Raw genomic sequence first — 144,179 nt, forward strand, 5'->3', positions numbered from 1 at the left:
CTTATGCTGATTGCATATAAAAATCTATTATTTTATCATACCTCCACTGATTTAGATCACTAAGCTGGAGCTTCCATAGGTACACTTTGCCTCCAAATTTCAAAATCTTTTCACAAACCCACATACAAGCCATTAATATTGCTATTTTATAAACAAATCTTTAATATCCATTTTAAAACAGAATACATGTGAACGGTGAAACAGATACCATATGGCGTTTTGGCAACTTTTTTTCCGTAAATCTGGCAGTCAGTCTGTGTTTTTCGAACAGCTTGTCCTCATGCTGTGATAACATTTATTTATACTTAGTTAAGCGCACAAAAGCCAAGCATACAATTACAAAATTTGCCTATGGCTGCCATTTCAAATAATTAGAATAATGTTAAAAAAGACTGAATGTTGATATCCATAAGACCAGACAATGGAATGACCTGCTGGATTTTTTTTGCAGTACTCATATTTCATTTTGAAACCTTAAACAACAGGGCTATACTATACAATATACAATACTATATTGTATTAAATATAGTGAAGTCTGAGCTTGATAAGTGACTTGCATACTGCATACCTTACCACAGGGAGCCTGCTTTTGGTAACTTACCTGCAGCGTGCAGAGAGATAGCAGGAAACCTAATAGTAGTAGTTTATTTCAGGACAGACAGAGCATCAAATTACTAAATTGAAGGACACATAGAACACCACAAGGAACCTGATCACACACAGCACTGTAGGTGCCTCATCTTGATAACATATCTTAATGGTGCATAGGGTACCAAAGGATATCTAGTCTTGATAACCTACCAGTATGTAAAAAAACAATTGATGCCCATTGACTTCAATGCGTTTTCGAATTCTTCGGTAAAGTGAAATGGGACAGATTTGCTCATCACTACTCACAGACTAAAACTATATTCGGGCATTGAACTATGGTCCTCAGCGTCTATTTATTTTGAATTTGAAGTGATGATGTAACTCAGTGGTGTGTCACTACGTGGCGTGGCAACGTAGACATGGGCAATGGAATGCTCCTGACAAGCATACAGTTAACATTCTGGAGCAGTTCTGGGTTAAAACTAGTCCCATGAGCATAAGGCAAATGCAAGTCAGTTGTACAGTTATTCCACCTAAAGTCCTATGTCCTAAAGCTCTTAAAGGAGAAGGAAAGGTTAAAACTAAGTAAGCCTTATCAGAAAGGTCCACCTAAATATACCAGTAAACCCTCAAAGTAATGCTGCTCTTAGTCCTCTGTCAAAAGAAACACTGCAATTCTTTCCTTCTATTTTGTACACATGGGCTTTTGTATCAGACTTCCTGCCTTCAGCTTATACTTCCTTGCCCCGGGCGTGAGCATGCTCAGTTTGCTCCTCTCCCCCCCCTTCTCTGCTGTAATCTGAGCTCAGAGCTATAATTGAGCAGGGAGAGACTCGGGCAGGAAGTGATGTCACACCAAGCTAATACTGCAGCTGCTATCCTAAACAAACAGAGAGCTTCTAGAGCTTCAGGTATGGTAAAATATTCTACAAAATAAACATAGAATTCTATCTTGCCTCTGTAGCTTTCATTCTCCTGTAATACTCAAACAACAGAGACAACCAGCATTTGAGGGTTTGACACAGAGGGTACCAACTGTTAGGCAATGGCCCTGAAGGCCATATTTGGACTTTTTAAATAAATGAGTAATGTGCTTTTGCAGGTTAATAAATACCTTGATTTTCTTTAGAACAACAGCATAAAATAGAAAGCTTTATTCCACAGCTTGCAAAATAGACTCGGCAATCTGCGTCTGTAAACCTTTGAATGAACTTAGTCCGTAAATGTTACATCTCACTTCATTAGAAACTGGCTATCTTTTTTTTATCAGGGTACAGTGTGTCTTTCCTGTATAAACAATGACATTTCCTCGCCTGTAGCATGCATTTTTCATTAAGACATATGTGGTTATACAGCTGTTCCCATTCAAATCTACAAAAGAGCTGCAGATAATTTCACAATGATCAGAGGCAGTATGAATCACAGATGTATAAAGAACACATTTCTACTTGTTGACACAGCATAACTAACAGTGATTTACAATATACTGTATAGACTGAAAAAAACATACATTGCATTTAGCAGGCAAAGTACAGAAACCATTTTCAATAATAAATAGTAAGCTTGGTTGTCTCTCACATCTATATCAAATGTATAAATAGAAGAAATCCATTGATTATATGTGTGAACTATTGGTAAGGCCCTGAATACTGTATACAGGTATGGGACCTGTTATCCAGAATGCTCGGGACCTGGGGTTTTCCGGATAATGGATCTTTCTGTCATTTTGGTCTTCATGCCTTAAATCTACTAGAAATTCATTTAAACATTAAATAAGCCCAATAGGATGGTTTTGTTTCCAACAAGGATTAATTATATCTTAGTTTGGGCCAAGTACAAGCTACTGTTTTATTATTACAGAGAAAAAGGAAATCATTTTTAAAAATTTGGATTATTTGGATAAAATGGAGTCTATGGGAGCCATTCTGTAATTCAGAGCTTTCTGGATATCGGGTTTCTGGATAAGGGATCCTATACCTGTACTATAAATAAAAAGTACAAATTGCAGTCCCACACAACATTTACAGGAATGGGATCCATTATCTGGAAAGCTGTTATCCATAAAGTATCCCATAGACTCCATTTAGATCAAATAATTCAAATTTTTAAAAATGATTTCCCTTTTCTCTGCAATAAAAAAACAGTACCTTGTACTTGATCCCAACTAAGATATAATTAATTCTTATTAGAGGCGACCCATCCTATTGGGGTTATTTAATGTTTAAAATATTTTTTAGTAGAAATATGGCGATCTGAATTATGGAAAGATTCCTTATTTGGAAAACCCCAGGTCCCGATGACTCTGGATAACAGGTCCCAAAACTGCATAGAAGAGGAAGGATTTAATGCGTGAAATGCATTAGGAGGGAGCAGCTTAAGAACCATGAAGCATTAAGATAACTCTATTGTTTGGTGTGGTATGAATTTTAGAAATGTGTTTATTGATTTGTATGCAACCAATCCTCCTCCACCTTGAACTTCATACTGTATATTTGTTTCTTTGACAACCTTATTAAATATTCTGCACAGACTTAAATGGGAGCAAATTCTATTATAAACTATAGAGGATTTTAACATGCAAGTTTTACAAACTAGTCTTTGTATAGTCTTTCATTATTTTTTATCTATTAAGTTTGGCTTCTATGGCACAGTTACCAGACCAAGCCACCATCTTCACCTAGCACTTGCTATTTCAGCCAACTTAGTGCCTATATTTATGTCAACAGTTCAGATTGTCATGTTCAGGCATCACATGTAAGGGACCTGAGCAGAGTAGTTACTAGTAGATACTAGTCCCACAAACATGCATGTGCCCATAATAATAGATATTTAAGGTCCATGTTGAGCAAACTATGACATGCTGGTAACCCACTAAAGGCCACTTTCTACAGCTGGCAGAACAAGCAGAAGGATACACATCTCCACTAATGAGCTAGTACTCCAACATGCACCACTCAGTTGTGACTTAGGCTGGTTCCCTAAGTCTACCCTCATACCAGCTTTGGCTCCGTGCTTTGCATTTCTGAAAGTTTTTCGGAGAATATTGAGCAGCAGTTTCATGATGAGGAGACATATTGGGTAAGGCCTATGACTTGCTCAAGGTGAAGCACTGAAAAACTACAAGCAAATATTTTTACATACATAAATAGGGATGTAGCGAACTGCCGATTTGGTGTTCGCGAACGCGAACACCGGCAAAAAATGCGAACGTTCGCGAACAGTTCGCGAACTTCGAACACCCGCTAAAATCGTTCGATTCGAACGATCGAAGGATTTTAATCATTCGATCGAAGGATTTTCATTCGAATCGAATGATCGAAGCCATTCGATCGAATGCTTTTCATTCGATCGAATGCTTACAATCGTTCGAACGAATGGAAATCGTTCGATTTTAGCGGTCGAAGGAATTCGAATGGTCGAATGGTCGAACGACTTGTATTCGAATCGAACGCGAACTCAAAATGCGAACGTTCCCAAACGTTCACGAACATTCGGCGGACGCGAACGGTCGAAGTTCGCGCGAACTAGTTCGCAGCAGAACAGTTCGCTACATCCCTATACATAAACACATTCTTATAGATCTAGTGAGCATGAATGTGTTATTATCTCATTAAAATTCTGTTTTAGTATTTATAAATTTGTTCTGCCAGGATTATAGTTTGACCTCCCAGCAAAAAAATAGATGGGTTCCTTCAACCAACCCCCATGAAGCATCAATTTCCCCTCGAATGTTTATAAGTCTACAGTCACTCTAGTTTCCCAAATGTCTATTGGCTATTTAGACACAAACTGCTAAATCAAACTTAACTGCAAGACACTTCTTTATTCAATGTGATACAGAGTCCAGAAATGTTAGAGACTGAGATCGCTCCAGATGTTGAAACATATCCAGAAATACAACATTAGAGGCCTTCCTTTAGCTGTTTGACTGTGGGACTGTAAAGTCAGCCTCAGCCTAATAGTTTGATATAGTATTAAGTAAAGAAGCTAAGCTTGACATTTTATATTATTGTTTGAAGGATTCTCCAGGTGTTGTAGTCATTGGAAACAAGTGGAGTCACAGTTCTTCCAATAGAAGATCATTAATCATTCTCTGATGTATTCTTTGATATATAATGAAAATGTTTTATTTTGTTGGTGTTTGAGAATTGTTAATTTAATGTGATTAATTAATAGGTACACTCATTTAGCTTTATTTGCAAGAGCCCCGGGGGAAGTAAAGAGTAGAAATAAAATCACTTTATTTTGTTTTATTTTCTATACAAGAACAGAACAAGCTACCCTTGAAAATATAAAATAATTATAAATAAATAATAGAGATAGCAATATAGAATATATTTATATATGTGCAGTAAAAGGTAAGGGTAAAAGGCTCTGCATAAGTATACACAACACTATGGCAGTGAAAGGCTTAAAGAAAGCGGAAGAAAGGAGATAACCTTGCATGAAGGGCAAGAGAAAAGTTGGAGCCTAGAGAAAGATGTAAGATACAAAGAAAACATTTGTAATGTATGTGGAATTTAATGGAAAATTTTTATTGAGATTCAACCAGTAAGGTTAAGGCCCAGCAAACCACTGTGAAAATATGTGAAATATAATATTTGGAATGCTAGATGAGAACTTGTCACAAGATTTTTCTGTTTCTGAGAAAATATATTTTCCCTTTTCACAAAGCTTCTCACTAACCATTAACATAAAAACGTGTGTAATTCAGAATGGAACAGAAACATTGATATGCATTCTCCAGTGCAGTAACAGCACATATTCAAATATTCAAGGTGTATTTATCCTTAACCCAACTGCAATGGAGTATTCTGAATGATTAGATTTGTTTGGGAGTATAAGGATATATCAATGGAAAAAAAATGGAAACTTTCCTAAAGTATAAAGTGTTTGTATACTATTTAGTTATTTTACTGAAAGATACTGAGGATATAGCTAAGGACATACAGTATTTTATATTAGAACCCTATAATTCACCATGTGTTTTGCTCAGGATGTAGCCTTTCCCCAATAATTCCAGTATCATTTCAAGTTCTCCAGGGCAATATCCTATTTTCTTTAACTTATTAGTAGGATTGGGGTTTGTTATTTAACAACCAACTTTGTTTATATATTTCCTACCATATGTTACTTTAGATTATTATTATTATTCATTATTATCATGTATTTATATAGCGCCAAGATATTTCGTAGCGCTGTAAAGTAAATGTGTTTATACAACTAAATCACATAAATAACATACATAGAACATATAGAGTTACATACATCACAATCAATACCGGTACAAAAGGTGAGGAAGGCCCTGTGCAGAAGGAGCCTACAATCTAAAGGGAAGGGAATAATACACAAGGTGTGGGAGTGGGCAAATCAGAATTAAGTGGGTGAGAGATGTGGAGATTTCTTGAAAGCAGAAAGGTTGGGAGAAAGTCAGACAGACCGTGGGAGAGAGTTCCAGAGGAGGGGTGCAGCTCTTGCAAAGTCTTGAATGCGAGCATGTGAGGAGGTAATGAGAGAAGAGTTGAGTAGCAGGTCAGTAGAGGAGCATAGTAAGCAGTTTGTGAGTATATAGAGATGAGTTCAGAGATGTAGGGTGGGGCAGAGTTATGAAGTGCTTTGAATGTCAGGTTCATTAATTTTGATTTAATTCTGAAGAGTAGTGGAAGCCAGTGCAGGGATTGTCAGAATGGCATAGCAGAGGAGGATTGGTTGCTGAGGTGTATAAGCATTGCGGCAGTGTTCATTGTGGACTCGAGAGGTGGTCTCTGGTGGGGAAGGCCAATTAAAAGAGCGTTACAGTAGTCTAGACGTGATATGACGAGAGAGTGAATAAGAATTTTGGCAGCATCTTGGGTGATAAATGATCATATTTTGGATATGTTCCTTAGATGGAAGTGACATAATTTAATAAGTAACTGGATATGAGGAGTGAATGACAGGGCAGAATCTAGGATAACCCCAAGGCACCGGGCCTGGGGAGATGGGGTGATAGTGGAATTGTTAGCTATGATGGATACGTCTGGGATGTTACTGGTGTTGGAGGAAAGAGAACCTTTTCCATTTTATTTAAGGTAGCTTTGTGACATCCAAGTAGAGATAGCGGACAGGCAGGAGGACATCCGAGTTAGGAGTTCTGGGTTGAGATCAGGAGAGGAGAGATAGATCTGAGTATCGTCAGCATAGAAGTGGTAGTGAAAACCATACAAGTTGATTAATTTGCTATGGGAGAAAACAGTTCCCTGTATTCAGATGCAATTCCCCATTTTTTTTTTTATAGAAAAGGTATATTTTTCCTATAATTCCAGCATAATTTTGGGCCCTAACTTATTAGTAGGGCTCATTATTAAAATAATAAATATGGAGAACCAGTGGAGCACATTAAGTGCATTTAAGAGAGGCTTACCACTGTTCCCCAGACCTTCAGAAAAGGGAGCAAACACCAGGAAAAATCAAAAGAGGCTGGCACAAGCCTGGAAGTAGAAGAGCCAAAGTCAGATGATAAAAATTAAAAGAGATTATGTTTTTTGTGCCAGAAAAAATACTAACAGCATTAGAATTTAGAATTGGAATTTCTCTATGCATTTTTGCTGAAAAAAATCCTGCTTTTTAGGGCGTGGTAAAAAACACCAAATGCATTTGGTGCAAGAAAAAACTATTTTTTCCAAATATTTTCATGGTTTTGCGAATATTTCAACAAAGCAAAACAGGACAGTTTTGGTAATCACTATAGACCAAGGCAAGAGTGGAAATAAGCAGCCCATACCGATTGAAGATAAGTGGACCACAAATGTTAACTATTGACACATTCTTTTCACTTTCCACACAATGGGCCAGATTCAATTAGATGCAAAAGATCTCCTTTTTCAATTCCAGATTGTCCCATAGAACCAGATGAAATTCAATCAGCAAAACTGTTCCTCACATGAACACTTTATTAAAGTCTATGGAAAAAAACTGGAATTAAGTAAGAGAAAAATGTGTTTGTCCTTGAATGTAATCTCTACTGTAAATTTTCACATGATAATCCATAAAATAATGTTTTCTTATTGATTTGAATTGGGCCCAATTATGGTAGCTGCATGCTCAAACACTTCTAAAACTATCACTGGGTTAGTACAAGCAAGTATAGGTATGGGATTCATTATCTGGAAACCCATTATCCAAAAAGCTCCAAATTGTGGGAAGGCCATTTTCCATAGACTCCATTTTAATCAATTAATTCAAACGTTATAATTGATTTTCTTCCTCTGTAATAATTAATCAGTCCCTTGTACTTGATCGTAACTAAGATATAATTAATCCTTATTAGATGTCAAACAATTCTATTAGATTTATCTAATGTTTTAATACATTTTATGTAGACTTAATGTATGAAGATCTAATTACAGAGAGATCTCTTGTCCTTAAAATTCAGGTCCCAAGTATTCTGGATAATGACTCCCATACCTGTACCAAGTTATGTGTCTGCATTCACCATTATGCATGCTTCACAATGTTTATATGCACTAGTGTCTTAACTCTTGTGTGAATGCATATAGTCAAATACAAGAGTCCTCTGCACTCAACCCATTATCAATATATTTAAGACAGCGACATTTTGTGCATACTGCTACTAAAAAATACCTTACCCTTTAAACAAAACAGGGATTCCCTTGTTTGTACTTGTGTGAATGCATTAGTGCACGACTTACATGGAAAACCTATTACCTATAAATGATACTAAAGACCCCAATAAGACTAAACGGACTTGTGCCTAAGGTGTTGAATTAACAGGCTCAGATGTATAAAGGTGAAATTATTTCAGGTATGGGACCTGTTATCCAGAATGCATGGGACCTATGGTTTTCTGTAATAGAGATCTTTCCATAATTTGTATCTCCATACCATGTCTGCTAAAAAATAATTTAAACAATAATTAAATCCAATAGGATTTTTTTTCCTCCAATAAGGATTGAGTATATCTTAGTTGGGATCAAAAACAAAGTACAGGTATGGGACCTGTTATCCAGAATGCTCTGGACCTGGGGTTTTTCTGGATAACAGTTATTTGCATAATTTGGATTTTTATACCTTATTTCTACTAGAAAACCATTAATAATGAAATAAACCCAATAGGCTGGTTTTGCTTCCAACAAGGATTAATTACATCTTAGTTTGGATCAAGTACAAGCTACAGTTTTATTATTACAGAGAAAAAGGAAATCTTTAAAAATTTGGATTATTTGGGTAAAATGGATTCTATGGGATAACTGGGTTTCCCGTTAACAGATCCCATACCAGTACTGTTTAATTATTACAGAGAAAAAGGACATCATTTCTTAAATTTTGAATTATTAGATTACCACCACAAAACAAAAATCTAATTTATTTTATTTTTTTTGCAGCTCACATAGTCATGTCGAAAAAATACATTATTAATGTAGCAATTTTATATTTCTACTGGTACATGTTGTAATGCAATGTAGTTTTTTTTTTATATATCATTTTTATCTGAAACATCCATCCCAAAGGACATCTAAGTTTTCATTTATATATAATGTCAAACAATGTGATGACCTCATTAGATATTTATTTGCGGCACATTTACAATTCACATTGTAGCCTGTAACATAAATCACGCTGCTAATGGAAACCGAGAGATCTCGAAAGGCAGGGATAAGCAATAAAGTTTTCAAGGTATATTTTTTTAAATAGAATAAATTGTAACTCTCTTATACTATATGGGAAATAATTGATAGGCGTTTCCTAGCAATGGAAGATTATTGCAATGCTAACATCCATATCTTATTTGAGTATAAATGTGACCACAGACTTTCTTATTATAGTCTTACTGGAGGGCTGGTGAATAATCTTAGCATGGTTGAGCAGCAAATGTTGGAGGATAATTGGCTCTGCAGGCTAAGGTAGTACGAATGAAAGGATTTTGGGTTGCAGATTGATCGGTAGTTATTTTACATTGTGGCTGGAATGCTGCTGCCAGTCTCCTGTAACACATAATAAAACAGAATGACTTAATGCCCAGTGTTCTGTTATTGTCAAGATTCATGAATGTCAGTTTTAGCTTGTGTACAAAAACACAACAAAACTAGAAAACATATCCCTGTCATCAATGCCGCATGAATATGGCTACATGTATAAACAAACCCTGTTCTGGGACATACAATTCTTCTTATTGAGTACATCATGGGTGGGATTATCAGACCAAAAAAAACCCCAGTTATTTTCATGTACTCTTGCTATTGGCAATACAGGTATAGGATCCATTATCCAGAAAGCTCTGCATTACAGAAAAGGCATCTCCCATAGACTTAATTTTAAAAAGTATTTCCTTTTTTTACTTGATTGTAACTGAGATATAATTAATCCTAATTGGAGACAAAACAATCCTATTGGGTTTACATAATGTCTAAATCATTTTTTAGTAGACTGAAGCTATGGAGTTCCAAGTGGAAAGATTGCTTATCCAGAAAACCCCAGGTACCGAACATTATAGACAACAGGTCCCATATCTGTATTGGACATAATTTGCCTTGTTTTATACCTAGAATACAGTACAGTATTTTTTCCATAGGTCCAGCATAATTGTGAGCATGGTAGAAGCTGCTCCAGAATGCAAACAATTATCCTTGTATTTTTGGGATGAACTGGATGTAATTGCCCTAGTGATGGCCGAATTTGTCCGGGTTCGCTACATCGAAAAATGTATGAATTTACAGCGGAATTCGTGGAATGGCGAAAAATTAGCAAAACGACATTGAAGTCAATGGGTGTTAAAATTATTTAGATGCGCATCAATTTCGACGCCCATGATAATTTCTATATGCGTCCAAATACATTAAAGTCAGTGGACGTCCAAATAATTTTGACTCACGACAATTTTTATGTGTGTGACTATTCTGACACACGACCAAATTTTTTTTGACACGACTGAATTTTTGCAGCAGTTTCGCAAATGTATTCGCTGGTGGCAAAATGTGAAAATTTGCCGCAAATTTACACCTGGGGAATTTACTTGCCATCACTAAATTGCACTGAAAATGGAAAAAAATTAAAGTTTACATCAGTTCCAGCACTCAGTGGTTAAAATTAGTTCTGCTCGAGGTTTTATTAGGTGAAAGTATTTCCTGGCATTTTCTTAGCCCAATTCCACTGATCTTTACAGAAATTATACATCATTCACTACCCCAGTGGGACTTCATAGAAATGAACAAAAATACCATCAGCAAAACTTGACATATGGAATAAAAAGGCCAGACAAATTGGGTTATGGGTGAAGGTCGGCCAAAGCTTTATTAGCATATTTATCGAAAGATTCTTGCCCTGCCCAATACCACAGTGTCTCTTTTCGCTTTGTGCAACAACAAAATAGGTGCATCAAACACGTCATTTTATCCTTCCCCAATCCTTCCACATCAACCAAAGGTGCCCACTGTCTATATAAAGACATACACATAAATATATAGTTTCTTCATTTAAATGTGAGATACAAAGCACTCAGATATTATTTGTTTGTAGTCAGATTTATTATTAGTTGTGCCTATGTTTGTAAGCTAATAGTAATATATAAATAATAGATGGTACTTTTTGCTTAAATAGGAACCTAGTGTAGTAGTAGATACTATTACCAGTCAACCAGAGGCAATGTTAAAAATCACAGGCATGTTTTTCAGCAATTGGCAACATGGGAACCTTTTTCTCTATTGAAAAAGTAGTTGTAGCACAGTGGATAGGAGTTTCTCTAACAATGTAGGGCATGTGTGTAGCAGTATACTGTGCAAAAAATGCATTCTCAATTTTTATTGGTAGCCCCAAAAACAAGGTGCAACAAAAAACATTTAATTTCGGTTTTAGAGAAATGGGGTTTAAGGGGTCCATTTATTTAACCTCAATTTTTTCTGGACAAGATTTTTCGATGGAAAACCCAAATTTTTCATGGAAAAAAACCTCGAGATTTATCATACCCCAAAGCTGCTAAAAATCAGAATCCGAAAATATGTTAATTTGTTTTCATAAAAAAACGCGATTAATTTGGGTTTTAGTAAACCAGTTGTGGTTTCAAAAAGCTCTAATACCACTAAAATTCAACCTTTAATAAATTGGCCTCCATGTGAAATGCCAGTGCCATATTTGAGAGTTTTCTCAATAGCAATGTTTTAGAGTAACAAAGTGTTAGTTTTGAAAATATGTTTGCAGTTTTATCTGAATTATCCTTAAAAGTCATTGCTGGCTGTTAAAGCCTTTCCAGGCAAAAGGATAAACATTAGGCTAAGTTCTTCGAGCTTGTAAATAGAAAGCATCTCCAAAATGTGCGGTTGTCCTTTGAAATTCTGATCGTTTGAACTTGATCTAACATAATATTGAAGACAAAAGCGGTAAATATTTGCTGTACAAATGTTTTTTTATTTTTGCCATGAACTTAAAGTCGCTGTGTGCTGCATCAATGACATTTACAAATGCTAACAACATCCTTCAATGGCATTCGTACAGTATTATGAAATGCTTATTACAGAATCTGATATTTGCTCATTTGGCTAAATGTTAATTGGGTTGCCAAAAGTTTTAGCCCAGCTGCACCAACTGTATAATTACTAATTGCTTCTCCTATACCAGTCACTTGCCTAACAACTTGAAAGGGCCCTATTGCACCATATTAGCTGCTGGAATTTTTTGACTATTTGAGACTGAAAATTGCAGGGACATTTGTTATTTCCTCGCAAATTTTATAAAATCATATCACATTGTCAGCTAACAAGCAAGTAGCGCTCATACATTTATGCATCAACTGTGAGTGTAAATTGTTGGCTTTAGTGATGGGCGAATGTATTCGCCAGGCGCAAATTTGTGGCGAATTTGCGCGATTCACCGCCGGCAAAAAAATTCGTGAAACGCCCTGAAAAAAATGTAGACAAAAATGGATGCCGGCGTTGAAAACGGAAGCCAGCGTCGAAAAAACTGCGCTGTTTTGCTAATTTTTTGCCGTTTCGAGAATTTCATGAATTTTTCGGCGAAGCGAAAGGCGCCCATCACTAGTTGGCTTCAGTGCATTAAGTGAACCCAAGTCTTCCTGATTTAGCAACCATGCACATGCATAAAGGTGGATTTGATTACTCAGTCAACTAAAAGAACGGATTTTACTGCAAATTTTCCCAGGAAGTTAATAGTTATGAGAACACTTAAAGTGGGGTCAGCTTGTTTTGGAGCATTGATGATATTGCCAAGTGTGACTAGTTGATTAAATAAGGCACATTTTGCACAAGAAATGCAGCAAGTTTCAAGTATTCCAAGAAATGGATTTAATATATTAAGGGGCACATTTACTAAAACTCAAATTGATCTAATTTTTGTTGGAAACCAAATCTGACCAAACTCCCTCCCACAATTTGAACTCATTTATTAATAATTTTTCTCAAAAAAATTAGAGGGACAGAACTTCATGAGCATCAAATCGAATCGTATGATCGACGCTCCGAAAACTTGCTTTTGTTGCGTTTTTGTTGCAAAACCCCCACAGATCATGAATCAAGGTCAAGAAAAAAATTCAGGGACGTATGTCATTGACTTCTACATGATCTCGACAAGTTTGAGATGGTGTATTTTTGTATTTTATCTGCTTTGGGGTATGATAAATCTTTAATAATTCAAGGTTTTTTTCCCCTTAAAAACATTGACCAGAAATTAATTAGATTTAATAAATGGGCCCCTAATGTATCTAAAAACAGTAAAAACATTTATATGTGGGCACATTTATCAATACCAGGAGTAAGTTCTATACAAGCTAATGGGTACAGTAATGTGTTCATCAGGGTGAAATACACTTAAGTGTTTAAGTTTTGTACTCACAGAGAGCAGTGGAACTTTGTACACTTGTGTACGTATAGCTTGGTACAGGTATGGGATCCACTATCTGGAATTACAGAAAGGTTATCTGCCGTAAACTCAATTTTATCCAAATAATCCAAATTTTTTAAAATGATTTTCTTTTTCTCTGTAATAATAAAACAGTACCTTGATCCCAACTAAAATATAATTAATCCTTATTGGAAGCAAAACCAGCCTATTGGATTTATTTAATGTTTACATAAATCTAGTAGATTTAAGTTATAAATATTCAACTTACAGAAAGATCCGTTATTTGGAAAACCCCTGGTCTCAAGCTTTTTGAATAACAGGTCCCATACCAGTATCTGTGCAAGGTGCAGAGTTCACATACACTGCATACAAGCCTGTCATTTAAAACCAGGTGTTTTCTCTTCAGAAGCCAACACCATGTTCTATACCAATAATTCATTAGTTTTTTTTTACCCAAAATGCCAATGCAATTGCATCCAAGGCATACAAATAGACCTTTTTACTAAGACATGATAGGTAGCCTCATGTATTTCATGTCTGGTAAGGGTACTTACTCATGGGTTCTTATTTCATAACCCAAAGATACCATTAGTTTAAAGGTGGCAGTACTAGTTCAAAGTATTGCAGCACATACAGTATGCAGAAATTGTTGTTATTGCTATTACTAATGTTAATAAATGTTTGTGGCTTGCAGTAATTTAATTGATGTTCCATTTAGATATGATGCAGATATCTTAAACATTTTTCCCCTCCTTTAGTAAAAGTAATTTTACAATCAACTGGTTTCTCAAATGCTCTGTAGCATTCTGTAATGAATATTCTGTTTAATTCACTGTGCTTTATATCTGGTTTTATTGATTGGTTTCAATTAATGTTTGTCAGTAAGTAAATTAACATAGAGGCTGAGGCTGATCTTACTAATACGAGAGAAGAAAAAAATGGAACATACAGGGGCCGATGCATCAAGGGTCCAATATCGTCGAGGGTTAATTAACCCTCAATATTCGACTAAGGAATGAAAATCGTTCGACTTTGAATATCGAAGTCGAAGGATTTTGCGCAAAAAGTTCGATCGAACGATCGAAGGAATAATCCATCGATCGAACGATTAAATCCTTCGAACCGAACAATTCAAAGGATTTTAATCCAACTATCGAAGGATTATCCTTCAACCAAAAAAACTTAGCCAAGCCTATGGGGACCTTTCCCATAGGCTAACATTGGGTTCGGTAGCTTTTAGGTGGCGAACTAGGGCGTTGAAGTTTTTTCTTAAAGAGACAGTACTTTGACTTTCGAATGGTCGAATAGTCGAACGATTTTTAGTTCGAATCCGAAGTCGAAGTCGTAGTCGAAGGTCGAAGTAGCCCATTCGATGGTCGAAGTAGCCCAAAAAACACTTCGAAATTCGAATTTTTTTTACTTCAAATCCTTCACTTGAGCTTGGTGAATTGGCCCCACAGTATTTTTTTACCAAAACAAAATGTTTTGAACAATGTACCTTTCAGACATAGAGCTAAAATGTATACCTATTTAAATCCATAATTGTTCTTAATGCAAGCTATATGTTTATGGTTTATATACATTATAGAAAGACTCCTTATCCCTAAAAATCTAAATCCAAAACATTCTGCATGATTTAGCCTGTACCTGTATTCCATTTACTGAGTCTATATTTTGGTATCCTAAGGATTTCTCTTACTTGTGATTAACATGGTGTTATTTGAAATCACTGTTCTAGATGAGTATCTTTTCTGATTGGTGCTTCTACTGTTTGAGGCACAAGCTAATCATGCAGCAAGTTTAAAAACGATCTTCCATTTGATGTGTTGGCAGGTCCATTACTTCGGTCAATATGTGTGTAATTAAACCGCCCAGTTAATAAGACTTTGCCAAATTGTGCAGCATCCATTTTTACAAAAAGGAGTTGTGTCTCTGCTATGTTATAATTACTTTTCTTGATCTTTTGCATCATGTGTTTAAATGTATCCAAAAGACTCCAGCCCTAGCTCTGCAATTTCTTCATTCTTTAACCCTAATCTTCAAAGAACTGCTAGTATAAAACATACCCAGCTATGATTTCAATTTACTCTATTACTTTTAAACAAGTTATTTACTGTCCAGTTTATGAAAAAGAAATCCATATTTCTGCAACATAGATTTAACTTTTAACGTGCAAAAAAAACTCATTTTAATTTTCTGAAATTTACCAAGATGGCTGGATTTATTTAAGGGAATTGAGAAATTTATGAGACATATTTTATGGATGGGACCAGTTTATCCTTATATTTTTCCTGCTTAACGGCACTCAGTACAAGGGAATACGTATTCCAACATTTGTTTGGTAACACTATGAGGTCCATTTATTAAAGATCAAATTGTAGTGGTATTAGAGCATTTTGAAACCATGATTAAACTCTTTTTCTCTAAAACCATGAATGCCATGAAAGTTATTAAAAGATCAGAATATAAAAAGTACAAATGGGAAAAAATGCTGAACACAATACAATACAAATATTAATTTCTATAAAACTAGTGATGGGTGAATTTGTGCGAAACGGAGCATCTCGTTTTTGATGCCGGCATCCGTTTTTGATGCCAGCATCTGTTTTTGGATGCTGGTGTCCATTTTTTTTGGACATCGGCACACATTAGCTGGCGATTCTCGGTTTTGCAAATTTATTCGCGGGCGGCGAATCACGGGAATTCGCCGCAAAATAACCTCTAAAAATTTTAGTTTTTCAGAAAATTACAAGCTAGAAACAAAATCAGAAAACCACTAAAAAAACGTTCAATAGGATCAGCGCATCTTTCATTGACTTCTATGGGATCTTGACTGCTTTTACTTGGAGAAGTTTTGTATTAGATATTTTTATGATTTTTACATGGGAATAAATATAACATTTTTAGAGTTTTACAGAAATAAGAAAATGATCTGAATGTTAGTAAATAGGCCCCTGTGTGGTAGAGATGTTATAACACTATAGGAGAGCTGTAGTGGTTCTAATAAAGGTTGTGGTCAGTCAGACACTGGCAGTTTAGGCAAGTCTAAAACTGCATTCCATCCTACGAAACATCTTTATAGCAACTAATGAGGAATTGTAACAGGCCTAACTGACCATAAGCCATAAAGTGAATAATTATCATACAATAATAATTTTTTTTTTAGAAACCATGCAAAATGTTGATATCATTTTATGAACAGGTACATATTAAATAGTGCTACTAACTGTCACTAGTTACCAAGTGTCCTGTGGTCTATATGTAGTAAATCCATGGTTAGTCCTAAATACTGTAATATTTGATCTGTAATTCCTCTAGGTTACTCATATCCAGTGGTGCTGTTAGTTGTATACAAGTCCTTGGGGCATTGATGGGATGAATGTTGGTATCTGGGCCTCCCTTCAGTAGTGGATTTGAAATTGCCATGGAGGGTTTCAGGTCCCATTCTCCCTCTGGCTTCTCTGTCTGTACACAAACTCCTCTTTTAGGACATATGCTCTATGACATCAAGGATCAGGAAATATAGCAGTGTGTGAGGCTTTCATAATGAAATGGCACACATTTAATATATGTTTTAAATGGCACACATTTAATATATGTTTAATATGTATATATATGTATATATATATATATATATATATATATATATATATATATATATATCATACAACAACTTGTTTAGCATTTCTTATCTGGTAAAATGAGAATTGGTCAATGTTCTGAATATTTTTCCAGACATTGTACCCAGTTTTACAGATAATATGCTGTATATAATATAATACATATAATACACATGAGCCGTGGATATCCTGTAAATGATATCCTTATAATACACAAAAGCCATGAATATCTTGTAAATTATATGCTTATAATCGGTGAGTTCTGATGTCATCAGTGAGTTCTGATGTCATTTCTGTACATGACTCACTGAAATTTGTGTATTATAATAAATAAAGTACCCCCAGTTGTAAAATATGAGGATATTAGTAGTTACCTCTGAGTTCCATGACCTGTATAACTCCTCGGTAACTTATAAAATTCTTATATTTTACAAGAGGGGGTACTTTATTCACTATATATCTGTGATCCTAGTGATGTCATCAGTTATAATCGGTGCTAAGTGATGTAATTGCTGCCACACAACTCATTGAACCTTCTGTATTATAATAAATAATGTACCCCCTGTTGTAAAATGTGTCTCTACTATTTTGGAAAGGCTTCCCACTAGATGTGGAAACATAAAGATCTTCCTCATGTGTAACAGTCCTTGAGCACAGCATTGAGCAGGTAGCATTAGCAGATGGTAATACACAATTTATCAGTATAGAAAGCACATTTCCATTGTTCAAGGCTCCAATAGTGACAACTTTATCCTGCTCTAGCTAAACCTTTGCTGATGTTCCTCACATATAGAAACCCATGTTGTCAAATCCATGACTGATAGAGGTCTTTTTATTGAAGGTAAAATTTTAGTGGCTTTAGAGGTTTCTGAAACCACGACTAAACTCTCTTTTCTATAAATCCAAATTAGTGATGGGTGAATTTATTCGTCAGGTGTGAATTCGCTGAGAATTTGTGTGTTTCGTCGCCAGCGAATAAATGTGTGTAGTCGCAGCCAAAATTTGCAAACAAAAATTCGCCAGCGTCAAAGTTATTTTGACGCCAGCAACAATTCCAAAGCCAGCGACAATTAATAGACATCCATTGACTTTAATGTGCGTCTGAATTATCGATGGCATCAGAATTGTCAATGGCGTCAAAATTAGCTTTTCATGAATTTTGCAGGAAGTTCGCAAATTTTTCAGCGAAACGGGAGAAATTTGCCCATCACTAATCCAAATAGACCTATAAAAATGTTAGTTTTTTGGGCAATTTTAAGTGAAAAAAAATCCAAAAACCTCTAAAAGTCTGAATTGATTTAAAACAGTCCAATAGGATTAGCGCAGCTCCCATTGATTTCTATAGGACGACAACAACTTTTACCTGCCAATTTTTTTTTAATATATCTCAATTTTTTTGAGTTTTTTAAAAAAATAGGAAAACTTACAATGACTAAAAATATTATATGAGTAGTACTATGTTTCTAGTTATAACACATACAATTTTTCTAGGTTGAAGACTTGCGGTGATTTCTTATTTATCCCTTTTAGACATTTAGGCAGGTGTGTAATTCCGTGTAGCCTTTTAAGTGAAATCACATTGTTTGCCATTGTGTGGATGTATGAATGTATATTTACAGTATAATTGGGGAAAATGAGACAACAGAGATACCCCTGGTGCATTCTCAGACTTTACCAGTGTACGCTAATGTTTTATTCTATGGTTATTTATCCCCCGGTGCTAAATACAATCTCCAATTTAGAAAATAAATGCAATAACAGCTTTTTGCAATGTCTCTGTGAAAAAAAAAGAATATTTAAAAAAAGTAGTTTTTCTGCAACTAAAAGAAAAAATTCAGACAAAGTATTAAGGCTTGGGGTAAGCTATATTATTTACAGAATTTAAAATGTTATAAAACAGCTTGAGAAACTATAGGGAGCCAGGCAGTAAATGGTAAAGGAAAGAGGCCAGAACTTCCATTCCTAGGAAGCGGTTCAGTAATCTGTTTGGGGAAAATTAGGAGGTTTTTCTTTTTTTTATGTAATTACTGCATTAACTCTTAAATGACTTTCATCTCTCTAGTTAATGACACTTTAATATTGCGAGGATAGCTTACTTGGGCTATTGCATTGTGTATTGTCTGTTTCATTGTAAGAATGACCTGAAATATAAGATATCGTATTTATATAGAATCATATAATATGAGGCATTTACATACTTAAAACACTGAAGAATTTAAACTGCCTGCTAATACAATACTTTAACTGAATTTTCTGTGCAGAAAGAGCTATCCCTTTCTGTAGTTTTCATATATGTGTTTATCTGGTGGATCAATGTTTAGCACAGCTGCCTCATAGTATGGTGTCTTGTCTTTTATTCCAAATAGGTACTATCTGCCTGGAGTGTTTTTGTTGCTACCCTTTCTGGAAGAAAAATCTGACTTCTAAAATTTGTTATATTTTTCCCTGTTATATTTTTACAGGCATAGATGTTATGGGTCACTGGACAGGGACTTGAGTTACTTAATTAAACATGTACTGTAAAAAAAAAAAAACTACTGAATAACTTGGTACTGTATAAATGAAGTATAAACTGTGGTTGTTAAGACTCTTGGAAAAGATCTTAATTTTATTACAGGTATGGGATCCATTGTATCCAGCAAGCTCAGCAAGCTGTCTCCCATAGACTCCATTTTATCCAAATAATCCAAATTTTTAATAATGATTTCCTTTTTCTCTGTAATAATAAACCACTACATTATACTTAATCCAAACTAAGATATAATTAATCCTTATTGGAAGCAAAACCAGCCTACTGGGTTTATTTAATGTTTACATAGTTTTCTAGTAGACATAATGGGGGTCATTTATCAAAACTGGGCAAATTTGCCCATGGGCAATAACCCATGGCAACCAAGTTGGTTGCATTCATTGTTCTACTTACAGCTGCCTTTAAAAAGCTAATCACTGATTGGTTGCTATGGGTAACTGCCCATGGGCATATTTGCCCAGTGTTGATAAATAAGTCCCAATGGGTTATTTACTTTAGTCCAAAATTATCTCATATACTGTATTTATTTAAAAAAAAACTAGACCAAACTCCCATGCCTGATTTTAGCTTATATATTAATTAAAAAACTTGATTTAATTAGATCAAGGAAACGTTCGATAAAATCGAGAATCGCTTTAATTTTTCGGGCTTTTTCCCAAATTGCTCTAATTTTTTTGAGTTTTTGTCCAAAAGTCTGATTTGTGGGCTAAACCCAGCACAGAATATGAAAACTTCCAATTCAAATATGTCTAAAATGGCGGATTTTTGGATTCAGGATTTTTTCGGCATCAGGGTAAAATAAATCTCAAAATTTTGTATTTTTCTCCTCTAAAAATTTTCTAGTGATTGTTTTAAGATTTTAACATTCAGATTTTTATACATAACCACTTAAAGTGTGAAGATACAAAAAATGAAAATATCCATTATATGGAAAACCCCAGTCCCTGGTTGTTTTAGCTAACAGGCCTTATACCAGTATATGGAATATTAAGACATAATTAATTAACAAAAAAAAAAACAATGCCTACATACAGTATGCCATTACAGGTTTTTTTAGATTACAGAGGAAGCAAGCCCTTATTAATTAGAGAGGAAACCTGTCTATAAAGCAACTGGTCAAATGTCATAGAAATACTTGAAAAGATTAGCAGACAACAATAAAGGCTAATCTCTTAAAGCTCAATAACCCAGTATTGGTAGGGATCAGATGTGGGGAATAGATTTTAACCAAAGACTATAAGACCATTAAGCCTAAAATAAAATGTGGAATACCTACTTCAATTTGATCTGGATAATAAAATGAAATAGTGCAGAGCTTAGTCAATGATACAACATTTTCACATAAGACTCAACTGTCCAATTAAAATTGAATCTACCTCTCTGTCTGTTTTCATGCCTCCTCTCTTTATATGCTTTGCTTGTCCATCTTTTAGCAACAATCCCCTTTTTTCAGCTATGAAAAGGCAAAAGTATATAATTTCTTACACTATTTTAATGATACTAAAACTTCACTATGTAGCTTAGCTAAAGAGGAGGATATTTTACTACTACTAATACTAATGAATGAAGTCCTATTCATTGTGCCCATTTTTAGCAATGGTGTTTTCAGGTGTACAGGTGTGGGATTCATTATTCGGAAACCCATTATCCAGAAAGCTCTGAATTACAGAAAGGCTGCCTCTCATAGACTCCATTTTATCCAAATAATCAGGAATTTATTTTGCTTTAAGTGTACTCCAATTCATATTGGCTTGAACCCAATAATTTCACAAAATATGAGACAATATCAGCTCTTTTGTTAAATTATACTTTCCATACTGGTTACTAGTTTTCTATTTAACCCAGACTTCGCTCCATGGAACTCTAGAGGGACTTTTTAGTGGTAGGAAACCCACCATACCACTTATGAACGTATGTGTCTTCAGATACTTTCCCAATGAAAGGTGATGATGATACATGGGTGGACATTTTTAGGGACTATGCATGATGTTCCATGAATGCTTCTATACACAAAACTTCAAAGAAAATACTGAATCAATGGTATTTGGTCCCGGTAAAATTAGCAAAGCGGTATACATCCTCCTCAATCCTTTGCTTTAGGAATCGTGGTCAATCTGGATCTTTTCTTCAAATATGGTGGGAGTTCCCAAAGGCAATAAGGTTTTGGATACGGATATACATTTTAATTGCCAATGTTACGGGACGTAAGAAAGGATCCAGGAGACACTTTTAAATAAACAGCTATGTGGTGGGAATAAGTATCTTCAGAAAATGGTGACACATACTGTATATTATCTGCAGCTAAAAAATGTTAGCAAAACTATGGAAGACTATACAAATTACAAACCAATGTACTGGAAAACAGAAACAATCCACATCATCTACCACATGGACTACATATATGGAAGTATATTACTTCACTCCTTTTCCTTAACCTATTATACTATGTGAGAAATATTATGCTAAAGTAATGACAGTATATTTGGTTTTGTTTTATTCTGTTTTTATTGCTTTTATTATCTTAATTTGGGTCAGAATTACTGCTGTGCATACCAAGCTCTTTGTATTGCTCTTGTTGGCTGGGAAAAACAGCAGTTGAAAATTCCAGACCGTTGTATTTCATTTACTAATTATGAAATAAAAAATGGTATGTCAACACATTGTGACAATAAAAAATGTGATGTTCGTGCCTGGGTTTATAGGCAAGGTACCTTTTGTTTGCTAAGTCTCTGCTATGCCTATAGGTGTCTGGGCCTTAGATTCAATGGTTTCTCATCTTTGAATTCCCGGGTAGAAGTAGACATCAGGCAGCCTATAAATTCCCAGTTCTGAGCTTGTTCGCTGCCCATTGTAAATCAAATGTGCATGAACCTATGTACTTTGATTTCTGAAACTTAAATCCTAATTACTACAGTATATCCAGATTTTTGGATTCTGGTTCCTGATTCATTCTGTAGTTGTTCCTGTGTTTCTGACCAGATCTGACCCCCATTGGGAGTATCCTGTAGTAAGATGGCCCAAAGCAAACGGTAGCTGTTATACTCAGTAGAGAACACCCTGACTAGAATCTAGTTACTCCACTGGAGTTGTTTAGTGTTGCCTTCTGTGATACACCTTACGCCAAAATGCAGAAATGATGAAAGGTGACTGTAGGTGCTAACCAATTCTTTAGCAATTAAACTTCTATATACATTTTAATTTAGCGATCAGTGAAAGCTGCATGCCTTTCCAAGAGTAAACCGTTGTAGTTAGGAATACAAATGGAGATTATAAAATACATAAACTTAACTGTGATCATTATATCTTTGGTTATATATAATCATATAATTAACATTATAATAAAATCAGATTGGTATGGTTATGATGCAGTAAGCGAAAGAAAAGTCTCCAAGCGGAACTCTACCAGTCAGAAAATCTGACCATCTTGTTTCCATCTTCTAAAATCCTCATTCTTTATGATTTATAACTAGGATGGGCATTGAACCTGCTTTTTGCACTTTGGACAATGCCTTGCCATAGGTAAATGACCCTCATGGTATTTTTTAACAAAATGTCAAAGCTTTAGTTAGAAATGTACAAAATACCTGGAAAAAAACATGTTAAGTAGATATTTCATGTGTTCAAATGTTTACTTTATTGCTTAATTTAAAAGTGACCTTATAAATATTGCCTTGTTATGCATTCCAGTCTCTCTATTTAGCATATCCCAACTGTTTTATCATAAAGGTTAACCCAGCGTTGCCCTTTTTTTTTTTTTTTAAAAAAAGCAGTATAAACAAGGGAGCACAATTAATTAGATACTCTGCTGACTATCCATTTAAAATGGGCATTGGGATCTGTGAAGAAAAAAATAAACTGAACGGCATTTTTATGACAGGTTCAGAACAGTTGAACGTGTGATTTTGAAACGAGTGTCTCGTTAATTTTTCAGGCAAGCTAAATTATTCTTTTGTGAATTGTTGATAGAAAAAAAAAATTAAAGAAATCTCTGCTGAATCGATGCTGAGATATCTAGCGGTGGTTATATCTGCATTATTAAATGGCATTTTGCAGGTGCCATGTCCAGCAAATTGTTGATATTTTCCTCATTAATATTGCATTAGAAAGTTAATGAAACATTTGGGTGAATATATTATAAATAATGAAGGCATTATTGTTAGTTTTTACACACTCAATTATGTAAATCAGCATCTGGTAGTTTTGCTGTGCATTTCAGAAGGTTACAATATACTGCTGAGGATTTGCGGGGCACCAGATATTTGAACAGCATAAAAAGAAATTCAGCCTTAAACCATTGCTGCAAAATATAAACTACTTGGTTTCAAAGGCAAAAGTTTAATATGTTTAATAATAATACGGACCAGAATACACATACACAGTTACATAGTTAAGAATAAAAAAGTTCAACCCCTCCAAACAAACCCCAGTGCATATATACACATGCATATACTGACCTATCAATACATTTACATATATAAATTGTATATGACAATTTCTATGCTAATTGTAGATTTTAGCATCACAATATCCTATGATATTATGCTTAATTATACACGCTTATCAACATCAAACCTCTTTTTCCAGTTTGCTGCACAGTTTTCCAACTGGCCCCTGCTAAGGGCCTGCATGGAATTTACAGTTTACCACAATTTAGTTTCATTAGCAAACAGTAAGAAAACAGAACTTTCCATTCCCACATCAATATAAAGAGTATTCATTACAATGGTACACTTACAAAAAAATATAAGTGTGTAAGTAAGGACATGTTTATGCGACTTACATAATAGATTTGTTTTTGAATCTCTTTGGATGTAGCATTACAAGGTTTCCAGGCCTTTGGCATTCTAGCTTTCAGTTTTGGAAGATAATCAGGGGAAATTTAATCCATGATTCTGTTGTTCTTCCCACTGGTATTGTATATAGGATTTTTCTCTCTTACACTTAGGGGCCGATTCACTAACTTCGAGTGAAGGATTCAAAGTAAAAAAAACTTTGAATTTCGAAGTGTTTTTTGGGCTACTTCGACCATCAAATGGGCTACTTCGACCTTCGACTACGATTTCGACTTCAAATAGAAGGATCATTCGACTATTCGACTATTCAATAGTCGAAGTACTGTCTCTTTAAGAAAAAACTTTGACCCCCTAGTTCGCCATCTAAAAGCTACCGAAGTCAATGTTAGCCTATGGGGAAGGTCCCCATAGGCTTTCCTAAATTTTTTTGGTCGAAGGATAATCCTTCGATCGTTGGATTAAAATCCTTTGAATCGTTCGATTCGAAGGATTTAATCGTTCGATCAAAGGATTATTCCTTCGATCGTTCAATCAAACTATTTGCGCTAATATCCTTCGACTTTGATTTTCGAAAGTCGAAGGATTTTAATTCCCAGTCGAATATTGAGAGTTAATTAACCCTCGATATTTGACCCTTGGTGAATCAGCCCCTTAAACTTTACTGTGAAGACCTTCCCATAACAGCCTAATAGGACTGATGATTGTCAGTTTATTAAAGACAGTATTCTGCCTTTTTCTTTGTTCCCCAAATTATTCTACGGTTTGAATCAGCGTAAATGTCCTACATGCAAGGTTTACAAGCACAACTATAGCAGTGCCCATATCAATAAAATCAGGAATCTTGTACAATGATCAACAAGTCTACACATGGTTTACACTAGTATATATCTTGATATTATTACAAATAGTCATGGGAGAAGCAGCAATTCTGAGAAACAAACAAAATGTGTGTTGATTTATAAACAAACAATATATTTAATACAGGAATAGGATACATTATCCAGAACACTATAATGAAATAACCCAATTAAGCCCAATTAATTCTATCCATGACGTGGCATCCTTGCAACAGGATCTTGACAAACTGGCAGCTAAGTGGCAAATGAGATTCAATGTTGATAAATGTAAAGTCATGCACCTGGGATGTAAAATATCCAAGCCAAGTATACCCTTAATGGGACTGCAATAGGCGAGTCCATTATTCAAAAGGATTTTGGAGTCATTGTAGATAATAAACTTCGCTGTAGCAAACAATGAGAGTCAGCAGCATCAAGAGCAAATAAAGTCTTGAGCTGTTTTTAAAGGGGCATAGATTCACGGGAGGAGGGGGTCATTCTTCCACTGTATAGAGCATTGGTAAGGCCCCATCTAGAATATGCCGTACAGTTTTGGTCTCCATCACTCAAACAGGACATTATTGAATTGGAGACGGCCCAGAGAAGGGCAGCATCCATCCAGCATCCATTCTGATTAGAAGAAAAGGTTGAACTTGATGGACAGGTGTCTTTTTTCTACCTAACTTACTATGTAACTAAGTTAGTGTGTAACTCTAAAATATGGAATTATTATTTTCCATATTCCGGTATTACAAATCTTCATATTATAATATATAATTAGTATCTTTATTTTTGGCTGATTTGTTTTTAAATTTGTAGTACAGGTATTGGACCTATTATCCAGAATGCCTGGGATCTTGGGTTTTCTGGATAAGGGGTCTTTCATACTTTGTCTATTAAAAAAATCTTTCAATTTTTAAATAGACCCAATAGAATTGATTATATCTTAGTTGGGATCAAGCAAAAGGTACTGTACAGAGAAAAGAAAATATTTTTTAAAAAATGAATTATTTGATTAATGGCATCATGCTCCACATTATGGAAAGAACACTTATGCAGAAAACCCCAGGTTCCAAGCATTCTGGATAATGGATATTATACTTATAATTTAATTAAATATGTACTCCCTATAACTGTGTAATTCACTAATAACCAAAATACCAAAATACTAAAAGTGAGCAAATTATACTCCACTAAGGGGCAAATGCATCAAGGGTCGAATATCGAGGGTTAATTAACCCTCGATATTCGACTGGGGAATGAAAATCCTTCGACTTCGAATATCGAAGTCGAAGGATTTTGTGCAAATACTTTGATCGAGCAATCGAAGGAATAATCGTTTGATCGAACGATTAAATCCTTTGAATCGAACGATTCGAAGGATTTTAATCCAACGATCGAAGGATTATCCTTCGACCAAAAAAAGTTAGCCAAGCCTATGGGGACCTTCCCCATAGGCTAACATTGAGTTCGGTAGCTTTTAGGTGGCGAACTAGGGGGTCGAAGTTTTTCCTTAAAGAGACAGTACTTCGACTATCGAAAGGTCGAATAGTCGAATGATTTTTAGTTTGAATCGTTCGATTCGAAGTCGAAGTAGCCCATTCGATGGTCGAAGTAGCCAAAAAAACACTTTGAAATTCGAAGTTTTTTTTCTTCTATTCCTTCACTCAAACTTAATGAATGGGCCCCTAAGTGTCCCAAAAACGCTACAAAAACCTATTGAAATGAGATTTGGAGTGTTTTATAAATATATATAATAATATAATAATATATAACTAAAATATGATTAATACAGTCCTAAAATGTGACCTATTATATATATATATATATATATATATATATATATATATATATATATATATATATATATATATATATATATATATATATATATATATGAGAATTTTATTTGATTTGCTCTGCATTTATAAAAGAATAGACATTGAAAGAAATAATCGAATGAAAGAATGAAGGACTCAAATTCAGTAGGCAGATATGGGATTAGTGGAATATATTTCAATCATTAACTAAAACTGCATATAAGCCTGAATGGCAGGACCTTATGCTCATTTGACAGAACCCATATTAGTCTGTCTGCTTTTTAGCACTGACCTTTCTCAAGCCATATATCATTTTCCTAGACCTCTGGCTTGTTTTTTCTCTCCCACCGGGAAACAAATGACAGTTCTGCAATCCCTTCTGCAGCTGTGTGTCACTTGTAATGCACCATTTTGCACCTTCATTCAATACTTGCTGTGCAGTTCCATAGCAGCATAATATTACATGCTGTGCAGAGGTCTGTTGTAGTCATGTCCATTGGGAACTATTAAAATATTATTTTGGAAGAACTGCTGAGAAACTTAAAGTGCATGTTACACATCTAATGGAAAGGAATCCTTTCATGTTGTTTTTAAATTTCATGAATGCATTTTAAAGCACAAAAATTAAGAAAAAAACGATTTAATTTCCTTGAAATACATATTTTGGATATCCCTTAAATATCCTCAAAACATTCCGACCTTACTACTTGCTTGAAAGTTGAAAATTAAATATAAGATCACCAGAAATTAATTACAATGCTCTTTGGTCCTCTACAGAGCAGTTAGGAGCAGGATAAACACAATTAACAGAGAAGTTATACCTAATCAGCTATCTCTTATTCCCTAAGAAAGATTAGATTGCGTTCCAAATTCTAATGAGCTCAGTGACAGAGGACTAGCAGCCTAGAGATTGTAAAATAGCATCTGTGATTATTTCACAGCAATTTAAAAGATTACCGTTATTAATTGTCTGAACTTGCATTCTGATGAAGAACCATTCAATCAATAAATTATTTTGGCTGCTTTAGATGTGAAATGCGGGATCACGTTTTCAATCTTAAGAGAGAATTATTTTACGTGACACTGTGATCACCTCAATATTTCTGTGTCGAACCACATGCTCTAAAATTCATAAATTGTGAAATAATGTTACAACAAAACCTTCTTCTTTGTAAGTAATTGATGCATTAGTGTCCCTAAAATACAGCTGTAAAAGCAACATAAATGTTGCAGCCATTATTGGACAATATATTTACTTGTAGCTCCCTTACTGTCATATATCAGCACTGAAACCTTGACATGCTAAAATCAGGATTTTAGTACTGGCTAGTACTGTTTGGTTGCTCATTTGGTACAATTGAACTCAATTCACTTTTGTTTTATGCCTTAAGGCAATTCATTTCTGAAAATGTTTCATCAATTTGTAACATCACCAGTAATATTCTGTCAATAGTTTGGCCATTGGTTATATTTTTGCTATAGTGCTCATTATAATGAAATGAGATGTAACATACTGTTGAAAAACATTCAGATTAAATGTACAAGGCATTGAGGTGAGAACCTTGCCTCAGGCAGCACTCCTGAAAGGGCGACGCATGGCTGACTATTGTACATACATGAACTTACACAGAGAGGCTGATTTATTTTGTAATTCAACATTTTTTCAAATTTCAATTGTGGTAAAATAAAAACCTCTGTTGGAATGATCATTTGGAGCGGCTGCCATTTATGTCTATTCTCACCAGGTTTTAGTTGCATTATTGCAATTTCGTTCATAATTTTTTTTTAAAAAATGTATCAATTGATAAAAACAGCCAGTGTTGTCTTGCAATTCTATGAATCCTTGGATTCACAATGACAGCTGCACCAGTATTGGTATCAATGAAATCCATTGGATTTCCAGTAGAATAAAGAGAAAAAGGGGTTGGTGTTCATAACCTACATTTTTATTGGAAGAGACTCCTTTACAGTACAGTCAATGACACTTGGGCATGCGTTGTCAATTTACTTGTAGTTCAGCCATTTGTATTAGCTGAATAACTAGATTTTAAGACGCACGCAATTTTGGTGAACTTTTAGAAATAGGTGCTGTGGTTTTGCTGTCAGTATAGACGAAAATAATCAATAAATATCCCAGTTAGTGAACAGCACACCTGCACATACTTCAACAAATTAAAATGAAGATTTATTTAGTGTGGTCCTGGCCAAATTTATAGAAATGCATGTTAGCATGCATTGTTACATTGCTGCATACATTCATGCAAGAAAACCCTGAAGTCCAACTACCTTAATAAAATAAACAAAAATGAATAGTCATACCATATAGTCATAGGATATTTTTGCTTACGAGCCTCATCAAGTCAAATCTATTTGTTAAGGCCTAACTCTTTGATACAAATCCGAAGTAGCCCATTCGATGGTTGAAGTAGCCAAAAAAACACTTAGAAATTCAAAGTTTTTTTACTTTGAATCCTTCACTCGAAGTTAATGAATTGGCCACCAAATGTTTGTATTACTTATTTCCCCATAAAATAGCTATGATGGTAAGGCTTACGTCCCCTTGGATTTTTTCAAATCTTCAGCTTGAATTTGACTTTCAAAGTGCCCCATAGGAGAAAGACGAAAAGGTGATGGCAGCTTGAATTCCTGTGTGCTCTGAACCGGAAGTTACCTTCTTACTGATAATGTAAAGCACCCAAGTTTTTTCTCAGTGTCTGCAGCTTAAATTTATGTTTCTGTTCCTTCTGGCAGCTTTTGGGGTTAATGATGGGAGCATATATTTAAGTTGTAGATGCTGAAAAAAAAACTTGCAGTTTATCAGAGCACAAGTCACATGACTGTGGCAGCTGGGAAACTAACAATATGTCTAGCACCATTTCAGATTTCAAAATGAAATATAAAAAAAATCTGTTCTCTTTTGAAAAAGAGATTGCAGTGCAGAATTCTGCTGGAGCAGCATTATTAACTGAAGCATTTTGAGAAAAAAATTCCTAAGACAGTATCCCTTTAAGAATATATATTTATCCTATATTGGCATAGGGCATTATAAGCAGACCAGTAAAAACAAATCTATTTGGCTACAATAGTAGCAAATCACATACATGCAACTGTGCACCCCTTTCTACTGGAAATATTAATAATTTAATTTTATAATTTTTTCTTTCTTTCTTTCTTTCTTTCTTTCTTTCTTTCTTTCTTTCTTTCTTTCTTTCTTTCTTTCTCCAGAAATCAAGGGTGTTATAAAGTGCCATACTGTGTTAATCAGCCATACTTTTCTTAGCTAAGATGATAAGCACCGCAAACTTGCAGAACATTTTTGGTTTGTTGGTTTTCTCATACACTGCACAGAAAGGAACATACACTATACCAGGCTAGGTATTTGTGAGGACTTACCTTTGTGGTTTAGGGGGCCTGCTGGGACGCCCGCCGTGCTATCGGCAGGGACACCCGCCGCACCATCAACAGGGACGCCCGCCACGCTGCTCCTCTCTTCTCTTAGTGCCGGTTCCTTAGAGCGCGCGCGGCACGCATTTCCCATTTTTATAGGCGCATTGACGCTGGCGTGATGACGTCAGCGCGCAATGATGCGAAATTCAAACCTATTTAAAGGGACTTTGTGTAATTTCTCATTGCCCGTTATTGGTTCATCCTAGTGAGTTACTGGGTGCTATTCTTGTATTTCCTGATATCTGATTTTTTGACCCCTGCCTGATTGACTATTCTGACTTCTGTGATCCTGACCCCTGCCTGGTAATCCGACTATCTACTCTCTGTAACCTGACCTGTGCCTGTTTGGACAAACTCTTGATTGATCTCCCGGCTTTGACCCTTGCTTGTCTGACTCCCATAGAATTCTGCCCGAACTGACCCGGCCTGTCTGACTACGATTTCATCTAATCCTTGAACTGTGACATTCTACCCAAAGACTTTGTTTAACGATCATGCCACTCTGCTCGTCCAGAACCCTCGCTTGGCTCCTCTCTTAATAATACCTGGCGGCATCCAATTAGCAGAGGGCTCCTCCCGAGGTGGAAGACAGCTGTTAAAGGCAGAAGCAAGAGCCGAGACCAGGGAGCTTAGCATTGGTTCTGGATTCTAGGTGCCGATTCGTTACAATTCTGCCGGATAATTAGAGCTTTAGAGAAGAAAAAAATACTTTACTGTGTATTTTATATTCCTACATATAAAATGAATGTGTTTCTTTATCTTTAAGTCATTAAGTAAATACAGATCATGTTCTTTGTAGGGTTATGCTCCCATAACACTGTTTAAAATTCAGTACAAGAACTCTAAAGTCTTCTTTACTGCTGTGAAAAACATCCCCAGCTTCTCTTTTATTGATCAACAAGAATAGTCCAACATTTTATCTTAAATTAAACAATGGCCTTGATGAGCGCTTATCTTTCCAACACACTCAAGCATGTGCAATTTATACTAAGTCACTGGAAAGGTGAGATTGTTCTACTTGATATTTCCCCTTGTTAGATCAATTTTGCCTTCTAAATTTGAAGTTAAAATCAGTTTTGTGCATATATCACTGCAAAGGAGAAATCATAATATATGTCATCATTTTTAAAGTTGGTTTTAACAACAAAGGAAGGATCAGCATGAGGGTCCTTCATGAGCCATGCTGAAGATTATAATTGGCAAGTGGCCTGAGTGGCTATTGCAGTCATTTGCCCTATAATTAAAACCTTCTTTATGAGACACATGGCTCTCTAGCTTAGACGTCTAAGACTCAGCAGTCGATCTTCCTTTGTGTATTCTGACTGATGCTGGGGAGGTGAAAAGATGTTTTTCTAGGCTAAGAGGTTGTTCAATAAGGTAAAGTAATTCCCCTGAGACAGACTTTCCCTGGTATTTTTTTTGCACATCTTGGCAAATGTAGCAAAGCAGTAGTTTATATGTTTAGTTTAATTACTATGGCGTTGCTACTATTAATAAGGATATCTGGGCATTTAAGAACTGATACTGTATGTATCATTAAAAAGTAGACGAAAAACCATGAATATCATGATTTTCTTTCATTGATTAGGAACTGCATGGTACTTTACAATGGTATGTTTGTTTATAGGAATAATTTACCCTTAATAATGTATAATATATATAATATATATAAATAATATAATGTGTATATATATATATACTGTATATATGTTTATATTTATATATACTGTATATACATTTATATATGTATATATATTTATCTAAAATTTTTTAGAATTATTTCCTTTTTCTCTGTAATACTGTAATAAAACTGTACTGTTATAAAACACTACCTTGTACGTGAGCCAAACTAAGATATAATTAATCCTCATGGGAGGCATAACCAACCTATTGGGTTTATTTCATGTCTACATGATTTCTTAGTAGACTCAAGGTATGAAGATCCAAATTACTGAAAGATTCGTTATCCGGACAACCATTTTGAAAACAGGTCCCATACCTGTATACTATGGGACAGATTTATCAAAGGTCAAAGTGAAAATTTGAGCTTTTATGTACTTTGACTAGGGAATAGTCCAAATTCAATTCAAATTTGAAAAAAAATTGACAATTCAAATTTCGAAATGTGTCATGTACTGTCTCTTTAAAAATATGACTTCGACCATTCGCCGTCTAAAACCTGCCAAATTGCTGTTTTAGCCTATGGGAGACCTCCTAGAACATATTTGAGTCAATTGGTGAACTTTGAAAAATCAAAGTTTTTTTTGGGGAAAAACTTTGAATCGAACAATTCAAATGCGCTATTACTTTGATTCGTACAATTCAAATTTGATCGAAAACGGACTTACCTAATATATATATAATAAGAATATTAGAAGTCACTGAGGAGCTAAGCATAAAGGCGCAAGGCCAGATGTTGGGTTACACTGGTCAGGGCAATTTGACTGTAATTCATGTACTATAAGAAATGTTTTACTGCCTACTGGAAATCACAGGAATATTAAAATTCATTCAAAAACTTAACAACAATTATGTCTTATTTCTTATTATTACTAATGTCTTTTGTGTATTATATACACATAAGAACTAAAGTAAAAGAGAAAGATTCTGCCATGGGTATTGTTTGATATTTATTGAAGAAAGATAAACTAAGCGATATGGTTCTCTTATATTCTTAAATATATAAAATATATTTAAACTGAACCTTAGAATTTCCAAAATATTTTATTTCACCAATTTCAGGAGAAAGAAAGAAGGCATGGAGAAAAAAAAGAGATAATGGGTGGGCTGCTTTCCTTTCCTTACATACAATCAGTTTTAAATAAAACATTTGTTGTTGATCCTGGCATTTTGAATTGATAAAGTCGTCTAATCAGAATTCCCTGTGAGACTATTATAGGTTTGAATTGGTTCCACATGAGATTAGGGATTCTAGTTAATCTTATTTTATGAATAAATGATTTGAGTTTGTAAAGGAGAATTCTTTTTAGTTAAAACTATACAGTTTGAGTGAGAATGTATTTTACTCAGTTTTTTTCAAATGGAGTGTTTTGTTATTGTTTGGGGTTTGAAAATACTTGTGTTATATACTTGTAAAAGAATATTTAAATCTTTAGCTATGCTTAAGAACAGAAGGTACCACCAGAAGTGACTCATCACCCTCACAGTAGGCTCCTGCCCTTCTTTTGTGACTTGATTCAGAAATAAAGGTCATTGGAGGTTTTTTCTAGAGGTGAATGACCTACTTTGTTGTGGCTCAAAATTCTGAAAAATATGATTGACTTACTAGCATTAAAGTGGTTCACCTTTAAAATAATTATCATGAACTAGACATTGATATGCTGACAATTTACAGTCGGTTTTGATTTTTTATGGCTTTTCACTTATATAGCTTTTGTTCAGCAGTTCCCCAGTTTGGAATTTCGGCAGCTATCTTGATTCTTGGATATTATTTACCTTATGAACCAAGCAATGGTTTAAATGAGAGGCTAGAACACAAATATATATATATATATATATATATATATATATATTGTGACAAGCTGGCGGCTTGACCACGTAACTTTTAGGGGGATTAGTCAATGGTGAGCAGGCAGCATAGGAGAAAGGAGCCGAAAGACAGGGACACACAGCTTCTTCAAGGAAAACAGAGATTTATTTTCCAACTTTACACAAACACAGTGTATTGTCCACAGACACAGGGGTGACCATTTTATCATTCAAACAAATAATAAAATAAAAACCTAGCCCATTGGGCACTACCTTCACACCTTGAAGCAGTCCCTGACTAGGCTGGGCCCCTTGTGGACTACCAGCAAACAAAACAATTGTTGTGGCTCACCCCTGTACTCACAGTCTTGGAGTGAACCTTTTAGCCTCCTGGCTTTTCTTCAATGTCCCACACAGACAACAACTCTGGCTCTTAGTCACAGCCACGGGCTCCCTCTGCTTCTGGCAGGATCAGGCGGCACTCCCAGCTCCTCTGGGAGTTCCTCACACAGCCAGGTCTCCTACCTGCTGTGCCCTGATGAGAGACTCACTCTCCTATTCCAATTAACTTTAAATAGTCTTTCCACAGGACAGCTTTCCTGTGGAAGGTGAACTCCAATCTCTGGACTGGCTCTATGGAATGGAGTCCCTGACTACTAAAGTCTTTAAACAGAGCGCTGATTCTCTGTTTCATAACTCCCTTCCTGGAGCCTATCTCAGTCCCTGGGGCGAAATTAAAGGCTAGAGTGACCTTTTTCCTCCTTTTCCTAGTCACTCTACCACATATCCCCCCTCTCTGTTTCAACCCGTAGGGGTGAGCACATTGAAACCCTAATAGAAATTCTTTTTCTCTTAAAGGGATTTCTACCTCTATACTCCCCACTCTTTCTGTGGATAAAGGGCTAGGGATCTGCATTTCATCACCCTGACAACCAGGGTGTATACTTGGGCACTTTTTAGCCTGTAACATATTGAACCCATATGTTTCAATCACCGTGTACACACATAGGCTGCTTTGCATACTTGACCCTCTCTCAGGCATCACCATGCGTTTGCCTTTGTTTTTCAATTTACTCCCCCAGGTTATCATGCCTGAACCATGGGAGTCACTTTCACCACATGCAGTTACACTTTCTGCCACTAAGCCTGAACCTGCACAGAGAGGCTTAGTTTTCCTTAGAATACCCCCACCAATGGAAGGTATAACGCTCTTGGATGAACCCTTTAAGGCAACCTTATTACCTCTATCACAGGGATTCAACACATGTATGGCTATGGGAGTGGTCACACACAACTCCTGCTTTTTATTAACTGGGGAAGATACTTTGGCTGGACTTGTATCAACCCAGTCAGACACACATGCTTTGGCATCACAATCATGCACACTCTGCATTTTACATTTACCCACTGTAGGGTGTCCTTCTTGTTCACAGACTTGTGTCACACACACGGACACACAATCAGTTATACGCTCAGTATTGGCAAGTAACTCACATTTGGCAGCATTATGAGTATTCATACTGGACTCATCCACTGACAGACAGACACTTTCTGTCTGCAATACTCCTTCTACGGCCTGTAGAACAGGAGTGGGGACACACATAGGATCTGGGGTATCCAGAACCTCACAATCTGGAGCCTTGAGAGGAAGTTTAACATCAACTTCACTTTCCTCTACACTCACACCATGTGGCTTACCATCATTGGCCACTATGTACTCATTTTTCACAACACACTCAGTTTGATTGCCACTCAACACACATTCACTGAGTTTAACACAACCCTCTGTCTCTAAGGGTTCACTGTAGGTGGTCTGGGAATCCCCACCTGAATCACTCTTCTCACGCAAGTCTTTACTTCTCAAGTATAGGTCAAATGCCTCCTTTAGCTTCACCCTTGCAGCGTCACACTGTTTAAAGGGGCAATTATCCGTTATGTGACCTGGGCCAAAACAATATGTGCACTCTGTTTTGCACACAGCCTCAAACTTGCACACCCACTCTTGCATGTTATACATGGGGCAGGGCTTAAGGTTTGCTTCACCTTTAAGATACCCTCCATCTGAATTACCAACACAATTTTCACTCATATTGTGTTGCACACACTCACTTTCTGCATCTGCATGTTTCCCACTGTGAACAACCTCCTTCACAGGCTCTAGGGGAACATTACATTTAGGGGTCACCCCTACACTTTTCTCTATGGGTGTTAATTCACTCCCCACAGTCACACTTTCAGAATTCACCTCTGAACATTTTTCAGCAAAATTAAACATCACATTTTGCATAGGATAAACATTACCCAACTGGTACAACTGCCCCACATGCAATACTTCATTGTTGTTTAACGAGTCCCGAACTAAGGGAAAGTCTGTTCCCTGAACAACGTCTCTCCGGACCTTGCCTGTAAATAAAGAGTCGCAGTCTTTCAACCCACCAGCCTGCTGTTCCCTTTCCACCACCCCTTTAAGAATAGTCTCACCATTCCTGTAGTAGGGCCTCCGGTGTGGAACCGCTGGGGATGAATTCTGGCCAAATATGCCAGACTGGACTTTGAATCCAGACGCAGTAGACTCTCCTGGCACTTGTGAAGCCTCTCGCACTTCTAGCCGCTTTAACACTGGACAGGTCGGGACACACTCACCAACTCTGTGGCATCTCCAGCATGGCTCCTCCATGTGGCTTGGGTCATCCCTCTTCATCTGTCTCACTTTACTCTGCTGTAACGTTAAGACATCCTGTCTGTACAGCTCTCTCTGTGGTACACAGAAAATATTAGTCTCTTTCACTGAAGACTTTGTAGGAGCCTCCTTTGCTCCTGGCAACTCACCAACACCAGCTACGGACTCAGCTACTGGCCTTACTTTCGCCCACATTTGCAGCTGTTGCGGAACCGTAACACTGAACTTTTGCTGCCACTCTCTCAGGTCCTGCAGCACTTTGGAACGCTCACCTGGCTTGCATCTAGCCGCAGCGCTCTCCTTTACCATCCGCGAAGTTTCTCTCACTTCCGGTTTCTTTACCACACTCGCTGTGCGGACTCTCTCCCAACCGTTGTGGAACTGCATCCACCAGTCGCCACCTTGCTGTTCCTGTTTCTTTAACACAGCCCTCACAGCCTCCTGCTGAACAGCTGAAGAACAGGGATTAGCAGCACAATTTGCCATATTCATCACTGGCTTAAAGGTAAAGTCTCTTAGGCTCATCAGCCCTTTAAACAGGTGTATGTCTTTTTAATTGCTCCTTAATTTGCCCGCATCCGAAACACCATATGTGACAAGCTGGCGGCTTGACCACGTAACTTTTAGGGGGATTAGTCAATGGTGAGCAGGCAGCATAGGAGAAAGGAGCCGAAAGACAGGGACACACAGCTTCTTCAAGGAAAACAGAGATTTATTTTCCAACTTTACACAAACACAGTGTATTGTCCACAGACACAGGGGTGACCATTTTATCATTCAAACAAATAATAAAATAAAAACCTAGCCCATTGGGCACTACCTTCACACCTTGAAGCAGTCCCTGACTAGGCTGGGCCCCTTGTGGACTACCAGCAAACAAAACAATTGTTGTGGCTCACCCCTGTACTCACAGTCTTGGAGTGAACCTTTTAGCCTCCTGGCTTTTCTTCAATGTCCCACACAGACAACAACTCTGGCTCTTAGTCACAGCCACGGGCTCCCTCTGCTTCTGGCAGGATCAGGCGGCACTCCCAGCTCCTCTGGGAGTTCCTCACACAGCCAGGTCTCCTACCTGCTGTGCCCTGATGAGAGACTCACTCTCCTATTCCAATTAACTTTAAATAGTCTTTCCACAGGACAGCTTTCCTGTGGAAGGTGAACTCCAATCTCTGGACTGGCTCTATGGAATGGAGTCCCTGACTACTAAAGTCTTTAAACAGAGCGCTGATTCTCTGTTTCATAACTCCCTTCCTGGAGCCTATCTCAGTCCCTGGGGCGAAATTAAAGGCTAGAGTGACCTTTTTTCCTCCTTTTCCTAGTCACTCTACCACAATATATATATATATATATATATATATATATATATATATATATATATATATATATATATATATATAAAAGCTATTTGGATGTTTTATGTTGGATGTTTTATATCCCCAGCAGAAAAGGAGTTGGGTGTCAAGGATTGCAAATGAAACATGTTTTTAATATTAAAGGGTAATAAGTAGGAGTTTGTGTTTGCTTGTTCCCCCTACTCCACTAGTAGATAGAAGATAGAATAAAGAGGCTGTATAGGCAGTGGAAGGCTGAACAAGTTGGTGAAGTGCAAGAATATTTTTAGTTCTCAGTTTTAGAAGTGGGCAACATATGCCTTTTTCTATGTCAAAGAACTTAAATTTTCCAAAAAATTTACCAAAATTCATTGAAGTCTATGGTTGACAAATTGTTTTTTAAAGAACAACAATTTTTTCACCCATTGGAGTCTATGGGCATCATTTTTCATGGCGAAACTTGGTATAATTTTTTTCTCATCGCTGTTGGTCTGTCTTAACTCATAATGTAACCAGCTAATACTTGTTTATGGGGTATGTTTAAGAATCTACCATAAAAAACAGTGTTTACATTTTCTCAAATAAAAACATGACATGATAAAATAAAATACTAACGGACATAGGAAAAGACTGGTTGTAAAACTATTATATAAATATTATTTAGAGAATTTGTATGTATATAGTTGATGCCCTATGATGTCTATACAGTATGTTGACCTTCATTCATATAGGTGAACAATTTTCAGTTCATGTATATCCATTTCACTCTTTTAATATATTGTCTAAGTATACTGTACTGTAGAAGACAGCAGAAGCCATATCTATAAAAAAAAGCTGAACATGTAAAAAAAAAATCAATAACGTTTACTAAATGTAAAGTAAAAAGTTGGAAGGTGCTCAAAATCATGACTAAACTAATGGATATCATAGCAAAATATTGAACATTATCTTTGGCTCCCAGCAGGAAGTACTCTATGATCAGGTCTTTATCCTCTGCCAGTTTCAATAATATTCATGTTCTCATAATGCAGTAAAATACAAGAGCTAGAGGGGGGATGTAATAAAAGACATGTAAAGAAAAATTATGCACAATGTGAAAAATGTTTCCTTTGTGCAAAAAAATGTCTTTTGTTATCTTTTATGCAAAACTCTTAACAGTATTTGTTGCTTAAGTGCACTGCATATGAAATAAAACGTGTTTCTGTCAAGAATGAACTAAGCACAATTAAAACTGTACAATAAATGATTGATATTATATTGCAAGATGCAAATTCTTATACTAGTTTGGACCATTCCCCTACTTTGGGTGCCTCTATCCTTGCATTGAAACGGTATTATTAACCTGGATGTAATGATTCAGATATCGCCCTATATTTATTTTATGCTTTGAGTAAGTTTATCCCAGTAGTTGACAAGTATTTAACAGTCATATAGTTGCTATTTATAGCTCCTATTTGGACTGGCAGCATACCGGAGGCACTATTTGACAGTATACGTGGTTGTTATGCAACTTAAGCTCCCAATAGACGCAACGATTCTTCTTGCCAAACGACCGATTTTAGGGAAGCCCGACCAATCCTTAGAAATTATCGTGTGGTTGGTGGTATTCGAATGATCGTACATCTTACGATTTTTTGGCCGACATCTGTCGGGAAATTGATCGGCCAGGTCCAAAAATCTTTGTCGGTCCCAGTGCAATCTATCTATGTTTGCAGGGCCAAGCAGGCAGCTCCCCTTTGTTTTCCTGGCAAATTGGTCTTTTTAGTTGATGGTAAATTCGTATGATCGTACGATCGTTTTGAGAAAATTGTGGTCTCACGATCAGGATCTGATCTTTTAAAAATCTCAACATCTATGGCCAGCTTAAAGCTTGCCTTCAAGGCAGGATTGCAGATACTGATCGGGGATCTCTGCTCTAAACAGAACTTTTGCCCAGAAATCACCAATAGCATATATGCTCTACAGCACTCAATTAGCTAACAATCACTCATTATGCAATTTATCATTCTGCTGTTATCATTATTGGCTTTCCTAGCTATTCTGGATCATATTTTACCTCCTGCTTTTTACCTAATGTCTCAGGAGTTGTTCCTCTGCTTCAAAGTCTGGTCCCACAGAACAAGTCTTCTATTGCATCATTCACATTAAGTAGCATCAGGCAAAAATGGATTTTAAGATATACTTATCTAGAACTCGTCCTATCTAGAACATTTTTAAATATTTTGTCTAGTATTTTCCTGTTTTCAAAGATATCCAGGTTTAACAAAATTAGATTTTTTAAAATCATAATAGTTTTCATTTCTTTTTCTCATCTCTTCTTCAACACACTGATGATTATTCTTGTTTAGGCCTTGGCCACATTTGCAAATAAGGGGATGTGTGTCAGCTAAAATGTAGAGACTACAAAGAAACTCTGCCAAGCATATTGGAGATTTTATCACATTGTTTTAATGCCACAATAAAGTTCTCTATATGTCCCTAGCCTTAGGGGCTTTAAGGGCTCTAATGCAGATAATGGACAAAGGAACTATAACTGATACATATTTTAGCATTTGCAAATAACAGCTCAGAACATGTCTTACCCTGATTAACCCAGGTCATGGCTAACTTCCTATTTATCTAATATGACTTCACAATTTCTTCGAAGCCCCATTTGTTACTATTACAGTATGTCGGCAGTTATATACCAGATTTTTTTTTTTTTTTATTCCTGTCTTTTACCTGATGTGAAGATATAGAATATACAGGAAAACTATGACAGGGTGCAATACTACAAGCACACACAGGGTTTCAAAGATCCAATAGCATCAGGATGCACAACAAGAATACTGTAAATAGCATAACATGAGCAAGATTCAGTTATAGTTTTAGTAATGCATAGATAGATGTGCTATATCAGAGTATATAGTTCTGATCCTGTAGATAGTCTTCCAAAAAAGTCAGTATGTATTGCAATTTATTATAAAAAAAAATGTTTATGTGATTAATTTTTTATAACATTTGCATGACGGTGGTCAACTCTTTGACCTCTGATGCTTCTCATGTAAACAGATGCATGGCATACTGTAGATCAGAAAGCCAACTAGTAAATAGTGATGGGCGAATAAATTCACAAAGTGCAAATTTACGTATTTCCCCGCGGTGAATAAATTTGCAAGACTTTGGAGAAAATTTGCCGGCACGTCATAAAAATTGTTGCGCATCAAAATTATTTGGCTGCACATTGACTTTAATGCACTTGGACAGAATAGTTGCGTGTGTAAAAATTGTCATGGGCATAAAAATTGACGAGCGTCAAAATAATTTTGACACCCATTGGGAAATTCGCTAATTTTTCGACAAAGCCAAATTCACCCATCATTATTAGTATAGAATAATTTGGTCTTTTTAGGTAGGCAAGGTAGTGGAACTCAAAGGGTTAAGATCTTGTTCTTTAATGTGCATAACGCACACTGAAAAGTAACACATCATTATCCTGGAACTATTGGAAATCTGATGGAAATGACTCCCACATAAATAAAGCTTAATTAAACATATGCTGCTTGCCATAACACAATTATTTATAATGAACTGAGTTACAATTTTTGAATAATGAATGAAAGAATCATAAACAAATAAAGCCATTTCATTATTCAATACCCTGGACAAGCATTTTACTTTGCTATGAAGACATCATATTGCATATGGCATTGGGAGCTTATAATAAATCAATATGGGAGCAACTGATTAAAGATATGCAAACTCAGAACCCCAGCGCACCAAGGCAAATGTTCTCACCACTAATCCGCCATGCTTCTGGGTAAATGTAAGAAACAAACCATCTGTAGCCTTTGTTTCATTATTAATGGTCTGATATGACTTTGCATTGGTATCACATGTGAGGTATTCTACTATGTGGTAAAAGGTTGGTTGCAACATCATGTGCTTCATCTACTGTATACAAACAGCACACTTATTCCTATATCCAACCATGCCTACAGTATCTTTTTAACCATATTCATATGTCCTGCCTTATAACACCATTTGCTATTACAGGAAAACTTTACCCCCAGAATAAATACTTAAGAAACAGATAGTTTTTATCATATTAAGTGGCCAATTAAAGAATCTTACCCAACTGGAATATAGATATCAGTACATATAGACCTTTAACGTCTCTTACCTTGAACCACCATTGAGATGGTCTGTGCACTACCTCAGAGATCACCTGACCAGAAATACTGCAGCTCTACATGTAACAGGAAGAAGTGTGGAAGCAAAAGACAGAATGTTGTCTGTTAATTGGCTTATGTGACCTAACATGTATGGATTGTTTGGTTTGTTTGTGTGCACCGTGAATCATAGGATACAAGAGGGCTGCCCGTAGATCTTCAAATGGCAATTTTCTATTTAGGATTACCCAATGGCACATACTACTAAAAAAGTATATTATTATGATTTCTTTTAAATTTACATTAAACAGGGTTTTACATAGAAGCTGTTTTATGCAACACATTTTTATAGAGACCTAAATTGTCTGGGGATATAGTTTTCCTTTAATGATTATTTATTTCCATTACTGTTTTTAAAACCTCCGTTCACCATCCAAAATGCGGCATGTGCAGGGAAGCAGTGAGCATAAAAAAAGTTTAATTTTAACATTTTGGCAGCTCACATTAGTGCTTCAAATATTTATCCAGCATGACTATGAAAACCAAACGCCACACAGCACAGTATGTGCGACAACATATGCTAATTTGCTCCCATATGCAAAGTATTAAAAAACATGGTGGCTTGGGTGTGTTGTTGGGTGGCAAATATAGAGCCCCATCCACTTGAAGTCCATGATGAAGATGTAAAGTGAGGTTCATTTATAAACAGACACAAGCTTTGTGGCTGTATCATATAGTGACATCTCTTGCATCTAGCTATGAGTGCCATAGGCAAAATGAAACTGGAATTATTAAAAACCGGCCCTTCTTGACAATAGCTTTTCTATGGTTAGTGAGCTCCATGGACACCAACCGATGAGTTCCTATAGTTAATTAAAAATGAGGAGAGCACTCCAGGGTAGCAAAATGCTGTGGTTGTGTTTATCCACGACATGTTTCGGGTCTTACATACTTTTTCTCAAGTGTGAGAAAGGGTATGTAAGACATGAAACATGTCTTTTAGTAGTCTTGAATAAACTCAACCACAACATTTTGCTACCCCGGAGTGCTCTCCTCATTTTTAATTAATTAATGGATGTCGGGATAGTGGTATACCCGAAAGAGGATTTGATGCATTTCTAGTAAGCTAAGGCAGTGTGGAGAACTTTCTGCTTATTTCAAGTTCCTATAGTTATAACTATAGCAGTTGTTTTAGACAGATGTCGACTGGTAATAAATTAACCATTTCTTACAAATCTTAGATGATTACAGGTATGACACCTGTTATCCAGAATGCTCAGGTTTTACGATCTTTCTATAATTTGGATCTTCATACTGTAAGTCTACTAAAAAATCATTTAAATATTAAATTAAACCGTTAGGTTTGTTATGACTCCAATAAGTAACATAGTAAGTTAGGTTGAAAAAAGACACACGTCCATCGAGTTCAACCTTTTAACTCTATTTTAACCTGTGTAACTGCTAGTTGATCCAGAGGAAGGCAAAAAATCTATTTGAAGACTCTGCAATTTGCCTCAAAAATCCTTCCTGTCTCCAAAATGGCAATCAGACAAGTCCCTGGATCAACTTGTACTATGAGCTATCTTCCATAACCCTGTATTCCCTTGCTTAAAAGCCATTCAAACCCTTCTTAAAGCTATCTAATGTATCAGCCTGTACAACTGATTCAGGGAGAGAATTCCACATCTTCACAGCTCTCACTGTAAAAAACCCCTTCTGAATATTTAAGTGGCACCTCCTTTCTTCTAATGAGAATGGGTGACTTTGCGTCAGCTGGAAAGACCTACTGATAAATAAAGCATTAGAGAGATTATTATATGATCCCCTTATATATTTATATATAGTTATCATATCACCACATTTGACTTTTCTTTATCTGTTACAACTATACTGGTATCATTATTTAAAGGAGCAACACTCTCAACCCTCACCTTTTACTATTAATATACTTCAAAATCTTTTTGGGGTTAGTGTTAGCCTCAGTCACAATGCACTCCTCATTTCCTTTTTTTGCCTTCCAGATTGCTGTTTTACAACATTTATTATAGTGTTTATATTCATTAAATGCAGCTTCTGTCCAAACAGACTTGTAGTTTTTAAATGCCTTTCTCTTCTTTCCTATAAATGTCTTTACTTCTATATTAAGCCATATAGGGTTCCTCTACATTTACTCCTTAAGGGAATAAATTGAGATTGTGATTTAATATAATTTGCTGTTCTTATTTTTTATCTGAAAACATAATGCTCCAATCAATGCTCTTAAGGGCAGCCCTCAAGGCACTAAAATTAGTTTTTCGGAAATCCATGGTTTTTATTGCCCCAGTTTATAAACTTGTTCCCATTAACTGACCTAACTAGAACAATTGGTCAGCACGCACCCAAACGTATTTCAACAAAGAGGTGCACGTGCAGAGTTGTCCACTCCAACTGGCTGAATATATCAATAGCAAAATCACAGCACCATCATCTTGTTGAATAATAAAAGCCTTTATTGGATTCCTGGCTCAATCTCGAACAAACACGATCTTTCAGACCTGCATGGCCTTTTTCCACTTGAAAAAAGGCCATGCAGGCCTGAAACACCAGATTTATTGAGGTTTCAAACCAAAGAACACTAAGATTGATCAGAATTTACCTGATTAATTCCTCCCCCTTAACAAGCAGGCAGAGGGAACGAGAGAGGAAAATGCTGTTTGCTACCAGCAGTAAAATAACAGTAAAATAACAACCCCTTATTTACTTTAAGAAATGTTCCCCTTAGAAACTATATCTCAGACAAAAATACAAAAAGAAATTAAATGCATTAAATGTACTGTATCTGCCAGCTTGCCCCAAAAGGGAACAGAAAAAGCTGTTGTCTCAGTCAGATCACACTCAGAACACATAGCAGTCGGTTATTTGCACTTTGTGGTGGGAAAATGGGGAAAAACAGAAAACAAAAATAGTGTATCGTCCTGGTATGGTCCACACCCAGTGTTAATAATGTACCAAGAATCAGTGTTAGAATAGATACTTCTACCTTTTATAGTAGTGAAAAGTGCTTTTAAAGCATCAAGTTGCCAGTGGTTGACCAAAAAGAGGATAGTAATAATACTGTTAATAACCACACTTCAGTTCATATGAAACTCTGGAGGTATATTATACTCACAAACTTAAAAAAACAAAACAATTGTTAAAACTGTTAGCAGCCAGCTTCTGATATTCCTTCCTTCTTAGTGGACATTAAAGTGAAATGTGCAGAATCGTTTTATACTTTAGTAAATAGTAATAAAATTGCACTTACAAGTTTTCTTCCGCGCATTTACATTTAAGAACAAAGTCCCCGCAGTAAAAGAAAGTCTCCGGTTCGCCTCCACACACTTCCCCATATGTCACGGATCCGACGCATTTCGCCTGTATGACTTCCTCCAGGAGGAGAGCCTGATAGGTTGTTGGACTTGGGACACATTTGGTTTGGGATTCTATTTGGTATTTCTAGTTATTTGCACTTACTCCCTCTTTGCACCCAGCACTCCCAGCATGCAGAGCAAACACCAACACCTTAAGGTTTTTATTGCTGCTTAAAACTTAATTCACATGCAACAGTTAGATCACATGCAACACTTGCTTAGCAGCTCCCACACTTGCTGTGCATTCGCCAACCTATTGAGGTTTCAAACCTCAATTGATAATATCTTAGTTTGGATCAAATGCAAGGTACTGTTTTATTATTACAGAGAAAAAGGTAATAATCTTTAAAAAAAAACTTTATTTGGATAAAATGGAGATGGCCTTCCTGTAATTTGGAGTTTTCTGGATAACAGGTTTCCAGAAGATGGCTCCTATAGCTGTAATAAGTCTGGGGGTTCCACTGAAATGCTTAATAGTAACAGTAACCATTTAGCTTAAGAATTTTGCTTTATGGGCAAGTCTGTTGTTATATCAGGCAGGAAGTTCAAAGAAATGCTCCATCTGTTGACGTGATATCAGTTCCATTTACATTACTTGTTCCAAAAGTGGAGCTAAGCTGATTTGTCTCCAGTTTCTTAAAATATTCTCCTATCACAGAAAAAAAAGATAAAAGTAAGTGAATCATTAAACTGTATCTCCCATTTCTGGCCTTTAGTTTTGCATAGGTAAATCACAGATTGTACCAATTATCTACCATCATAATTGATCTCCCTCTGGCTAAAACAGAACAAATGGCCATCAGCTAGAATTTATATACTCGACAAGTCTTTCTTTCTACTCAGATTCAAAATTAATTTCATACACGGAACACTAGCAAGCCATCAGGTAAAGCGGAGCTGCCTGCATAAGTAATTCTGGTTTCCTGGCATGTGTATCAATTCATTTTAAAAAATGGCCACAGTAAATGATATTGACCCTTGAAACGTCAAAAAGTTAATTGTGATACATTGAGTCATGGTCAAATGGCATTTGCATTTCCCCACTTCATTTGTGCCTGTATTATATCTTGCCATTCCATTTCTCTTCCGTGCATACCTCTTGATGATTGAGTTGCACTCCCCGGTCTCTTCCTTCATAATTTCTTCATGATTTTTCAACGCCTTTGTTATGGCCATTATATTTCTTTCCCTTTTATAGGCATCCTCCCTAACTAGATTATTTCCCCCAGCTGTGCTTCTCACTACAGAAAACACACGTAATTGACAAAACATAGTGCAGTACACCCGATGACTAATTGAGATACTGCTGATACCAGAATATGTAAAGTAATTGGCGTCTAAAAAACCCACCAATTATATACAACAAGGGATTGGCTTTTTGGATATTTGATTTGAAAACAAGTTTACACTTCACTTATCCTAATGGCACGCTCCCTGCATACCGTTCCATAGAATGATTCTAAACAGAGGAACGCTAAAGCAAACAGAATACAATAGCGGAGCCCCTTCCAGTATTTAATTCATTCTTATTTATAATCTGTAATACATTTTTCACATTCCCTGGATTACATTTCAAAGGATGAAATCGATCGTTCAGAATTGAATGTGAATTATTTGAATTTAAGTTATTTGAATGAAGCACATTGGGATATAATAAATTCACAGCATCACAACACCGCTTTTATGGATTGTGGATTTGCTCATCACATTGTGTAATGTTTAGCATAGTAATGTGATTTACACTGCCTGACTCTTCAGAAAGAAAACTTCTCTGGGCTGAGATGACTTTCCTGGGGTTCAATCTGCCTACCTTTTTTTCCTTTTCAAAACCAGCAGTTCTCTCATGCATTATAACTGATGTTCTATTTAACTTAAAGAAATAATGGCAGTATAAGAGCCTGAGTTGAGGTGTTGTATGAAATATAAGAAGATTTAATTGCAGAATGCAACAGGGTACTCAATTAAAATGTTTCTACAATTCCCCTACAACCTTTAAAGATAGAAGGATTTTAGAAAAGTCCTTTCCACCATATATGGTTTAGGTTCAACATGTTCAAGGGAATGAATGTATGGAGTTGTCTCGATAATGTGGAATGATCACATATTTTCTTGCTGTCCTTAAAGGAACTTGATAGGGGCAGCATCAATCTAACAGGCCCCTCCCAACCACAACAAGCTCCTCCCCCTCCTTAAGATAGCATACTAGACAGACCACATGCGATATTTTGGGTAAAAAAGGACATTGTTTATTGGCTTGCTTATAAGTCATCTAGCATTCTAGCATGGCGGCCACAGCTAATCAAATAAGGGTTACATGCAGCCCCTAGGTCACCTATTGGGTTTTATTGCATTGGGTATTATTGCAATGACGTGCTAAGAAAAGATTGAAAGGTGGCACTTCCTAAGAATGGTGGTGTATTGCAACAGACCAACATCAGCTGATGGGTTTCGGGAACAACTCCCCTAATCATAGCCTATATTCATATATATATATGCAAGGCAAATGTCCCATTTTGAATATAATATATTGGGAAGCATTGTTGCTTAGAAAGTCAGGGGAATTAAATGAATAAGTTTTCCCTATTTGTGTGTATCATATTTGTTTGCTTGTTTATACTGTACGTAAAAATGTGCATTATTTTCATAGTTAGCAAGGAAATTAATCTTAACTATTTTGCAAACTATGTTAAACACATCTAGCGGCATCTAGGCTTTTTGGCCTCAAAACAGAAAAAAGGAAGACGTGTAGCTCACACAAGGGAGAAATATAGAAGGCACTTCCATATAGTTTGGCTCGGCACTGCTCAGTAGTGATGGGAGAATTCATTCGCCAGGCATGAATTCACGTCAAATTTCCACGCTTCACAGCCGGCGACAATTGACACCAACTTAAAAATTCGCATTTCAAAATTTTTTCACCATTTCACGAATTTTAGCCCTCGGGGTTTAATAAATTCCGAAAAATTCGGGTATTTTTTTAAAAGCCTATTATACCACAAAAAATCGTGAATTTTTCGGATTTCGGGGAATTTCGGGTATTCGGAGCTTAGTAACTAACCCCCTAGGGGTCTGTTTGATGCCAAATATGCATTTATTTACCTATGTGGTGTACAGAAGCAATCAAATGTAAATAGTGAATATGAATTTTCGTGACTGTCCAGCCACACAGTGGCATCTTCCAGAGTGTTGAAAAAGTAAGACTGAGTGCCTTCCACTATCCTGAGCTTGGCCGGGTATAGAACAGCATATTTGTATTGTAGATCCCTAAATTCTCTCTTAGTAAAAGCGCTCCATTTCTTTTGTTGGGCAGTAATCTGGAAAAAAACATTATCCTGGTGCAGTTGTGTTGTAGCTCAGCTCTGGTTATTAATGGGGCACAGGGACACGGGGGACATCCTGGTACTCTATGCACCCATTCAACCACTAAGTGCTGTGAGAGGGTGTTTGCTTCGAAGTACTCGCATAGCCAGACTTCAATTAACACAAAGGGGTCTTCCCCTTCAGAGCACTCAGGCAATCCATCTATTTGAATGTTATTCCAGCACTGTCTATTTTTATATTCCTCTGGCACTTCTACCTGCTTGCGGATCTTCAATGGTAGAGACTCGGCCCTCCATTTTCTCGGATTGTTTGGACATCTGCCTGCATCTGCCTGCAGGTGTGAGCGATCGACTTTCAGTTCTTCTGTGTAGACAGTCTGTGTAGACAGCACTGTGTGTGATTCTGGAATTACAGTAGCTATATGTGTGAGTGGTGTGTGTGACAGCCCCCCAATCCCCCAAAAACATATGTGATTGTGTGTAAGTTTAAATGTAAGTTTTTATTAGTGTAAAAAGTGTGTGACTTTGTATTTTCCTTGTGTGTTACACTAACCTGGGGTGTGCAGGACTCATAGGAGGATGGGAAGTTAAGGAGGAAGTGGGATCAGGTTTGGGGGCATCACTGGGGGGGAGAAGGAAATGGAGGCAGCACCAGACAGCAGCAGACACGTGTTTCAGCTGTGCCTATGGGGCCCCTGGGTGATCAACACTTTTCCCTCCACTCCCCTTTGTGCTAGGGGTTGTAGATTGAGTGGCTTGAAGAGCTGCTCCTCCCCGGCCGGAAGTGTTGCACAATGTAGAGTCTACGTTCTGTGGCACTTACATACTTTTATCCACAGAATGTAGCATTTTGGCACTTATGTGGCACTTAAGGGGTTAATTGAGCCGTAATGTGTATGTTTTGTCCCTTTTGGGAGGAAAAATTATTTATACAACTCATGCTGAAATAATTTGGAAATGTCAAAGTCATTTTTTGTTTGGTTGCAGCAACAAATGCGGTCACACTAGAATGGATGCAAATGCTGTCCTTGTTGATGACAATTATTAAAGGTACTTGTTTCCAAACACACTCCTTGCACTTCTGTATAGTTATACCAAGCACTGTTGTGTTCATATTGCCTCTTCTGCTGAGTCACATGCACGTTTACCTATTATTATAAAAACCCAAAGCTACCACCATCCACACATTTAGATTGTGGGTTATGGAGCAGCAGACCTGTGCCAAAAGAATCACATCAAATGTCATTTTAGTGGCAAGTAAATCAATCTCAGCTCTAAAAATTATTGCTACAACATGCACAAGTTATTGCATTCATTTTTATACTCTGGGTGCCACTACAATGGACACAACTATGCTGAAGAAAAATGCTGCCTTGTGGGTAAAAAAAAGGTAAGTAATGAGCCCTTATTTCCTACCGTAATATCTGGGTAGTGGGATTGTTTTTCAGTCTGTAGTGCCGTTCATTTCCAGGATTGGTTGCTCTACCAAGTTCTAGGATAAATATTGCTGACAGTTCACCGTTGAGTTAACTTTTTGGGGCCAATTCACCAAGTTCGAGCGAAGGATTCAAAGTAAAAAAACGTGTTTTTTGGGCTACTTCGACCAATGAATGGGCTACTTCTGCCTTCGACTACGACTTCGACTTCGAATCGAAGTACTGTCTCTTTAAGAAAAAACTTGGATCCCCTAGTTCGCCATCTAAAACCTACCAAACCCAATGTTAGCCTATGGGGAAGGTCCCCATAAGCTTGCCTAAGTTTTTTTGGTCGAAGGATAATCCTTCGATCGTTGGATTAAATTCCTTATTATTATTCCTTCGCAGTTTTTGCGCTAAAATCCTTCGACTTCGATATTCGAAGTTGAAGGATTTCAATTCCCAGTCGAATATCGAGGGTTAATTAACCCTCGATATTCGACCCTTGGTGAATTTTCCCCTTAGTATGATGCAAAGAGTGATATTCTGAGACAAGTTGCAATTGTTTTTTTTATTTTTGTATAATGTGTGGTTTCTGAGTTATTTAGCTTTTTATTCAGCAGTGAAATTTGTAATTTCAGCAATCTGGTTGCTAGGGCCCAAATTACCCTAGAAACCACGCATTGATCTGAATAAGAGACTGGAATATAAATAGGAGAGGGTTCGATTATAAAAATGAGTAATCAAAAGTAGCAATAACAATACATCTGTAGCCTTACAGAACATTTGTTTTTAGATGTGGTCAGTGACCTTACTTACTAGGCTTACATAGGTAGGGTAAGTTTAAATTCTCTGTGTACATTTTTCTTATAAAGTGTTCACATTTCCAAGTTTCCAAGTTAAAACACCAGTTAAACTTTAAATTCTTCCTCAGAAGATTCTATTGGTTCACTGAAAGCTGCAAAACAGGCTACTGTAATTTTTTTTGTAATTTAGCAAGTTTAAGGGCCCATATGCAAATAATTTAAACAGAAAACGTTGTATTTAGTTGCAATTAAAGATTTTCCCACAATTTGATAGGTACCCAACATTCTACCATGGATCAGTTGTCCTCTTTTTTTATGCACTAGCCTGAGGTACCTAAAACCCTGCAAAAAAAAGCAATATTCAAGACTTTAATAGATGAAAATGCTGCTCAATTTTTAGTAAAAAACCATTATAACTTTATTTCTGCAAAATAGATTTATACAATTTCCGAATATCTAATGAGCATACCATTTAGCTACTGGTTTTGTCCCTCGGTTGACCGAAGAGGTAAAAATATGAGTTGTATAGATACATTATAGTCATAGAGTTCTTAAGACATTGTCTAGTTTCTCTAATTATTACTGGTCACACACGTTGAGCAATACACCAGCACTTTTCCATTGATCTCTTGTAACTGTTTGGCAGTCCCTGGAGATACATTTGCATCTTATCATCTGAATAAAATTACGCAATTGAAAATCTGACTGGTTTGGGCTCCTGATGGCTTTTGGAAACCTTGTCAATCTGTATAGCCTTTCTCAGACTCAGCTGTGTGGGTCTGAAATTGCTTGGCTGGTAATTAGGTATTTATCAGATTGTTTCTGAAAAGGCATGAAGCTGTTATCTGACACAATTATCTTTGAAAATTGAATCCCCTTTTTAAGCCCTGCTGAGGACATTTTAAAAACCTGCAAATGTCTCATTCCAAATGGCTTTCAAAATCCTCTTGCCTTTTTTAGAACAAATATCACTGAAGAGTCAAAATACCATCTTGGGAAAATATTTTGTCGCTGTTAAAGTGCTGATTTTTCTTTTGTTCTCTTGTTATCATTTCATCATTATCTGCCTTTTTTATGAGCTAAATGACTTTTATCTGTCAGTTCTCCAGGCTGACAAATGCCTATCACATTTAGAAAAAATCTAAGTCTTTCTTCTGCAATGATCCTTAAAATTAAAGGTTATTCTCTCTTGGTCCCCAAAATCTTCACTCATAAATGAAATTCCCATTGAATGTTATCTATCATACCATAGTTGACTGGATTGTAACAGCAGCAATGCTATCCTGAGTAGCTCTTTCATTTCTAAGTAAAAACCCTATTAATAATGCAAGCTACCAGTGATCTGTGTATGGCTTCCTGTTGGCAGGTTTTGTAAAATCATTAGTAATGACTCTGCTTCTACAACGGAAAAATTAACTTTTGATGTTTTACTATTGATTTAATATTAATGAAGCTTGTGAAAGAAATTGTCAGAATTTGTAGAATATATATGATATTTTAAAGGATACTCCCTCTCTAAGAAATTTTATGTTGTAGAGTTTTAAAGACTATTTTAAATGATGCATTTGATTTGGTTAAAATCTAAAATGCCCACATGTAATTACAATAAGCATTGCTATAAATGCTACCTTTTTTAATATTTTGGACATAAATTGATAGGAAAATAACACCACTTTGTCTTTAATCCCTATCTAATAATATATATAATATATATATTTTAAAGTACAGGTATGGGACCTATTATCCAGAATGCTCGGGACCTGGGGTTTGCCAGATAACAGATCTTTCCATAATTTAGATCTTCATACCTTAAGTCTACTAGAAAATCATATAAACATTAAATAAACCCAATAGGCTGGTTTTGCCTCCAATAGGGATTAATTATATCTTAGTTGGGATCAAGTACAAGCTACTGTTTTATTATTACAGAGAAAAAGGAAATCATTTTTAAAAATTTGGATTATTTCATTATAATGGAGTCTATGGGAGATGGCCATTCCGTAATTCGGAGCTTTCTGGATAACCGGTTTCTGGATAAGGGATCCAATACCTGTACTGCTGAAAAGATTTTACTCAATACTATACAGGTGAATGGTTAAATATACACAGTTTTGGGCTAAAGGGTACAGAGAAGAGGAAGAAATACAGTTTATCAACATATTTAAAAATGGAGTACATTTATGTAGATAATTATAATTTTTGGTCATTTACTGGTACTTCATTAAATCCTTATTGTATATGTTATTATTTATATTATTTTCTTGACAGCTATTGCCGACTATTTTCAAAGCAATGCCACCAACATAGTATCAGGGATTCCCTAATATCGATCATGGAATCTCTCAGGTTTAGAGAGGATAGAAAATAAAACATTTAGGCAGGTATAGCAGGACTACAAGGGCAACTAAAAGGACAAGAACTGATGCTGGAAGGGACTAATCAGGCAAGTCAAAGTTGGAAGGTCAAATGAAGAATGTTGGCAGCAAGATCAAAGACTGCACCAAAAAAAGGTGAACTGGACCTATTACCAGGATACCAGGATTCGAATACAATAACACACAGAATACTGGATTCATCTGTATGAGAAGCTGATATTTTAAGGTTTATCAAAAGCAAGCTCCATTGAAGCCTATGAGAGAATTAGGAAATGTCATCTAATTTGTCATCTAATTGATGAGTGTTATGTTACAACCCATTAATTCTTTTTTAGAACCACAGATCATTTGTTCTAATTTTCCATTTCTAGCAATAATTTTATTCCCCTATCTCCTGTAAATAAAACTAAAATAAGGACTTTATATTCACAAAAGCCCTTATATGATGGACGAACGTGTCTTTATTAAATATTGTAATATTTTTGTTATTATTACACATGATAGTCTCACATTAAACCAGGCAACATACATGCAATAAATAAAAGCAAGCGTCTATTAGCTGATGCCTGCCCTTTAGCATTATTGGCAATACTGGCATTCTGATTTGGAGTATATCATATCTTTTTCAAGATAAATAGTAAAAAAAAAAGTTTTCTTAATTTTGCTTCAAGACCGGGGACAAAGATACACCTAAAATCAAGAAGGAAATTCTAAGCTTTTGTGAGAACCCTATGAAAGGTTTATTAGAAAAGTGACCAAGACAGGGACATACCACCAATTTTTTACATGTAAAGAACTCTATAGCTGAGTTCAAAATAAATGTGCTAATGCCCAACTATAAAAGCCAACTATCCAGTCTTTATTTAGAGTTCTCTGTGGGCCTGGATCCTGCAGAAGGCAGTTTGCATAGTAGGTAGTCCATTATTATGTATTTTAGTTTAGCAAGCATTCATGGCATTTTCTCATGTTGAGAAATGGCTTGGTTTTTTATATTATACCAATGTTTGTGTGAATGATTTATATTCTTGTTAACAGGAAATGTGTCTAGTTTCATTAAATTCTTGAGTTTTTTGTGGCTCTGGTTTTGCATGGGATGGGCTTTTATGACTGGAAAGCTTGAAAATACATAAGCCAAAAGTGTTAGTAACACTGTGGGGCAGATTAACTAAGCTAAAGTGAATAGTTTGATTCAAAAAATGTTCGCATTTTGAAGTCATTTTGTGGGTACTTTGACCATCGAATTGGTCAAATTCTATCAAATTTGATCTAATCGAATGATTCGAACGATTCTAAGTAAAAATCGTTCGACCATTCGATAATCGAAGTACTGTCTCTTTAAAAAATCCTTTGACTCAATACTTTGTTAATTAAAGCTACCAAAGTCCAATGTTAGCCTATGAGGACCTTCCACAGCACTTTTTTTGGTTGAATAAAAATCCATTGATCCATCGCTTAAAATCGTTCGAATCGTTCGATTCGAAGGATTTGAAGGATTCGAAGGACATTATCATTCAATCAAACAATTTTTACTTCGAGGGTCGAATTTGAGGGTTTTTTAACCCTCGAAATTCGACCCTTGATAAATCTGCCCCTGTGTTACTATAAAAGAGTGGGATTGTAGTAATTCCCTTGTACTAAGGGCACTAAGCTACGTACATCTCCATTACTGTTGCGTGACTTTTTCATTTATTCCATGAAATTCCATAAAAAAGGGGAGCTTCGAATTTCAACTGATATTGCTTATAGCAATATCTTTAACTCAGTTGTCTTTCTGATGATCTGCATATTTTTAATTTCATCATTAAATTTGGACCTTGAAATAACATAAGTGCTACATTATCCTATGTGGAAAAAGCTCATATTTCTCATACCATGCCAGTAATTATTTAGACGTGCATATGCATATTTGCCCTCGAAACTGATTTGTTATCAATGTGGGATTTTATTTCTGTAGGTTAATAATTGATTCTGAATTTTTCCTGGTATATATACATTAGGGAATATGTTAAATGCATCTTGAAGAAGGAATATCCAAACACTACATGCGAGAGGTTAAATAAGTGTAACAGCATAATCCCTGAATTGTTGGAAGGGAAATATGAAACCTCATAAATTGAGACCATGTGCATTGATGAAAGTGTAGCCTGCCTGGGATATAAATATATTTGTTATCAAGCTACAAAAAAGAAGTTTCTGACACATTCATGAAGTAGATTAAATCCAGCTGTAGTATTTGATTTTCAGTTTTAGTTTTTTTTAAAAAACATTTTGGGATCCTCCAGGCTTGGTTAAAAATTGGATCTTCTACTGGATATTGTCTAACAAACACATAGGGGCTGATTCACTAACTTCGAGTGAAGAATTTGAAGTAAAAAAACTTTGAATTTCAAAGTGTTTTTTGGGCTACTTCGACCATCGAATGGGCTACTCCGACCTTTGACTACGACTTCGAATCGAAGGATTCGAACTAAAAATCGTTAGACTATTCGACCATTCGATAGTCGAAGTACTGTCTCTTTAAAAAAAACTTCGACCCCCTAGTTCGCCATCTAAAACCTACCGAAGTCAATGTTAGCCTATGGGGAAGGTCCCCATAGGCTTTCCTAAGTTTTTTTGATCGAAGGATATTCCTTCGATCGTTGGATTAAAATCCTTCGAATCGAACGATTCGAAGGATTTAATCGTTCGATCGAAGGAATTATCCTTCGATCGTACTATCTGCGCTAAATCCTTCGACTTCGATATTCGAAGTCGAAGGATATTAATTCCCAGTCGAATATCGAGGGTTAATTAACCCTCGATATTCGACCCTTAGTGAATCAGCCCCAAAATGTGATGTTGACCCTTATAGTTAGAGGGGGTCATTAAGTAATGTGAGGCTCCAGTTTTTTATCTACATAGTGGAATGAGCACCTGCCACCACAGTACTTTGCTGCAAACAACTGTTTATTTACCCCCTAAACCTGTTTTGGGACATAGACATCCTTTTCTCAAGAGCACTGGGGATAAGGACCTAGTGATTGGCTGTACAGTAACAATATATCTTCAACTGTAGCTATTAGAAAATGACTTGGCTGAACCTAGAGATGTACTAGATTGCAGGATTGGGTGGTTCTTTATGGATTTTTGTGTAATCACTCTGTAGGGGCTTCTGAGAAAGTGTCTGGCGCCACAAACATATCAAGAAAATAGTTCCTTATATCCCTTGTATTCATTCCATGCTGTCCTGATGCATGTTATTAATTTATTTACAACCACAATTGACTCAGCAAGAGCACTGAACATTATCACTTGAACATTTGGGAAGAAAGAAGTCAACTTTGATGATTATTGTTTGTTCCAAAGCACAAAATAAATTGTTTCATTTATTAGGCTTGCTAAAGTTTTACTAAGTGGTAACTATTGTTACTATGTTAGAAGCATTGATAAATTAACAAGTGACCATCAGAATTGATAAATTAGCCTCTAAGTGACCATCAGAATTATCCAGCACAAAGTGTGGCTTCATCAGATTCTAAATCAATCTTAATGCCAAAAGGGTGTAGTAATCTACAATAAACATGTACTTTATGCTGGCCTGTATTGGGAGGCTTGGACCTTTGTGTACCTTTTTGAACTATTTTGTGGACTATTTTGAACTATTTGTCTTTGTAGCATGGATTTCACAGGAATGAGAGAAAGCATTTCTGTCCTTGAATAATGCACCTCTCTACAAGTCTGGTCTGTAAGCTCATAATTACAGTAAATATCAAAACTCCTGTAGAACAAAGTCTGAGTCTACTGTTTTATTTGATAAGGCTGCACAGAATAGCTGATTTATGAAGACTTAAGGATCTGTATTTAATAACCACTATGAGAACGTTTTTTCTTTTTACCATTGTAACAGCATTGTAAGACTGAAAATCAACCAGACATAATAAGTCAATAATTACATTTCACCCACTGCCAAAAACTGCAATAATATTTGCCATTAAGAGGACACAGCTTAATCTTACTGTGTGTCTCTGTCATCTAAGGACACCGAGGACAATATTATTTATTTCGTTTTGTAGACATTGCATCTTACATTGCCACAGATATCCGCTAAAAAACCCCCCAGAGTTTTTGCATTACTAAAAATATTTTCTACAACAATATGGTTTGTTTGCCAATACTGCCAAAACTAGGCAGAGGGTATAATACAATTATCACATTTTGATTAATGCAGCCTTAATGTAATGTTTACAACAATATTACAGAGTTTTGTTCATTATGTGGAATCATTTAGAATTCTGTCTTGCTTGATATTTTGATCCAGTCACAATAATTGTAATGCTTGACTGCTGTCACAAGTACAGTCATTATAGACTGTTTCTGAAATGCTAACTAAAGTCTGTGAGTTAAATCATTTTGAAAAGGATTTATTTCTAGGTGGAGATTTTTATTATCTTATTTTACATAATGCCAACATATTGATTTACATGAATCCAATGACCTCCCTGTATGTTTTGGGGTGTAGAAGGCAACTGGAATACCTAAGTGAGAAAACTGCATCACCAATGTAACAAAAATTATTATAGGATGGATATGTTCCGCAGGGTTGTAAATAGATTTACATATAATTAAAGAAAGAACACTAGGATTGGAGTCGTGCCCCCTGCTGCTGCAGGAGCAACGTGCCCCGCCCCTCTGCAACCCAGTTCAGAACACCAGCCCCAAAGTTCTATGTTGTAAGGAATAATAAAATTTAACCTTTAATGTTGCCGTTAAAAATGTAAACACATAACACGTGAACCACCAAAACGCTCCACAACCCAAATAATAACAACAACAAAATCACTGCGTGTGATGACGCAATGCAAGACCGTGTCCTTAAAAAACAATTAATTAAAAACTCAAACACAATGCCTTTATTGTCGAATTACTAGAATTCGTACTAACGCATAATTATTTTACGTTCAATAACAAATATTATCATCAAATCAGGGGTACCGCGATGGGGAGTCCGTGCGCACCCACCTATGCCAATATATTTTTGGGTTGGTGGGAAAGGAATTTCGTATTCAACGAACAACTAGCTGAATACGCACAATTAATATCGTTATGGCTCCGCTATATAGATGACGTAGTCATCATATGGTCAGGTACCAAAGAACAATTCTTTGCATTTGTTGACAATCTCAACATCAATAATATCAATCTGAAGGTTACTGCACAGATACACAAAGATATGGTTAACTTCTTGGACATCAAGATTTTCCGGGATCAACAGGGTAACCTGGCCACTACACTATATAGGAAAGAGACGGCCACCAACAGTTTACTTCACGCACGCAGCCAACATCCCCATAGAACGGTTACTGGGATTCCAGTGGGACAATATTTAAGAATTAAACGTATATGCAGTAATCAAGAGGATTTTAAAAGAGAGGCTAAACAGCTATACGAACGCTTTCGTGAGAGGGGATATAGTCACAATTGCCTAAAAAAAGCGTACAAAAGGGCCCTGGAGACTGATAGACAATCCCTGTTAACCTCCAATAACACCTCCAATAAGAACCGAATTGGCAGGAATAAAACAAAACCCTTTAGATTAATTGGTGACTTCAGTGCTGAACAAGATAAAATCAAACTTATAATAAACAAACACTGGCACATATTGCAGCAAGACTCTCAGTTAAAGGAAGTGATTGGAGATACTCCGCTTATAACTTTTAGACGGAGTAAGAACTTGAGGGACACATTAACAAGGAGCCATTATACTCAAGCCACTAAAACAACATGGCTATCATCGAAAATTAAGGGCTGCCACAGATGTGGGGACTGTTCAGCGTGCCCTTACGTGGTAAGAACATTAAGAGTTAACCAATCACGGGATTATATTGAATATACTATAAAGAACTATATCAACTGTAAGAGTACTTGCGTCATATACATAATGCAATGCACATGTGGAAAAATATATGTGGGTAAAACTCTACGCGAATTCCGGAGGAGAATCCTGGAACATGTGGGTGATGTTAAAACAGGCGAAACACGTCTGTAGCAGTACATGTAAATGAACAACATAGTGGTAACACTAAAGTGATGCAGTTCTTTGCCGTGGAGCAGTTACAACAGACCTCGAGAATAGGGGATGTAAATAATAAACTATTACAGGCAGAAGCCAGATGGATTTATACCATGAACAGCAAATCCCCAAATGGCCTCAATGAAGGTTTCACCTTCTCTCCATTTTTATAACAATAGGGAGCAGTATATTGTGGGGCTCCTATAAAAATATATACATGTTTGCAGTATTCCCCATCTATTGATTGATTTAATTTATTTTGTTTTATTTTACTCATTTATCGATATAAGGATACGGTATGACGTGTTCACATTTGATTTACTTCAGCTGAACACTTCTCATTAAACACATAACATGGATCTTATGTTATAAGGTGTTACGACCTAGATCCATAATATAAAGTTATCCCCCATATCTGGAGGACATACGCAGGTGCATGCAACTTTGTAGCAAAAAGATTACAGGGTATTGTTTATATTGTCTATACCCCCTGGAGGCACAAATGCGTTACTGATCTCCTAGCAAATAGATATTGGCGATACAGCGCAGCACTGACATGCGCATTGGAAGAGTAGCCAGGCTGAACCGCAATGACCGGAAATGACGTAGTAGAGCGGTAATATACGCATGCGCACTTGAATAGACCAAGTTGAACCGCATCTTCCGGAAATGACGCAATATACGCATGCGCACTTGAATAGACCAAGCTGAACCGCATCTTCCGGAAATGACGTAAGACGGCGGAAGTATACACTGAAAATACCGGCGAAAGGGTATTTAAACGGTCACTCCACGACGGCAACTCACTTATGCCCCTGAGGAAGCCGTTCACGCGGCGAAACGCGTAGGGCTAGGCGGCATAGGTGGAGGACGGTGAGACAAGCTCCCATACTCCCTACGTAGACAGGCAGGTGATCTGCATGGGAATGGAAGGGAGGGGGGCCTCATTTTTGTGAACTTCCATCCACTTTACTCTCAAACCATTGAGATAATTTAGCTACTATTGTGCTACTGGATGTATGTCTCACCGTCCATCCACCTTTGCGAGTTTTTAATTAATTGTTTTTTAAGGACACGGTCTTGCATTGCGTCATCACACGCAGTGATTTTGTTGTTGTTATTATTTGGGTTGTGGAGCGTTTTGGTGGTTCACGTGTTATGTGTTTACATTTTTAACGGCAACATTAAAGGTTAAATTTTATTATTCCTTACAACATAGAACTTTGGGGCTGGTGTTCTGAACTGGGTTGCAGAGGGGCGGGGCACGTTGCTCCTGCAGCAGCAGGGGGCACGACTCCAATCCTAGTGTTCTTTCTTTAATTATATGCAACTGGAATACCTGGAAGAAACTTCACCAAGAACTGCCTGGAATCAGACAAATCGTTCAAGGCAACAATGGCAGTTGATTATTATGTATACTGTGCTTCATTTACTTTTAGTTAATTAGTTATTTACTATTGAATATCTTCCTTACCAAAAAATGTAAATGAGAGTTTGCTATTTATGAAACTTCTTTCATATACAACTAGAATGGACCAAAAGATCAGATCAAAATTAATGTGGAGCTATATTTCTGTAGGACAGGATGAATGTGAGTCAAATTCATCCCAAGGTACTAAATGAGCTGTGATTGCCAAACCTCATTACTCTTTAGGATTCAATGGGATCTGGCATGCTTCTAAGAGACAGGTGAATTGCTAATGTGTTGCAACTACTTAAAAAGGTATCCAGTTTTCAGCCTGAAAACTATATGCCTGTCAGTCTGATATCAGTGGTAGGAAAGGTTTCGGAAGGTAAGGAATACTATGCTTGATTACATTGCAATCACAATACTATGAGTTTGTAGCAACGTGATTTTATACATAACAGATCTTATGTGAGGAGGTGAGCAGGAACCTAGACACTGGGGTGACAACTGATGAGATCAAGTTTAAAGGTTAAAGTGAAGCCGTAACATATTTGTAAGTGGATAGAGAACTGGTTATGGGTAAATTATAAAGAGTGGTGTTAAATGAAATCTTTAAAATAGAACCAGTGTTTTTACTGGAGTCTGTCACTGGCCCTTTGCTTTTTGACCTGTTTATTAATGTAGGCAAGTACTGTTTCTATTTTTTGTGATGATACAAAATTTTACAAAATTATAAGTTCCATGTTGCAGAGTGATTTGTTTGAACTGGAAAACTGGGCAGCAAACTAGAAAATGAAGTTCAATGTTGTCCAAAGTTAGCACTTTGGTAGAAATAACATAAATGCAAGTCATATACTAAATGGTAGTGTGTTGGTGGTTCCCTTAATTTAGAAGGATTTGGACGGACTTTAGTCTTTTTTTTAATATGTTTAATTCCAGGCTGTGTCATTCTGAAGCTACTAAAGCCAAAAGTACAGTCCTGCATAAAGAAGGCCACGGGATAAAGGGATGGAAATACATTTGCCTCCTTATATATTCCTGGTAAATCCTTACTTTGAGTGCAGTTGTGGACTATTTCAGTCCTTAAGAAGGATATTATCAACGGGCTAGAGGCCACCCCTTTAAGCTGGCCATAGACGCAAAGATCCGATCATACAAATCAATGTACGATCGGACTTTCCCATCTCCCGACCTGCCACTAACCATAAAGATCAAAGTCTTACCATTCCGATCAAATAAAGTAGTTAAAGAACAGATCAGCCAATGTTCTGCCCCTGACAGCAATTGTACGATAGTTATGTTTGACAAAGCTGGTGACAGTCTCCCTCTGAAAATCATATGATCAGCAATACACACAGAGATATTATCGGCAGCCGTCAGAAATTTTCTAACCTGTCCGATCGACCAAACGACCGATCTCCGCCGGACGAAAAATGTCGGGACTCTCCACACACGTACTGAAAATCGTACGAATCCACGATTCGTACGATTGGATTGTTGCGTTTATGGCCAGCTTTAGACTGAACTTACAATTGAAACAGTTTAGGTGGTTCTTCATAGTGAAGGCAGCAAGGTTGTGGAATGCCTTGACGGATGAGGTTGTTATGGCAGATTCTATTAATGCCAAGGATTGGCTTGAATGATTTCTTGGACAAACATAACATCTAAGCGATTTGTAATACTAAGATCTACAGTAAATTAGTATAAATATTGGTATATATTGTTTGTATATATGAGTGCATAGATATGTCTGTACAAGTATGTGTATGTATGTGCACTTGGCTTCATTTGGTGGGGTTAAATATGATGTACTTTGGTCATTTTCTATACCAACTTATGTAACTATCTAATATGTTGTCTCAATTTCTGAACCATGTGGAGAAAATAAACTTAAAAGTGTTCTCATCATAAGCAAGATTTGTATTAGGATAATTGTTCCCTTGCTTATTTCTCTTAAAATATTCCCTTGATTTTTAGGGTAATGCCACTTAATTAACTTTGATATAAGTAGTGCCATAAAATAGAATCCATTGTTTCCCATAAGTTCAAATTTCCACTACATTCTTTGTTCAAAATGTTTTAGCCCCAGAAATGAAAATGAAGTGCAATGTAGGTATCCTATAAGTTATTAGCGGCATATGTGGTGTCACCCTTAGGAAAGCAATTTTCTTCACTACAGGGAGACTTTCTAGAGTGTCAAAACCTATCAGTACTCTAGAAATACCATGTTTCAAATGTGTTCTCATGCCTAACTAGTTTGGGCCATGTGTTGAAGATAACTTCATTGCAATAGGGGACAGGGATAAGGTAGATACTGAATTCAAAGAGATCCACCAGTGTAGTTATTATTTTGTTAAGGCCTATAAATAGGTTCCAGAACTTATACTATGAATCAATATTTGCAAAGAACAAGATTATAAAAGTCTTTTGTTACAATACTAATACATGTATTAAATGCTGAAAACATCCATATATTGTGTCAGGAAGAATCTTTCCCATAAAGACAAAAGTACTGGTTGTACACTGAATGAAATGTTCTCACAGTGACAATATAGGTTCATGTTATGTTTTTTTTTCTCCCTGCTATGCATAAATATAACATGCAAATGTAATTATAGAAAATAAAACGTTGACCCAACAGAGTATAAGAAAATGAGCTACATTATGGTTTAGATATTTTAATAATTTGCTTTTGCACAGCGAGTGAATAATGAAGGAGTTTGCTTTTATTAAACTTCACTTGAAATGAAATGGATCATTCTAAATCATTTGTGTCACTTGTCATTATTCCCCTTCAATTTAACATACTGTGATGAATATTCTCATCTTTCTTTTATATTCTAGCAAACACTGAGGTAATGCACACAAAGGAAAAACATGAAACTTCCCAAAACTGCTGCTTTGTTTCTGGTGGCTCTGTGTGTTCTACTTTTTCATCCATTGGAGGGACAACTGATTCCAGGTATGTTCTATTTTTTTTTTTAAGCTGCTTGAGGTTTTGGTTTGCAATAGATTTTCAGCCAATAATTTTGTGCATATATTTTACATTTAGACCTTGGTTAACATATATCCATCGTATGAAAGTTAAGAAGTTTGCAAACAAAGTCATCCAGTTGTGGATTAATGTAAATAGTATCGTTCTAAGACGGTTAAACAAAAAGGTCCAGTGTATGTATAATAAACATTGTCCCTCTAGTCTGGTGGCTAAAGAATGCAACAGTACCTACAACCCTAATTAGGGATGTAGCGAACCGCCGATAATGTGTTCGCGAACGCCGTTCGCGAACACCGGCAAAAAATGCGAACAGTTCGCGAACAGTTCGCGAACTTCGAACATCCGAAAATCGTTCGATTCGAACGATCGAAGGATTTTAATCGTTCGATCGAACGATTTTCGTTCGAATCGAACGAAAATCGTTCGATTTTAGCGACCGAATGGTCGAATGGTCGAACGATTTTGACGCGAACGCCTATTGGCGAACGTCGCGCGACGTTCGCGAACTTGCGGCGGACGCGAACAGCCGATGTTCGCGCGAACAAGTTTGCCGCAGAACAGTCCGCGACATCCCTAACCCTAATTTGGATACAGTCTCTTTAAATAGCAATTAACCCTTGGCAATCCAGGGCCCTGAGTCCCTTTGCATATGAAAATTACTGGGATTTACAGTGAAGTGCCTCCACCTAGGGAACACTGAGGAGCACACCTCAAGGGATTTCTACTAGGAAAAATAAAACACACAGTTTGGAATAAAACAACCATGAACTTTATGTAAACTGTATTTAGTAACTGTAAATGCATATCATACAATATAGCTTTTACCCTGGGGTAACCTGTGTGGACTATCAACCCCTGGCACAGTCTCTAAATGCCAAAGTCCCACTAATAAATGCAAAATCACTCCAGTCAGTTCAATGTCCCTTCCCCAAGAGCTGTTATTTCCCCAGGTAGCGCTACCTGCCCCAAGGTACATTTCCCTTTCAAAGTAGTAGCCGCTCCCACATGGCAGGTAAACAAGCAAGACCTGTCCTCAGCCTGGGGAAACACACAGTAGCCAAAGTATCCACAGGCAGGAGATTGAAACTGGCTCTCCCTAATGCTCAAATACTTTCTCCAGCAAAACGCAGCCTTTATTTCTCCTTCCTCCTGGAAACTCCTTTTAATCAGCCATGTCACTGTAATAAAGACTTGCCCTGGTGGTCTAGTGGGGGGACAGCAGGAAGCCTGCCACCCCCTCGGCGGGGACGCCCGCAGCACAAATCTTCAGGGCCTCAGTTGCCGGTACCTTAGGGGGCAGGCGGCGCACCTCCTTGGGATTTAAAGGCGCAGGCGCGCTGACGTATGACTTCATTGCGCAATGGCGCAAAGTTTAAAAGTACTTCAAGGTACATTTTATTTATACACTGCCCATTATAGGAGTTTGTTCCTGGTGTTATTTGAGCCTTGTGCTATTCTGTTTGAACCTGTTTGATTTCCATTGTGACTCCTGCCTGGCTATTTGACGATCCTGACTTCTGAATCCTGACCCTTGCCGTTTCCCCCCCCCCTCTCCCAAGGATGCACTGAGATGCCCAGCCAATTGGATGGCACTCAAGCCTGTAACTGGATGATGTCACAGACAGAAAAATAGGGGAAGAATATGTCTGATCTCCTACATACCTATATAACAGATTTAAAAAATGGGTAATTATAGATTTTCCTTGTGATGGTCCTTGAGCTTTTCTGGCAACATCTGCATGATAGGGCTGAGAATTGTTTGCAGAGTATTAAAGAGACATATGCAACCTTAGTATACTGTGTGCTTAATGTGCTTTGTCTGTTGGTTAAAAGAAGCCTTAGTTATAATATTGCTCAGATTTTTTTAATTTGCACTTTATTTCTTGGCCCTGCAAATGACCACAACGTTTATCATCAAATATCTCTGAAGTGTTACAAATACAAAAAATAATTTTTTAGCACAATAGATAGAACTTCTGAACTTTGCTTCTCCAACATTTTAAACGCCAAAAATATGTAAAAAAAACAAACATGTGATGCATAAGCTTAAATAAAAAAGACGTGGACTTCTGAAATTCACATACAGATCAGTAATGATGGCATTAGGATGAAAGGTATGAGACTTGGAAATCCATTCAAGGCAATTTACCTGTCAAAAAGATATTTACCATTATTCTAAAATGAGCACCTGTGGAGCTTAACTTATTTCCATGATAACTAACTCCATCTACTTGCATTGGCTTCAATCTCATCAGAGCTTTACAGAATCCTCTAAACAGGCAGTTTGCATTGTATTGCTCTTTCCATCAATTTATTTTCAGAATAAAATCACAGGTGGCATTGTGATTTCATCCCTTCTTAGTAATTTTCATCACAGCCTTGGACCTGAAATGACTGATTACTTTATATAAGAAGGCATCAAAAAGTGCCTGATAGGGCTGCCATGCACGACAATTCATGCCAGATCGAATGAGTATAGGAAGCTTATTTGATTTCAACTATAAAAGGTTTTTATTGTTGATTTTTTTTCCCTTTTTTAAAGGATTGTTTATTTATGAGTGAAATAACAGGAACTCTAGATATATTGCTAGGCAAGCACACATGCAGATAAAATGCAGTGAATGAACAAACGTCATTTGCCAGTGTTTATATATACACAGGGAAATGTAATGAAGTAAGAACAGGAAAAATGTGCATAGAAAATAAAATTTGCATTTTGCACTGTAATTCTGTATTGAAGGAGAACTAAATCCCCAAATAAGAAAAGCCCCTACCTACTACCATGGGTAGTCGTCCCCCCACCCTGCTTCCCCCTCCGCATAGTTCATTACCCCTGAAAGTGTCCCGAATATATTGCTCACGTATTGGTGCAGAATAAGCGCAGCTCCAGATGATCAGGGATGGGCGAATTTGACCCGTTTCGCCAAAAATTGACGCGCGTCTTTTTATTTTGACGCACAACGCCATACAAGTCTATGGGCGTCATTTTTTCACGAAACAAGGTGAAAAAATTGACCCATCCCTACAGATGATGGCACCCATGAGCTCTGCTGTGCTTACTCTGCACCGATACATGAGCAATGTATTCGGGACACTTTCAGGGGTAATGAACTATGCGGAGGGGGGAAGCAGGGTGGGGGGACTACCCATGGTAGTAGGTAGGGGCTTTTCTTATTATGGGTTTTTAGTTCTCCTTTAACAGTAATAATTACCCTGTAAATTGTACTGTACACAGCAAGACCTACTTAAAAAGGTGTCCACCAAATTATAATTTTTTTACAAAAAGATAAAAAAAATATTTTAAGCAACTTTCCAATATACACTTATTACAAATTCCCAATTGTTTTAAAGTAATTTGTAAATGAAACTGTTATTGAAAGCAGTATTAATTTATCCCTTTCCTTTCTCAGAGTCTGACTCTTAAAACCATTTAACAGGAATCTGTTCTCCTCTAACTGTTAATCTTGTTTTAATAATCAGCCATGCAACATTCTTACAGATGTCAGAGCCAGGAATGCAGAGAATGTAAAAAGTGAGACCGATACTGTTTTTAATAACAATTATATTTAGAAATATCTTTAAAATCATTTTAAAAATGTTTAATTCATGTATCTTGTAAAGGTGCTATTTTCTATTTGCTATGTGTTATTTTAACTGTATTTGAGTGGAGATTCTTGTAAAGTTTTGCATGCAAAAATAAGATAAATTCAATTGCAATGTTTATTTTTTTTTTAAAACGTTTTAATATATGTTTTAGGAACCTGCAAAAGTATTTAGTGACCCATCAAAAATCTAAATTTTCAGTCTATGCTAGTGTGAAATAAAGGAAATAAAATGTCTTGCTAAAACAAAAGTGGTATCACAAAATACACCATTGTCAAGCAAGTCTTATAAATTTACCATGCACAATACAAAGCTGCCGTGAAATAATGGTCTAATGAAGAATATCCAGTGGCGATTTTTAGGGATGTACAGGAATAAGAAAATTTTGAAACAACACAAGGGGTCGTATTTTTTCCACAATGTGCTATATACTATGAATGTGAATGAAGGTTTAAAAAAACACAAATTTTTAATATTTATTAAGTAAAAAAAACACCAAAAACTCTAATGTAATACTTTGGCATCTAAAAGCTTGCAAGGTCATGTAGAAATCAATAGAAGCTCTCCGAACCAAAATTGTAACCATTTATTCAAGTTTTTCAAGTTTCGAAACTCACTATTACTAAACATGATGAGTAAAACACGAATTTGAGGTATTCAAGTTTTTTCTCACAATTTTGTTCATTCATATTTTTTTTTTTTAAAAGGTTTTTATTTAACATTTTCACAACACAACAGCACAAACACAAAGTTGCAATGCTATGACCATACAAATAAGATGACATATTTAGCGGGCAATAGTAAGTTATACACAGCAGGAGTACATAGTAAGGCACATTCCAATAGTCAATGGGAGGAAACTTAACTCAGATGGGAATAAATGGCATTGGGAGAGTAGCTACATGAGGCAATTACCTATGTAGTCTTAGAGGGTAACCTCTGGATTGACATCCAGCCAGGGGTCCCAAACCTTTTCAAACTTCTGGGGGCACCGTCTGGCCAGATAGGTTAATTTAATAGCTGGCAGGATACTGTTTACTAACCTGACCCATTGTTGGACCTGTGGGGGAAGGGGACTCATCCACTTCATTGCCACATGTTTTTTGGCATAGAAGTACAGTGATTTTAGTAGGGTGCGGGTCTTAATCAGTGGGGCCGTGTCCTCTAGTACTCCCAGCAAGCATACCTCCGGGGCAAGAATGCCAGGTAATAGGACTTGCTCATTAATGTATTGCACTACTTCTGCCCAGTATTTATATACCACCGGACACGCCCACAGCAAGTGGAAGAAGCCTGAATCTGGAGAATTGCATTTCGGACACGAAGCGGTAGGGTTCCTGCCCATTACTTTTAGCCTTAGTGGTGTGATATACGTCCTGTGAATGATTCTGTACTGTACCATCTTATCTTTGGTGGAGATTAGATAGTCATATAACCCCTCAGTTGCCTCTGCCCACATCTCATCGCTCAAGTGGGGCATGTCGACAGCCCATTTACTTCTCACTTTGTCAAAGGGTTTCCCCAGGCTAGGTGTCAGGGACTTATATAGTACAGAAATTAGTTTGCTCGGGTCTGGATCCCACAGTCTATTTTCATAGGATGAGGTCGCTGTGTTTGGTTTTAGAGACCCAAATTGTGAATGAAACACATGGCGCAGCTGGAAATACCGGAATAGCTGTATATCGGGCTGACTTAGTCGCTCTCTTAATTGGCCCAGGGTGGGAAAGGTGCCCTCCACTAGTAAGTCCTTCAGATGACGGACTCCCACTTTGGGCCAGTAACGAAAATCAGGTAAGCGGGCAAAACTTGTGAAATTAGAATTTCTCCAAAGTGGTGCATTTGGAGAAGGTTGGGGGTGTGACTTGGATACTATTTGCGTGGCAAGCGCCCATATTTTCTGTGGAACTGATAAAACAGGTGGCAGTTCAGGGGTGTCCCTGGCTTTCCTATAAGGCGCATTTCTCAATGCTTCGAGGGATCCCGCCATAGTGGCATGCAGTGCCGTAAGTGGATTCTCAGGATTCGGTGTAAGCCAATTGTGTATATACATCAGCTGCGTAGCATAGTAGTAATATTTTAGGTGCGGGAGCGCTAATCCACCACAGTCCAATGGAGCCATTAGCGTTTGTCTGTTAACCCTGGGGGCTTCGTGGGCCCACATAAAGGGGAATAGTATATCACCAATACGCTTGAATAGTTGCAGGGGAAGCCAGGACGGGGAGTGTTGCATAACATACATAAATTTGGGCAGAGATATCATTTTAAACAAGTTTATCCTGCCCCAAACAGTGAGTGGAAGTTTCTCCCATTGACTTGCTCTGGTTTTAAAAGTTAGCAACACTGGTTCGACATTCTCATGTACATATTCCTCCGCTTTCCATGTTATACTAATACCTAAGTACTTGAACCTTGTGACCCATTTAAGACCTTGTATAGCACCTACTGGCCCAGGAGTCTCAAGAGAAAAAAGAATGGATTTCTCCTTGTTTATATTGAGCCCGCTGAACCTGCCCATCTGACCTGCTAAGTGGAGCGCATTATGAAGAGAACCATTGGAGTCTGCTAGGAATAAGAGAACATCATCAGCATATAAAGCTATTTTTTCCTCTATCCTTCCTGTTCTAAGCCCCACCACCCTAGGGGACTGTCGGATTAATATAGCTAGTGGTTCTATCGCTAGGGCAAACAACAGTGGGGACAGAGGGCATCCCTGTCTGGTCCCTCGGGAGAGGGGGAATTCCCTGGAAAGAGTTTTGTTGATCTGTATGCGAGCTGTAGGTGATCGGTACAGTAATTGAACCCATGATATAAAGTTAGGCCCTATGCCAAAGTTTTCCAACACCTTCCACAGATATGGCCATTCAACAGAGTCAAATGCTTTAGTGGCATCTAGTGAGGCAATCGCTCTGGTACCAGCATTGGCGTGGTCAATTTGAAGGTGGGAAAACATTCGTCTCAGGTTAATAGCTGTGCTCTTGTTGGGCATAAAGCCCGTTTGATCAGGATGTATTATTGAGGTAATTACTTTGTTCAGTCTTTGAGCCAAGATTTTTGCTAATATTTTTACATCTGTATTAAGTAAGGATATGGGCCGATAGGACTCACACGCTTCAGGGTCCTTTCCTTCCTTAAGTATAAGTATTATAGTGGCTGAGTAAAAGGATTGTGGAAGATGACCTGACTCTTTTGCATCCAACAGGGTGGTATGCAGCCTAGGTATCAATTCTTCACTAAGAAGTCGATACCACGCCACCGGCAGGCCATCTGGACCGGGGGTTTTCCCGGGTGAGAGGCTCCCCATGGCTGAGGCCACCTCCCCCAAGGTTATGGGACCATCTAAGTAAGATACTTCAGCCTGGCTTAATTTGGGGAATTCCATGCCCTTTAGGAATTGTTCAAGCTCTGTTAGTGTGTAGGCTACCCGTGTAGTGTAGAGATCGTTATAGTATGTGGCAAAGATTTCAGCTATCTCTTCCGCTTCAAGAGTACAGTTGCCCTGCACATCCTTGACTCTAGCAATCATTGTGGAGGGGTTATCAAGCTTAGCCAAGTAGGCCAGGGTTTTCCCATTTTTGTCCCCCTGCTCAAAGGACCTCTGGCTGGCATACAGCAGTTTCTTGCGTGTGGAAGCGGTTTGTGCTAATTCTAGATTCCTCTGCGCAAGAATTAGAGCATGGTGACTCAACTCATCTCCCCCCTTGCAATAGTCCTCCTCTGCCTGCGACATTTTCCCTGCCGCTTCAGTAACCTCCTGTTTGGCGGCCGTGCGTGCTCTCGCAATTGCCGCTATTAGGGTGCCCCGGGCAACTGCCTTAGAGGCTTCCCACACTACATTACTATGGGCCGTGTTTAGGTTTGTTTCCCAGTACTTCACATATTCGGTACGAGAGGCTTCCTCCACCTCAGCATTGTTAAGCCAGAGTGGGGATAGTCTCCACTGCAAATGTTGAGGCCGGGGTTTTGTGCATAGTTTCAATGACAGTGGGGCATGGTCCGACAAAGCTCTTGGGAGATACACAATTTCTGTTACCCATTGGATGAAGTCTGGGGATCCCAAGGCCATATCTATACGGGATAGCGCCCCTTTACCTGGCGTATGACAGGAGAACTGCTGCTCATTGGGGTATTTATGTCTCCACATGTCTAATATCCCTAGGGCTGATAGCCACTGACTAAGGGAAGAGGATTGCGCTACAGGTGATCGCAGTCTATCCATTGCAGGATCCAGAACTGTATTGAAGTCTCCCATGATACAGATTGGGCAGGGCAAGTAGGTAGACAATTTGCCAAATATGAGGTCCAATATCTCCACTTTAAAAGGGGGGGGGGATATATACATTAACCAGAATCATTGGTTGATCGTTCAGTTTACAGTGCACAATTATATATCGGCCGTAGTGGTCGGTATTGATACTTAGTAGTTCGAACTGTAAGTTCTTTCGCACTAAGATCGAAACCCCTCTAGAGTATGTGGAGTATGGTGCATGATATGTCTGATTAACCCATCGTTTTTTTAGAGCAAGCAATTTCTGCCCGGTAAGATGGGTTTCCTGTAACAGGAAGAGGTCAGGTTTGTATCTGTTAATATAATCAAACACCAGGGCCCTTTTAAACTTAGAGTTCAATCCCTGTACATTCCATGACAACAATGTAATTTCACCCATCATTCATGTTGTAGTGTATATAGGGCGCATGTCCCACTTCGGGCAGCCGCCGTAACCATTTCTTTGCATTTACCCTTGGCAGTGCAGTATCATCATAGCATGCAACACATGTAACATAACACAAACTTAACATCCCAGTTTTCCCTGTTTCCCACCCTGCCCTTCTACAACAGGTAGATGGCCTATACCCTAAAACAAATCCCATTGGGAGGAGCAGCAACAACGCACTTCATGGTGCTTGCACTAATGTCTGGCCATAGACACAAGGCAACAATCTTCTTGTGGCAGTTTATGATAATGGGCTGTCCACTCCTACATCACTTGTTTGCAAAGCAAGCCAGCTGGGGAGAGGTAGTAGGAGGCGTGACCCCAGGATAGAGGGGGGGGCCTTTGCACTGTGAACAGATGGCCCATAGCCGGAGCAGTGAAGTATATTTATCAGGATGTGCAACAGTGCAAGGCATGCAGATCGTAAATGTCTCGCAACCCAGTGTGGTTGGTAGAAGCTGGGGCAATATATTTGTTGAGGCCTTACAGGCCTGGGTGCACTGTGACAGATAAGGGTTGACAGCCCTTATTAGTAGCTGTAGGAGCCCCCAGGTTATAGCATCCAGGATATATCCTTCAGCTGTTCAGAGCAAAAATTTGCCTGGGTTGCCCCCGTCCGTCCTCATATAACCGGACGTTGATTTGAGAGTACAAGGGGAGTGGGACAGCATACTGCATAGGCAGCTGATTACAAGAACCCCATTGTGATATCAGGAGGGAGTAGAGAAGACATGAGTCCCGAGCAGTGCGGGTGCATCATATGTTTGAAATGCGTCACCTACATTAGTACAAAGGAGCAAATACAGGAGTGCATACTCACAAACCCCGATTTTTGGCGCTGACTTGGATTGTCTCTCAAGTTGTCTTGCCTTCTCCGGGTATTGAGCCACTGGTCCGCTTCAGTCGGAGTCGTGAAAAACCTTGTAGTGACGCCATCCACTATCCGCAGTTTAGCAGGGTAGATCATTGAATATACCATGCCAGCCTCTCGCAATCTTTTTTTGATCCCTTGGTATGAGGCACGTTGCTTCTGCACCGCTGGCGAGTAATCCGGGTAGAGGCTAATGGAGTTGCCGTTCCACGTGAGCGGGCCCTTTTTTCGTGCTGCGGTAGATGCTGCATCTCTGTCCCGGTAGTTTAGGAATCTCATAATGAATGGCCTCGGATTGGAGCCAGGAGGTAGAGGCCTTGTGGGGATACGGTGCGCCCGTTCGATTACTAGCAGCTGCGAGAAGTTTTCAGCACCCAGGGTCTCCCGCAGCCAGTTCTCGGCAAATATTTCAGGCGACGACCCTTCAGCCTTTTCGGGCAGTCCCACCAGTCGCAAGTTGTTGCGGCGATTCCTGTTCTCCAGGTCTTCTGCCCGGTCAGTGAGAGCTTTAACTTGTTGCCGCAGCTGCGCCATCTCATCCGGGATAGGCCGTACCGTCTCCTCTACTGTGGAGACTCTGCGTTCCGTCTCAGCGGTCCGCTCACGGAGGTTTTGGAGGTCATGACGTAGCAGAGACAAATCTACTTTTATGGTCTCTAGTTGAGCCGTGGTTGAAGTATGCATCCCCGTAATAGCAGCAAGAAGTTCTGCATTTGTTGGTTCAGGTGTCGAGGCATTAGAAGTAGAGGAGTCAGAGGCTGGGGAAGGCGGGTCTTCCTCTGTGGCCCTATCAGCGTCTTGAGAGGTGCGGAGATATCTGTCCATTCTATTTTCAGATTTAGATCTGGCCCCATGCTTGCCCATCATGTAACCAGGTATACTGCGTTGTCACATGACTAAGGCAGGGGTTAACGTTGCCTCGAAATATATTCAGGAGGGTAAGCGTAGTGCGAAGCACCAGAAGAAGCTATTGTTTAGTACGTCATCTTGGTCATATGTCCCAACTATTTACACATAAGTTGTCGTGCAGTTCACATGCAGCAGATCTCTCTCACCCCTTATTATACAGTCTTTGGCTTGGAGGGTAAGAGGCACTGGGTGGTGTGCTACTATGTAGTCACTAGCGTGCATCCATGCACCCAGCTAGATGTTCAGCTTTAGGAGTGCAAGTTAAAGTAGGCCAGTGTAGGTTTTCCAGAGTTTTCCCGTCTTGGGGCTGCTGCTGCTGTGAAGTGGGGACAGCACTGCAGCTGCTTAAAACAGTGGAGCTGCTATCTGCAGTGTGTTATGGTGGGTAGGGTCGCCCTTAGCTATTAGTGTCCCAGCAATGAGGTAGTGGCGCCCCCGGGGACCAATTGAACACACCCTCCAAGATGTACCTGCACAGTAATTGCGCAAGATTGGCGCTGCTGTGATAGGGTTCCGGCACCCTCAGGCGACCCCTTGTGCTCTAGGCCGCGGCTGCCGTCACACAGGTAGGCCGCACCGATATCTCGGTACCGGATGTAGCTGGAGCCGCAGTTACAGGAGCGCCAGCCGGCAGGGAGGGTCAGGAGGGAAAGTGCCGCCCAGGAACCGCGACTTGCACCTGCTACTGCAGGCGGGGGCCCCAATGGTGACTTCGGCCCCGGGAGCGCCGTGAGACTGCTGCAGCTTAGTCGTGTGGTTGGCCACGCCCGTTCATTCATATTTATTTATATTCAGCTATGTAATAAATAATGTGTTACAGGTATAGGATCCCTTATCCGGAAACCCGATATCCAGAAACTCTGAATTACAGAATGGCTCCCATAGACTCCATTTTATCCAAATAATCCAAATTTTTAAAAATGATTTCCTTTTTCTCTGTAATAATAAAACAGTAGCTTGTACTTGATCCCAGCTAAGATATAATTAATCCTTATTGGAAGCAAAACCAGCCTATTGGGTTTATTTAATGTTTAAATTAATTTCTAGTAGACTTCAGACATAAAGAACCAAATTACGGAAAGATCCGTTATCCAGAAAACCCCAGGTCCCGAGCATTCTGGATAACCAGACATTAAACCTACGAGCCCCCGACTGCTGCATGATACTTGAAGATGTCGCCAATGCTGATATTAACACCACCAATGGAGTTTCCCGCACCTATCAATCATAGCAAAGTGCTAGGATTGGTAGCTATGAACAATAGCCCTATTCATTACACAAATTTGGGGGTAAAAAAAAAAAAATGGGGTATACTGCCTCTTCAACATCAAGTGCAAGGTATTACTACAGAGAAAAAAATAGTTCATGAATAATTCAGATACAGATAATAGATCCTATACCTGTAGATTATGTCACATCTCAAGAATGAGCATTTTATATTTTTTTTCTCATGGAAATAAGGGACCTTCTAAATACCATCAATAAAATCTTTCTGTACTGTTTTTAAATTATTCAAGGTAATCTTTAGTATTCCTCTTCTAGCAATCTGTCAGTCTTTGTTCATAAGTTTACAAGTTAAAGTCAAAGTTTGATTCACAGTTAAAGGGACAATATACACCTAAAAACATTTTTGATAAAAGGTACACAAAGAATAGGACTTGTGTTATAATTACCTTCTGTCTATTTTTTAATTTTCAAAAATCCTTATTTTCCAATTTTTTTGCCATTATAATTTGGGCTGAATTCCAATAAATGTACCCCCTCCTTCTTCCTAAACAAGTCAGTTGGTTCAGAGTTCTCTAACTACTTTTGAACAAACAAACCCTTCCCTTCTCTGAACAGCAGTCTTTGAGCAGCTCATTATCAGGGGCTTCTATGTGTAGTGGTAATAACGTTTTATGAGCTCCTTTGAAGTTCTTATTTGAAGTTCTTATCTGAAGTTGGTATCAGGAAGTTGCAGGAAGTTCAGGAAGTTACAAGTGCTAAAGTGTAGTTTCATTTTCTTGTTTAGTGTCAGATATAATATATAAAATAGTTTTTTTTAAAATTAAACAATAGGCAGAAATTATGTTCAGCACATGACCTATTCATTGTGCTCATGTTGAAAAGGGGTGTACACTGTCCCTTTAATTGTCAGAGAGGCAAAGGCAAAGAGAGAACACATCAATGATGTAGTTAAAGCTGTCAATCAAACTCTGACTCTGACTCCCACATGAGGGTATATTTATCAAAGAGTGAAGTTAATAGTGAAGTTCCGCCACTAGAGTGAAATTCCGCCACTCTCCATTCGTTTCTATGGGATTTTTATAGGTGTATTTATCAAAGGGTGAACTTTCACTTCACCCATTGATAAATACGCCTTTCAAAATCCCATAGAAATGAATTGAGAGCTGCGGAATTTCACTCTAGTGGCAGAACTTCACACTTTGATAAATTTACCCCGAGGAGAGCGAATGCATGTGAGACAGATAGGGTGGAGATAAAGATACTCTGGTGTGACACTATTGTTGGTTTACCCAGTAGTGTTTGACACCAGTTTTTAGGGACCAGCATATATTCGACTAGGGAAATGTATAAACACATTACATGGTCTTACTCTTCCTCTTTCCTACACTTTTGTATTTAGTATTTAACAACTATTTCTATAAAAAGAATACAATGTACACTGTAGATAATCATTTACAGGAAAAGCCTAAAGGTACGGTAAGAAAGGAAGAGATTAAAGGATAATACTCATTGAATTTTAATTCATGTCTGAACAAATATAATGCATATAAAAAGCTAAAGAGCACCACATCTCTGAGTCTTTTAAGGATTATGGATCCAAACAAAAGCAGTAATTCCAACTACAAGAAAACTTTGCCTTTTGAATTAAACTGCATTCAGCTTATGCAATCATTGACTTTAGTTTAATGAATTTGGTGTGAATGTACTATAAAAAGTTATTAAAAATAATGGAATTAGGGGAAGTATTGTGTTTACTGGATTTAAGCATAATGTGTTTCTTTTAAATTAAAATCCCTCTCTACAGTTAATTGAACAATTGTACATCTAACACCTATTATACTGTGTAGGTAAAGGACTGTAGCCGCAGCAAATAAAAATTACCTAAAAACATTCAACTGAATGAAAAACTATCTGGGGTGAGTAGTGGTGTTTCATTTCTGCCACAAGTATTAGTGATGTAAATGGTGCCTTGGTGTCCAAAGCTGTACGAATTCAATAAAGCTTGATTTTATTAACATGTATTTATATAGCGCCAACATATTGCGTAGCACTGTACATATTGCATAGCACTGTAGGTTAGACAAGAATTTCATCATCATCATCATTTATTTATTTAGCGCCAACAAGATACAGAGTGCTAAGATGGGTAAACACATAAGAGCCGATAAAAAGAGGTGATAACCAACATGCTACAACCATAACTTTTGTAATTTAAAAATTACACTTTATAAAACTTTAATATACAGGATAGAAATAAACAATAAGTGTAGTCTTAACACTTTAAACCCCAAATTTACGTGCCTAGATTTCTAAGCTTCCTGCATTTGACACTGTGTTTTTGCAGTCCTGACCTTTTCAATGTATTCCTGTGGGAGCTATTCCCATGTATTAATTTTGGTTTTCCTGCATTTTACACTCAATTTTCCCCACTTACCCATTTTTCCCAACAAAAATAGCTTACTTCGAGAGGACCATTAATTAAAGGTAAAATTTTTGTGGTTTTTGAGCTTTTTAAAACCAAAATTAAACTCATTTTCTCTAAAACCATAAATGCCATGAAAGTAATTAAATGATCAAATTATAAAAAGTAAAAATGAAAAGAAAAAAACGGAAGGATGCACTAAAAAAACATGAACATTTCTAAATCCTCTAAAAATTCAAGTTTTTTGGGCAACTGCTAGCGAAAAAATCCAAAAACCTATAAAAGTCTGAATGGCTAAAAAAATAGGGCCAATCGGATCAGCTCAGCTCCCATTGACTTATATGGGACCTCAACTGCTTTTACTTGGAGACATTTTGTATTAGAGTTTTTCTTGGTTTTTACACTTAATAAATCTCGAGTTTTAGATAATGAAACTTTTTTTTAGAGAAAGAATGCAATTCATTAATAAAAAGAACCCTGAATCAATCATTCACCCTAGCACGCTCAGTCCTGGCTATCATAGCCCACACATGGCATAATGTTTTCCACAAGACCCAGTTAGCTCCTCTTCATAGCAGATTTACCCCTATATATAATAACCCACTCTTACCTACTGGACTGGCTACATCAGCCTTCAGGTGGTGGAAAGACAACCGCATTCTCCTTCTCTCCACCAGAATTAAATCTAATCTAAATCTAATCTGTACATACAATTTGTACAAGATAACCTACTGTCAGCAAGCGGGTAAATTTAAGGGGACTCTCTTACTTTTATGTAATCTACTGCTATGCCAAAATTCTGACACCCCCTGAAGTATATGACGGACTGGGAAAGAGATGTGGGACAAGCAATTTCACAAAACAAATGGAATCTAATATGGGGTTCCATCTAAGATCCCCCCCAATATGGCTATAAAAGAATTGGCCTATAAAGTAATGACATGATGGTACATCACTCCCGAATAGTGATGGGCGAATTTGCTCCGTTTTGCTTCGCCGGAAAATTCGGGAATTTCGCTAAAAATTAGTGAAACGGCGCAGGCGTCTCGTTTTTGACGCCGGCGCCCGATTTTGATGGCGGCACCCATTTTTTTTTTCGACGCAGTGAAAAAGTTTTTTTGGCGCCGGTGAATTTTTTCAGGCAAATTTTCGCGGGCGTTTCGCGAATTTATTCGCTGGCGCGCCTTTAGAATAAATTCGCCCATCACTACTCCCGAAAGGAAGCATAAAATAAACTCTTCCTCTCCTACAATGTGTTTTCAGGGGTTGTGGGGAAGTAGACAATTTGTTACCCATTTGATGGACTTGCCCAGTTACAATGGCATATTGGGAACTATGCATATTGCGAGCCTAGCTGGTCCACTAAATGATGAGAGTGTTGCGCAGGCATGGGCAAATCACATGTGTGCACAGCAGGAGCAGAGTTTAGTGATGTCCCATGTTACAAGCTAGCGTGTAGATGCTAGATTTTGCCTTTGCCTTGTATTGCCTTCTATAGCTTTCATTTTACACTACTGTGTATACATAAGAGAAGCTTTGTACACCGCACTGTACAGGTGTATACGTATATTGAGATCTATGGAGGTCTGTATTATGGGGTGTCACTGTGTCAGTGTAATGCAGTGTTTGCTGTTAAAGTACCTGATTTCAAATAAAAAAAAAAAACATCCCTGTACTTATTTCCTTAGAACAGTTGCCATTTAACACATTTCCCTTACATTTCACTGGATTTTACATTTTCATGGTCCCCTGAAAAACAACATAATAGGGGTTATGTTCTATGGAACAATTTTGTTTAATTGTTGATTTTACATGTTGTTTATAGAAGGTTTGTTGCCTCAACTATACAGTACATTGCTATGTCACTCTAGGCTGCCTCTCCTCAACTTCCCATCTGGTGTCACTCTGTTGGTGATTGAGTCTGTATTACACCTTGTGCATGTCCAATCCATCTCAACCGCGTCTGTATTACACCTTGTGCATGTCCAATCCATCTCAACCGCCTTTGCATTATAACGGTGGCCATGTCATCTAGGAGTAAGAAGGTCATAATTTAAATCAGAAGACCAGAAGATATGCAGAATCCTTGTCAGACTTATGATATGGAAGGTTGAGGCTATGATAGTTTCTGTCATGGACTAGCACTCCCAGCCATAAAGCGGTGTTGATAAGACAGCTCTGGTACCATCTTAGTTTGGTGTTAATTATGTATTGCATGGACTTCCAAAAATTGTTCATTGTTTTTACATGGTTTCTCTTTTTGATGAACTAGTATATGATATCATCTTCAATACCACTATCTTTTCATAAACCTGTCAATGAATAGCAGTTCTTCACTGGTGCTGATGTTTCATGATTTAAGGCCATAAATTTGGCAAAGGTGCACAAGAGCTCTTTCTTCTCTTGCATATGACAGTGCAGAACAGTAAGGCTGGGTTATCTGTAAAGTCTAGGCCCCCTAATGTTGCAAAGAGGGCCCACCTGATACCTATAATACTTATATGCTGTATTCACTGTAGTTACGGTTGCCATTTTATAATAGGGCAGTGCGATTTAGACATGAATGTTGGAATTCAATTTTTGCTACAATTTGATTTTTTACACAAAAAATGTAATGATATTTTCAAAGACTTGAATGTTTGCTATTTAGTAAGTGCAAAAACTCAAATGTAAAACTTTGGCATCTTAAACCTTGCAAATTCATGTTCAAGACAATAGGAGTTGTCCTATGTAAATATTAAGCCATTTTTTAATTCAAGATTTTCAGGAATTTTCGAGTTTGTAAACATACAATTTTGAGGTTTTTTGAGCTTGTAAACCCACAAATTTGAGGTATTCAAGTTTTTTTTCCAATATTGTATTCAATTGAATATTTTGTATTCTGATTTCTAATAAATAAACATTTTTTTTTTAAAATTGTGAGTGTATTTGAAACAGAAAAAACCTCCAAAACCTCACAAAATTTGACATTGTAAATAATTTGCTAAATAAAATGATTGTAAGAAAAGACTGGCATTACAAAATGTACATTGTATTAAAAGCTAAAATATACACCTATATTCAGCATGATGCAAATTATGAGAAGGTGTCCTATCTATGCCTACATTTTAATAAGATTGTCTTTCTTCTTAGAAGAGCCTGACGATTAATATGTTTGTGTCAATTAGCTTTTTCCTGTCAAAAAAAGTACTGTTCAGGTATAGGATCCCTTATCCGGAAACCCAATATCCAGAAAGATCCGAATTATGGAATGGCTGTCTCCCGTAGACTCCATGTTATCCAAATAATCCAAATTTTTTAAAATGATTGCCTTTTTCTCTGTAATAATAAAACAGTATCTTGTACTTGATCCAAACTAAGATATAATTAATCCTTATTGGAAGCAAAACCAGCCTATTGGGTTTATTTAATGTTAAAATTAATTTATAGTAGACATAAGGCATGAAGACCCAAATTACAGAAAGATCCCTTATCCGGAAAACCCCAAGTCCCGAGCATTCTGGATAACAGGTCCCATACCTGTATTTTGTTTCACCTTTCTGTAGATACTTTATGTAAAAAAATAGGCAGAACTTTGTCCAATTCAAACTATACACAGGTACATATTGCCCCTTTCAATATTTTTTTTATTGTTTTCTAGTGCTAGTCACGAATTCAATTCAGGTGTCACATAATGACAGTTTTGGAGTTGTTTACTTTCCTTCGATATGCTATCTTATTTTTCTAATTAATCCAGTTAATCCTACAGTATTATAAATAATTGGTCTCAGATGAGATCTCTGACCATTATGACAGAATGCTGTGTTATAGACATACAGAGAAGGAAATGATAACGCATGACAGAACTGCTACTTTGCAAGGGGATAGGAGGAAATATTATTTGGTTATACTTGATTTTGCACAAAATTGGCTATAATAAGAAACAAGAGAACTTACAGTATATATATATATAATCATAACTGTCTGCACTTTACAATAAACAAGTAGTATAATACATATTGTATTATGTGAATAAATGTAGTCTTCTTTTATTTTGTTTTATATATATATATATATATATCTATATATATATATATATATCTATATATATATATATATATATATATATTTGTATAATCATAACTGTCTGCACTTTACAATAAACATATATATATATATATATATATATATATATATATATATATATATATATATATATATATATATATATATATATATATATATATATATATAGACAGAGGAAAAATTCCTTTCAAAATAAACTTTAGACTGCATCTGGAATTTTTTTTATATTATTGTGTCAATCATAAAACTTTCTTTCAGGTTGAAACTGACAATTGCGTTATTGTTTTTGATTGCCTCAAAAATAGTGGTTTCAGAAGGTGACCCTGACTTTTTCATCTATATTTAGTTATTGAAAAATCACAAAGGCTCGAAATCCTATCAATACAAATGTCACATCTTGAAAGAGGACGAATATTAAAAGAGAATGAGTAAGGGCTTTTGGAGTATTTCTCTGTGTGTCATGGTAATGCACCAAAAATGCCAGCTGTACATCAATTCACCTTCTTTATTAGCCCAAGGGTTTCAGCAAAAGGGCTGATTTAATTGAAATAAGAAAGCTGGGAAGCAGATACAGGCTTAATGAAGAAATCCGTATTTTTAATCTAGTGGTGGCGATCACTACAATTCTCTTTAGGTTATAACATGAGTTTTGCGATAGCACAGGCTAGAAAATCACATGTGCTGCTCTCTTTGCCTAAGTAAGTCATCGAAATGCAGTAGAGCACACTGAGTGGCTCATATGGACATTTACAAGTAATTTTTATCCCTATTGCTTGTTTAATAGGAAGTGACAGAATTCTAGATTATGACTGATAGAGGTTATATAGTGCATCAGTTATTATTGTGCCTGAAGGTGTTTCTTTAAGAGCAAAATAACCTTTATCTCTATGAACATGTCACTTCATTTCTCTCTTTCCTAGAGTATCATTGTAGAGGTGGGATTAGCTGGTTTGTCAATCAGTAATATTGAAGGTTTTGTTGCACATGCTTTTTTCTAGTTTTGCCATAAAATTGACAATATCTCTCTGCCAATGTATTTTGTGCAAGAGAATTGTTCAATTTCATACTGTAGTAGGCACGCACATTTTTTCTTGACTTCCTGATGATTCCTTTGCTTACGTTTGAACATACTTTTCCTAAAATTTAAATTTAGTGTAAATGAAGAAAAAGAAAACCCGAAAAGAATGATTTTAAGCTATCCCTGCTTATTTCATAATATGTCTTTATTTTTAGCAGAATTTCTCACTTTAAAAGCAAACTGATTATATTTTAATATTGTTGCATATTTCCATGGGACCATTTTTAAAAATTTGTGAACAGCTTCACAATTCAACAAAATTATTAAATATCATCCTATATATTCATAAAAAAAGTGTTTGTAAACCCTTTGCGTGGTGTTGCTATTAGGAACTCCAGACAGGCAACACATAGTACAGGAAGGAGGGTGGTGACAGAGTTAGGAAGGGAGCCAAATCCTGGGGTAAGCAGGGGTAACATCAGCTTGTGGCAGGAAGAGAAGGTCAGCACAATTGTTGGAGGAACCTCAGCACTATCCCATCCACCACCCACCAAAATGGATTGGTCTGGGTGATGGGAAGGCCCATTTATTGAAGGCCGAATTTTAGTGGTAGAGCTTTTTGAAACTATGATTAAACTCAATTTCTCAAAAATCATGAAAGTTATTGGAAGATCCAAAAAGAAAAGGTATGAATGGAAAAATGTCTTGAACGATCTGCGAAATATACAAACATCTCTAAATCTAAAATTTGAGTTTTTAAGACAATTACAAGCAAAAAAATGTGAAAACCTATAGGTTAATAGGATCGGGGCAGCTCCCATTGTCTTCTATGATTGTGTTTACTTGGAGAAATTTTGTTTTAGAGTTTTTCACATTTATTTACTAAAACTCTAATTTATCTCATCTTTTTATTAAACCAAGTTCGACCAAACTCCCCATCTATAATTTTAACTTATTTATCAATAAAATAACTTGAAAAAATGGGTGTGCGGAAAAAAACAGAAAGAATTGAGCAAAGACTCAAAATTTTCACCCAAAACTGTTACCCAAATCGCTCCCCGAAACCCCAAATTCTGTGGATTACTGGACAAAACCCAGTGCAGATCACCATATCTTCAAGTTGTAAAAGGGACATCTGCCATTGGCATCTGACATGACCTCAGCAGGTTTTAGATGGCAGATTTTCTGATTCGGACTGTTAGCAGCTTCGGGGTATAATAAATCTCGAAAAATGTGAGGTTTTTTTCAATGTAAAATCTAGTTTTTCCCCAAAAAAAAAACAACTAGAAAAAAATCAAGGTTAAGTAAATACCCCCATAAATAAATCTTACATTTTTACAGAAACTAAAAAAAACATGATGCTGGAAATATGATGAAATATGATGATGGAGGCTGTCTTTGGGATCCCATGACCAGTAAATATTAGGGCTAAGTAGCCTACTGGTGGTATGCAGGCTCTTTGCAGGCAGGGGTCCAGCAACAGTGTTGTCAATTGATTGGCTGGTTTCACTTGCACACGTGACCTTTAGGAGATGATCTGCTGGCATGTCAGAGAGCCCAGATGGTATATGGTGGTTCATTTTAGGCAAGCATTCCTTGAAAACTTATTTTTCTTTATGTTTTAGGTTAAAAATCTGTGGCTTGTAAATTAATATATTTTCAATACAGTATTTAAACTGTAATTAAAGTGGTGGCCTTTTCAGTCCCAAGATCTGGATGTCATTATTGTGTCACTGAGGAATGGGGTAAAGAAAAGAGAGGTTCAAGGTTGAGTAAAGGGTATTGCTTTGGGGATTCTTCTCCACGGGGCTTGATGCTGCCCTTGCCATGTCATGTAATTATTGGCACAAACTAAAGACCTGACCAAAACAGAATCTATTGGTACTATACTTTTTTTCATACCAATATTGAAATTCTATATTAGAAACGCAAAGTGCTGCTTCGACTGTTTTATTAGGTTCTTATTTGAATATTCTGTTTTTTTGCAGCATTCCCACTCTTTGAGGTGGAACAGCTATGTTTCTGTACAGATTGCTTTAGGTCAGGATAAACAGAATTTATGCCAGAGGGGGCATAAAGGGGGGGTTTAAAAACCATCAGCTAACCATATATTTGAAATGTTCCAACATGGCTTTAATTACAGTAGAGGTTAGCATTGTGTGTGTTGCCTGGAGGCCAGGATTAATGATGCCATACCTTATATATTTGAAGAAGGAGTCCTGAAGGAAATAGCTGCATGATTTTTATACATATCTGATGTGTCACAATAACTGTGCTTAATAGAATTTGAACAAAGAAAAATAACATTAATCCTTAAAGTAGTACCTGTACCCATTGTAGTTAAACTGTTATAAGTGGTTTGTATTTTTATACAATATATAAGTGCCAACAATATCCTGTAAAATGTATAATTTTAATATATAATTTTAAACAGTACTCAGTAGTGTAACTAAAACTTGCGTATTATAGAAAATAATGTACATTATTCCTTATATTTTACAATGTATACATATCTAATGAATATTAGTTATGAATTACGGGATATATTAGATATGAATGTCCAGTACAACAATGTATCGTAATGCCATACCTAACTTATCCTTTATAAATTGATTTATGGTATGATATCTATAAACTGGAATGCTAGTTTTCCAAGAATGGGGTCTTTTTATAAATGTTCTGGAACCAACATGGATTTTGGTTGCTTTGTTACAGTCATTTTAATATTACAAAGAATAAAAAAAATTTACACAATAGATCATATACCTGTATTTTAAAACAGAAAATCACAAACTCAAATTAAAATGTCTGCTACTCAACTAGGGTCCTTATATATTTTTAAGATCATTGAGCTCCACAGTGAATGTTAATTTCCATTCATTTAAAAAGAAGGTTACATTGTTTTTGACATGGTATTGACACAGTACATTACAGGTATAATATCCTTTGCTCAGAAAACCGTTACCCATAAAAATCTGATTTACAGGAAGGTTGTAGAGTTAATTTTCAGCATATCATTTTAATTTTTCCTTCTTCCCTAATTCTAATTATTTCCTTTTTCTCTGCAATAATAAAAACAGTACCCTGTACTTGATAGTTACTAAGCTGCATGAATCCATTGGTGGCAAAACAATCCTATTGGGTTTATTTAATGTTTAAATATGTTTAGCAGACTTAAGGTATGGAGGTAAGGTATCCAATTTTACAAAATTCAACATTTTGAATAGTAGATCCTATACCTGTAGTTAGAAGGACAAAATATTTGTTCAAACTTTCTGTAAAAAAAAGTCTTTGCATACAGTATTTGCTTTTGAAATGAATTCCAATTAATATCAATCAAGAGTTGAAACTCCATGCTTGAAACTTACAGTACAAAAGGTGTAAATATTTTGAAAGCCACAAAGAATATAAAGTGAAAAATATAAGGGTACTTTACAACTGCAAAGTGGCTAGTGGTTTTCCCCATAATGCAGCATGTTTTCCCAAAATGTAAATGTTGTTGCACTTGATGCAATTGCAGGAGATAGAAACTCACACTTGGGGGGCAGATTTATTAAGGTTTGAGTTGTTTCTTTCATGAAAATTTGAGTATTCGAGTTGTATTTTTTGGTAAAAATTCACATTTGAAACTGGAAATAGCTTGAATCTGAAAATACACTGCCCAAAACCTGTCGAGGTTCTGTAGAAGTCAATAGCAGAGGTCCCTTGAACCATTTGAACAGGTTAAGCCTGCTTGATGTTTGAGGTTTTTTTGGATGGTTTTGGCTGAAAACTCGAATCGAGAACTTGATTCGATCGATTCAAGTTTTTTGCATCTGAAAATTTGGTCAATTCAAGTTTTCATGTTGTGGGATACTAACTTGCTGAATCGGGTTATTGTAATTCGAGTTTTTTCTTAAAAAAGATACCATTCGAGTTTTGAGGTCATTCGAGGTGAAAAAACTCTAACATTCAACCTTTGATAAATCTACCCCTAAGTAGTGCAATGTGAACAATTTGCCCTTTGTGCAGAATATACAGCTTAACATACAAAGCAACTAATAACAATAAAAGAGGTAATGGAGACCCTGCCCAAAAGAGCTTACAGTCTAAACTTCATGTGTTATTAAAACAAAGTCATTGTGTTTCCAGCCTATATAAGCATTATTGTTAGGGAGAAATAAAATATTCTGAGGATAGATCAGTAGACCCCCTGAGAAAGACAATCCATATGAATTGCTTTGGGCTTATACTTTACATTGTGCATCATTCTGCCATCTCAGTTCATTTTCCCTCCCTAACATTAACATCACTATTTATTATCTTGATTGTCATTTCCATCATTGATGTCATTATGATTTATTTTGGACATTTTTATATTGATTGGTGATTAATGAACTTTGTACTTTGAAAAGGTAAAAGGGAGAAGAAAAAGAGTCAAAGACGGATGTCATCTGTTACTAGCATAACTCCACTTTGCGGGAGTACAGAAGCTTTTAGCAACCAATCAGATTTGATACAATTTGTGCATTTACAAGAATGTAAACAAAAGTCAAGAGTCTACCACCACTCTAAAAACATATTAGGGGTCATTTACTTACACCTGGATGCAAGTGCTATACCACGAGTGTGCCCTTTAGTGCTTATCTAAAAGGAATTAACAAGTTTATCCTTTTTAAGCTGCCCAAGCCTAGGTCTACATTCTACTAATGAGAAATGGGCCAGATTGTATTGATTTATCTAATACATGTGGCATTTATTATAGTGAAGAAAGGGTGTGTATTATGCTGTCAGATGTTCCAGATTAAGCCTTCTCCATCTGCATCTAAACAGCCTGGCCTACACCTGCACATAACATTGATCCAAAGATCCATGAATCTTGCATTCAGCAATACAGCTAAGCCATTTCTATTGGGAATCATGATGGATCATGGGTGAACCATAGTATTCAAATGAATCTTATTTCAAAAAAATCTTAGAATATTAATTAGATCTGATTACACAAAATGGACCATCCCTGATTGGAACCAATGGGAAAATCAGTGGTTGCAGTTTATCAATGAACTACATCAAAGGTTGCAGTGCATAGACATTGAAATTAATAGTGTTTTCATGTAAATATTGAAATCTGCTCACATACAAACAACTCAGAGGGGAGTAAGAGTTTAGTCAGGAAGGATTCATTCAGTGAAATGAAACTGCAATAATAGTTATTGTTAATGTTGGAATTATTATTAGCTGCCCAGGAGCACATAAAAAATGACACAAACTGAATGATTGTGCAAAATATCTTTATGCTGACTGCAATCTTTTTAAGTTTCCAATGTGAAACAAATGAAGGCCATTCATGGTGCACCAGGTCTAGTAACCCATTTATAGCATGTAGCAGTCATCCATTCAATAGCAATACTTAGGGGCAGATTTACTAAGGCTCAAATTGGAAATTTGAATTGGAAATTTGAATTGGAAATTTGAATTGGAAATTTGAGTTGGGTATAATGCAAACTCAAATCTGAATTCAAGATTTATCACACCTGGACCCTGGAAATAATTTGACTATTCGCCACCTAGAACCTGCCGAGTTCATGTAGAAGTCAAGGGCAGAGGTCCAGTGACCCATTTGAAGATGTTAATAGCCTTCTTGACATTCAAGTTTTTTTCTGTGAAAACTGCTTTTAAATCTCACTCGGCATTGCTGCAGTTAGGAGTCCCTAATTGCTGATGGAAAATGGAATATGGCATTTCTATATTTAATATATTTCATATCCCTAAATATTATTTGTTTGGAGGAGATTACCTTGTGAGCACAGAATGTTCCTTCACTCCACAATTTTTTTTCTCTCCCGTAAGGTTTACCTTTTCATTTCTCCTGAGATTTATCTGATCAACTGGCAGTTAGGCAGATAAAAAAAAACGAAAAGGTTGAACTTGATGGACGTGTGTCTTTTTTCAACCTTACTTACTATGTTACTATGTTACTATATAAGACATTGTAGATATATGCAATCAAATAATATAATAATCATAATATTATAAGAATATAATAAAATGCAAGCAGCATTTTCCTATACTTTACACCTGTCCCTTTACATGTAGTGCTGACTGGAGCTCCTACTAGCATGTTATTGATGCCGCAAAAAGTGATGAACAAATGTTCTCGCCAGCCATGAATTCATGCTGAAATTCAGAATTTCGCCATTTGTGAATTTGTTTGCAAAACTGCAGCAAAAATGTGCCCCCGGAAAAATTTGCCACAATCAAAAAAGTCGCCATAAGAAAAAACGCCATTTCACAATTTTCATGCAGTTTCAGGAATTTTTCAGCCAAGCAAAATGGGACAGATTCACTCATCACTAGCCGCAAAGTCATGCCTACACACAAAGTGCCACAGAAATGTACCTGTTTTACAAACACAAGCAAGTTTTGCACCCACGTTGCAAAGGTTATGTTATATGCAATATTTAGTAACTAATGTACTAACTTTTGGATTTCTATTTTTTTACTAATCATATTTTTTCTCTAAAAATGTGTGCTTTGTTTATTTCTATAAAACTCAAAATCTGAGGTTTATGAAGTTTAAAACCACAAAAAAACTTCAGGTTCTATAGAATTCAATTGGATCAAGTTGGACTTTTTTTAAGCCACTCGGACTTTTAGAGGTTAATTTTCTGAAAAACGTGATGTTGTAGAGGTTGTCATATTTTTTAGAGCATTGTCCAATGTTTTTTTCCATTTGTACTTTTTATAATCAAACCTTGTAATAACTTTCATGGCATTCATGGTTTTAGAGAAAATGATTTTAATTATGGTTAAAAAGCTCAGATACCACTAAAATTCAACCTTTAATAAATGGGCCTCTCTTAGAGAGTAAAACAAAGTTCATGTAGGATTTTAAAATATAAGACATGGAGCAACATCATTAGTCAGATCACCCTCATTCATTTTGACCTATGTCCCTCCCCATAAATTTCACCCATTATTTTTCAACTAAATTAAAGAAACCATTAGATATAAGTAATCAAACCTAAGCTTGAACAATTCTGATGCATTTTTAATGGCTGCCTATAATACTGTAAATGGATGTACTTTGTTCCAAATGAACTGGTAAAAGCTTAATTCAGTATTAGTGGAGAGAGAAAGAGAGCCTAGGTAAGAGATCTGAGATATTATTAATGAAGTTTGAACTGAGAGCTTAATGAAAAAAGTTTTGTATATGGGCCAGTGCTTTTATCTGCTGTCAATTATATTTGTGGGAAACTCAAAATACATTTTAACGTTTTACCATTTACTAAAGTATATTGTTATAAAGTCAAAGAGAAAGCAAAACATTACAGAGAAGTACAACATGTTCCTGATACTATACCCTAGTTTAAATTCTTTATTGAAATTCTTAACCTTTGTTTTGGGGCTGTCTCTCCAATCAATCTATGTAGCAGTCACCTTGCAGAATATAAGCAAAACCTCTCAGTCAGCACTAACACGACCACCTTTTCTGTTAATTCATGTTGACAGAATCTTGGCACAGCTCTTCAGTCTGCAATGCAGTGGCAATATCTATACAGCAGAGTAATATATTCTGTATACATATTCATGTCCTTGAATTAATGAAAAAGGGGGTTTTAAATAATAACAGATGTTGTATATGTCCAGTTATAAGCACATGCTTTCGGATTCAAGTGCAGTATTTGAAACAGCTTTTATTCTAACCACCTGAGAGTCATTTATGCTATATGAGCTGGAATAATTTTATATATAGCGCAAGGGCTGCCAATTACAAACTATTAAAAGGGTTACAGATATATGGAAAGAGCAGGGCAGACCAGCACAGAACCAAGGAAAATTAGTTAAAATATATATTTTGTACAAAGTTAAAAGTGTATATTTGCATCTCCATCCGCCCTACGCGTTTCGCACCCACTCAGGGCACCTAGTCATGGGCTCTGATGTCAGCCACAGGTAATGAGCATTTATACAAAAAAACAACCAATCAGAATACAAATAAGAAAATGAAAAAACGTTTTTGAAGAGACAATCCTTAAAGAGACAGCGCTCCTTGTATATCCCAGGGTATCACAAAAAATACAAAAATATTTATAACAATTAGTCAAAGATATATAGAGTATTCGGAAGCAATATACAGTAATTTTACAGTTTATTCTGGTGCACCACTTTTTCCCCTATTTTTGAATTATTAAAAGGGTTACCAGGTTCAATTCAACCTTCTTAGAAAATAAAATCAAAGCTTTATAATATCAGTGCTAGGGACCCTATCTATCAAGCTTGGATTCTAACTTTTTGTCATGGTCTGACATTATTTCAGGCTGCTTTTTTGGTCACTTACATTGTGATTTTTGTTGATTTTTGATTTGCCTATATAAAGGTCCTCAACAGAACAAGGTCAGTATAGACCTTACTAGACCCCCCCAAGGGGTCATGACATTGAGAGGGTAGACCTTATTTGATGAATCTCTGTAGAGATTATGGATGTCCTATGGATGTCTTTGGGTTGTAGATACTTTTTCATGTTATTATCTATGTTTTTCATCCACAGTACTTTGCAGCTGTAGTAAGTAGCAGAATTTATTTACATATTCATTGTTTTCTCAAATCCATTTCTCTTCCTCCGTTGACCCACATCCCTTGAAAATACATTTCTGCAGTAGCAATGAACATATGAAGTTCTCTAGCAACTAATGATTCTATATTTCCTCCACAATATATTGTGCTGTAGAATATATGAAATGTATACATTGTGTACATGTTTTGGAAACAAGGTTCAGAGAATGTAATAAACGTTGTCAACAGAAATAAACTTCACAAAATAGAGAAAGAGATACAAGTGCCACAGTGTAATGTTTTTTGATAGATGATGACAGCTGCTGCACTGAGAATAGTGTAATTGTGCAAATTGCTTGTTAAGACCTAATTCAAGTTTGTAATTCCCCTAAAAATATTGGACTTTTTTTTTTTTTAGCACAAAGTTGTTACATTAAATATCACAAATTATTTTCCTGATGGCAGATGAGTTATTACACACAACGTTAATTGTTAGATTAAGCAATAAGGTTTCATTTTTCAAATGTTTTCCTTTTTAAAAGGAACTCCAGTACAAACCTTGATGTATTCAATTTTAAAATGTCCTGTGGATGTAGAAAATGGAAATATTTAGAGCTAAATCTATAGGTTGCTTTTGCCTACTTCTCCAAGCTTCCGTGATGTTATTACTGACTTAGCTTGCAGTTACTGTTAACCACAGAGAAAGAGGAAACGATCTCTCAATGCAATCAAAAATGGCACTGTCCTACTCAAGCTAAAGGCCAAAGTGCTATTACGTAATCTCAACCGTAACTCATCGGGGGCAGGGAGGGTGATATTTTGGGCATTTCTATTATGTCAGGGAGGGGGGTTCGGACATGGTGACCAGTGATTGGCTGATCACCACACTAATCACTTCAAAATCCTGTTTGGATGTCTTAATTTGGAAATTAAGGGATCAGACACTCCAAAAATCAAAATACAAAAATCGTTATTAAGCAATCACGTCATAAAAAAAGCCCAAAGCATTTCAACCACAAAAGGTGGTCTTCATCAGTGGCAGTGCCACCTTTTCTAAATTTTCGCCCTAATGAAGAAATGTGGTTGAAATGCATTGGGCTTTGATGTGATTACTTATAAAGATTTTTATATTTTTGTTTTGGAGTTTGCAATCCCTTGGCTTCTTTTTGTTGAAAGGATTGGGATAATAAGTGGGCTGATTCCAGTGGAGTGGCACCTCACCTTTTCTTTAGAGTGTGCACTACCCATGCTTCTTACTAATATTCCTAAATTGGAAATCCGGGCAGGCAGTTTTCACACAGACAGCTGTTCTGAAAATATTGGACAGGTGGCAACCTGCTTCATTGCTTCATTGTCGTGCTTGAAAAATTGTGAGGTCTTCTCTTTCCGATTGGATAATATGTCCAGAAGGTGATGCATCTACTTTTGATGCAACAATTTGGAAGAGTAAAAACAAAGGAAGGACTCAATTAGCATGATGATAAATATGTGATACATAAGGTCTATTGTCTTGCAGCCTATGGAGTGATGGGGTTGTAGTTCACTATTTCATAATGTACAGAATTTTATTTTTAGTTTTTTAATTTGTCCAATTACTTTTGAGCCCCTGAAATAAAGTGATTGTGTTGAAAAAAGGCTTTAGTTCCTCACATTTTTATGCAATCTTTTTGTTCAACCCACTGCATTAAAGCTGAAAGTCTGCAGTTCAACTGCATCTGAGTTGTTTCAATTAAAATTCGTTGTGGTAATGCACAGCACCAACATTAGAAAAAAGTTGTCTCTGTCCAAAGATTTATGGGCCTAAATGTATCTTTCTCCAGTAGCATCTGCATTCTACAAAGAAATACAGAATTAAATGTCCCTTAAAGACAACGCATTCATAAATACAGAAAGTTACTTGATAAATAATGTGGGAATGCGTAAAAGAAAATTTAGCAATAAACAGCTTTATTAATTTGTTTTACATTAGGTTACAGAAATTGCTGCTTCTCTGTGGACCAGTATAAGTGGCTGTTATATCATTCTGTTTAACTTTCCTAATGACTTGACTAAACTGCTGTTACATGCTAAGTCTTTGTCGGGAATTGTTATATTAATAAGCCATTCTCATGCATGTGTGACTTCTATAGAATTGCTCCCATTAATTCAGAACTACTTTCTGGAGAAATCACATTTTTATTTTTCGGTACAGCAGATTATTGCAACAACTTATGTGAGTTATAACCTTAGCTGTGAAATCAGAAAGCCAGCCTAAACAATTTTAGCTTAATGATTCTTCTAAGTATGAATTGAATGTCTCTTTGGAAATCAAATCACTCAGAAATGACTTTCTATCATAAATTGAGGCATGATATCGTATGCATGCGATTGTTATGTCTACAGTGCTAGGAACAAGTGTAGTTATAACTCACACTGTGACAGATAGTATTAAATGATGAAGTGTTGATTAACAACATGGAGAAAAAGAAGGTTCTATCAATTTATGTTTCCAAATAACTAGGTAACCTTTTCTTTTCTGTACACAGCTACACTTTTTTTTATTATGTAAAAAGAAGAAAAGTTAGATAAAAAAAATATTTTTATATATATTTTATAGGGGGAAATAAATACAACTTGTATGGGTTTAAAGCCTTCCCAACTTGGCTGAAATGAAATGGCGGAAATTCTGTAAGTCCCAATTATCCCATAATATAGTACACGCATGACCTTCACTGTTAGAGGACCTTCTATTCACTATGCTACAACTCATTTTCTCAGAGAAAACAGTAGCACCAGGGTCACAACATTTTGCACATAGTGTGAGGAATTGTGAATGTACCTTATAATGTAGCATTTCTCTCAGTGTTCCTTATTGCCAGTTCAGAATTGAGAACCCTAATATGTGTGGTGCTGGAATTGAAAGTGGGCAATGAAGTGCAGATTGGAGCAGTCTATGTGCAGAGTAGGTCAAAAACATGGCTTAAAGCCCCGCTTTTCTATGATGAAGAACTTCCAGAACAGTAAAATGACCAAACAGTGGGAACATTATTTTAGACAAGCATTGTAGCAATACCCACGTTTTCTTAACCAACCACTTGTTTTTTATTAAAGGTTGAATTTTAGTGGTATCAGGTGTTTTTGAAAACACGATTAAACTCATTTTCTGTAAAACCATGAATGCCATGAAAGTTATTAAAAGATCTGAATATAAAAACACTAAAATTATACTAAAACCTCTGAATGGCTAAAAAAATGCCCTGTTAGATCAGCACAGTTCCCATTGACTTTTATAGGACTTCAACTGCTTTTACTTGCTGAAGTTAGTTATTAGAATTTTTTGTGGTTTTTACACTTCATAAATCTAATTTTTTTTGAGTTTTAGGGAATTAACAAAAACCCCACAAATTTTAGAAAGAATATATGTAAAAAAGTTAGTAAATTGACCCCTTAATGTTGACAATAACAATATAACTATTGCTTGGAATAAACAGCTATAGCTTTCATGGTAATGGAAAAAGTACAGCTCAGGGACAGTTAAAAATGCATTGTACAATCAAAATATATTCAAGCAGTGTTTGTCCCTGAATAATGGATAACTAGGAAGCTGGAGAAAGCTTGGACGATTGTACTTGAAGGAAGCCAGTTGTAGTGACCATAGAGTTACCAATAACAACCAGTCAATAATTTCACAAGTCTACTACAACTAAGAAAAGAAAAGTAAATCTTGACTGGCTGCCATTGTACTTATGCAATTTAGCACCTATTTTTGTCAGTGAACACAAGACCTACTGTTGCTTCTAAATTCATTGACATCTGAGGAAATATGTGTTGAGAAAAGAGCTTTCTTGGAATTCAGCATTGTGGATTTACCTTATTACATATTTTTCAGCATTGTACAATAGATGAGTGTATACATTCAACATTCAGCTTAGATACAAATATGGACTGATTCAGGAAGGAATAATCAATAGGGGTTGTTGCAGACTAGGGTGCAAAGTGCAAAAATGGGTGCAGCAAAGCCTTATTTTTAACACTTTGCACCCTCTGTTTTTCTGAATTTCTACAGGCATTCTACTCTGACCTTGCCATGAATACAAAGCTGCTCATGTTCAGCAGCACAAGGGGCAGGTAGGCGATTAATAAGTGTCTCCTCTCCATAGGCGGATTTTCATTAAGGCTTGGAGAGGCTAAGCCTCCCCAAACCTGTTTGCCTAAAGAATTATAAGAAATTTTTTAAATAATCCTCTGTCTCAGAAATGTATCTATTTGAGCTTGTTTGGGGTGGCAGGCTGAGTGCTGCTGACTTGTGTCTTTAGAAAAAAATTCCTACTTGGTGACTCCAGTGATGTCATCATGACATTTTGCACCGAAAATCCTGTGAGATTTTGGGAAAGCTTATGAGGTGATCTGAGTGCCGATCACAGTTAAGCTGGCCATAGACGCAAAGATCTGATCGTACGAAACGAGGATTCGTACAATTTTCGGACAGTGTGTGGAGAGTCCCCATATTTTTCGTCAGGTGGAGATCGGTCGTTTGGTCAATCGGGCAGGTTAAAAGAAAAAAATCCTCCTCCGCCGATGCTCCTCTCCAAGATCCTGCCTGTCCCTTAAATTGCATATCATTCAGACTCACAATTTAGGGATCGGCTTCAACAATGCACTGGGTTCTGGGGTTGTAGAAAATGATCCAGGATGTGTGGTGCTGGGCAAGATCAGGAGTCAGCAAATTTAGATATGTGACATTGAGCTTTTCATTAAGTGGCTAGCAGTGACATATAAGGGGTCACTTACATTGCAGAAGGTATAGCTCCATGTTTTGCATTGTGCACCCTGCCTTTTACCTTAATTGAATTTCCCTAAAGTGAATTCACAGAACGAATGTGTCTCTCATCACTTTACATTTTATTTTTTTGAATAATCTTTGTTTATTTTCAAGATTAAAGGGAGGGGGAGGATACAGAAAGGAAGAAAGGGGGGGGGAAGGGATCAGAGCATTCTGTACTTACATACAATTTAGATGACAATCGAACATGTATGTATAAACATAGTAAGGAAGCAAAGGTAAGTATCAGCAGTAATTAACAACATCAGCAATATTGTTAGAGTGAACTGGACATATATATACAAAGAGAGAAAGCAAATAGCAACCATTCTACAGAATCGCTAGTAGTTACCTAGCCTAATCAGCTGTATCTATCTAGGTAGGTGGACGGGCAGATGGATAGGGCTAAACCTTATGTACCTACAAGAGGGGGACTATATGAAGGTGTGGTATTAGTTGTTATTTAAATTACTGGTGACCAAAAATATAGTCCACTGTATTCGAAAGTTCAACAATCCTTCTCCGTTAAAGTAAAATCTAGCCATGGCTTCCATATAGAACAATAATGTGCACTCTCTTTTCTCAAGAGGTATGCGATTTCCTCAAGTTTTCTAATTTCCTCTACCCTCTTTATCCAGTCTAAAAAAGTAGGAGGTATAGAGGATTTCCATTTGTACGGGATCAGTGCTTTGGCAGCCTGTATAAGATGAAGAAATAATTCATCTTGCACCACCCTATTAGAACTAACATCTAGGTGAAATAAAATAAGAAAAGGGTTGTCAGTACCAATTCTGACGTTGGTGAGTCGCCGTATGACCTTGGATATCAACGTCCAATACTCTCCTAATATAGGGCAATCAATCCACAAGTGGCGGTAAGTGCCTTCAGAAATATTGCATCTCCAACATAAATTAGAGCAGGTGGAGTATATTTGATGTAACCGAACTGGTGTATAATACCATCTAGTTATTAGCTTATACATCGTCTCCTTTGTCCTGGAAGCCATGGAACTTTTGTGCATAGATTTAAATACAGCATTCCAAGTCCCTATAGGAAGATTTGTCCCTAATTCTTTTTCCCAATTGTTAATACAAGGTGATTGGAGTGGATTTTGTGCTTGAATTAGTATCTTATAGGTAAAAGATAAAGGTTTCTTTATCGGAGGTTGTCCTTCCATAATATTCTCCCAAATTGTGTTATCACGGTCCCAGCCATCAAGGGTAAGTGTCTTCAGATAATGGGCTAATTGATTATAACACCACAGATCCCGTGGGTGACTCCCCCATTTCCTCTGAATATGAGCCAGAGATAGTCGAGTCCCTTTCCTAAAAAAATCTTTAAGTTTGGTAGGGGTGGCCTTAACAGTCTTCCAATTAGTAAAAGTGCCACGATCTAGACTAGGTGGGAACTCTGGGTTCATATGTAGCGGTTGTAATGTATAAGGTTTAGGAGAAAGGTGAAGCACCTCTCTATATCGGAACCAAATATCTAGTGTCGGATTTATAGTCGGATGATTCCGAATATAACCCATAGCCATATCCCTGTTAACCCACAAAAAATTCTCTAATGGAACGTTTACATTAGCTTTTTCAATCTCTATCCAAGGTTTAGGGTCTTTTGAACTATGCCAATCTAAAACCCGCACCAAATGTATTGCTCTATAATATGTGAATGGATCCGGAATGGCCAGGCCACCTCTTTCCTTGGGACAAACTAAGTTATTATATTTAAGCCTAGGACTCTTATCTAGCCATATAAATCTAGAGATCATAGATTTGAGTGAGGAGAAGAAAGCTCTCGGAATGTGAATAGGCAGCACTTGTAATGGGTATATTACTTTTGGCATTAATATCATCTTTATGGCCTGTATCCTGCCAAACCATGACAACCTCAATTTCTTCCAATTATTGAGTTTATGTTCAAAAACCTTCAACAGTGGAATGAAGTTCTCCTGGTATAGCATATAAAACTTTATATAAAATTTATGTATTTTAACTCCTAAGTATTTAACAGCTGTATCGGCCCATCGAAAGGGGAAATTCTGTTCCAAGAGGTGTTGAGTTTTGGTAGCAAGATTAATATTCAAAGCCTCAGATTTACTAAAATTTATTTTAAAATAAGAAAGTTTCCCGTATTGATTGAACAACGACATAACATTTGGTAGAGTGATAATAGGCTTGGTGATAAACAATAATAGATCATCGGCAAAAGCTGATATTTTGTATTCCTTATTTTTGATCATTATTCCTGTGATGTCCGGGTTTTGTCGAATATGTGATAATAAAGTTTCTAGCACCATGACAAACAATAAAGGGGAAAGCGGGCAACCCTGTCTTGTCCCATTAGTAATTTCAATTTTAGAGGATAAGATGCCATTAACTCTTATCCTAGCTGTGGGAGATTTATAGAGTGCTAATATCCTCTGTTTCATCATGTGTCCCATCCCAAATCCCGACAGAGTGGCATCTAGGAATGCCCAAGAGACTCTGTCAAAGGCCTTTTCCGCATCTGTAGTAAGGATGAGGGATGGGACATATTCTTTTTTTGCAAAATGCATTAAGGAGATCACCTTGGTGGTATTATCTTTCCCTTCCCTTCCTGTGACAAATCCTGATTGGTCAGGGTGAATGAGTAGAGGTAAGTATTTCTTTAGTCGTTCAGCAATCATTTTTGCATAAATTTTAAGGTCGACGTTTATTAACGAAATTGGGTGATAACTGGCACATTCTTGGGGGTCTTTTTCAGATTTATGGATAACCGTGATGTGTGCTTCCGTTGCCTGGGGGTGAAAACCAGTATCCCTATCAATCGAATTAAAATAAGATAAAAGAATGGGGGATAACTCCTCCACAAACGTTTTATAATATAGGGCTCCGTATCCATCGGGTCCTGGACTCTTCCCAGAAGTCAAAGAGTTTATTGTGGTGTGTATTTCTGCTAATGTGAATGGGCTATCAAGTAAATCTCTCTGTTGCACAGAGAGAGGTTTTAAGTTAGCCTTTTCAATAAAAGTGGAAATTTCTTGAGACAACTGGGGTGAAGGAGGTTGAGGATGGAGTTTATATAGTGATTGATAGTACTGTTGGAAGCAACTCGCTATCTTTGTGGTCGCATGGTGAATATTTTGTCCAACATCTTTAATCAAAACTATGTGCGAGTTGGACTGTAGACTCTTCAGTGTCCTAGAAAAATGCTTAGTGCATTTATCGCTATATTCATAAAACTTGTGTTTAGTTTTCAGGTATGCCCTATAGGTATATTGGTCTAGCAGTGATTTAAGTTGCAAACGCTTACTTTCTAGTGTGGAGTAAGTTTGTCGTGCCCGGTTTTCTTTGTGTGTTTGTTCCAATTTACGAATCTCATCTATCAGGGTATTAATGGCTTTATCTCTTTGCTTTTTTTGGGAACTGCAAAAAGAGATAAGATTTCCCCACAATACACACTTCAACGTCTCCCATAGAGTTCTTGAGGAAATATCAACAGAGTCATTTTCCTGAATCACTCTAGCAATCATTTTAGATATCTTATTCTTCGTATCCTGGTTATGCAGTAAAGCATCATTAAATCTCCAATTAAATTCTGGCTTAGAAGTATTGGGAATATTAAATGTAGCAAAGACCGGAGAGTGATCTGATAATGTAGTCAGACCAATCTCAGTTGTGGTAAATAAGTGTAGCCAATTCTGTGATACAAGAAGATAATCAATTCTGGTATAGCATTGATGAACTTTCGAGAAGTGAGTAAAATCGCGTGTCGTAGGGTGAAAGCTACGCCATATGTCAACCAAGCCCATGGAGGTGAAAGCCTCTTTAATAGTTTTTAAACCTTTATACGATAGACTTGTTTTAGACTTGGATGAGTCTATTAAAGGATTCAATGTTACATTCAAGTCACCTCCTAAAACTATAAGGCCTTCTGCGAAATTTGCTATTAACTTTACAGCTTCTCTCAAAAAAGTGGATTGACCATGGTTTGGCACATACATATTTATTAGCGTCACCCTAAGACCAGCAATTGAACCCTTTACACCAAGGAGTCTCCCATCTGTATCTTCTAACTTATCCTTAAATTGAAATCTTTATGCAGCATTATCATCACCCCTAGACTTTTTTTTGTAGGGTTATTATTTGCGAATATAGTAGGAAAGTGTTTAACTACCAGTCTTCCCCTCTTGAAAATGTGTTTCTTGGAGGAAAACAATGTGAGCCTTGCTTTTTCTACATTCAGAAAATATTTGTGCCCGCTTCACTGGCTCGTTCAGCCCATTAACGTTATAACATGCAACCTTACAGTTCAACTGAGACATTATTAAGCCTAATATCAGAACTATTATTAATGTCCAAAGTAAAGCTAATGCCACATATTAGTAGTGCTTCCATCCTAAGTACAGTTTTGGAGGAGGAAGAGGGTAAAGAGAGGGGGAACCAGGGTAAAAAAGGTAACATCGGGAGACAGAGAGAAAGAAAAAGGAAGGAGCGAGGATTGAGGGGGTGTAAGAACCAAGTCGCTACAGACTAAAAGGCTTGACGCCTTATGGCTGTATGAATATAAGCGACTAAAAAGATTGGAGGGTCAGTAGTTGCCTAGCTGTAGTGAGAAGGGAGCCCATTATCGCGGCCCAGCTAGCTCCCCAGGCTAATATAACAAAAGGGGGAGGACTATTATAAGTCCATTCACAAAGCACAGTGGGGCAGTATAAGTTGAAAGTAAAGCTCTGGTATATACAGAACCATTATATAAACCCAACAAGAAAACAATCTTAACTCAATACGAAAACTACTGCAGTAACAACTGTAGTTAAAAGTAGAACGTGTAAGTCTTTTTAAATGTCTTACGTGAACCAAATCACTTATGAGGAGTATGAGCTGCTCTCCGTTGAGGTGAGAAAACCGGGTTTCTAGGACTTCTACCCACGGAAGATCGAGAAGGACGTCTCGGAGTGGTGACTGTTGTCCAATCTCCTTGTAGGTCCAGATCTAGTTGAAGAGATGTATTAGTCTCCGGCAGCCAACCTGGAAGAGCAATCTGTGGTAGCTGCAATCGTCAAAAGAAATTTTCTGTATCAGCTGGTGTTCGCAAAACTGCTTGTATGCCATCTTTAGACACATTAATGGAAAAAGGGAAACCCCATCTGTATGGAATGTTACTTCCCCTTAGATGATCAGTCAGAGGTTTCAAAAGCTTCCGTTTCATCAATGTGGATCGTGCAACATCCTGGAACAACTTTATCGTGTTGTCCTCAAAGGAAATATTATCAGCCGTCTTAGCTCTGGCGAGAATTTCTTCCTTTGTTGTAAAGCTGTGAATACAACAGAGAATGTCTCTCGGCACGTTAAGGGGTGCGGCTTTAGGTTTAGGGACACGGTGTGCCCGATCAATAGCAATTTCTGTGTCTAAAGCTCTGCTTAGGATATTGTTGAAGATCTGAAGGAGGGTTTTATGGATATCTTCCGCCTGAACATTTTCAGGGACTCCTCTGACCCTAATGTTATTACGCCTCTCTCTATTCTCCTGATCCTCTAATTGGCGCTGCAATTCAGTAATTTTACAGTCTTGTGACTGTATATGCAGGTAGAGCTGTTTTTGGTTAGAGGAAATCTTACTTTGATTCACTTCAGCGTCATCCATACCTTGTGGTCAAAGCAGACATGTCCGTCTTTATGTCTTGCAGCTCCTCCTTAATTGTCTGCGTCATCTCCAGAAGCATGCTCTTTATATCTGCCTTAGTTGGAAGAGAAGACAGATAGTTATGCGCTAAAAGTTCCTCACCGCCATCGCTATCCTGTTCTGAGGAGTCACGCTGCTGATCCGTGTCCTCCTCTCTTTCGGCAGCAGCCGCCGCCATCTTGGATATCCCGCAATCGTCATTTTTCCTAAGAAATAAGGGTGCCAGTTCAGCCTGCGATAGCGATTGTTTTTTTTGTTGAGTCTTGTCTTTGTCCGCTTTCAGTTTTTGCGTTTTCCCCATGTTTAACGGCACTATGACAAGCGCTAGCCCGGGAAAAGGAGCAGAGCCGTTTCAGTAAGCGTCCATACGCAGCAAAGGCAAGCCATGCCCCTCCACTTTACATTTTAATGACATGTTGACGGAGTAGTGATATAGTACAGTCTGTGCTCATTTTCAGTGTTCACTTATTAAATAATAGCAAAAAGGGGATTTCGAGATCACAGGGAGTCTATTTTAGTTGATCTATAACTAAAACATATGCAAAGACATGTTAAAATATGTAATTTGTTATTGTAACAGCTATTCCCAGAATCACACAGTAAGCTTAAATTGAATGATTTGAGAGGTGGAACACTCAATAAGGCAATTACTCTTCTCCAAACACAGGAGCCCATTAAACTGATACCATAACGTTCAAAACACCACTTCAGCCTTTGATGAACATAACAAGCAGTTAGCAGTGTCTTCTTTTGCTGGTACTCTCGTATGTGAATGTTTCTACCAATTATGTTCTGTTACATTTTGTGTAATTATGCATAGTGAATTAAATCATAATTACTGCACTGAACTTGTAGAGAAGAAGGAGGGGGGACATGACCAAACGGACCACCAACCTTACTACTGGAAAAGCTATTACTGATTCTGTAGAATCCCTGAAGGAGTTGTACAAAACTCTTATACACAGTTTTATTTTGACTTGTAATGGACAGCCTATTATTGGAACAAGCATTTTCCACCAATATAGATAATTTACCTGAAGAGCACTGTGATGGAATAAATTATATCTATCTCTTTAAGTAAAACATCTGTCTCCATTTTTCTTTTCAACTTGACTAATTTCAGCTAGAGTTCTTATGAAAATTATATCGACATCAGGGGAAATGTGTATTTATGCACTATTTATGGCTGAATGGTTCTTGATTTGAAAATTTGGAATCATTCTTAAATATTCAATATTTAAAAATATTCAAGGTACATATTAAAACAATTGTTCACCATCCATTCCCATACTCCAGAAGTAACAACTTAGTAAACTGTTTTTCTGTTTTTTACAACCTTTACAGCTGATATAGTACCATATACTTTCGAGTATAACCCGAGTTTTTCAGCATCCAAAATGTGCTAAAAAAGTCTACCTCGGCTTGTACTCGAGTCAACTGATTGACAAAATTTTTTAGGAAAGCATTATTTTTTTTTACCGTTTTGCTGCTATAATATCCGTTAGGTTGCCTGTCCATGTATTCCCTTAGATTCAGCTCAGCACTCTTGTAAAGAAATCCTCACGGCCCGTCTGTTCTGCCTAACCCGCCCACCCACCAATGAAGAAACAGTAGGTGTGTTTAACGAGAGAAATACCCATAAACTTTACATATAGTAAAAAGCTGCAAACCATTACAGAACATTCAACATTCCTACACTATGGGGCAGATTTATCAAGGGGCAAAGTGAATTTTCGAAGTTAAAAACTTCGAATTTCAAGCTATTTTTGTGTACTTTGACTAGGGAATAGTGCAACTTTGATTCGAATTTGAAAAAAACGTAGAAATTCGAAATTTATCATGTACTGTCTCTTTAAAACTTCGACTTGGACCATTCACCATCTAAAACCAGCCGAAGTGCTGTTTTAGCATATGGGGGACCTCCTAGAACCCATATGGAGTCAATTGGTGGACTTTGAGAAATCAAAGTTTTTCGGGGGAAAAACGTTGAATCGAATTCAATTGAATGTGCTATTCCTTCGATCATACGATTCCAATACGGCCGAATACGGACCTCTTTGACCCAAAAAAAACTTCGACTTCACTTCAGTTGGTCTTTTTGAATTCGAATTGAAAGTATTTTCAATTCGAAACTCAACCCTTGATAAATATGCCCCCATGTCTTTCGTATAGTATTTTTAAATAGCATTGTTCAAATATTACGTATCCAAGGTTTACATCAGATACATACAGATCAAGTTAAATATTAAAATGTATCAATATTATATTTCATCATACTTTTACTAGAGAATATCCCATACTCATTCACTTCTAGGGGCTGATTCACTAACTTCGAGTGAAGGATTCGAAGTTAAAAAACTTCGAATTTTGAAGTTTTTTTTGGGCTACTTCGACCATCAAATGGGCTACTTCGACTTTCCACTACGACTTCGAATCAAAGGATTCGAAGTAAAAATCGTTCAACTATTCGACCATTCGATAGCCGAAGTACTGTCTCTTTAAAAAAAACTTCGACCCCCTAGTTCGCCATCTAAAAGCTACCGAAGTCAATGTTAGCCTATGGGGAAGGTCCCCATAGGCTTGGCTAACTTTTTTTGATCGAAGGATATTCCTTCGATCGTTGGATTTAAATCCTTCGAATCGTTCGATTCTAAGGATTTAATCGTTCGATTGAAGGAATTATCCTTCGATCGTTCGATCGAACTATCTGCGCTAAATCCTTCGACTTCGATATTCGAAGTCGAAGGATTTTAATTCCTAGTCGAATATTGAGGGTTAATTAACCCTCGATATTCGACCCTTAGTGAATCGGCCACCTAATATAAAATCCATGTGTATGGGCCTGTCTTGCAGACTGCCTATTTTTGAATAACTTATAGCTAATTCTTTAAAATCTTTCTGGTCTATTTATCAAAGGTCAAATTGTTTTTCCTGGGTAAACTTTTTAAATTCCCTTGTAAAATGTATTCCTTCCTTACTTCCCTTATAGTGTTCTTCAGCTTTGAGCAGTGAAAAACAATATTGTCCTATTGGCTAAAAGTCTTCTCCAATCTATCGATTGACCAATGAAAGTAGGGAACATTTTCTGATTCTGAGGATTCCCACCCAACCAACCTTTGATAAATTTTTCACTGAAAGGATCATATTAATGAGAAATAACATGGCTAAAACTTTGAGGGTGATTAATGAATATTAGCATTATGTAACACACACAATGTAGACATTACTTTAAACAAGAATTGTCTGAATAATGAATTTACAATATTCATCTTGGACAATGAACTGGTGGGTGTTCATCAGTGCTCCGTGCTGTCACTAGTTCTAACACCCCATAGAACAGCACGTGCTGCATTGCTTCAAGTTATCCAACACAAACTGAACTTCTTGATAAATGTGTCAGTTCATAACAATCATAGACACAATAGTGTTTTGTAACTGTAGAAACATTTGAACTGCTGGGAATCCTGAAGCAATCTTTCAAGTGATATGAAATATGCCCCTGAGTGCATAATAATCATTAACCAGACTACACTGCGCCTCTGACTTAGAGACACAATAATATTAAAAGTAAATAATTTAACATAACTAAAATGAAGAATTTAGTTTTTCAACAACTGGATTTATCAAGAAACAATGCCGCTACATTATTAAATGCTAACCCAAAGGAAATTAGATTATCTCCACCAGATTGATAGTTTCCAATAAAAACAACATGTTATATACATTGCAGGGAGCCACTGTTTTGTTGTTTTCATTTGGATTGTAACTACTGACACCAGGACATTTCTGATTTTCAGGGGCTTCAGAGTGGTTGAGCATCAGAAACATGTGCATAATGGGAGAGAATTTTATCATTAATAATACTACTACTACTAATATTAATAATAATAATTTATGAAAGCAATAATTGTATCCTTTATATAAGTGAATGAAAGAGACAACACAATAACAAGACAAAACAAAAGTGGTTGAAATAGCAAAAAAGGTTATGGTTTTTATGATTACCTCAATATGGTCAGTATTCTCCTACCTTTGGGTAAAGGGTTTCAAGAATTTAAATACCTGAATTTATAATAACTATGGTGAATAAGTAATTAAATGTCAGCAATAAAAACTACTAAGGTTGCCTTAAAAATGAATGATTTAACCAATAGACTATATGCACTACTGTGTTTTCTGAGCCTACTATATAAATTTATTTTCTTTTCTGGAATTTATATAGTGCTGACACATTTCCACAGAGCTTTACAGAAAGTATTCATCATTCACATCACCCCCAGTGAATTTCCAATCAAGACTAAGGTCCCTATCACATTCACACACAAGGTGGTCAATTTTATTAGGAGTCAGTTAACCTGCCTGTATGTTTGGAGTGTGGGAGGAAATCTGAATACCTATAAACCCACACAGACATGGAAAGAACATACAAATACCTTGCAGATATTGTCTTGGGCTAAATCAAACTAAGGACCCCAGCAGCATGTACATGTACAATTACATAAACTAAAGGAATAATGACCAAGTTAATTCCAACAAAAGCCTTCATTATAATTATGGAAATACAGTAGTTGTAAAAATGAATTCAGGTGAATACCATAATGCTGTATGATCATTTGTCTTCATGATGTGGCCATTTATCTTCATTAATTGTTTACAATTTATATATATATATATTATGATATATTTTATATTTTATATATTTTATATTTTATAACTCAACCATCAACACTGTTTTAGGTTTCATATAAATTAAGCTCTAAGGGCACTGAACAGGTCAGTAGAGCCTGTTGGCCTTGCTGTAAGCAGATGTGTGTGTTCTCTGTTTGTAGTTAAATCTGACTAATTATTTCAGTCATTTGACAGAAATACATGTACCACTGTGTGACATTTTGGTCTCTCTGGTACCCAATTATGTGGGGTCATGCTGGCATTGCTCATGTTGTGACCTGAAATCTGTCTTTTGTGGGCACCCGAAGGTGCACCTTCTGCTAAATAAAGTAGTCTCTTCCATAAAAGCAGACCAGCATTTTTTTCTCCCTCTCTTTGGTAACTTAAACAAGATACTTAATAGTGCTTACTTTTGTCTATTAATAGTAATTAATGTGTTAGTAAACTATACCATAAAAATTAAATATATAAATCTAATTTCTAGTAAAATATTACTGGTACAATGTGTGAGATTTATTTACACATACTGTAAATACTTTGCTTGTAGCTAGAAAACATATATTGACATACATCCAAGTCAGAGATAAAGATTAATTGCAAATTTTATCAGTGTTCCCCACATGTGCGAAGTCCTTGATCTCGGGAAGATAACACAGACTTCTTTTCTATTTCTTTGGTGCTGTTGATTCTTATCTTGTTAACAAGTTGTGCATTTAGTTATTTCCATCTAGAAAATAAACTAACAAAGCCTGGAATACTTTGAAATAAATTTGATATCCTATAAATACAAGAAAATCACAGAATTTAGAGTTTTGGTAAATGTTTTGTTACTGATTGTTTTGAATAATCATATATATTCATTTTATCAACACAATAATTAGCGAGATTTTGAAGAACTATGATTAATTACAGGATTGTAGCCAACAGCCAAGTCCTATAGTAGTCAGAAAGCTTTATACCGTTTGCAGCTGTATCCTACAAAGTGGTGTACTTCTAACTTCTGTGATTCAGATTGGCACAGAAATTCAAGTTTTCATAAGTGGCAACAATTTTTAAGAATATGCTCTACAATTTCACTATGTATTTTATTTTAATTATTTGTTTTTCACGTGGAAAAAAACAAGAAAATGTCCATTGATTTTACCCAACACATTTGGAGCAAAAAAAACCATTGATATCAATGCCTTTAGGGTGAGAAAAACACATAAGAAAAATATGCCCTTTGGCTTCAATGCCAAATGAGAAGAAATGAAACTCCATTACATTTTTATGAAATGTTGACATTTTCGCAAATTTTTTTTACTTAGTTTTGTACATTTTTTGGCTAAGAAAAATCTCCTTGCTTTGCTCATCACAATGTCTCACTATTGTGTCCCAAATTTATAATGCAGGGAACAGGACTGGAACTAGGAGTAAACAGCAGAGTTGGATGCCTAAGGCACAATGGGGTGGGGTGCAGACTGGAGGGGGTCAGTGAGTTATTGACCAGCAGGGAAGTGAACAAGCACCAGCTGGGGAGAAGATTTCCAAAAGTGGGTGGATGGTTGTGAGTGACTGGTGTTGGGGAGCAACAAAGCTTGTCCTGGCTCTGTCAGAAAAGGACTTTGGTGCAGATGAATAACATTTGGTGTAAGAACAAACACAGCTAAAAATACTCATTGACTCCATTACATTTGGTGATATTTTGTCAACATTTTTGCATTGCATTATTTTTTTCACTAAGAGAAACCATCTTGTTTTGGTCATCACTATTATTTGGAGCTAGGGTTAAAAAGCAGAGGCAGATGCCTAAGACACAGCGAGATGGGAGTGGAGCCTGGAGGGGATCAGTGAGCTATTGACTAGCAGGGAGTAAGTGTCTGATGGGGGAGAAGGTGGAGGTTTGTGAGTGACTGATGTTGGGGGGGGGGTGTCTAGGCATCAAAAGAGCATGTCCTGGCACTAGCTGAAAGGACTTTGGTGTAGATGCATAAAATATCGAAATGGGAATCTTGAAGGATTTGTCTTTAATTTGATATTTTCCTCATTTACTAAAACTTATAAGATCAGTGTCGGAAACATTAAGGTAACTTTTTAATGAATTAATAAATATGCAAAACTGATACTTGTGTGAAATTGACAGAATGTGTTTGACAGCTTTGAATAAAATTTGCCCCTAGTTGTTTCTCCTTCAAAAACAAATGTTGTTAGGAGACATGATATGGATCTAGAGGGACATAAGAACCTGTTGCCTTTTTATATGTGTTACTGTGGAGGGAGATTTTGTTTAAAATACAGAACTCTGGGCTTATTTCATTCAGGGCTCAGTTCACTGTTACAGAAGGTGCATTGGCACTGATGCACAATGCAATTCTATTCTCTGTTCAGATATGACTTTATCAATACTCTACTAATGCATTTCTAGACTCTAAAGCTCCGAAGGAGTATAAGAAAATTAGGAATGATTTCACAAAATAGAATTTTCAGTAAAATCAATATGGAATTTGAGTTAATATCCATTTAATAGAGCAGACTTATCTGTATTATACACAGTATAGTACACTTTTTTTGAATTCAATTGCTGAAACATATAAGCATTTTAAGTACATTAACAATAGGCAGCTGGATAGACTTGAATTGTATGTTGTAAAAAAAATAACAAAATAATACAAAACAATAACACACTGTTCTATATTTTTCACTTAAATACAGTCCCATAAAATAAACATGATGATAGATTTCTTAAATTGAATATCAGCCTATAAAATGAAAATGAAATATTTATTTACTGAATATGTGTCACGTTCGGCACCCTAATTCAAGAACCAATGCTAGGCTCCCTGGTCTCGGCTCTTGCTTCTGCCTTTAACAGCTGCCTTTCACCTCAGGAGGAGCCTTCAGCTAATTGGATGCCGTCAGGTCTTACTAAGAGAGGAGCAAAGCTAAGGGTTCAGGATGAGCATAGGGACACGATTGTTTCACCAAGGATACTGGATAGAAGACAGACAAGCATGGACAGGCAGGCCGAGCCAGCACAAGCAGATTACAAGAATAGTCAAAACAGGCCAGGTCGGTGCAGGCAGAGTTCAAGGAATGGTAATGACAGGCTAGGATCAGGATTGGATAGCATAGAATAGTCAGCAGACAGTAAAGGGTCAGATTGGAGAGTTCAGAATAGTCAGCAGGCAGGTAAGGGTCAATATCAATAGATCAAGCAAGATTCACAAGGGATAAACACCCAGGATACTAACAAATAGATCCTACCTAACAACGGGCAAAGCGTTTTCATTCAAAGCCCCTTAAAATACTTTGCATTTCACACTATTGCACAATGACGCCATCATGTCGGCGCAAAAACCCGGAAGCGTATGGCACACGCACCATAGGAGAACCTGTACTAAACAGAAGAGGATGCACACGGCGAGCCACTAGACCACCAAGGTAAACTCCTATCATTACATTTCCCCCCCTCAAGGAGGGGCCACTGGACCCTCAAGCTTACCAGGAGACCTGGGATGGGACTGTCTCCTAAGGTGGTCAGCTCTGACACAAGATGTGGCCTGACTCTTTGCCTGGAGGAGGACATGATTGCTGGTGAACCTGTATGTCAGGTTTCAACACAGAAACATGAAACAAGTTAGATAACTAACATATCAGGTAACTGGAGACAGACAGAGGTAGAATTAACAATCTCCACAATAGGATATGGACCAATAAATCTGGGCCCCCGCTTAAGAAATGGAATTTTAAGCTTGAAATTCACTGTGGATAACCAAACCAATTCCCCAACCTGATATTTGGGTACCTCCCTTTGGGGCTTATCAGCTGCTTTTTTCTGAGCAGATGTTTCTCTAGGGAAGCAACTGCCACCATTAGAGTGGAAGCTAGACATGACCTCCACAGTTACTCAATCAATGTGTGTACCTGTAAACAGGGTAACCCCAGGATTAACGGGGATGTAGAACCATCAAGAATGTGAAAAACTATTTTTTTGCAATGCATATTGTTTACACACATGGATAATACCTTGGATTTTTGGGTTACCAGACCTGACCCCAGTGGGGGTTTGTCAATTGCTGAAATCCCCATAGGAGGTGTAAGGGGAATAAGGGGAATATTATACCCTTCTGCAAAGTAGCATCTAAGAAATTTCCTCCAGCCCCAGAATCCACCAAGGCCGAGATTTTAACTGAACCCCCAGGCCAGGACAAAACAACAGGTACTTAATTTTTAGAGGCGAATTGGGGAGAGGAAATCTCTTTACCCAAATGGAGCTCCCCTTCTCCATTTAGGTTTTGAGGAAATTATCCTTATCCCCACAATATATGTATAGACCCAGGGATCGCCTTCGGGCCCTTTCCTCAGGAGACAAATGAGTAGCCCCCAATTGCATGGGTTCCCCCTGAGGACTAGGAAGCGAGGGAGTTGGTGATTGGTCATTATCACATATAATAGGGAAGTATGTACCCCTTCAGCCCGCCTTTCTCTTTGCCTCCTATCAATTTGGATGGCTAACTTCATAAGGTCATCCAAAGTGGATGAAGGAGGGTATTTAACAAGGCTAGAAGAGCTGTATCATTCCACCCCATCTCAACTGACCAGAGGAGGAATTCCTTACAATACTCCTCAATTACTTTTTTCCCTTGACGAAGTTTACGAATCGCGGAATCGGCAGAACTAGCACGATCCGAATCTGTTACATTAGTAGTGGCAGTAAGGAAGACTCTTTTTTTTAAAAAAAAAACTTTCCAAAAACTGTCAAATTTGCTGTCAATTTTTACAGCAAAGGAAACAATGGGGTACCAAAGGTAAATAGCTAATGCTAATTTTATAGGAAAAGCATTGCTAAAAATTGTTGGGGTTTTATTACGCTAGGGGGTCCATAGTTTTAAAGTGAAAACTATGTTTTTGTAAACAACACAACTAAAGTTTGCCAATAGATTTGCCGACCATTTCAGATGGAACTTCTCAGTCAATTATGGGTATTTATCTCTTGTCTGCAGATCATTGATTTTCCACTTATCAACTCTCTGTTCATTTTTCAAGTCAACATAAACTTTTTTAATGAATAAAGTAAAATCAATTGAAAGATCAATTGAAAGATAGCAAAGTTTTGCTTCTTACTTTTAAAACAGCATTCCAGCAATCATGAAAGTGCTAGTTTCTTGAAGTGTATGATCATAACATACATTTAACTTATGAATAGTATAGAAATATTGTTATAGCTAAGAATTATGTTACTACCTATAAGTGACAGTTCTATAATACAGCCTCCAGAACATGCAAGTGATGTGTTTCTTTAAAATAAGTACTAGTTTTTACCACATATTGAGTATGTTGGATAGTTTAATTTTTATTTATTATAGCATTACCAAAGAGAAGAAACAGAAAGGTTAAAGGATGGGTGTACTAAACATTTATTCCTTCTTCTAATAACATAGAAAAGTCCCCATTGACTAAGAGAACAAACTTGGCTTTGCTATGTCAAACAATTTAACTGTCATATTAGTTTGCTTATCCTATTTCATGAAATCTCATAAAATGCAAACAATAATCCTGTACCTACCCAGGGTCAGCTCACCCATAAGTTAACTTTTAGTATGCTGCCAAAAGGCTATTTTTTGGCAACTTTAAAATCTGTCTTTGTTTTTTGATTTGTATAGTTTTCAAATTATTTGCTTTACTCTTGTGACTTTTTCGAACTTTCAAATGGGGGCCATTGCTAAGGGCAATTTTGACCCTAGGAACCAGATGGCAGAAAATTTTCAAGCTGGAGAGTTGAAAAAGCTAAATAATGAAAAAACACAAATAATAAAAAATGAAGACCCATTGCAAACTGTCTCAGAATAGAGTTCAGTCCATTATTTGAAAGTGGACTTAAAAGTGAACAACCACATTAAGATATTTAGTTAAAGGCAGGGATTATGAAATATGAGATAGCAAATGTACACCTAAAGCTATTTCTGATGGGTAAGTGCACTTGGCCCAAGTCTACTTTAAGCCCCCATTTAGGTAAGATATGTCTTTTAGGGAACCTACTGTATGGTGTGGCCTTCCTTCTCCATTCATGCTTGTACTGAGCACTCTGGGGTGGAACACTGTGTATGTGTTCCCCTATTAAAGGTGGTAAGTAGTGATTGGTGACTTTTTCCTGTTTCACTTCACTGAAGAATTAGCTAATTCCGGTGAAAATTTTGCAAAAAGCATTGAAGTCAATTTTGATTCCTGCGTCAATTTATACACATGTGCCTACTTTTGTCCAAATGCATTAACGTCAATGGGCATCCAAATAATTTCCTATTCTCAGTAACGTAACTGGAGACGGGCCCTGGTGCGAGATGTGCGGCCGGGCCCCCGCCCCCCTCCGCAAAAAATTATTTGCTGCGAAAACGGCCGCTGTGGATTCTGGGACTGGGGGGAATTTCTTAACTGCTACTTTGCAGAAAGGTATAATATTCCCCTTATTCCCCTTACACCTCCTATGGGAATTTCAGTGCGCAAGCTGCCGGGGGGGCCCTGAGGGGGTGTGGGCCCTGGCCCAATTGCACCCTCTGCTCCCCCGGTAGTTCCGCCACTGCCTATTCTGACGTGCACCCAAATTTTTTAGATGCATCAGATTTTTGCCGCTGTTTCTTGAATCTATTCGCTGGCAAAGAAACGTCATGAATTTGCCCCTGGTAAATTTATTCGCCCATCACTAATGGTAAGCCTTTCAGTAAACACTGGTAATTCATAGCTGAATGGGGTAGCAGTGGGGTAGCATTATCTCTAGTTGTGGCAGCAATATAGCAGGTCCATGCCATAAAAATGAATCCACAAAATATAATATTAGGGTTTAATATTAATGTTTATATTCTATTATTACTCACTGATCTATAAAATACCTTTCTTCAGCAATGTGAAAAAATGGATAGCACAGTTCTATTTAGTTTTCCAGGCATAACTGGAAAAGAACACTGATACAGACAATCCCCTGCTCAGTCTTGTGTATCATTCAGTAGCAATAAATCTGTTTATGTTGCACAGGAAGATTATAACGCTTCTTTAACAAACTATCCCTCTGCGTCCATTGTTTCTGCTCATCACTGAATGAACCCTTGTCTTCTTAACCACTCTTTGCGTGCAAACTGTGCTGTTTGGTTTACTGCATTATCTGCGAGAGTCCGTGATGCCCCCTTTGCCTTGAGCATTACATCTGACACTGTAACATCTTTTAATAGGGACATCTGTCATTTAAAATACTTCACATCTTGTTAATGCAGCGGCCTCTGGCATTTTACAGCAGCAAATGTGGACATGGTGTGCCGGCACTAGATTATTATTTGGTTTATGAGAATAGCTCGTACTGTAAAAATGCCTCCCTTTACAGTTGTCGTCCCTATGCACAGCGAATGTACGAATATACTTAAACGTGAAGTTATTCATCAAATGCTCTAGGCAGCTAGATGCTGTTTATGCAAAGATATTCAAAAACTTTAAAGGAAAGGTAAACTTCCCCAGCTACCTAGTTGAGTTCGACAGACAGAATTGCTGAGAGGTGATAAGTAAGAATCTATAAAAATAAATGCAACTTATTGTTCTGTCAAGTTACTCCCAGCTTCCCTAGTAATACTGAGCAATCGGTAACAATATTGTGCAGACGCTGTTCCAATCCTGTTTATGCAGTTCTTTTTTTAAACTAATTTATGAACCTTTTACAAGTTTTCAGTACAAAAGCTTTAGTGGTACATATTTTAAGGCCATGCCAGTCTTTCTTTATATTGAGAGAACTCATTTTGCAGAAATGCTTTAGAAATTATAATTAAAATATCAAAATATTGAATTTGTAACATATTATGAGTTTTGCAGTAAAGTTTTCATATGTTCCTTAATATACATAAATTAGACGTTGCAATAATTCAGCCCCTAAACTTGTGAGGTTATAGTGATGTGGGTTAAAAAATTAGTCAGCAAAGTATGGACAAAGCCTTTATAAGTTAGAACAAGCTGACCATACATTACCCGTCTTAATTCAACATCTTATTGGCCTATGTATGAGGCCAAAACAATAGCTTCTTCAACAGAGCATGACCAGATATTGATCAGGCTAGCTGTAAAATCCTTTTATGCAAGGACCACACTAACCTGCATTTCTCTCCCGGTGAGTCTTCAGAAGTTCCAAATGTTATTTAATCAAAGGCCCAGGGGTAAAATAAGGGATTTTAGCCTCTATGGCAACCATAAGCCTTATTAACAAGATCAATACAGCCAATCTCCACATTGAATTGTTTGCCTTTATCTTTCTCTACATGCAGACTTTCATGGACATATGACTTTAACACTATGTGTAAAAACCTCAAAAAATCAGTGGGAGTTGTGCTGATCCCATGGAACATTTTTTAAACAATTAAGGCTTTCAGAGGTTTTCTGATTTTTTTAATTAATAATTGCCTGAAAAACTCAATTTTTTTAGAGTTTTCTGTTTGGTCTTTTTAAATTTGTTTTTTTTTAATAATTTCAAGACATTTGTGGTTTTATAGAAAGTGAGTTTATTCTGCGAAAATCCAACCTTTAATAAATAGGCCTCAAATTGTCCAGTGTCTCATTTTAGGTACCCAATTCACAGTTTTTTTCCAGGTCACCCTACTGAGATGGCAACATCTTGAACTACATAATGTGCATGATACATCTTGAAACTACTACTGTACTTTACACAACTTCCATCCTTAGCTCTTCTAAGTAACCTGATATTTAAATTACGGCTGGTTCATATGAACTCTACTTTCTCAAGGGTTGTACAGAAAGTAAAATTGTCCTCTTACCATATGATTTAAAATACGTGTCTGGTTTACTAGAAACTCTGCAATTCCAGATCAGGATGTGAAATATTATATTAAAGATTAATTTCAGCTATTATTATGGATAGACTGGGGTTTTGTTCATGGAAACATACAACATTCAAAATAAATTGAAGTTGAAATTGATACAGTCATGAAATGTTGAACGTCACTATTTAATATAACGTTATTTTTCTTTCATCTTTCAATAAAATTAAGGTGTCTAACCTTATTTTATCACCTTCATTAATGCCCTTGAATGTATGCAAATATATGTTATTCAGCGGGCATTGTGAAAAGGCTTCAATTAAACTGTGAAATTAGAGTATCTTATGTTGAAACTGGAATTTCACACTTGCTGAACCAGCAGACTCCTTTGGACATGTTGCAAAACTTTATTATTATTATTTTTTTTAAGATTACATTTCTATTATTTAATAAAATATGTTCAAAAAGCCATTGTGAAGACCAACTTTAAAGGGCAGATTTATTAAGGGTCGAAGTGCAAATTCAAATTCAGATTTCAGATTTTCAAATTTTTTTGGTCAAAATTCTCAAATTCAAATTGTGATTTATCCAAACTGAAATTGAATTTTAAATTGAATTAGAATTTTGAGATTTATCATACTCTGGCCCTTTAAGAACTCAGATTCGACTATTCTCCACCTTAAACCTGCCAAATTACTATATAAATCAATGGGAGAGATCCAGGGATTGAATTTTTTAAATTTGAATCGAGTTTTTATAATCAAATCGAGTTTTTATAATTCGAATCGAATGTGATTTGATGGTCATTTAAATTAATTTGAGTCTAAAAAATTTGATTTTATTAATAAATTTCGACTAGTCCAATTTCAAATTTATGGGAGTTTAGGGAGTGTAAAAAACTCATATGAAGAGTTTCTAAGAATCTTCAGGGAAGAGTTTCTTTTTTTTTACTTGCAATAATTTATGTATGTACAGTATATAAAATATTTGCTTCGTGTGCAATGTTTTCTCAGCTCCCAAAGGACAGTAAGTATAACTGGATTCCTGGAAAGCGAGTAATTAAATATGCTCAGCTAGGGGATTAAATACCCAGCAGAACAAGTTATTTTACATATATTCGCTCATTAATATTTATATATTTGTCCAAAACGTAATAAAGATTGTGCTAAAATTGGAAAAACTAGACAGGGCACCTGTTTGTAATTTTTTGAGCAACTGGTATTAATTCAAAGCCCTGTATAAAGGAATATGTATATATCCTGTTGGACAAATCTTTCCAGGCTATTTAGATTAGAATAATGAATGGTTTTACTAATGGCCAGTAGAACAAATTTGCTTTAAAATGGTGAGACTGCTTGATGCTCAAGGTCTCTACCAATGAGAAAACACATGGAATTATGTCAGGTCATTTCCAGTAATAGGTAAAAAGTGTTGTTTCTCTTGTTTGTTGAAGGCAATAATATCTAAAGGGTAATGAGTTTATCATATTCTTATATCACTTTATAACATATGTATTATTTTTGTTGTTTGTACCCTCCTGCAGGTTCTTTAGTATAATGAAAAAAGATTTAATAGAAAATTATACTTTCTCTATTAAGGGTAAGAATTAATATTCTGAATTCAACAATATTGACGGTTTTAAGATTGCAATGCTTGAAGATGATTTGTTCAAACAGGAATAATGTAATCAAATGCATTTGCACTCCCTGCACATTTAAGTGGCTGTTGAAAATTTTGATGCAATTTTATAATATGGCTTCCACCATCTCTAGAAGCCAAAGCAACTAATCAGCTGCTAGCGTTTACTGATGATCACTTGCTTGAAAGCCTCCATTTGGCTGCAGGGCCTTACCACAACTGGTGGAACCTCTGTTATATCCAGTCTTTTATATATAGGTGTGGTTTATCTTTGTTGCACAAGTTATATATTTATGTTGCTATGTGTTGTTTACTCAATTTATCAATGGGTATAATAAAAAAATAAAGATGAAATGCTTAATAATTATCCTTAATAAACAAAGCTACTGTATGTATTGTTTCTAATTTTTAATTTGTTTTTATTAAAATACTGTTTTGTCTCTGTAGGTTAGGAACACATGCTATACTTGTAATCCATCAAAAAGTGTTTTTGCCCAGTGGGAGACATGCTGAAAAGGTGGAAAGTCATATATGCCAGTTCAGCAAAGCAGTATGTTAGAGATCAGACAAAAAGTCAACAAGGCAACAGATTATAGCATTCAACAAACAAACACTGAACAGCATTCAGTAAAGAAATGAACGTGCGTTAGTAACCAACCACTACAAAATAATTGTACTCATTATAAGTATACTGGTACAAGTATATAAGCTGTATAAGTACAGCTGGTTGATGAAAACAAAATAAAAGCACAGATTCTGAACTCGTATTTTTCATCTGTCTACGCAAATGAGGAACCAGTAAGTGAAGGTTTCCTTCTTAACAGTCCCAATTCTAGTAATACAACTAATGATGCATGGTTCACACATGAAGAAATTCAAAGGAGACTAGAACATGTTAAGATTAACAAAGGTCCAGGGCCAGATGGTATTCATCCCAGGGTAATTAGCGAGCTTAGCTCTGTGATTGCCAAACCTCTTTACTTAATTTTTCAGGATTCATTGAGATCTGGCATAGTGCCGAGAGACTGGCGAATTGCTAATGTGGTGCCTCTATTCAAAAAAGGATCCCGTTCTCAGCCTCAAAACTATAGGCCAGTTAGTCTGACGTCAGTGGTAGGAAAGCTTTTCGAAGGGTTAATAAAGGATAAGATACTGGACTTCATAGCAAATCATAATACTATGAGTTTGTGCCAGCATGGTTTTATGCGTAATAGATCTTGCCAGACTAACTTAATTTCTTTTTATGAGAATGTAAGTAGAGACCTCGATTCCGGGATGGCAGTGGATGTGATTTACTTAGACTTTGCTAAAGCATTTGATACAGTGCCACACAAAAGGTTACTGGTTAAATTAAGGAATGTTGGCCTGGAACATAGTATTTGTACCTGGATAGAGAACTGGCTAAAAGATAGACTACAAAGAGTGGTGGTAAATGGAACATTTTCTAATTGGACCAGTGTTGTTAGTGGAGTACCGCAGGGCTCTGTACTAGGTCCCTTGCTTTTCAACTTGTTTATTAATGACCTGGAGGTGGGCATTGAAAGTACTGTTTCTATTTTTGCAGATGATACTAAATTGTGCAGAACTATAGGTTCCATGCAGGATGCTGCCACTTTGCAGAGTGATTTGTCTAAACTGGAAAACTGGGCAGCAAACTGGAAAATGAGGTTCAATGTTGATAAATGCAAGGTTATGCACTTTGGCAAAAATAATATAAATGCAAGTTATACACTAAATGGCAGTGTGTTGGGAGTTTCCTTAAATGAGAAGGATCTAGGGGTCTTTGTAGATAACACGTTGTCTCATTGAGGCAGTGTCGTTCTGTGGCTACTAAAGCAAATAAAGTTCTGTCTTGCATAAAAAAGGGCATTAACTCAAAGGATGAAAACATAACTATACCTCTTTATAGGTCCCTGGTAAGGCCTCATCTGGAGTATGCAGTGCGGTTTTAGACTCCAGTCCTTAAGAGGGATATAAATGAGCTGGAGAGAGTGCAGAGACGTGCAACTAAATTGGTTAGAGGGACGGAAGACTTAAATTATGAGGGTAGACTGTCAAGGTTGTGGTGGTTTTCTCTGGAAAAAAGGCGCTTGCGAGGGGACATGATTACACTTTACAAGTACATTAGAGGACATTATAGACAAATAGCAGGGGACCTTTTTACTCATAAAGTGGATCACCGTACCAGAGGCCACCACTTTAGACTAGAAGAAAAGAACTTTCATTTGAAGCAACGTAGGGGGTTCTTCACAGTCAGGACAGTGAGTTTGTGGAATGCACTGCCGGGTGATGTTGTGATGGCTGATTCAGTTAATTAGAAATTGAAAGGGTGTTTGCCGCACCTTCTAACCTAATGCCTGTCCCTAGGGAGGTCCCTTGGCCAAGAGTCTGGGCACCTCGGTATAGATGTGCTGACTACTCCTATATATATAGAAAACTGATTCGATGCTCAAGGGAGAGACAAAAATCGCAGCACATGGCGTCGCACAATCTAATGGTAACCTTGTATTAATAATGTATCTTTCAATCTTGAAGTGATCAACTGTAAATTATGATTGTACAAAATAAATACTGTGATTTTTGTGAACGTGTCCTTTGTATTCATTGAGTGGAAAATAAAATGAAAATCTTATAAATTCATGGTGAGTTGAAATTGTTAAAGTGCATGGTGCTTAATGTGAGCAAGGAGACGTACTAGAACCCACGATTTGGACTCCAATTTCAAAACCAGATAAAAAATTTATTTACTCCTTTAAAATTCATGGACTGTGAAAGGGAATTAATTGATAAAACCATTAAAAACAATTAAAAGAAAGGGTGGGAATTCGATCCAGTATGTAAGTGAAATGGGGGTGACAGTGTAAATTAATTCGACTGTTCCCATGTGGATCTTACATCACCCGTTTCCCTATAATAGCTGAACGGTGATTGGGGGTACTCTGAGGACTTGATTGGCGATAGTCAGTGATATTCAGAGAGGGTGGGTGTGAAAACTCGCTCAGAAAACGGGTATAATAGTTGAACGTATCAGTATGGTATCCTATGATGTTTGGCCTATTCCCTAGACACTGAAAAGGCAACAGTAGGTGTTGCCTTTTCAGTGTCTAGGGAATAGGCCAAACATCATAGGTGCCTCTGAGAGGACACAGTGTTAGTTAAAAACGACGTGCACACCATACTGTACAGTGGCTGACCAGCTCATCCCTCTAACAGAGGGGCCTTACGTTCTAACTTACCTGTAATACTATTGGCTTCCGCTGCGCTCTAGGATAGCATACTGAACCGTTCAACTATTATACCTGTTTTCTGAGCGAGTTTTCGCACCCACCCTCTCTGAATATCACTGACTATCGCCAATCAAGTCCTCAGAGTACCCCCAATCACCGTTCAGCTATTATAGGGAAACGGGTGATGTAAGATCCACATGGGAACAGTCTAATTAATTTACACTGTCACCCCCATTTCACTTACATACTGGATCGAATTCCCACCCTTTCTTTTAATTGTTTTTAATGGTTTCATCAATTAATTCCCTTTCACAGTCCATGAATTTTAAAGGAGTAAATAAAAGTTATTTTTAATCTAGTTTTGAAATTGGAGTCCAAATCGTGGGTTCTAGTACGTCTCCTTGCTCACATTAAGCACTATGCACTTTAACAATTTGAACTCACCATGAATTTATAAGATTTTCACTTTATTTTCCACTCAATGAATACAAAGGACACGTTCACAAAAATCCAGTATTTATTTTGTACAATCATAATTTACAGTTGATCACTTCAAGATTGAAAGATACATTATTAATACAAGGTTACCATTAGATTGTGCGACGCCATGTACTCCGATTTTTGTCTCTCCCTTGAGCATCGAATCAGTTTTCTGATTCAGTTAATGCCTTTAAGAATGGCTTGGATATAGAAGCAGAAAGTCTGGGAGATAACTGAAGCTCTTTGTCTCTTTTTCCATGATGTACTAGATATCAGAGGAATCTCTCACAAATGCAGTGCTACCACCTTTGAAGAATGATCTGGATCCATAAAGGTCTTTCCAGAAATCATTTAAAGTCAAGAACCATACAGCTTGGATTACATTAACTTTTCAATAGAAAAAATAGAGACTATCCTGGTTAGAGACATTGCCAGATCTGTTTGTAATACCATTCTAGACCTTGGTAGCTATAGAAAGAATCTGGATGCTTGTGCTCAAATGAACATTACTCATCTAAGACAGATAATAGCAAATTGTTGATCTTATAGAAAGATGCAATTCTTCCTGTTTAAAAGGCACTAATATTTTTTATTTCTAATGTACTGTATATCAGGCACGTTGCTAATTAGAATTTTTAGACATGTGCATTGTTTTTTAAAATGTTCTTGGCACTGGAAACAATCTTAATGCCATCCAATGATATTTTCTAGTATAGCAACACAATCTAAGGACACAAATATATATTTTTTTTAATAGGTAACTTTTTATTATTATTTTCAAGTAAATAAGGTGGGATACAGAAGAAGAAAAAAAGGGGGGGAGTACAGCAAAGTCCATAGATTCAGAACACTGTTTACATCACAAGTATATTTTTACTAAACATTTTAAGGGCAGCCACAACGTTGAACTCTTAAAAGAAAAGAAAAAACATTTGGTATACTGGGGAAATTGGCTTTTGAGTTCTCTATACTCATGTTTACTGGTGAAAATAAAGTATCCATGCCACAATAAGAGGCCTCAGGAATATAACAGTCAATAACTACTCAACTTCCCTCTCCAGGAAACTAAACAACATGTGCATCCAGAGCTGCACTCTATACTCTAGCTGTCTCAGTTTCCCTCATTGGGTCAAGACAGATAAGCTAACAGAAATGTAGCTACAGCACAAACTAAAGAGCCCTCAGGTTTGTTTTCAGCCAGTCTCCCTGCCTTTCACAGCTCCTCTTCATTTCCATGCCTTCAGGCAGTAGTCCTGTTGCTCAGACAAAAAACTGTCTGCAAGATTCTTTCACCGCATGAAATTGCTGTGAAAGTTCCTTGTTAGCTTTAACGACAGAATAGTTATTTAAGTAAACTTTTTTTGCAGAAAGGAAAATCTTTTTTTGCAGAAAGGAAAATGTCTCTTTCTACACACATTCACATACTCTTCCATGAAGAAATAGTTTTTAGTTTATTTCTTTTCAGTTAAAATACCAACATGCGAATTGACATCTTTTCACATAGTAGTGTGGAGAAAATAATAAAAGTGGAAAAATATAGCATAAATGGGGGCCCGACAATTGTGTTTCACAATGTAATATTCATCTTTAGATAGTTACCATATTGGACGTTTTAATACTGCAAACTGTCTCAGGATATCAAGTGCTACATCATACTAAAAAAAATTTTTTTAGGTGAAAAGCACCTTTAAACTTTGCTTCCCTGTATGGATTGGGCATAGTGCATCATTCTTTTCCCAGTGCACCCAGCCAAATTGTTACTCCATGATACAAATCTCATAGGGAACATGTTGTTTTTCTGTGCTGGAATTAATTGTTCCAGCATGAAAAAGACATTGTTAAAAAGTTAATTCCACATGGTAAAAAATACAATGGTGTGATACATTGGTTTCTATAAATTTAGAATATGTGAATAACTCTTCATATATATACTTTGACTGATGTACAATTCTGACTCGTGCTAATTAGCATCCATTCTGATGTAATATAACCCCAACTTTCTATTATACAGGATAAACAGTGGACAGTTAAGAATAGCTGTTGTATCGTAATTGTGGGTGATCAGATGTGGAGCAAATTTTGCAACTGTTATTACATTGAAAAGTCACATCTCAAAACCTATAAACCTATTATCTTGTTCAGTGTAAAGTCTTTTTTAACAGTATTATATACAAAAGGGGTTTCAACTCCTATAGTTAATAATTAGAATGTGGTTTATGCAGTTGTTTTTTGAGCCTTCATACCATCTTAAAACAGTTTTGTAGGGACAAATAACATCAGCAAGCAGATTCTGCTGGCATTGAATAGGTCAGGTGCCCCAGGGGTTATTTGCTTATGACAGTTATAAAATGCAGTATACTCTCAGTGAACCCATAAAAATAATGGCGACAGCTGACAGGGAGTAACAGCCCTTTATTTTCTGCGCTTAGTTTCCCTGTAGCAATCATTTGAAATCTGCCCCATAACAAAGACTGACCAAAGCACAGTTGCAAAAAACCTAAATGAACAAATGTACATTAAGATCATTCAACTTTTTGATTTCCTAATTATGACATGTTGTACATACCCATGAACATATTTGTAATTAAACCATTTACATTGTACAGAACATTGAGATGTAAGTTGGATTGTCTTCTAGCGACACCAGAACTGCCAGATTAATAAAGAGGAAACTAGAAAAGTTTATGATCTGGAACTTAATGATAGACAGATGATTCCTGGCTTTAGTGAGACAGCTCTTTGAATAACACGAGGTCAGCAGGCATCATGCTATGAGAAATGTGGCTAAGCTCCATTTTGCAGGAGTTATGAAGTTAGTAAAATAATTTTATAAGCTTCTGTTTAATGGAAAAGCTACCATAGTAAGATCTTGACATTTCTTTGAGATTGCCGACAGTGTGCAACTGAATGACAAACTCTCCCTTTTCAATATATATAGCAGTAATCATCGACACTGGTCTATTTATAAAAAATCAAATTTATGAATTTTATAGTTTTTCTGCATTTTATCAAATTTGAATGTTTGCCTAACTATTAAAAAAATTGAATACAAAAAAAAATGTATTGAATAAAACCGTGAACAAAAACTTGAATCAAATCCATATTTTACTCATTTTCAATTTTGTGAGCCAGTTTGTAAGAAGAGTTGGGGATCAACACAAGCATGAGAAAAGTTCCTGGTGATGCCAAATATGGGCTGTGATTGGCTATATGGTAGTCCCTATGTATACTGTCAGCCTACTGGTGATTCTAATTGGCAGTACACCTGGTTTTTATGCAATTAAAACTTACCTTCAAGCCAGGAATTAAAAAATAAGCACCTGCTTTGATGCCACTAGGAGCAACATATTAGGCTCATGTTGCTCAACATATTATTATTATATTGTTAATATTATTATTATTATATTGTTGAGCAACATATTAGGCAACATGTTGCTCGCGAGCCACCGGTTGGGGATATCTGCAACCTGTGCTGCTATGGCTGTGCTAACCCTAATCAGATGCTTAGATCACAACATCTGATCATGGGTTCTGTAGAAAATACAATGTGCAATTCAACATTGCTCATTGTGTAATGCTAGCAACCTTATCTTGATTTTGATATCAGATTACAGAGATTTTTCATAACTAATCTATTTAGTTTACCCTTTTGAAGTGACCAATTTGCATTCAGATGGAATATACCCCATAAAAAATCAGGGGTCCAATTCTGGCAGACAAAGAATGTGCTCTTTCTTAGCATAAATGGCACATACAGAAGGTATGTTAATAATTTAACAAAGAAGTGGAACAAAAAACATACAACCATGGGACACAACTAGTAATGAGCGACATTTTTTGCCAAGTTTCATAGTGAAAATGACACCTATAGACTGCAATGGGTGAAAAAATTTGTTGTGCATCAAAAAAATTGTCGCTTGTCAAAAAAATGTTGTTCGTAGACTTCAATGCATTTCAGAAATGTTTTGCTGTTTCACCAATTTTCAGCAAAACTAGTCAAATTTGCCCATCACTAGACACAAATCCATCCAAACATTGACAATTACTCCAATACATTATCCAGGTCTTTGATGCAAATCTCTTACTATGAATATTACCACCTAAAAAGAAAAATTTATATAATGCTAGCAATTAGTGATGGGTGAATTTGCACCGTTTCTCTTCGCCGAAAAATTTGCGAAATTCACGAAACGTCGAAAAATTCTCGAAACAGCGCCGGCATCTCGTTTTAGACGCCAACGCCCGTTTTTGACGCCGGCGAATTTTCGTGGGCATTTCGCGAACATTATCTTTATTCTATGGTGCCTGATATAGGTATGGGTACTGAATCATACCTGCACACAAGAATGTATTGATAAACTGAGCTTTATGTTTTGTTTGCATTGACTGAATATTAATGCAATCATTGATCTCCTCAAATATAGTTCATTGCTAGGACTATATATTCAGGTGACTTTCTCTTTTTAGGGGGTAATATTCAGAAAAATGTGAGCTTTAATAAATATGCCCCTTATTTTTGGGTTATATTGTGTTTTGTCCCTTAGAAATCTCTGTTGATACAGCTTTGACCTAATTGTTAGCCATATTTCAAATACATGTAAAGATGGAATTGATCAAAACAATGACATATCAGTTCTGTGTATTAGGAACCCTAGCAGGGCCAGGCGAAGCCAACCAAGAGCCCTAGGCAACCCGTCCAGCAGCCTCGTCTGACTTTGTGGGGGGGGGGCAGCAAATGGTAGGGCCGGAGAGGAGAGGGGAAGTTGCAGAGGGAGGCAATGGGAAGGGGAAGCAGCAGAGGGGAGGGCCAGAGAGGAGAGGGAAAGCGGCAGAGGGGAGGGCCAGTGAGGAGAGGGAAAGCGGCAGAGGGGAGGGCCAGTGAGGAGAGTGGAAGAGACAGAGGGGAGGGCCAGAGAGGAGAGGGGAAGAGGCAGAGGGAAGTGTAGACCAGCACAAGGAAGCATCTATGAACTGGGGTAGGCCCTCCTATTGTTGCGCCCTAGGCAGGTGCCTCTTCTGTCTACCCCTAGTCCAGCCCTGAACCCTATAATGTCACAATAAAGTATGTGCTGCATGAAGAAGGTTGTTGAAGAGCCCATTTACAAACTGGTTACAAATCAGTTGTGATCACAAATAATGCTTTACCAATTAGGGCCTATCAGTACTTTTCATTTATCTGCTTGTCACATATTGCATTGTCTGCAATGAAGACATAATATAGGCCTTGCAGTTTAGAAACGCACCACATGAGATTGAATATTTTATTTTTCACAAATAAATATCTGCCCTTCCCTTTTAGCATGTAATGCCCAGGTCATGGAAACAGTATATTCTGGTTGATACATTTCCTGTTACCATTCCTGTGTTCACTATTTGAATCTTCACAATTACTATATTAAGGGCTATGCCACATGAAATGTTTTCATTGCTGAAATTTTTTGTAGAGATCTAAAAGCTACTACCCATTGCTGATCATTTTCCATTTAATTGAATGGGAACACCACGAGTTCTGCTACACACATAGTTATCATTGATGAGCGAATCTAGCCAATTTATCTTTGCCCAAAAGTGAACAAAACACATTGGTCAATGGGTGTTTTTTCTCTGTTACTGCAACTTTTTGAGCATAAAATACATTGTCTATGGCTGTCCCTTTCATGGTGAATTTTACATGGCAGAAATGTTGCCAATGACGGAGTTGAATGCACATTTCTTACTAGGCACACTTTAAGCAGTGCCAGCCTTATATAACTAATTTTGTATGTAATCTATGTCAGCTATGTGTATCTGAAATAACTTGTTTGTCAAGTACCCTGATATTTCTTTTTTGATACATTAATAAACTATTATTACAAGTTCAAGAATGTAAGTTTTAGAATAACATATAATGGTCACAGTAAACTGTAAGCCTTCGATTAATGAATTCCTTGTCATATATATATATTCTAAGTATAAATAATTTTTCAATTTCAGGCTTAACTGTGAAAATAACTATTATAACATTGTACCAGTATTACAGCATACTGAAATACGTTTATGTTTTCCTGACCACCTAAATTGATATATGTTATCATCCAATGCATGTGTTTTCAATCAATAAACCATCTTTCTGTAATTCAGTTCTTTGGATAACTGTTATTGTGTTATTTAATGTGTATAACTGAGACGAGCAAATATTTCATTGTGAAATTCTTTTATATATTGGTGTGTGTGTGTGTATATATATATATATATATATATATATATTCAGTGAAACATTTATTTATTTTACATACCCTGATTTTAAGATTTCCCTCATTTTACATTGTTTTTTCAGGCCCATGAATAAATAATGCATAATACATTTCCTTGATTTTACATTTTCTTGGATTTAACACCACATTTATTAAAATCTAAAATTTTAGTTGAAAAAAATTGAATTTTTCCAGATTTATTATTCCCAGAGGGTGGAAAAAGTCTATGGTCTGTTTTGGAATTAGCCACAAAAATCTGACTATTCCGGACTTTTCAGTAAAAAATTTTTTGAGAAAAAGCCCCAAAAAATTGAGAAATTCTAGAAAAAAAAAAAATTCTGTGTTTATAACCAATCCAATTAAATTGTGATTTTTTAAAAATAAATAAGGTCCAATCTTGGATTCTAGTTTGGTCTGACTTTTTTCATTAAAATAATTAGAAAAATTCAGACTATGATAAATAAGGCCCAAAATGTTGGTTCTACTATATAAACTGTATATATTACCAGTGATGAGCAAATGTGTCCTGTTTCGATTTTATTGGAATATATGCTGTAAAATCATGGGGCTGTTTTGCAAAAATGTTAAAAGGTAAAAAGTAGTGATGGGCGAATTTATTCGCCAGGCGCGAATTTGCGGTGAATTTGCGCGATTCGCCGCCAGTGAATAAATCCGCAAAACGCCCGTGAAAATTCGCCCAAAAAGATTCGCCGGCGTCAAAAACGACACGCCGGCGTCGTTTAGCGAAATTTTCGCCGTTTCGCGAATTTCACACAAAATTCGCAAATTTTCTGTCGCAAATTCGCCCATCACTAGTGAAAAGCAGAATTTCACTGCAAAACCATACTGGCCAAAACATTTTGCTCATCACTATATGCAACCATAGAAAGAAAATAGTTTTACAGGAAATTCAACCTTGGGTATTGCCTGTTCCTAGACTAGAAACAAAATACTATAATAATGAATAACCCCCCGTATAATAAATGGCATCCAGAAAAAATGTACACAATGCAAACAATTTTTCAACTGCAAGAATAACTATAATATCATTTGTGACAACTTGCAACTTGAGGAAAAACATTGAGCAATTTGAACCTGTAGCAACCAATGAAAAGGCCATCTGTTTGAAATTAAACATATTTGTTTGATCTGGCACAATTGACCCTGGGGTAGTGATCATTAAAATGGTTGTTCACCTTTAAGTTAACTTTCAGTATGTTATAATATGGCCAGTTCTAAGCAAATTTTCAATTTGCCTTCTTTTTCTGACTCTTTCCAGCTTAAAAAGGTGCCACTGACCCCACCTAACAACTGCTCTGCGAGGCTAAATATTTTTTGTTATTGCTACCGTACTTTTTATCACTCATCTTTCTATTCGGGGCTTCTCCTATTCATATTCCAGTCTCTTATTGAAATCAATGCATGGTTGCTAGTAACTGGACACTAGCAACTACATTGCTGAAATTGCTGGGTACCTGTTGAATAAAAAGCTAAATAACTCAAAAAACACAAATGATAAAAAATGGAAAAATCAATTTGCGAATTGTCTCAGAAAATCACTCTTTACAGCATAATAAAAGTGAACTCAAAGGTGAACAACCCCTTTAATGAGCATTTGTGATGAACATATTTTTTCACCAGCCATGGATTCGCAGTAAAATTCTGCATTTCGCCACCTGCAAATTTTTTCATGAAACTGCGGCAAAAAAATTCTCACGGAAAAATGCCCATTGAATTTAATGCATTTGGACAAAAAAATTACAGAGACAAAAAAAGTTGCCACAAGAAAAAACGCCCATTAATTTTAATGCATTTGGAATGAGAAAAATTGTTGCATATGGAAAAAAACTATTTTAAAAATAATTTTGATGCTCATTGACTTCAATGCGTTTCACAAAGGGGACAGATTCGCTCATCACTAATGAGCATTAAGAAGAATCCTCTTGTACTTGTGCAATGGCGTTACGTAAATTACCCCAAGTGACTGTTTGAGACTGCAGCTTTACATTTCTATAGCTCATTCCTTTCGGAATATAATGTATATACACTGGGGCTCATGCAGAAACACAGGGAAGGTTTGTTGTATACTACAATTTATAAACAGCCCAACAGAAGTTACTTGACAAGGGAAAATGTTGCTCATTGCACCTTATTCCAGAGTCTAGTTCACAGTAAAAAGCATGTTAAACTCATTTGTAAATAAAAATTTAAAAAATTATTTGTAAAGTTTAATTGCTATACACTCTGGGGCAAATTCATCAAGGGTCGAATTTCGAGGGGTTAAATCCCTCGAAATTCGACTGGGGAATAGAATCGAATAGAATCGAATAGGCAATTCGGGCGAATTTACGCGCTGGCGAATAGTCGAATTGGCGAATATTCGCCAGGCGAATAGGCGCTCGATCGAATATTCGCTCGAAGGATTTTCATTCGATCTAATGCCTTTTTATTCGATCAAAAACTTGGAAAACAAGCCTATGGGACTTTCCCATAGGCTTTTAAAGCAATTCGGTAGGTTTTAGGTGGCGAAGTAGGCAGTCAAAGTATTTTTAAAAGAGACAGTACTTCGACTATCGAATGGGCGAATAGTCGCAGCGTTTTTGCGCTCGATCCAGTACTTCGACTATCGAATGGCGAATAGTCGCAGCGTTTTTGCGCTCAATCTATTCGAATCATTCTACTCAGGCGAATTTACGCCAATTCGATAGTCGAGGAGCACAAAAATTCTAAGTTTTTTTACTTCGAATCCTTAACTCGAAGTTAGTGAATCGGCCCCTCTGTATACATTTGTTGTATTCTAATTTCATACTAGATTCAACTTACAACATTTTTTTTTTTTTTTTTTTTAAGGTTTTTACAGGTTGTTATAATTCATTTTTTTATTTATTTATGTTTTGCAGTGTAGCATGAAATGCCGTATTAAGACTGATTGCCTTATGGATTTAATGTCAGATACACACTTATAAAGACAAAGGAAGGGCATAATGGTATGCATAAGTTAGAAATGGTTGTCTTCAAGGTGACTGATACAATATCTACTGGATATCTTTCAGAGCACACAGACAATTTCTTTGGTGCTTGTTTTGCAATACACTGAAGCAAGAAATGAGCAAGTATGTGGCTCTGCTAACTTTGATAATTAAGCTAGTTAATTGGCAACAGACAATCCCGAGGAGGGAACGATTCACTGTAATGAGGAAATAAACTCCTGGATAAATATTTTATGAATGACAAAAGTGTCATGTTCCGCAGCACAATCTGTTAGATGGAAAATGACAATTAGAGCACAAGTGACAGGCACAATTACTTTCTTATTCGAGGAAACCTTAGGTCAAGAGAATTTGTAAAAACGAAAGAAAAACAATGTAAAAAATATGTAGCATATGATATGGTTAGTTAATGTTTTGTAAGGCATATCAGGCAAGTGGGAGATAATGAGCTTAACTGATTCGAATTTGACCACTGACAGTATCATGACACTTTTAGTTGTTGTTGATTTTTAATTGTATAAGATAAGTTTGTCTTACAGAACAGCCGAGATCTAAGCAACTTGTTTAGATCCATTTTCATGTCTCTTAAATTGCATAATGCTGCTTCAATGCAAACCATCACACTTCTAAATGACTAGGGAACTCCACCCTTGTGTTGCAATTGATTTGTTTTGTAATGGAATTCTCTGTTAAATCAAGACCCGTACTTCCAATACAGGTGCTACTCCATCACACAATGATATTCTTGACAGTTTCGTACTTCCTGCTTTGGGGAATGTCTGTTTCAACTGTAAAATTAGTCCATGCACATGGAATTGTTTTTGGGCTTTTGAGAGTCAGCCCAAGAGAACATTAGAGTGCAAACTGCAAGCAAGACCTGATCCCTAACATCAATGCCTAACCTCTTATATATGAAAGTAAAAGTAAATCCCATCAACATTGTTCTAACACGTATTTAAAAGTCTTGTGGAAGAGTAAAGACTAGTATTTGTCATGTTAGCAACAAAGAAAGGTCCAACTTTATATGAATACCCCTGATTTTGGTATGAGATGTCAGACAGACAGGTATCTACATACTTTTGTTGTAGTTATGAAAATCATATGCATAGTCTTTGGGAATTAATTGATTTTGTTTTTTGCCTTGATTTACAGCAGTGATCTCCAAACAGTGGCTTGTGAGCAACATGTTGCTCTCGACCCCTTGGATATTGCTCCCAGTGGCCTCAAAGCAGGTGCTTATTTTTGAAATCCAGGCTTGAAGTCAAGCTTTAATTGCATAAAATGCCTACTGCCAAACAGCACATCCTGTAGGCTGCCAGTCCACATAGGGGTTACCAAATAGCCAATCACAGCCCATATTTGACACCCCCAGGACCTTATTGTATGCTTATATTGCTCTCCAACTTTTTTTGCATTTGAATGTGGTTCATGGGTAAAACGTGGTTTGGGGAACCCAGTTTACAGTATTGTAACTTTATGAACAAGAAATGAGAATTTTCCCAGCTCTGTGTTACCCTGTGGTTAGGAACATCCTTACTGTAAAAAATGATCTAACTAATCCCTTAAGTTTTATGATTGAATGCATTATTCCCAAAAAATGTTCATAAAATAAATGCCAAGAAATGCCTTCTCACTTTGTTTTATAAATGCCCCCTGTTATATACAAGTTTATAATGCATCATAGAAAACGTTTGCTGGTGCAGTTATTCACAGCAGCAGTTTTCTTTGACAAATTCAGAGCATTTAAAATCCATTAAAACTTCAGTATTTCATATACTGTATAATGTGTTAAATTGAATATTACTGAAGGTACATTTCATTTTGTGCTGTAAATGTGCTGATCTAGCAGTGACATTAGCAGTGACATTAATAATTCAATGGCAGCATCTAGTACTATGTATCATTATCAATGTAGGGGGTAATGTAATAAAAAGTCTTGCTATTTGTCTAGTAACCCAAAGAACCCAATCAGCAATTAGCATTTACTGGTCAGCTGCTTGAAAACAAAACCTGATTTGTTGTCATGGGTTACTATATTTGGGCAAACATTATTACATAATTGTTGTAAAATCTAGTGTCTTCAATTTTTTTTTTTAAATAATAGATAAATGTGCTTGAATGCTCAAGATACACTTCCCATTGACTTTGATAGAGTCTCAGCTGGTTTTAAGTTTGTGGAGTTTTTCCTTTGAATTTTTTAGATTTTTTATTTTAATAAATCTTTATGAGATTGAGATTTTGTCTATCCATTTCTTGAATCGTTACGTAAATTGCAGTCTTGAATTTTAATATCTTTCCCCTGAAGGGGTACATTTGTCAAAAATCTAGACAATGTAATTGTAACTAATTGTGGCTGGCGGGGATCCTCTTCTCCATGGTGCTGGCTCATCTATGGCACAAGCAGCTCGCACTTCCGGGTTTTACGTGACATGCGTGACGTCGTTACGTCTTGGCATTTAAAGGGGTTTCAGGCTAGAAATCATTGCCCATTGTTAGGTCTAATCTGATTAGTTTCCTAGGTGTGAATATTGTCTATTCCGGTTTTGATCCCTGCCAGTCTGACTGTTCTGAATTCTGCCAAATCCTGACCTTTTGCCTGCCTGACAATTCTGAACTCTGCCTGCACCAACCCCGGCCTGCCTGACTATTTTTGAACTCTGCTTGTACCGACCAGGGCCTGGCCTTTATCGTTTAATCCGTGAGAACCCGGTGTTGCCTTCTGTCCTAAACGTTGGAAACAAACGTGCCCCTTTGCTCATTCAGAACACTTGCTTTACTCCTCTCAGCCCTTAAGACCTGGCAGCATCTGAGTAGCTGAGTACTCCTCCCGAGGCCAAAGGCGGCTGCTACAGGCAGAAGTTTGAGCCGTGACCAGGGAGCCTAGCACTTGTTCTGAATTTAGGGAGCTGTACGTGACACAAATCCTTGCAACTGTTCCCCACAATTCATGAATTTTTTTTCTCAATTTTGGGCATATTTATGAAAAATTGCAAATGAGTTAAAGTCACAAATTACTTTTTTGCTTAAATGCTAAACATACACTTCCCATATGTTATCTCTATTGGATATTTTATTTTTCAGAAGGATTTTCAAGTTATATGAGAAATCAATCTCCTAGGGGTTCTATACTAATGTAAAGAACAAGTGCAGATGCCAATAGTAACCAATCAGGTCTTTTCTTTCATGATTCTGACTTATAGAGACTGCTCATAAGTACAGTATTTTATAGATTATTTGATATATTGGCAACAGTAATAGTGCAATTTAGTTCCGGTTTTGGTAAATGTTTTGTCATAAATCCAAAGGGCCTTAAGTAGCAAATACTGTGGGGCCCATTTTTTTTTGGCTACTTCGACCATCGAATGGGCTACTTCGACCTTCGACTACGACTTTGACTTTAAATCAAACAATTCGAACTAAAAATCGTTCGACTATTCGACCATTCGATAGTCGAAGTACTGTCTCTTTAAGAAAAAACTTTGACCCCCTAGTTCGCCACCTAAAAGCTACTGAAGTCATAGGCTTAGCAACCTTTTTTTGGTCGAACAAAAATCGTTCGATCGATGGATTAAAATCCTTTGAATCTAACGATTCGAAGGATTTAATCGTTCGAACGAATAGCGCTAAATCCTTCGACTTCGATATTCGAAGTCGAAGGATTTAACTTCGACAGACGAATATCGAGGGTTAATTAACCCTCGATATTCGACCTTAAGTAAATTTGCCCCTGTATGTTTGTGCTAAACAAAAGACCCTAGTGTTCCCCATAATGGTTTTTCATGCATTTCTTAAGACACTGAATAAGAAGACCAGTTACCCTGGATTCCCTGAAGTTGCCAATGAATTGTAATTCATGAGCTGACAAAAAAAATATATATTTTTTTTTCACTGTTTTCCTGTTCTTTTCCTACATTGCTGTAGTGATGATACAAATATGTTGGATATTTTCCATTGCAATCGAGATACTATAAATTCAGCTGCACAAAAACGCCTAATCTTGGCTTATAATGAATCCACTGCCTAAATAATAGAAGGAGAAAGAGGCTTAGAAATGGATCTCCCGGTGAGCAATTTAAAAGCAAGCACAGGTGGCAGTGAATCCCATTTCCACTGTGAGGTAATTGATAATTTGTGAAACCCTCTTTTTGGTTAGGCTTCCAAGACAGGCAATTCCTTGGAGGATCACATTACTGTGCGGTACAGATGTAAGGGGAGAGCCTGGTGTCACTCAAAAGAGAATCCTGGCAGCGTGATTGACACAAGAAGCAAGAGTTCATGCCACTCCGACATGTGCCTTTTAGCACAAGGATAGAAAGCCGTCATAGTGCCGATGTGATGGTTTTTGCAACCTTTAGATAATTCAGTGCAAGGGACACTTTGCATGTTCAAACACTGCCCACATTGCTATTGGGTATGCGCAGACATATAATCAGATGCTTAATTACTTTTCAACGTGAATTCTAAGCAGCTGGCTAATTCCCTTGTTTCTGATTGAAGGGATTGCCAAATTAAAATTTACTAGTGCTGTTGACAAGAACCACTAAAAGAAGATGTTTGGGTTTAATTCTGGGCTATTAGGGAGAACATATACATATAATAATAAGGATGATTCACCTCCTCTTTCTAATGACTAATTAGCTTAATTCAGGATAAAAAGAATGCAGGATTGTTACATTGTAATGGAAGTGTTATAGAGCATATATTTGCAGTGATTAAAGTCTTACAATAATATGTCTGAATCATTCTCAATCTGTGAGTACAAGTTGCTCCTACTCTCTTTCATTTAGTTTTGTCTGGATACCTCTGTTGCCAAAAACATTACTGCACTACAGAACCTCTGAATTTAAACCTGAAGGAGAACTCAAGTTTAACAAAGAATTAGACTTGGGTTTGAATAGGCCTTTGCATTTCAAGTATCCAGAGACCCAAAAAGCCCCCACCAGTCTAATAAATAGTTACTGGATCCATAAATTGCAAGTCTGAACCTGAGCTCAAGGCAACCATAGCCCTGTAGCCGGGAAGATATGTCACTTAACCAATAACAATAGTCAGTTACAATACAAGCTCATTAGTCAATTATTCCGATTAACGTTACATGCCAGTTTAGACATCATCACATCTGAGTATGCAATAATCAGACTTATAGCATCAGACATATTAGCCTCGTTTTCTGCTTGATGACTAGGAATGAGCAACCATTTTCACCTGGCAGAATTTGCACTAGAATTTAGGCATGAGTTTTGTTTTTCAAAAAAAAATCTGTGTTTTTGGACCAGAAAGCGGTTTTTGGAGTGAGCCTGGGTGACAGGGGGCCCAGACTGCAGGATCTGCTGCATCATAATCTTCAATTGCAAGCCCATCTTGTACTTTTGTACTTAACTTTTTATGTTGTAGAGAGTGATATTCTGAGACAATTTGCATTTGGTTTTCATTTTTTATCATTTGTGGGTTTTGCATTGTTTAGCTTTTTATTCAGCTGCTCTCTAGTTTGCAGCAATCCTCTTGCTAGGGTCCAATTTACCTTAATATGAATAAGAGACTGGGATTTGTATAGGTGAGGGGCTGAATAGAAAGATGAGTAATAAAAAGTTGCGATAACAATACATGTGTAGCCTTACAGAGCATTTGGGTCAGTGACCCCCATTTGAAAGCTGAAAACAGTCAGAAGAAGAGGGCATCTTTAAAAACTATAAAAAAAATAGGACCAATTAAAAAGCTGCTTAGGATTAGCCATTCTATAACATACTAAAAGTTGACTTAAAGGTGAACCACTCCTTTAATTGGCTAATAAATCAGAATGCTGTTCTTTTATTACTGTACTGTAACGTGCTTGTTGGCAATCATTTCTACATCCTTACACTGTTTAATCAGCTTGTCTCACTCACTTCTTTCACTTTTTCTAGCATGAAAACCAAAAAACAAAAGAAAGACGGATATTATGATTTACATTTATATTGAAGGCATACATTTGGTCAGGCTAGTAGGAGATACAGTAAATATATGCCAGTGCAGGTATAGATATGTTTTTCTCTCTTCTGGTTTCTTTATTCATTGCACAGTCGCTTCTGTTCTTAGATCATCAGCATCGTTGGGACTGGTACAAAGGGCTTTAAGGGTCACAGGCAGGCATATTGCAAGATGACGAGGAATAGATGGCATTCAGGTAGGCGACACGCACAAATGAATAAAATATGCCTGGAAGGAAACGCAGAAAATACAGTCTTATACTGTATCAAATAGAAAAGATATTGGAAAAGACAACACTTATTGTTAAACCCTTGTTTATTTCTGGCATTGCCATGTAAATCTGTGATTCAGTGAAGTTGTAAAAATTGGCGGGGTACAAAACTATTCATTTTTATTAATGAAAAACACTCTTTCAACACTTTTTAGAAGCAAAGTAAATCCACAATCTCCTCGGAAAGCATGCCTGTAGCCCTAACAGCAATTTAGGGATGTCTTTATCCCATCTACAATTATTTATTGGGTTTCATCAAGGATTCAAAAGGAAGAGAAACTGAAGCAAATGAACCTTCATACTGATGTCGGTACACTAGCGTCTCATGAAATGCTCCAAACCGTAAAACCACAGGATGAAATAAAAACCTACTAAAAAGCCATAATCTTCCTGCCACAACAAAATATAGTTCATCGTTTACTAGTCGATGGAAAAGCAGTATGGATATTCTGCTATCGGTCATATTTATTGAATATGTTTTATTGAATATTTTTCCCCATATCAATTTTTTTTTGCGGTTTTTATATTAAAATCTGAATACAATGCTGAACAAAGCATTGCTCCATAATCATTTCTGTTTTAGAATGCTGTGTTATGGTGCCCTCTGGTGAATAGCTGTGGAATTTAACGGCACACTTAGAAAGGCAGCATTATAACAAAGATGAGATGGCTACATTATTTATTAACACCTTCTCTGGGTCGTATTTTATTCATTAACACATTCACAGGATAATTGGCTAGTCTTCTTTCAAGAGGAAAACGGCCATCCTAAAAAAGTTGATAGTAATGAACATTATTGAATATATATTTTGTTCTGTGGTATAACTGGGAATGAGATAATACTCAAACCATATATGAATTAAAACTGATTGAGCAGGGCAAAAAGTCATAATTCATGAGCTCCTAGTCTTCATTGAAAGGGAGTTTTGTCTTTTAATCTATACAGCTACTATGAACATGAATATCCATATTCTGACCAATGCTGGATTATCTCACTCAGGGCTGGAATTAGGGGTAGGCAGAAGAGGCAGCTGCCTAGGGTGCAATGATGGGGGGGCTCTAGGCTGCTACCTCTAAAATTGTCTTCTGCCTACACTTAGTTCGTGTTTGCACCGATTAGTCTTACGCCCCTATGTCACCCACCCCTCCCTCATTCTCTCCTCCATCCTGTCACCCTCCCCTCCATCGCTCTCCCTCTCTCCGAAAAAACGTGAATGTCATGAAGGCTGCAAACATCGCCAAATTGATCCATGGACCTTTCTCATTGACTTATACAGTAATTCAGCAGGTATTGGGTGGCAAATAGTCGAATTAGAGTTCTTAAAGAGCCAGAGTATGATAAATCTCAAAATTCTAATTTGAATTAAAACTCGAATCAAGTTTGGATAGTTCACAATTCGAATTTGAGAGTTTTGACCAAAATAAATTTGAAAATTTGAATTTGAAATTTCACTTTGACCCTTAATAAATCTGCCCCGTAATGTCCACTCCAAATCTTTATTTTGTTGATATCGAAGATGGACTTCCATCTAGCAGAGCAACAAGACATTCTCTCCAAATCTGTCCCCCTGAACCATGGTTCTGAGCCCCCAGTTAGGCCAGATTCACAGATTCAGAACAACTGCTCTAAAGTAAGTCAAAAACCACAAACCCAACTCTTTTAGCATGGTCACAGAAGTCCAGTATATTCTATATGTAAAAAAAAGTGTATATTAAACATTCCACCTTGTATAATGTTTGTAAAAGAATACTAAGCGAGCCAACAAGGGGCTAGGAGGGGAGGTAAAGGACCCTTGTGTTGATCACCATACTGTAAGTCTGATAAATAATATTAAAAGAACCCAATAGAATTATTTTGCAAACAATATGGATTCATACAGCTTAGTTACCATCCAGTGCAAGGAATTATTTTATTATTACAGAGAAAAAGAAAATTATTTTTAAAAATTTTAACTATTAGCTTAAAATAGATGCTATGGGAGGTTTCTGGATAAATGATCCCATATCCCTTTTCTCTAGTTCTGACTCCTGAATCAAAATAACAAAAGTCAATTCATCTATATGTAGGGATGCACCGAATGCCAGATTTGGTTTGGGATTTGGCCAAATCCAAAAAATTTTAACAGAATTCTGATTCTGCCAAATCCAAGAGCTTGGAAAAGTCAATCTGAATCCTATATAACTGAAAAAATCCCCCCATGCAACTCACGTGTGCACCAGATCTTGCACACACTCTGAACACCAATTTCCGTCAGGCGCAATGGTTCAGATTTGTATTCCTATTAAATCATTTTTAAAAGTTCCTTAATAGTAGTTTTAGAATCTTCATTAGAGAAGCTAATTGTATGTGTGTGCTATATTTTAGGGATAAGCTTATACAGGCAGAAAAATTCAAAGCAGATTAGTTTAGATTTTTAAAGTCTCCACTGAGACTCTGGGAGGAACTTGACATGTTTCATCCTTCTCTTAATGTGTGACTCTTTGTTGTTGGACTGACTGAGACGCAATGCATTGGCTATAGATGTCATCAATGTAACTTGGAGGGAATACTCTTCATAGTATAAATTTTAATGGTACCACATTAAAATAGTTGTGTTGGAACTGACTTTATCAGTAAATACATTTGAAGTAAAATTGTAGAGTATTTTAACTAATAATTAGTAGTGTGATGCATGTTTCTACATACATAGACAGGAAAATAGATGTTAGATAGATGATAGATAGACACACAATAGATCGATAGATAGATAGATAGATAGATAGATAGATAGATAGAAAATAGATAGATAGAAAATAGATAGATAATAATAGATATAATACATAGATGGTGAGATAGATGGATAGATAGAGTATAGTATTGTAGATAGATGATAGATAGATTGATAATATATAGTTATGATAGATAATAGAAAGATTATAAAATGATCTACACTGTAGATCATTCTATTCTATTAATTCCTTTTTTAGAAATGTATTTTGCAATGGGTGAAATGGGTTAGAGTTCACTGTTTGATGAATACAAGTCTAAAAATGCCATAAAAAATGAATAGAAAGTGGGTGAATTTATCTGTGGAGAGCTCTAATCTCACATTGTGATAAATCAGCTTTTCAGTAAACCAAATCGGTGGGAAACAGGGTCTTGGCTGAGTATTTCCACACTTTTGTTACAAGCAACTGATTATGTTTATTGCTCATGTGACATACTATTTTGTGTCAACACAAGAATTCCTTAAGGAGAATAAGCTCATATACTTGGTAATTATCCCTGCATAAAATCCAATCAGTATCTCGCTAAACCCAGAGCATACCTTACATATTGAAGTCTCAGAAACAATGAATTTAATAAAAGATAGTAAGCAAAATGAAAAAAAAACAAACATTTTTTCCTGCTGCCAATTCTATCTGAGCAATTCCCAATGAATGTGTTGTTATATGAACACACATGAATTACACATTGTGCATATGTGAGAGGATGCTTGAAGACACTCAAGAAATAAACTATGTATCTATATATTGAGTTATTTCAAAGCATCAGCCATAAATGTGTTGATTTAAAAACTACTACACTGAGCTGCAAAAATAAACCATTTAAATATACCTCTGGATTATGGGCTGCCCATCTGTGAACCTTAAAAAAATTGTGTTTCCTATTTTGTAGGTGGTGCTAGAGGAGTAGAGATTCTTCATGCGCTTGAGAATAATAAAAGCAGCCTTTTTCCAACTAAGGGTTTAAGCTCTGAAGCAGTGATCCACAACCGTTTTTACCCTTGAGCCAAGGGAAACAACACAAGCATGAAAAAAGTTCCTGGTGGGGCAATAAGGGCTGTGATTGGCTTTTGGTAGTCCCTGTGTTGACTGACAGTCTAAAGAAGTCACTGTTTGGCAGTATACATGTTTTTTTATGCAATTAAAACTTGCCTCCAAGCCTGGAATTCAAAAATAAGCACCTGCTTTGAGACCACTGGGAGCAACAGCCAAGGGGTTGGTGAGAAACAAGTTGCTCATGAGCCACTGGTTAGAGATCAAAAGAAAGCTCTGGACTCACCACTATGGGTAGAGTGGCAGTGTCAACCTTAACCAGGATTCATTAGAAGCACCACACAAAACGTATTTGTAGTGATGAGCAAAATTTGTTGCCAAGTTCCCCCCCAGAAAATGACACCCATATACTCCAATGAGTGAAAAAAAATGTTGTCTATAAATTTCAATGCATTTTAGTGAATTATTGCTGTTTCACGACTTTTTTGAGAATAGAAACTGGTCAGATTCACCCCATCACTACTTGTTTGTAGTGCAAAGACAGAAGACAATATCCATGTTTTTACCCACATTGTAGTATTTTACCAAGATTAAAGGAAAAGAGTTTGCCCAGGTGCAGTAACCACTAGCAACCAACAGGGTGTTTGCTTTTAAACAGTTGACCAATAGATGCTACTTACTAGTTGCTATAGGTAGTGATGGGCGAATTTGCGCCGTTTTGCTTCACCGAAAAATTCGCGAATTTCGCAAAACGGCGAAACAATTCGCGAAACGGCGCCGGCGTCAGTTTTTTCTGAAATTTTTTTTGACTCCGGTGAATTTTTGCCGCGAATTTTCGCGGGCGTTTTGCAAATTTATTCGCTGGCAGCAAATCGCACAAATTCGCGCCTGGCGAATAAATTCGCCCATCACTAGCTATAGGTAAATTGTCCTGTATCAAACTTTGTACCCTTTACTACCCCCTAAAATTTTGCAATTCTGAACTAGGTTTAACATGTCTAGGAAAGTGATGAAGCTGAACTAGCATTGTGTGCTTCTGATATGCATTTCTAGTTAAATCTATTTCTATTAAAATTTTGTGCAACAACTTTGCATATAGCAGAAGCCATTGCTGATGATTCAAGTGTTTGGTATAATCAATTCTATTTTAGTTCTTAATTGTAAAAACTGTCGAAGCTAATAAGATCCCACCACCTCTCTATGGATAGTGTCACGCTCAGTTTATGGTCATTCAGTGTCCAAAAATAGCTCCATTCGCTCATCCACTTTGCAGCAGCACTCAAAGGTTGGACAGGTCAGTTTTTACTTTGCACAGAGTAGACATTGCATGTTTGGACTGCAGATATACAATCTATAGAGTGGAAATGGGAGATGTCCGATGACCCTTATTATGAGATCAATTCATGTTCCCCTAACCTAAAAGATCCAGTAGCAGTACAGCTGCCGTCTGTAAATAGATGGAGATATTAGTTGTTAGTTCTCATTCATCCAGGTCATGGTATATCTATAGAAATAAGTCAAATCAACTGGACTTGCTGCAGCAACAGCAAGTCCAGTTGATTTAACTTATTTCTATAGATATGGAGATATTAGTAGTACTTTGGAGAAAATCCTCAAGTGTAAAAGATAAGATTGTAATAAACTTTGTTCATATGATTAACTTTGAATATATATGGGGACCAGTTGATCCTGACCAATATCCATATACTACGGATATTGCTCGGTTTGGGGATTGGGCATATTTGAATAAGTCATCTGCTGATGCGCCATGTTGGCCAGTCACAGTTCCTCTTTACTATTGGATGATCTAATGCTCACTGCACAAGCGAATGGAACAAGGGTCATATCATGTGTGTGTGTGTCCCTCAGAAAAACACCCATAGACTCTGTTGTATAGTAAAAAAAATGTGTCTCAGTTTAAAAAATGATGCATGGAAAAAATGCCCATTGACCAATATTATTGGTAAATTTTTTGCAATGTTTCTCTTTTTTGCAAAAAAAAAATCAGATTCACTACTCTCTATCTGTTTGCCCCATAGGTCAATCAGTTGGACTGCATTCCAGCCTTTGAATGGTCACTTTAACCCCTTTATAGATTCATTTTGCCCCTTTTAGTGCCTTGGCTTGGTTTTTTTTTTTACTATTGACACTACTTGTTTACTATAGTTAACTGAGCTATTGTCTTTTAGGTGTGCAGATAAAAAAAATAGTACAACCCCACCTTATCTCACAAAGTTAAGGGGTTAATGGCATCTACTGTAGTTTATACAAAGAACAAGAAGAAAACTTAAGATGATTGTGTAATAATCATATTGTTTCGGCAGTAAAGGCACTGATTGTTTGCACTTGAGGTTTACAGCTTTTGGGTAATTGCACCAAACTAATTTGCAGACATAAAAGCTTTGTCATTTCTTTATATTTTATGCTTTCAAAATCACTCAATTCTGATTTAAAAGAAAGGTTGATTGTAAGTGTTGGTCTATCTTACGAAAGCGGGGAAGAAATGAATAAAATTCCAAAATTAGCATGTAATATTGCAGTCATTTTCTATCATTATCTGTTTAGTTACTAGAAGCATCCTGCTGGGGCACAGCGATACAATAAAAAGAAAATGAGAACTAGAAGCTATACACTGATATATTGTTTGGACTCTTCCATGTAAGAAATTAAACCTGGTAGTTCCTTAAAGGGCTACTGTACCACAAGACTCATTTTCCACCTTAACCACAGTTGCATACAATAAATACTTTTTGGCACATTAAGATTGCAAATAATACTGAATGACCTCATAGGTCAACAATGACAGCAAGATATATAGTTTGGATCACTCTTGGTGTTTTTCAAATTCAACTACAATGACTGTGGAACAATACTTTTGATCTTTTATAATAAATACAATTTCAAGGCTTTTTCAAGCTATTTATGTTATATTAAAGGGGAAATGTTCATATATCTATATAGCTCTCATTGTTAAATCGGCCACAGTGTAGAACAGGTTTCTGAGCCTTTCAGGGATACTGATTTTGACCAGATTGGAAATAAATACATTCATGTGGGTAGCAATTAATGGAGTAAAGCAACACCCCCCTCCCAAGACTACATAACATATTGATTTTCATGCAAAATGATCACACATACTGACAAAGCGAATCGGGATTTCACATTTTGTCATACAATGTCCAGACATCCTTTTTTAGTGCTAAATCCTGCCTCTAGATGGAGCTAAAGTGCAATTTTTGTGGTACATTGCTTCTGATGGACTAAGGTCATTGCACTTTATCACCATCTAGAGGTAGGATTTAGCACTAAAAATTGACACTGTGCAACAAAATGTGAAATCCCAATGGCTTCATTTGTATATTGTATGCATGTTTGAACTTAGAAATACATTTAACACTTCATTCAATATGCAAAACAAGTTTGGAGGTAACCCTCCTGCTTTCATTTCCTCTTCTCCCTTTCTTTTTTCGTGTTCTTCTGCAATTCTCTTTGTTATATGTCATTCTCTCTGCTGCTAGCTCTATTCTTCCTATTTCCCATTCTAGTGTTCTCTTTGCTTTCTCCTACCCTAAATTCTTGGCATTATCTCGATCTGATTCATATCCTTTTCTTGTATGCTTCCCCCTCTTCCATCATCAGCACCTTACACACCTTTGCTTTCGCCACTCACCATTCACTCACTGTTTTTTTTTTTCTTCTCTCTGTGCCTTTCTCTTTCCCTGCTTCATAGGAATATTTGAATTTTTTTTCACAAAAAAATCTTCTTTAAACATTTTTTTTTCTAAAACTCTAAGAATTCAAGAATTCAAGATGTAAGAACCACAAAAACTATAACACAAAACTTTGCCAAAAAAGTAAAAGCTGTCAAGATCCTAAGTCAGTGAGAATTGTGCTGATCCTATTTGACCTTTTCTTTAGCCATTGAGACTTTTAGAGGTTGTCATTTTTTTGGTTAATTGGTTGAATTGTGCAGTATCTAGCAGAATTAAGTCAAAGGCAACTGGAAATTTAGATTGTTTTTTTCCTCTTAATGTCCAGTTTCCTTTGACTTAATTATGCTAGATACTGTATATCATGACAAGGATAAATGAGAATCTTCATAGACATAGTTTAATTGTGGTTTCAAAAAGCTCTAATTACTTCCCATTTTCAAGTATTGCATGCCCCCCCCCCTCTTTAGTCTAAATGTTTTTATTTTTATTGACATTTCTCCTTTAATTTACATTTATTCTCTTCCCAACTCATATTCTTTCATGCCTTCCATGTCTTTCTCTCCTCATTGGGCATCAGTATTACAAACAAATATTCATATTTCATAATGCCTAGGTGAAAAGAAAAACATTATTTTTCCTGATGAAGATCATTACCTGTTTCACACATAACTTAATGAAACCTCTCAGATATCAATGTTACATTCAGCATAGATAAACTGAATTTTC

The sequence above is a fragment of the Xenopus laevis genome, chromosome 2L (genome assembly GCF_017654675.1).
Source record: "Xenopus laevis strain J_2021 chromosome 2L, Xenopus_laevis_v10.1, whole genome shotgun sequence".
NCBI lineage: Eukaryota > Metazoa > Chordata > Amphibia > Anura > Pipidae > Xenopus > Xenopus laevis.